We start from the raw sequence: 136,127 nt of genomic DNA on the forward strand, positions 1-136,127 counted from the left end.
GAACATAGCGTTAACATACAAAATCCAACATCAAGGAATAAGACAGATCATCAGCAGTGGTAATCAATGCCATCATTCCAAGCTTATTCAATCACCTCAAGTAACGTATCAGAAATATATCAAAAATACAACTTGCTGATAGGAAAATAAAGTATCTTAAACTATATAAAAAAGAATACAAAAAAGAATAATATTATTATCATTTCTTTCTTGCTTGCTTTCCTACGTGACGTAAGCACGCCCAACGTAAAACGTGCTTTGACGTTCTTACGTCACAGAGTTCCGGGCGAAAAGCAAAATATTACACAGGGTGTAAACATGACAGTGTCGCACAGGTAGAGCAATGCAAAAATGGTCTTCGAAAGCCTTGTTGTCGACGTCCTCAACCGGTTTTTGGGTGACTACGTTGTCAACCTTGACAGCTCGCAGTTAAAGCTTGGTATTTGGGGAGGTAAGGCAACTTATGTCTATTCAACGTCTAGCTCCTAAGCTATCAAGCTAAATGCTAACACTTAACGTAACCCGCGTGCGGTTAAGTTTTAGGCTGTTAGCGTCTGTTTGTGTTCCCTTTCCTTTTTAGGAAGCAGACCTTTACTGTTAAGTTAGATGTGAATTTTAAACAACGGATAAATCTAGGCCTACCTTTAAATGCTCAATAATGTTTGCTGTGTTTTCCAAGTTTGTTTTTCTCGGAAGTTTCTTGAAAGTGCCGGTTCGTTCAGGGTCACACCCTTCCACACAGTTCATGAATAAACAGGTCGAAACATGCAAAAACTTACAAACATGCATTTTAAAGTTAAAAATGTAACCTGTCATGTCAGCTCTACTTACTGTTTCACTTTTTTCTTTGGGTAAACAAATGTATTTAACATGTGACTTTATGTTTCAATGTTGAACTGTTTTCAGAAATGGCATAGTCTTGGTCAAAACGGTTCTCTCGCGTGTTTGTTGTTTATCTTTGCACTGAAACAAACGTGAAAACCAGAAAGTAAGTTAAGCCTGATAAGAAAAACAAAATGTATTGATTGTGAGAAACGATTGCTTGGGCGGCATGTGATGCTCCTGTAAGTAGACACAGCTGTGGCATGAGGTGTAGACAATATAGTAATTACACTTGCAAACAGTTAAAATAGAATAGCAGATTATTCAATATTTGTGTTATATGTTATATTAAGTAGAAAAGAAAGCTCCTGTCAAGGGATTTGAGTAAGAAAATGTGGAAAAACTAGGTCAATATAAAGGTAACCAGTCCATCTCCAGAGATCCTAATGTTCCTTTGTCCACACTGCACAATACTGTCGAAAGGACATGGACTTGTTAGCAAAATCCATGAAAATTTGATTAAATATAGTGAGAAGAGTCGCTATGGTAGTAGTCCCAGAGGGACGCCACTGCCAACACAAACCAAGATAGGAGTTTGTCAACATTTATGTGACAAAGCCACAATCCTTCTGGAAGAATGTGCTGTGGTCAGATGAGACAAAAGTAAAGCTGTCTGGTAAAGGACAAAATGGTACTGTTTACAGAAAAGGAAACAGAGCTTTCAAAGAAACTACAGTAAACATTGGAGGTTCAAATATGTTTTTTGGTTGCTTTGACTGTGTGAACAATATCGTGAAAACTGATAATTTTGAGGCACGTTTCAATCAAAGCGCTGGATTGTTGTGAAGTGTCTAGCAATGTGTTGAGATCTGAACCTCACAGAAGACCTGTGAAAATTATTTCCAAACCGCAAAAGGCATCCATTGAATCGGAAAGACCTGGAGCAGTTTGCAAAAAAAAAAGAGTGGTCAGAAGGTGTTAAGAGGTGTCAGAAACATGTGTGATTACAGGAGTGATTGATTTCAGTAACTTTGTTTCTAAATGGGTGCTACCTCACATTAAGTCATGAGGGCTAACAACTTTGTCGTCCGTTTTTTAATGTGTGAATTTATATATGTGTATCTGTATACACGTGTTGCATGTTGACTTTGTAAGCAAAGATTCCCATCATTGCAGGTGATGCAGTTTTAAAAAGTCTTGAAATAAAAGAAAATGCTTTGGTAAGTGTGGAATTCACAGCTTTCTACTTAAAAACTAATATTTGAAACAAATGAATGTGATGCTTTATTTCTGCTCCTGTATTGCAGAGCGAACTTGACATTCCTTTTAAAGTAAAAGCTGGCCACATAGGTAAGATTAAAAGTTTTGGTAAAAACCTTTATTTTGCATACTTGATCAGGAAAAATGTTTTTTTACTGTGTGGTTTTCTCAATAGGGCGCCTTGAGCTCAAGATTCCATGGAAAAATCTTTACACTCAGTCAGTGGAGGCCACACTAGATGGCGTCTACTTACTTATAGTTCCCACAGCCAGTAAGATGATCATTATCATTCATTACAAAAATGTTAACCTAATATAAGACAAAAGCATATCCAATCTAAACCAACCATTTCTGCAAGATAACCTTTTCAATTCAAGAAAACCTTTGTCTTGTTTTAAGCATTTTTAGTAATTAATTAACCCAATTTCTTCAAGGTATAAAATACGATGCAGAAAAAGAGGAGAAGCAGCTACAAGAAGCTCGTCAAAGGGAACTGCAGCGGATAGAAGATACGAAGAGAAAAGCTGCTGAACAAGGTCAGAATCACAATTTGCTTAAAAAAACAATCACTCGATGTAGAGAAAAATTGTCCCCAGCTGGAGTTTTGAGGTTACTTTTTTTTTTTTTGTTAAGGTCTTACTCTAAGCGTAAGTCTTAACTGTGTCACTGGAGTCAAAGGCATAGACTGAAATCCTGTTCTATAAAAAGGAGAACTCCCAATGCTATGCTGTGTCTGGGTTCACGTGTCTCATGTTTGTCTTGGCTTCTGTTTGACAGATGATCCTCAACAGGAGAAGCAGGACTCATTTATGGAAAAGCTTGTTACTCAGGTCATCAAAAACCTGCAGGTTAAGATCGCAAACATCCATGTTCGCTATGAAGACAATGTGAGTATTCAAGTACTCAGTAGAACCTGGAACAAAAAAATTTTACACCTTTTTAATTTTGGTTCACTCATGATTATGTTTTAATGTAATAATAGTGCGGTGGGGGGGATTTTTGTTGCATTCTTTTTGTTAAATGACTGTATTAATTAATAATTCAGGCTGAGTGTGAATCGCTTCATGTGTGGGGTAAAATTGAACCAACACGTTCTTCCAACATTTAATTTTTCCTTTGTGTTTTGCAGGTCACCAATCCAAAATGTCCTTTGTCATTTGGGGTGTCTCTCAAAAATCTTAGCCTTCAGGTATATTGCTTTTTTACTCGTATCACCAATAACTACTTGTTAGTGTAGAATATATTGTAAAATTTACATGATTCCATTTTCATTTTCTTGTAACATTATGCTGACAGACTTCTGATAAGAACTGGAAGCCAAGTCTCCTGGATGAGAACGCAAGGCTTTTTTTTAAGGTAAAAAATATAGCCTTTTATAGTTTTTTTTTTTTTTTGTTGCTTTTAAAGTTGAAGTTCTGTTATTTTCACACAACTGAGTGTGTGAAATTTCCTCTATGCATTTGACCCACCCCCTGGGGGAGCTGTGAGCTGCAGATACAGTTCCCTCAGGAACCATTGGCCTTTAAACCCCCAATCAAAGGAAAAAGTCAATGCATTTAGCTGTTTTTTTTAACCTTTCTGATAATTGAAACCCTTCTCACGCTACACTAAAGCTTTTCTTTTAAACACGAGTGATTTTGTCTGAACTCTGGCCTCTGAGTCAAACTAGCTAGTTAAGTCTTTAACTGTAATAAGATAAGACTGTTGCGTGGCTAATAATTGTCCTGTCTTGCTTCTTTTCAGTTGGTGAAACTAGAGAACTTGTTTGCTTATTGGAATGTAAACTCAGTGCTTTTCTCCACTCAAAGTGCAGAAGAGGCTTTGGTAAGTGTCATCAGAGAATAGAATACTTTATATAAAAATCTTCAAAAAAGCTTAAATTTTGACAAAAAAAATGTCTTTCCTTTTTAATTTATTTTAAACAGCGTTCTCTTGAAAACAGCATGACAATCCAGAAGTCTCCTGCTGCTAACCATGACTTTAGTGAGTGTCTGTGTCTCTCACTTTAAACAAACCATCTTTATAAAAGCTGTTGACTGGAGTGAATCTAGGTAAAAGGAAGGCTACCCTGCAGATATGACATTTGGGTGTTTTCGTAGTTCTGGTTCTGCAATGTGTGGGGAAATGAAATGTATGGATTACACAGTTATTCAAATATATAGAAGAAAACAATTGGTTGAAACAGGTTTTTTTAGATCTCAACAGCTTTTTTTAGATCTCAGCAGCTTTTTTTGATCTCCAGTGTTGACTCAAGTTTATGATTGCACATCAAAGTTAGGAGTTGAAGCCTATTTCTTTCCATGTAAACTAAACAGAATTTGCTCAAAATGATCTTTTTCCTGTTGATGCAGTCATTCGACCCATCTCGGCTGATGCTAAACTGAAGATGAATCCCAGGTCGGATGTGGATTTTTCTTCTCCTAAAGTGGACCTGATGGTAAATCTGAGTGAGGTAGCCATTGAACTGAACAAACCCCAGGTAGGTTGAGAGAGAACTTCTTGGAAAACAGATCAAAAGAAGTATTATAAAATGTCAATTCCATGAATCCTTTAATCTGCCTCATAATTGGAGACATCCTGTTTTTCTAGTACATCAGCATTTTGGAGCTGCTAGACTCTGTGGATATGATGTCACGCAATCTGCCATACAGGAAATACAAACCTGTGGTCCAAGTTCACCAGAATGCTGGCACATGGTTAGAAATCTTTATGTGGCATAACGGTTTTTTTTATTGCAGTCTTGTTGCAGGTTTAATGAGTTCATATGTGTTTGTTTAAGGTGGAAATATTGTATCACAAGCATACTTGAGGTCAACGTAAAACCCCATCTTCACATGTGGTCATGGCAACACATCCGTCGACACCGGGCAACTGTACAATGTTACAAAGAGTTCTACAAGACAAAAATCACTTGCAAGAAACCCAGTGACAATCTTCTCAAGGATCTAGAGGTGGGGGCTGAACTGATGAGAAATAATAAAGAAATGGAGGAAATGGTTCCAATGGTGCTGTTTTATTCACATACACTCCTGATCAAAATCTTAAGACCAGTTAAGAAATCGCATACATTTGCATTCTACATGGCTAGATTTTAAAAAGGGTTCTAAGTAGAATTTTAAAAATGTAAAAATAGGAATTGGCAACAGGAGGCCAAACATTTTGAGCAGACAATTTAATTAAAACAACAATTCAACTGCAATGGTGGTGTTCAGATAATCAAAATTGACCATAGCACTAAAAAAATCCTGTTAAGTCTTCAAAACAGATATCAAAATGACCAAACAAAACAGTCAGTCATGAGAAGCTCCACCGTTCTTGTTGATGACCTCAAATATCTGTTTGGCATGCTTGATGCGAGTGTTCCTAAAAAGCTTTTGGAAAGGTTGTGCTGTGAATATGGCTAGTTAAGTGGTAGTGGTGAATATGGCTTCATGAAGGGCATCCACTGTCTGGAAGTGATGCCCATTTTTGTAATTTCCCCTTACCATCCATTTCGAAACTTTTTCAATTGGATTTAAATAAGTAGAACATGTAGGATGGGCCAAAAGAGTGACAAAAGTCAGCTGTCAGGCAGGCATTGTCCTGTTGAAAAACCAAGTCACCACCATACAGACGAGGGCTCTTAATCATGAGGCATGCCCCCTGCTAAATCTCCACATAATCCTTGCAAAACCTGAAGCTCCATTGTTTTGTTGAAGAAAAAAGCCCCTAAGACAACGATGGCTCCTTTTTCACTGTGCCATGTAGAAAACATTTCATGTAGAAAACATTTGTTATAGTAGTAATGTTGGAAGCCATCAGGACCTTCAAGGTTACATTTTATTTCATCGGAAAAGAGAACTTTCCTTCTCTTTATGATGTCCCATGTTTGGTGTTCCCTTGCAAAGTCATTCCTGGCATACCTGGTCTGCCAATTGACTTTTTTTTGTTCCGTAACCCTAAGAATCTTTAAAATAAACTTCTAAACTGCTGTTTTACTGCATTCATCCTCAGCAACAATGGCATATTGTGAGAGGCTGTGCTTATGCAGCTCAATAACATTCAAAGAAGTTAAGCTTTTTTGCAATAGATCATGACAGGATGATTACCGGTACTTATAAGAAAAAACATGCAATGCATATAACTAGATCTTATCATTTAAACTGACAGTTAAAAATGTGTTCTCTTACTCCACCTTTTTTTTTTTTTTTTTTTGCATTTTGAACCTCTCTCTGTTAAGTTCTGTGATAAATGCAAATTCTTGCATTGTCTTAACTGGTCTTATGATTTTTGATCAGAAGTGTGTTGAAAAAATTCAATCAGCCTCTCCTAGTTTGTTATATTAAGAATTTTATTTTCCTAAATTCTTATCTTCTAGAACACAGAAAAGGCCTTGGATATTTTCAACATTACTTTGGCCAGACGGCAGGCTGAAGTAGAGGTAAGCTTCAGAATTTGTTGATATTTTTTGTTTATTTAAAGCTAGCTAGCTTTTGATTCATGTACCTGTCTTAGGCAAGCAAGGCAGGGCTGCGGATTTATCGTCCAGGAGTGAAGATGGAGGAAGAGGAGTCTCAGGGCTGGTTCAGTTGGGTGTGGAACTGGGGAGGAGAAGCTGAATCACAAGCAAAAGTGACCAATGCTGGAGGTACTTATTTATGTTATTAGGCAGAACTCCCAAGGAGAAAGCAAAAAGAAACAAAAAATAATTTTGGGAATATAATATCGGCGATGTTCTTTTCCAGAAAAAGTTCCATGTTTTTAATTGCAGCATTTAACAGTTTTGTTTTACTTCTGTGTCACTTTTATCTCTCAGGTTTTGATGGGCTCTTGACTCCTGCAGAGAAAGCCAAACTCTACACTGCCATTGGCTACAGTGAAACTGCTGCTAATCCTAATTTGCCTAAGAAAGTAGGTGTCTTCTGGTCAACTAGCAGTAAATGAAATTTTTTTAAACAAAATATAAAAGCTTCTTGAAGTTAATGGACTTTACATTGATAATTCTCTAATGTAAATGATTTTTAGTTTGAGGACATGAAGGTCAATTTCCACATGGAAAGACTGTGTGTATCCATTAAAGATGAGAAAGACAAAAATGAGGTCATGAGGCTGACTGTCGGGGAGCTCAAGTCTACACTCACTCAAAGACCTGGAGCACAAGCCATCAAGTTAGTTTAATCTCTGTTTGACCGTTTTCTTTTGGAATGATGATGATTCTGCTGCAGACACAGAGTATCTGAGTTGACTTTACATGGTATAGAAATGACCAATGGCTACTTTATGTGCCCTTATCTGGCATTGACACTTACAGATTTCTCCTTCATGTCCTTGTAGGATAACAGCTGAGCTTAGTTTGTTTGAAGTCACTGGTCTGGCCAGTAACAGGCCTGCACCAACGCTCCTTTCATCAAGGAGGGCAGCCACAAAAACAGGGACACCTCTTCTCATCATTCTGTTTGAAACCAATCCACTGGATGAAAGTGCTGACCAGAGATTTCATGTCTCATCTCAGCCACTGGAAATCATCTATGATGCTGTAAGTGGTATCCTCCATTGCTAAATGTGTGTAAATGAATCCCTCATAGGGATCTAAATGAAAACTTTGTTGGTTTGTGCAGTTAACTGTAAACAGTGTGTCAGAATTCTTCAGACTTCCAGATGACGTGCAGCTTAATGAGTTTACCAAGGCAACACTAATGAAACTGGAGCAATTTAAAGATCGCACAGCCACAGGTGAGTGGAATCTACAACTTTTATCCGATCTAATGTTCATTATATTGGCTTTCAATCCTTCCACCATCTACACCTTTTCTATCCCATTTTGGATCTGTGGTAGATTAAAGCCAACACTCTGTTTCTAAATTTGAGGCAAACTACAAGAGAAAAAAAGAGTAATAGGAAGAAACAAATTTTTACCTTTTTTGGTTATGTTTACTGAGATTGTTAAACCTAATATTGATCAAACCAAATTAAAAGAAAGCTAACTATGTCCCAACATGTACATCTTTAGAATTCAAAGCAGGTGTATATGGGTTTACTTTTTAGTTCATGTTATATGTTTCCTCCTGCAGGTAAAAACAATTAATTCTTATTTTGTTCTGCAGGTTTACTGTATGTGATTGAAACACAGAAAGTTCTCGACCTGAAGGTAAACCTCATGGCCTCCTACGTCATCGTTCCACAGAGTGGCTTTTACGATGGAACACAGAACATTTTGCTGTTGGATCTTGGTCATTTTAAGGTTCGAAAGCTTGAAGTTCAATAAATCGCATCCAGTTGGAACAAGAATTACTTTTTATATACTGAGTGATGTTTTAATATTTCTGCATTTGTTTCCACCTCTTCAGATGGCCAGTCAGAGCAAAGAGAATTTGCCACAGCTGACCCCATGTCCCAGTAACATTGAAGCGATCATGTCCAGAGCATACGACACCTTTGATGTGCAGCTCAGCTCCCTCCAATTCCTGTACAGCAAACCAGGTGAGCAATACGTAAGATGAGAACAGTCATGTATGTTAATATATTTTATAAGCTCATTTTCTTAATATAACCACTTAATACCGCATTTTCTTCTGAAAATGGAATACACTTTTCCCTAACCCAAATGGCAAACATCTCAAATTGACAAATTTACATGTGAATTCTCTCGCAGAAGGTATCTCCGCTTCTTCAACTGTAGACATGCCACCCACATAAACTTTTTATAAAAAGGACACATGAGATCTGATGCCCTGAACTCGGCTCTTTTATGCTCGCTTGCTTTCCACAACTGGGAAAAAGGAGCTAAACTTAAAGTTAAAGACTAAACACCGACATACATTCGTGAACGGATCTTTCATCTATGGTTACAGGCATTGTACTTTAACATCATTGATCACTTAAGTTGTGGTGAAGCTCAGGCAGAAATTGTGGTAATGTTGCTCACAAACAACTTTTCAATTTCCCAGTCATTGAAAAGAAAAATTAACAACTTGCAGCCATCCCAAATGAAAAATGACTTTTTTTCAGTTTTCTACCAAGAAATAAGTCGTCATCTTGAAAAAATGAGCTGAAATAAATCATGAGCAGACATGGCTGTTCTTATCTTTAGTAGTACTAAAATAGAGGAGCTCAAATGTAAATGAGATGCTAAAAAAATAAATTCTCTTTTTCTAAATTTGTTTTCAAAATAATTTTCTCCATCAGCAAAGATGGCTGATGGAGAAAACTTGAAGGTTTTTGGTGATCCAGGTGGAGTCGCCTGAGACCTTATTGATGGAATTGGACTTTTTTTCGTAGAGTGGGAATTTTTTTTTTTCATTCAAGGAACTTCTTTAGCCTGCTGAAAAGAGATCTTAATATGTCATCTCAGATGTATAATCCAAAAATATTTTGAATTTGTCTTTATGAAAAGTTTATCCTTAGGATAATGAAACTGTTATCCATAGGTGGGGACTGGAAAAAGGCTCGTAAACAAAAGCAATCACCGCTCCACATCCTGGAGCCCGTCGACGTGAATGTGGATTTCAGCAGAGCGATGGTTGTCAAAGATTCCCGCATGCCAAAGTCAGTTTTCATTTATACTGGTTAAAAAAATAGGTATTTAATTTAGCATTAAAGAACTCATGCAAGTACTATTAAAAATCACGCTATATATAGCTTTTTAGAGCACAACACTGTTAAGTATGTAAGACACAGAGCATGTTACCTGTTGTTTCTTTGTACCTAATTGGGAGCAATTTGACCCAAAGCCATAACCTAATCTCAGATCACTTTTCCACAATGTTTAATATTTTTAACACTCCCTGTAGAACAAGCTTTGTAATCGGATGTTTCTAAATAGGCTAAGCAGATATTTTGTTATTAAAGTTATTTTTAGTCATTAAAAATGTAAGTCACTACTATTATTTTGCAGAGAGAAACTTTTATCATATATTAGTCTTCTCATGCCATGATGAATCATCTTTTGCCACTTTTTTTTTTTTTGTAGATATAAAGTACTTGGAGAACTTCCTCTGCTGTCCCTCAGAATTTCTGATATTAAACTTCGAAATGTTCTGGAGCTGGTTGATAGTATCCCACTGCCTGAGAGCAAACCCTCTGCTCACAACACTGCTCCATCTTCCACTCAAAAGGTAAGACCTGCTTTGTCTCAAAACAGAAAATCACTAAAGTTCTCTGAATTTGACCTCACAGTTGCTAAATTTAAATTGTGTTAAATCCAACTTTGTCATTTGTTTCAGCCAAAGAAGTCTTTTACCCCTCAGCTCGCTTTCAAAAGACCTCCTCTTTTACCTGACCAGCGCTCTTCTCTTTTTTTTGAGTCATGTGAGACCATCAGCTTAACATCATTGGGTGAGATGTTTGGACACTCTAATACGCTAACCTTTTTTTAACTTGGTCCCATTCAAGTTGCGATATTATCTTGTAGTCTTCCCTAATGTAGTACATGAATTTAATTTCACATCACACCAATCAAAAAAGGATTTATTCTAGAATATTCGTCAGAATTTTAAAAACTGTTAATTTCTTTTTATTCAATACAATACTGCATCAATGCACTGTGGCGTTGGGTCTATCAGCCTGTGGCACTGTGAAGATGTAAGGAAGCCCTTTTATTTGCCTTCAGGTCGCTTCTATTAGGTTTAGTTTCTTGTTTTTATGATTACAACTTATAGATTGTTTTTTTTTTAGTTCAGATCAGGCAGGTTTGCCAGACAATCAAGCAGAGTAAGATCATGATCACAGAACCTGTTTGTGGTGATTAGGCATTGTGGGCAGGTGTCTGGTGCTGCTGGAAAAGGAAATTGGCATCTCCAGCAGCTTGTCAGCAGAGGGCAGCAGAAAGTTGTCTAGAGATTCCTGGCAGATGGCTGTATCGACTTTAGTCATTAGAAAACTCAGTGGATACTAGACTTCAAGTAATGTGTATGCTGTGCCTCTCCAATGTTTCCCTAGACTATATTATCCACATAAAATGTAAGCTTACTTTCATGTAAAAGAAAGAGTCCAGTTTATTTTTCTCTTTTGATGGTCCTGACTTTGTCCTTGGTTCAGTAGTGGCATGAAGAATGGGAAAGTAGTTGCCCATCGTCTGTGTGTGTGCGGTGGCTCTGATTGCACCGACTCCAGCCCCAGTCCATTTATTATGATGCCAATGTCCTTTTGTGGCTCTTAGTGATGATTTGTCTTTGGGGCATTTGTCATGTCAGCTGTCCTCTGCATGATTATAGTGAGTGAAACCATTTAAAGGCTCAGCAAACTTTTGAGTGATTGTGTGATTTGAGTTAGTTTACACATTTGTTTGACACAGTGAATTTCCAAGACAGTAGTTGACATTTAAATTTAGAAAAAAATGATTGAGTGAAATACAACTTCACTTTTTTAATTTGACAGATTTTTAATTTTACTGTTTCATGTTTAAAGTGTATTTTAAGTAAAACAAAAAAAAATTGGAAAATTTAGAAATTTTGGTTTTAACAGGCCAACGCTTCTAACCAGAAAAATATTTATTAATCTAGAAACAGCAATAGTCAAACTCAAACTTATTTTATATTTTATCACTGCATTTTTAGTGTAAATTCAGCTAAATTATTCTTAATTTTTTTTTTTTTAGCTTGAAACATGTTGGAATAAAGCAACTTATCTTTCCTTAAAAATCAGGCTCAGAGGAAGATTTGTTCTACGATGCTCCCAGTTCTCCTGTTGGGGATGACTCCTTCTTCCCAGACAATCCCCTGCCACTGCGCTATGTTGATTCAAGAAATAGAAGAAGCTTGATAAAGGAAGACGTGCAGAAGAACATGACGGAGTTCTTAATGACATTTCTGATAAACGAGGTACTAAAAGGTTTTGTAAATATATTTATAGCTTTACACTTAATTCTCGTTTTTCACATTCATGTCTTTTGTGTTGATGATCAAGCTTAAAGTTTATTCTCACAATTAAAAACAGTTTAGTAGATTGATTGAAATTAGAAGATTATGTCAAATGTTTCTGCTTAAATGTGGAAAAAATGGGTCATAAATGCAGACAAGTTTTACTCTATTTAGTTTTAATTTTTTTTCTTTTTTTACTAAATTGTTTGTCTACTTTTCTTTTTGTTTTCTCCCTCCTAAAATGTATCTAAGATATATGTTCATTTTTTTTAACTTTCTGAATTCTTGTTTTTTCCTGCAACAATTGTCTCCAGTTTTCAGTCCAACTTTGTCGAATGTCTGAGGGACAGGAAGTTACAGTTCTCCATTTGGACATTGAAGGTTTGGGTACTGAGCTGCAGTTACGCACTTTCGACATGACATCTAACACATACCTGCGAGAGATCTGCCTGACGTGTCCTGAATATGTGGGTCAGTACATTTCAAGTTGATATGCTTTGCATTTCCTTTCAACTTTTGTTCAAGACTTTCATTTGATGCAAGAATAATAACAGTTAAGTCATGGCTTTTGTTTTCTGCTTTTATGTCTCTGCTTTTGTTTTTCTGTGTAGATATGGAACAGAAGCAAGTTCAGCTGATCACCACTCTTGACAACTCTGAAGATGACCTGCTTACCTTGGAATATATCAAAGTTTGTTTGCAATATTATATTTATAATTTATTTCTTACCATTTATAATACATATTTTCAGATTTTAATAAAACCTTTTTGTCTTTTAAGGCTGATAAAAACGGCCCAGAGTTTAAGTCTCTTCATAATAATACAGAACAGATGATCAAGGTGAGGAAAATGTTAGTTAAGTACCAACAACTCAGAGCTTTACTATGATTAGTCTTCACACACGTTAACATATTTTTGATGTACTCTTAATTCTTTTTTAACGTTTGGTGGTTTTATGAGGTTTTTCTACCATTGCTGAAAAAAGATGACAAGTTGTGCTGATTGTTTTAGTTTTCTCTCCTCTTCAGGTGACATTTTCATCCCTGGACGTCCATCTCCATACAGAGGCTCTCCTCAACACCATCAACTTCCTCAGTAACCTCCTTCCTCCTTCAACAAAGACGAATGAAGTGTTGGAGGCGGAGGGAGAAGAAGAAAGGGAGGGAGAGAAAAAAGGAGAAGCTCTTGCAGGTGGAAAGAAAAGTAACTGAAGAAAATTCCCTTTTACTATTCCACTAATTATTATTTGAGGACAAAAAGAGAAATGCTTTCATTGTTGGACTTGTTTTTAGTTCTATATGATTTCACTCTTTATCGCTTGCAGGTTCAAAAAAGTCCAAGTTTGCAGATGTTGTTAATATGCACATCAGAGCGGATCTCCGATGCTTGAAAGTGTTCCTACGAGGACAGAAAGCCAGGATCTCGGAGATCAGAGTTGAAGGTATGGACAAAGAATTTCTCTTTTTAGATGTTTGATGTCTGGGTGGGTCTGCCTGAACGACTCATCTTGATGTGTTTTAATATAGGTTGAAAGAAAACATTATTTTATTAGTAAATGATGTTTATCCTTGCTTATAAACCAAAATGATTCAAGGTTATGCAGAGGGGTTCTTTATGCAACACCAACACCCAAGTATTGTCTCATTTAGAAATTCTGAAATGCTTAAAAACATGTCCCTGAGTTTGTTTTCTCCTCAATTTCCTAGGTCTGGTTTCTGAGGTCTTACAGAGGAAGAAGATGATGGAGGTTTCAGCCAATCTAAAGAACATTGTAGTTTTGGACTGCAACAAAGAGGCCTCTTACAAGAAGGTACAGTGTCTGTCGGAGTCATCCCATGTTTATATAACTATTGGGTGTCTTTGGGTTTCTGGTATTGCTGATTTGGGGATTTTTGGTTCTGAATATTTTCTGCTCTGTTTTAATAACCACTTCTATTGTTTCTCATTTCTTTCTCAGGCAGTGTCTATTGCAGACAAAGAAGTGTTTGCCTTCCGAATGTTGAATTATACTGACGCAACAGAAGGCGATGGCTATCTAAACATGTCTAATGTTGACACTTCTGTGACTCTGACAGTGGGGTGCATTCAAGTGATCTTCCTCAACAAGTTTCTTGACTCGATACTGGTAAGAACTAACCATCCTGTTTAACCCTTAGTAGGCTGGGGCTTTTTTGAGCCTTTTTTACTACTTTACAATTTGCTCTGATAATTTGTTTTTTTTAAATGGTAATGCTGGATATTCATCTTTTTAGTACAACCATTACTTTTTTAATGATCCCCCCCCCCCCCATTATATTACACAATTATTGTGCAATTAACCTGAAACTATCCAAAAATCTCTGAGTACCGGTAGTAAATTGTCATTTTTCAAAACCACAAATATTGAGATCTGTTTTTCTTTTTAGTAACAGAGATCAAAAGTGTACAGAAAAATAAAAATTTATAAATCCAAAACAAACCAAATACAAGTTCAAAACTATGAGAAAAATGCATAAAAAGTGAGGCGATCCTCCACTAATCTATATCAACCCTTTCCAAAAAATTAGAATATCGTGGAAAAGTGTATTCATTTTTCAAAACTTTCATAGGATAAAGATTCAGCGCCCACTGTGTAATTAATTTAAAGTATTTTTTGGGGTTCCAGCTCATAAAACCCACAAAAACCGGATTTCAGAAAATCAGCATAACACTGAGAAATCACCATTTACTTCTCAGTTTTTGCAAAAAGAAGAGACGGATCACTCAAAATAAAATGCTGGTATTTTTAAAATGATACATCCATCTTCAATAGTTGGTGAAAATCATTGATGCCTTGATGCACCATGGCATTGAAGCAGTTATCTTGTACCATTGCGTGGGAGTTATGGAAGCCCATGCTTACCATCAGCTCTTTTTTGTTTTGTGGTCTTGTACCACTCATCTTCCTTTTTAATGATACCCCATACATTTCCGATGAAGTTTAGGTCCAGCGAGTTGGCAGGCTAGGCAAGCACTGTGATGGCATGAGCATCAAACAGGTTTTGGTGCTTCTGGCGTCATGGGAAGGGACCAGGTCCTGCTGGAAGATGAAATCTGAATCTCCATACAGATCTCCCCAGAAGAACTCATAGTAGAACTCATATCCTCTAAAACAGCGGCCTCCAACCCCCGGGCCCGGACCGGTACCGGTCCATGGGTCATACCGGGCCGCACAGAAAGAATAAATAACTTGCATTACTTCCGTCTTATTTATTTCGGAATCTGAAAGATGTCTATGTCACTCTTGACGCAGGCCAAGGCGCTCTTCTTGGTCACGTGATAGGTTACCGCTAAAATAAAACCCAGGAGCTAGCAAAATGAGCAAAAAACTTTTGAAAGTTTCTTTGCCATGGGGAAAATGCCCAGCCAGGAGACAGAAGATGAGCCTTCGACTTCGAAAAAAAAAAAAAAGAACGCTACATTTTTAGACAGTACTTCTTTTATGCACCATGAGTGTGGGAAGGAGAGAGGATGATGACACCTGTGCAATGTGCAATGATATGCCTGTCAAAATAAAAGGTCAGAGTTCGTCTCGTCATGTCTCTGTTCCGCCCTCATCGAAGCGTTGCAGCGATAATTGTTCATTTCAATTTAAAGACTGGTCCGTGAAAACTTTGTATGACGCCATAGCAGTCCGCTGCGTTAAAAAGGTTGGTGACCACTGCTCTAAAAGACTCTGGTAGACTGTTGCAGTGATTGTGGGTTAAAAAAAAGCAGAGTTTACCAGCACCAGTGCTGGACCTTGAACCTCAGATCATACCTGACTGGAAATTTCACAGTGGACCTCCATCAGCTTGGGCTCTGGTCCTCACCAATCTTTTGTGTCTTTTTGATAATCCACTGAAGCCCATAATAGTCTCTTTTGTTGGTGCTTCTTCTCTTCCTGCCAAATTTCGCCCTTCCATCAGACTTTCCTTTGATATGCTTAAACACAGCAATCTGTGATTTATGGCATAAAATTGCATTGAAGCTTTGGTGAGCTCACGGCTGTGACCCGCGACCCGAGTCTCGTGAGTCCTGACCCACGAGACTTGACTTGCAGCTCACGAGATGTAAGCCACTGGAAGTAGGTGGGAGCTGTTTGAAGACAGTGGATCCTGAATGTTTATACAAAGGAAGTTTATTTTTTGAATTTAATTATGGAAATTAATACACTTTTCCATGATATTCACATTTTTGTCTATGTCATGTTTCAAGAAATTAATTGTAAGGAGTATCACAATTATGGGTCATAACTATTAAGTTTGTTTTAAACCAAACATTTCAAAGCAAAAAAACTTTTTTAAAAACTTAACATTATTTTTTTTTAATGAAAACTATACTAGTAGTGTGTCTGCATTATTCCTGCATCATTGTAAATGACCAATGACATTGGCAAACGCATCAGTGAGTTTAGAGACCACTAAGGGTTAATTGTGATAATTACCATCATGCTTTTTTCTACTGCTCTCTTGTTCCTTCTTTTTTATTCCCAGGCATTTATAAATAATTTCCAAATGGCTAAAGAAGCCATAGCTGAGGTAACGGTCCAAGCGGCAGAGAAAGCAGCTTCAGGTGTGAAGGAGCTTTCTGAGCGGAGCACACGGATCTCTCTTGAGGTCCACTTCAATGCACCTGTCATCTTCCTTCCCCAGTCCTCTTCCTCTTCCAATGTCATTGTAGCTGATCTTGGCAAGCTGTCTGTCAAAAATCGATTTGTCAAGCAGCCATTCAAAAGTGACTCTACAATTCCACCTGTTGTGGATAAAATGACAGTGAAACTGTCTGACCTCAAGATGTACAGGTGAAAGACCAGCTTTTAGTTTTAAAAATAATTCTTCCCATGTATTTGTTGCATCAATTTATTATTATTTTCTTCCAGAACAACTTACATAAGTGGGATTTTTAAGGGAGAGAGTCAACTTTTAAAACCTGTCAGCTTAGATCTGGAAATCCAGAGAAATCTTTCATCCAACTGGTACCACAACATCCCTGACATAGAGATCTCTGCTCATCTGAAGCCCATGAGTGTAAGAAATCACTTCATTATGAATTGTTTTTTATTTTAATTATTGAGTTAATTGATCACATGGGCCCACCTGGTATCACTTCCCCATGGCCCACTAACTGCAAGAAAGCTTAAAAGGGGTTATTGCAATTTGGTGTGGGTGAGAGTCTTAGGTGAATGCCTCGTTGGCCCATCCCCTTGGTTATGGAATTTGGCTTTTGAAACTTGAACATCATTTCTCTTGGAGGGAACAGACCTGTGCTTGTGCTGGATGTCCAGGTACCAGCTAGATCTATCTGGGTTCACCTCCACACTTGGCCTTGGTTTTGGACCTCAATCTTTCAAGAAGTGTTGGAATCTCTTCCAAACTGGAGTTGCTCATTGTGAGAGATGGAGGGCTAGTATTGGGTTAGTCATAAACCCCCTGCCTGGCCTCAAAGTGATGTTTGAGTTAGAGAGGGTTGTGTCTCTTTGCTTTTAGGCAGAGTATTGGTTTCTTACTGGTTTTTTGCCTACAGACTAGACAGCAGTTTAGAGTTGGTGCCTCTATGGAGGGAAGCGCCCCAACTGAAGACTCCACTGTTTTCATGGAGGACTTCAAAACCCCTGTGGGCAATGATAGTGGTACCTGGAAGGGTGTGATTGGAAGGAATGGCCTCCCTGAGGGGTTTACTTTTGTTGGAGCTCTCTGCTAATCAGTTTGTCCATAGCAAATACCTTCTTTGAACACAAGGGTGTCCATCATTGCACCTGGCACCAGGAAACCCTAGGCAGGAGAACAAAGATTGACTTTATAAATGAGCTGTAGCCTGGGCTGTTGTGGAGGCAAATACTCAGACAAGGGAAGAGTTCGATGAGGTTATGGAAAAGGACTTCAAGCCTCAAAGAAATACTTCAGATTCAGAAAAAAACAATTGGGTTTCCATCCTGGTCATGAAACAATGGATGAGGTCTACACTAGGGATGGGTACCGTGCCCCGGTATTGAATCAGCCATGGGGCCACATTCTTCAAGACCGCAGTATCGTTAAGATCTGACCTGAACGGTTCTACTATCGGTACTGGAGAAGATACTTTTTCTTATTTTTGTGTCCCACAAGCGTTATCTGCCATATTTAACTCACCAAGTCAGTCAATTTTCCGTTAATTAATGATGGTATTAATTTCGGTATTCTCGTTGAAGCGGAGAGCTCTGTCTGTCTATTTGTGTGCAAGGGGGGCGGGGCTGTTGTTCAGACAGCACGCGCCGCGCGTGCACACACACAAGACAAGGCAGCGCACACACAGTCAGTGGCGATCTCGTAGGGGACACGTGAGCGCCTTAGACTAAGAACACCCGTTTCTGCGTAAAATTAATGAAGTTTGCATCAAGGAGCCCCTACCATGCTGTCACCTTGCTGCTACGATGACCGCATGTTGCGCTGTTTGTGCAGAACACGCTGGAGCGGTGTGTTCTACACAAAACAAACAGGTAGAGAGGCGGGGCTTAGATTCACCGCTTATGATTCCAGACCCGTGACACACTATCAGCTGCTTCCTAATACTTAATAATAATTAATGACTAATGACAGTTGTTATCCGTAAAATTAATATAATTTATTGGGTTTACTGGATTTAAACAAAAATAAATAAATAAAAAGGAGTCTGCATCAAAGTGAATTTGTTTCCATCATCTCACTCAATCCTAACTCTGGTGTTTGACAGACAGAAAAGTCTATTCAACTTAAGGTTGTGGAAAATGGACAAAAGATCAAAGGAAACATCATGCTCATAAAGAATAAAAATAATTAGATTAAATAATTAAAATGAATATCCTGTCTGGAACATTCTCATGTATAAAGTAACATTTTTTGTTAACTGTTAAAAAACAGTGTTGTTGCATAATGAGGAAATAAAACACTTTATGTTCTTAATTTGTTATTTATTTATTTATTTTTCGTCCTCAAAAAGTATCGATAAGAGTACCGTTAAAATACCGGATCGATAAGCAGTATCGATAAGAGTAGTAGTACCGTTAAAATCTTAACGATACCCATCCCTAGTCTACACTCTCCATAGGGTGCTGAAGTGTTTGTGCATGTTCACTCGTCCAATCCATTTGTCTTTTGTGGATTTGGACCACGTCCCTACTGGTAATGATTGTATACTTATATAGCACTTTTATACTTTGATTTAAGGCCCAGAGAGCTTCAAGTCACAGTCCCATTCACCCATGCACACACACAATCACACGCCGATGGTAGCTCAGCTGCCTTACATCGTACTAATTTTAACCACCAGGAGCAGTATGCGGCTTATTGTCTTGCCCAATGGCAATTCAACACATGGACGGTCAAGGCTGGGGAGGAACCTGTGATCCTCTGATCAGAAATTGACTGTTTGACCTCTGCACCACTGCTGGCCCCATGGTGTCTTGTGGAGGGTTCTTTGTGAGTATAGAGTTGGAGGTGCATTACTCAGGGTCATCTGGTCCCTGTATGATCAGAGCAGGAGCTTGGATTGCATTGTCGGCAGTAGATCAGTTTGGTTCTTGGTGCATGTGGGACTCTGGTTTTGTTAATAATCTTTATGGACAGATTTTTTAGGGGCAGCCAGGGGCAGAAGGGATCTTGTTTGAAAAGACATATCTTTTGGCTGGCTTGGGAACGCTTCAGGATTCACCCAGAGGAGAGAGTTAAATCTGAGGATTTTTGCTCAGACTACTGTCCCATAAACTCAGTCCTGAATGAGCGAAAGAAGGCAGATGGTTGGATTAATCAACAATGTATATGAATAATTCCATCCTTTAAGCTATACTAATTTATTTGTTAGTAACTGATGTTTTGTCACTCATGAATATGATCAATAAAACTCTGATTTCCTTGTATGGTTTTAATGGTGAACTTTATTGCTTCCATCAGTTGATACTCTGCCAGGATGACATGATTGTGGTCTTAAGGACTCTTGGAGAGAACCTGTCAGAGAAGTCCGACGCAGTTTCACCTTTACCTGATTTGCCCTCTGCTAAAGAGTCCCAGAACTCTGGAGCCTCTGGATCTGATAGCAGTAAGGCCTTGCAGTGTTTGCCTTTGGCGTAAAATTCTACCATTTAAAATAAACAAATAACAATTAGTTAGTTCTGCTTTTTAAAAGCAAAGTTATAAAATATTCCTCTTTACTGAAAATAAAAATCCTTTAATTGTTTTAGCTTGTCAAAAATAAGAAAAATTGACTAATTCACTTGATATCTTGAATGTGAAAGGGCAATGTAGTAAAAAAACGGTGTGATTGTATTCCTGTAGGTAACATTGTGGTGACAGCAGCTGTTGTGGAGACCCAAAAATACGTCAAGCTCAAAACAACACTCAAGTTAGAATTCAAGTTTGACTCCATGACAGTGGTCCTGCACAGTCCTAACAAGAATGAGGTGAGCTAAATTCGAATTACACCTTCACATAAACATTCATTACACCATAGACCTCTCCATCTCCATTATAGGTGTTGCAGACATTAGAACATGTTTTCTTGTTTGTGCAGATGGAAATGTTGGACCTTCATCACGAGCAGCTGAAGCTGGCAGAGTTCACTCTGGGCACCATCTCCACTTCTGTTCAAATGTTCTCAGACAGCTCCATGAAAGCCTTTGTCCAACTCACTGCCTGCCAGCTGGATGACAAGAGACCAAGTATCAAGATGGTCACCTCAAGGTTTAAGACCTATTCCATATTTAGAAACTAAGAACTCTTTTTAGCTGTTTTCTTAGTTTCACAGAAGAGAATGAGATGGATTGAATTAGTCCAACAGCAACAGATCCATCAGCTCCAACAGATTTTTTTTTCTTGCTGTTGCTATTCTGTTTATACAAAAAATTAAGTCAAATCATGTTTAATCCTTTTTTGTAATTGCAACTTTTTATTTTACCGTCAGAATGGTGGCAATGCGTCCTGGAGCAGAGCAGAACACGATGATGGAGGTGAACTATCGACAAGGGCATGATGGCACAACGATAGACACAGTGGTTCAGGACCTGTATCTATGTGCCAGCATGGAGTTCCTCCTCACAGTGGCAGATGTATTTCTCAAAGCCACCCAGCAGGGTTTTGCTCAGGGGCCACAGGCCAAGAGCACAGCTGGTGCTCGAGAAAAAAAGAACATTAACTCATCTGTTGCTTCCAAAGACTCTGGTAAGTTAAGGAAAGAAAAAAACTTTTGTGTTTACATTTTGCTTTAAATATGACAATTTTTTTCTGGATTATATTTATTTATTGTATCTGTTAAGTATGATATATAAATCTGATCTAAATTTAGGAACATCTCCAGTGTCAAAGACGGAGATGAATGTTGTGGTGCGAAACCCAGAGATTGTTTTTGTGGCTGACCTGTCTCGTGCTGATGCTCCAGCCCTGGTTATGACAACACAATGTGAATTAGATATGAAAAATGGTGCAGATGGACAGATGATGACTGCAATTATCAAAGACTTACAGGTCTGAATTTTCTATAACATTTACTAAAATTATATTTCTTTCTTACCTGAAAAAAGTAATGAATGTGATTTTGGTCATTTAGGTTATGGCCTGTCCCTTTTTAACATCAAAGAGAGGGAACAATATGACCACTGTTCTGCAACCTTGTCAAGTGTTTTTTCAAAGCTCTCAGCATCCAGACGCACCTCAGGTCATGGAGGTCTCCATCAATGCCCTCTCACTGAAGGTAATGTTTCTCTGCAGTGCCTTTAACAATTATGACATTGAAGTGTTTCATTTGAATTTTCTTCTTTCAAATAGCACAAGTAGACAAAGCATGTTCTATTAGAAGCTTTTTAAAAGAATCTGTTTTTTATGGTAAAATGTGGAGAAAAGAAAAAATGTAACTGACAAGACTTCTTTGGTGAAGACTAAATACTAAGTACGGTAATTTGGTGTGCAGTCATGCGATTCATTTTTCTTTCCAATCAAGTAATCCTGTAATAACCTAATTAATTTCATTTTATCCACAGATATTTTTAAGCTAATTGCTATGAAATGCCTCATTTGGAGATATTTTCATTTAAATTCATGACATTGTGGTGCAGTAAAAGATCAAACTACAACTAAAAAATTGTCTTTTTGAAATTCTCCTAATATAACAGACTCCCGACTTTTACATCGACATGGGATTTTTTCCCCCAATCTCGATCAATTAAGAAAAAACTGAACTACACAAAACATCAAAAAAAAAGACGCAATAATTTGTCTTTAATTGATTAATCGCGATGAACGCAATAATTTGACACCCCTACTAATTTCTTTACCACTTTTGTGTTTTTGTGCTGCTTTATTGTGTTTTCAGGTATCTCCTATTATCATCAATACAGTGATTACTATCCAGTCAGCTCTGACTCCTACGACAGAGACACATGAGGAGGAGCGCAGTCTTGTTCCAGTGAAGCTCTGGGAGAAGCAGAGCTGGAAAGAGCTCAAAATGTGGTTCTTGGAAGAGAATAGTGATGAAGACACAAAGTCTTTGGTTCCACTAATACCGAAAGGAGAGTCGCTACAGGTACCTAGCTTTGCATTGCTTTCATACTGTTTTTTTTGGTGTGTGTTTTAATAAGGAAATGGACTGTATCACATGACAGACTATGTTTTTCAGGTGACTATAAACTCCATCTGTCTGACCCTGGAGGCTGGAGTGGGGCACCATACAGTCCCCATGCTTCTAGCCAAGTCCTCCTTTGATGGAAATGTGAAAAATTGGACCACACTCATAAACTTGAAAAGCAAATTTGACTTGGAGGTAAAAAATAAATTAAAAAGAGTGTCTAACTAATTTTATTCTTTTACCCAGAATTCTTCTATAGGATGTCTTTGTTTGCTGTCTATAATGTTCCTTTCCTTAGGTTCACTATTACAATGAGATGATGGGAGTGTGGGAGCCTCTTCTGGAGCCGCTAGAAGATGAGACGGGGGAAGATTTCAGACCATGGACACTTGAGCTGAAGGCACATACATTTACAAATATTCATGTGTTTTGCAGTCATAGAAGGAAACCACATAATGAATCTAACATTTTGTTATCCTGTGACCAGATGAAAAAGAAGCCATTTAAAAAGAAGCCAATTGGAAATGAGCCAATGAATTTGTCTGACATTGCAGATGAGGTGGATTTTAATCTCCCAGACTATAAAACAGTCATTGTCTTCAACAGTAAAGACCAGCTCAACATCACTCTAACAAATTGTGGGCTGTCCATGCTGAGTAATCTTGGCAAAGTAAGGAGCTTGAAAAACCGTTTTCATCTTTTTCCACTGAAGGTATTCATGGTTACAGCTATTTTAAGATTTTTACAAATGCATTTTTTTGTTTTTTAATCAGGCATTTTCAGAGGCTGCCAAACAGACCGCAGACAGTTTCCAAAAGGATGAAGCTCCGTTTGTGGTAAAAAATATGCTTGGCCTGCCAGTATCTCTCCAACTCAGCAAGAGGTTTCATTTGGTTGGCAAGCAAACCACCAACAACGCAGTGACACTGCAGAGTGATGAAACCTTGAGGATGAACTATTCTTCCAGACCTGACTCTGACCAGTTTTCAGCCATGATCTCATTGAGTGAAAAAGACTACTACATACAGCCTAGTAAGCTGCATTTGCAGTTGGGATGTACACAGAGCTCTACAGTTATTGTTTCTTTAGGAGTTTTTTAATGTGTCTTTACTGTGTATTTTATAACTCTTATGTCTGTCCAGCTCCTGTGGGCCACACATCTACCAGTGTGATCCCTCTGATTAAGGTGGGCCGTGGAATGTACAGTGTGATGCACAAAGACTCGAGGGTTACCCGTTTCTTGGTCTGTCAGATTTCCTCTGTGGACGGAAGCAAAATTGTGAAAATACGTTCTCCATTCCAGGTATATCACAATTTTTTTTCTTTTTGCAAATATTTATTTTCCTCCTGTTTTGCCCAAGTTGACCTCCCAAGGTAGCACACGTTGGGGTTACAAAGCCACTTTCAACCTATACTAATGCTGTAGATGCTTTATTAAATTTATTATGATGTACAACATTTTTTCAGTGTTTCTTATGTTATTTTATTCCTCTTTCCCTTCAGATTATCAATCATTTCTCAATCCCATTTAAAGTTTTTGACGATTCTGCTTGTCTGGGAATAGCGTTGCCTAATGAGGAGTTCTGTGTGCCTCTGGATTCATACAGGTGAACACTTTAATATGTGCTCATTTCTACACTGTGTTTGTATTCAGTCTTCTGTAGGTGTCCAGCGCTCTCATTCTCACCTCATTTTTACAGGTCTGTACTGAGTCTTCAGCCAGTAACTGAAGGTGATTCTGGTCTGCAGAGGGAGGAGTTTGAGTGTTCTGAGGGGTTCAGCTATGAAGATTCCAACAACCCTCACTTTCAGCAGACATGCTGTCACCATGGGGATCAGGGGGTTAAAATAATAGTCAACATTGTGCCAGTAAAGGATACAGTGACATTCAAAAACACTGGAGATGCGGGTGAGAACTATGATGTTCCTTTTGTGCTTCACCTGTGGCCTTCCGTCCTGCTTCACAACCAGCTGCCCTACCAAATCACCTACAGGCTGAAGGTAGGGTTGTATGCTAATCAATACTTATATGATCTATATGCAAAAATGCTCTGCAAACTTATGTACTCCAGTTTTCCAGCTCCTTCTGCATGTCTTGCGACCGATGACCTGGTAAAGTGCGTTCAGTCAATCAGAACGAGGAGACGCTTGATTCAGCTAATCAGAAGAATATAGTGCAGAGTGAACTGTAAAATAGACAGAGTAGTAAATCTCGAAGACCAGAGTTTGAGAAGCTCTGTTTTAAAGGTTTCCACGTGGAAAGCTATGTTTGAGGTTTTTAAAAATTTGAAGGACAAAAAATTCCATTGAAGTTATTCTTTGCATGAAGCAATATTAAAGTCGAAGCAAAAAGTTATGTAAAAATGATGAATAGTAACGTTGCAATCGCTTTTTAATACTTTTGTGCAATTAGGTTTTCTATTTAAAAAAAATGTTCTGTATGTTTTGCACTATAGGGCACATCAGATTGTAAGGCACAATAAAGGTTCCATTTTTGAACTGTCATCTATAAGGCGCATTAAGGAAAGGGAAAAGTCCATCTGTCAGTCAAAGTTTTTTAACTACGTTCAGTTATTCTAATTCTTGTTTTTGACTCGCTAGATGTCAGCTACACTAAAGTATTTAAAATACCTGTACCTTCCAACCTTGTTAGAAACACATTAAAAGAAATGCAGTCTGGCACATTAGCCGGATTAGTCTATTCCCAATAATACCCAGCCTTGTTTGAAACTCTTAAAAAAACAACAGACTGACATTTTAGCAGAGCACAGTGTACCCCTCAAAATCAGTTCAACATAAGTAAGCACAAGCTGAATGAATCCATAAATAAACTGCTCCAGGATCATAAGGCGCCCTGTCATTTTTTTTTTTAATATTGATGCTTTTAATTAGTGTAGGGAATAATTGATTTGGAGATATCGCGATCCTTCATTTGGCAGGACTTTTATCGATTTAAAATGCTGTCAAGACGATATTTATGTATTTATGAGCGTCCTTCAGGGTCTGACTCTTGTTTTCCACTTAAACCCCCGACCGCTAGTTGGCAGCAAAGCACATTGAGCCTCTTTGAGCAGCTCTACACTGCACCAAAACAGCAATATCTCACAAGAATCAGCTTGTGTTAAAGGCTAAAGGCTGTTCACTCAGCCTCACAGTTTGTGTAATGATGTACTAATTAGTTTTTGCTTGGGATAGTACCGAGCTGAAACTCTGTGCCATGTTTCTCCCAGTACCATATAAAAATACAGATTGTGGTGCTTTGTAGTGGGCTCCGGATGCTTCACTCCTGACACTTGAGATGTATCACGATACATATTGTATCGCCAGACTCTTCCCAATACACAGCTCAAGTGTTCCTTTAAGTTTTGAAAATACAGTACAATTTAATTGTTCACTTTTCATTGTCAATCTTCTTGTCTGCAGGAAACTGGCGTTTCTGCCCCTGAAGCTATTCTGAAACCAGGTCACTCTACTCAGCTTCACACTGCCGTCATCAACCAGTCACAACTGGAACTACGTCTAATCGACTACTTGTCTCAGGATTGGTCCTCTGAATACAGGTCTTGCTAAATTATTATCATGCAGTTTGAATGCACTTGTTGTTTGGGTTTGCTGTTTACAGCCAATTTAGTCAGTTTGTTAGAACAATTTAGTATTTTCCTGTTGAATTCTATGTATTCATGATCCTTTTGATTTTATATTTTACTTTTTCAATTACCGATACGAAGCCCATCCAGACGACTGTTGTTGTGGATTTGGGCTATACAAAAAAAATTGAATTGAATTTAGCCTTAGTCACATATACCCATACGGGGGTCAAGCCGTACAGGTTCAGCGGGTTTTTGAGTTGTCCGACCCCATGGAGGGTCGCAGACAGGCGCGGCAGCATCTTAAGGGGAGCGCAGCTTTGTCTTGCAGTTCCCCTTGAGGCTTGTGTGGCCACCTTAAGAGAAGTCATTAAAATGGAACATGTGACCCTTGTGTGTGGTGACTGTATTGTGAAGCATTTGTAAGGATGATTTAAGTTACACACACTCATGACGGATGGTGATGCTCTCGTACGGTGCCCTCACCCAACACAAGTTACTAAGGTGCTTGCACTGGCCTCTTACTGACTGTACACAAATGCTGCATCCATGGGGCTGGGTAAGGACCCGTAGGTCACCTGTAGGATGTCCACGCAAACTACAGTCTGATTGTCTAATTTCCTCATTCCTCACCCTAACCTAAATTTATGTGTTGCTTAATTGTTGGCTGTGACTTGTCATTTGCTGCATTCACTCAGTAAAAAATGTGCATGAACCAAACAGTCTACAAACGTGATATATCCTGCAGAATACTTGCATATAAACCCATTTTTCACCTGCAGACAGACTGCATCCACCCGAAAGGGCAGTTATGTCTAAGACATAAGAACTTTTGTTTTGATCGTGTAGCTATTTCTTCATAAACCATTTCTTTTCCTAAGGCTATTATAACTGGCTTGTCCTGTCTTACAGTATCAGCAGTAACCAGGAGGAAATCTCCTTCATCGTATTCCAGTCTCTTAAAGAAGAGGAAGATGAGTATGTAGAGGGGACAGAGAGGAAGAAGGCCGAGTTGGACATAGCAGTGCATGTAAAGGATGATTCTGGACACACAGCCATTGCAATACATTCCCCATACTGGATGATGAATAAGACCGGCAGATTGCTGCAGTACAACGCTGATGATATTCATCATAAACATGCATTCACCAAAAACAACGACATGCCCCTGCTCTTCTCCTTTAAACCTCGACACTTCCTGCGAAACAATAAGGTACAGAAGAAGAAGGGTCATTAGAATTTACTGTGATGGAATTGTTGTTATTGCTGAAAAAACTGAAGTTTGAAAGACACTTGATTTATAGTAAATATGTTTTGGTGGATTGTTTGTAGATTTCATGAAAAAAGGGTTTTAGCCATGACATAATTGCTCTTCCTTATTTTGTAAATGATCTTTTTTGGTATAATTTCATTCTTGTCCACTCTCAGGTTCGTCTTATGATCTCAGAAAGTGAACTGTCAGATGAGTTCTCCCTGGACACAGTTGGTAGCCATGGAAAAGTGAAATGTAAAGGCATACACAAAGATTACCTGGTAAGATTTTAGGCCAAAAATAGGCTTTTTGAAAAACAAAAGAAGTGGTATCAAACAGAAGAATTTATAGCGAGGCATGCTGTGTATTTAACGGACCATATAGTCTACTAATTCTTTCATGCACAACGAAACCTTTATTTTAAATGTGATTTGAAAATAAATCTTGCTCATTCTGTCGCATTTTTGTGGGATGTTTATCTCTTTCAGGTTGGTGTTAAGATCAATGCCAGCAGTTTCAGTCTTACCCGCATTGTGACCTTTGTGCCATTTTACACGCTGGTCAACAAAACCAAGTACAAAATCTTCATTTGTGAGGATGAAGGAGACACCTGGACAGAGATCAATCCAGAACAGGTCAGAGTGTTCATGGTTTTCTTTGTATGTGAAAATAAAGTTTTTCAAATACCCGGAAGGGTAGACATGGAAAGTTCGACATGCTCTTAAAAGTTATCGTACAACCGTATGAGCAGTCATGAGGATAGCCAACCTCACCGGAGCTGGTAGTCTTGGATAAGAAATAGGGGGAGGGGATAATATGAAGGAGGAGAGGGATAATGATGATGGCAAAAAATACAAATGCGCTCTGCTCACATCAGAGCATAGTGTTGGGCAGGAGTCTGCAACATATGGCCTCAGAGCCACATCTGGCTCTTTTACCCCTCCATTGTGGCTCACTGGTTAAAGAAAACTAAAACGTTAAAAAATTTTAACTGTAAAGTAGTAAAGACATCAAACTCAAACTTTATTTAACATATTCAGAAACAGCTGAAGGACAATATGTTTCACAAGTCAAACTAAAGCATTTTGACTGACGTTTGTGCGCCGTGTACCAAAAATTATCAGTTGAAAGTCAGAAAGCACAACCAGAATTATGGTGCACCTGGTTATAATGCAGCCTTTCTATTTTTGAATAAATACAAGGATTTTAGGTGCACTTTATGGTTAGAAAAATACGGATTAATTTTGGATTGTTTAGATGTTTAGATTTCTGGCTGAGATACACCACAAACTGTATAATCAACAGCTTTTTAAACGCTGCTGTGCTGACATTACATTATACTACATTTGCTGCATTAAGACGATCCTATGTGACACAGGATGTCTTCTATTTTTCTGTTAAAAAGTAATTCTTCTTTTATGGTTATCTTAATAGTAACAATAACATAAATACAAAACAGTTTCTTATTTTACTTATGGTTGAAATGAGACTTTGTGGCTCCTACGGGGTTGTGGGCAGGGATAAATCGACCTTTTTAAATGTAAAAGATTGCAGATCCTTGATGTAGGTGAAGGAAAAAAACAAACCACACTAGTGCAGAAAATGCACAATACAAAAAATGCTGATGTTGGAAAAACCATCCAGGAAGTGAGGGTCACATTTCCTGTTCATTAGCGTGGAAAAAATGTTTATTGAATTTATAGACTAGGTTATCAAATCCATTTTCAGAGTTAGAAAGCCTTTAGAAAGGGTGCATAAAAATAAAAAAAACACAGGCACGGGTGCTAAGAGGGGTAGATAGGACAGGAAAAACTTTAGGAATGACACAGGAGGAGCAGAAAGAGCATCTGACCCAAACTTGAGCAAGAAGAGGTAAAACTTAATGGTAGAAGACATAAAATAGTTTATTTCCTATGACTTATTTATGTCAGGTACATGTGTATATTTACTTGGTTGGTTGGTGAATTTGGAGACCAGCTGTCTCAGAACTGTTACATAGTAAATAGTTCTCTGGACATAATTCAAATTACTTAATAATGGAAGTGAAGTAAAGATGAAATCAAATATTTTTTTTAATTTGTTGTCTTTTTATACAGCCAGCCACCCCATTCTGGCCTGAAAATGGTACGAAGAAGCTAAAGATCAAAGTAGATGGTTGTTTGACTCCTCCACTAAAAGTTGACTTTACACGACAAGAGAACTCCCTGCTGCTGCATCTGAATGACTCTGTGAGTAAATATTTTGATGGTGAAATTACTGGTTTCAGGGGGGGGGGGGGGGTTAAGAAACCTTGTTATTTTATTGTTAACTAGAATTTTGTCTCTGCTTTGTGTTTTCTCTTTAATGTAGTTGGGCGGCATCATTGTGGATGTGAATCTGTCGGAGCACTTAGTCACAATCCAATTCTCAGAGTATCGGGACGGTTCAGCCCCCTTTCTTATCATCAACCATACCAACGATCAAACTCTTTATTTCAACCAAAGGTGAGAAAGTAGACAGAAAAAACACGAAAAAGGAAAATTTCCTCTCACGGACAACTTGAAAAGCAGTGCTATGTTATTTATTTTCCCCTGTGCTAAATATTTGTTGCAAAAGCCACAGGACTGTACAGTAATTATAGGAACCTGTGCAATAATCATAGGAATCGTAATATATCACGCTGATACGTCTCTTACTCCCTGTCATAATCGCTCAGCTGGTCCGGGACCAGAGACACCATTTTATTTTATCCCTGTGTAGAATGACAATAAAGATTTCCTGATTCCTGATTTTTGTCACAAACTCATCACACTGCATGAACAGTTTAAATGCAAAAAGTTTGCATTTGTATGTTTTCCTGCATGTTTTTGAGACTAAAATGTGCTTTTATTACTGACAGGAAACAGCAGGTCCCTTGTACAAGAATTCCTTGTCTAGTCACAAAGGATCTCCAATTCAATTGTGCAGCTACGGATAATTGACTGTTTATTTTTGTTGTATGGGTCATGCAGCGCCAGGACAAATACCTCGTGGGTGGCTGACGAGGTGCTCGACCTTTCCTTCTCATTGGAGGAGGACAGGTAGAAATATTTGAAAGCTGAAACTTTTCTAACACACTCTGAATTTGTGAGAAAGGAAATCAAAGGATTTATAGATAAATTGCAAAGATACTTCGTTTGTAAAAGGTTAACTCAAACGGCGTGTTTGAACGTGGATTACATGAATCCCGGCACAAGATTTTACTGGTGGATTAATATAGAAATAGAGTCAAGGTAACAGCAAATTAATTAAAATAACTAACAAGCCAAATATTGTTAAAAAGAAGCACTTGGATGTGATCTGGCAAAAGCATGGAAGAAAGTTTTCTCACATCTTCTGGTTTTCACATTTACCGTAAGTTGTAGTCAGAGGAGAACAAACTAAATACTGATTTGCTCTACAAATTGTTCCTTTTTAAAGTGCCCCATTGCTCCAAATCAAATCCCACATATACCGGTAATGAATTGAAATGCGCATTTGCATTATTCCAAAATCACTGGAGCAAAATAAAAGGAGCAATTTAGAAATACTTACCCTTACAGTTGTTCTTTTGAATTCTGTTTATTCATATTTCTCTGTAGAAGTAGAAATTATTTGGCAATGCTACTACTTTATGGGATTTTGCTTATGCAGGTCACAAGTATCGGCCGGTGGCAGTGGGATGGCAGCAGGGGGGGCTGGAGGGTGGCAATCAGAAATTGACCGATAATCAGGTCATTGGAGACCCTCCTATCAGTCAATTATTGCGCTGTTACCGCCCTCCACTCGCCTGCCACTCTACTCCCACAGCACAACCTCCAAATGTCCCTGGGCGGCCACAGAGTGGGGGGAAAAAAAACATGCCGTTTAATTTGTCTTTTTATTAAACCTCTGTGCGGGTTGTAGAAATGCGACTGCCGCCTCCTAAATACAAATGCCGCCACGTGTCCACCTGCCGATATTTGCCAAAAAGCTTCCATTAAGTTCGCCCTGCGAAGGCATTTTGGAATATGTGACCATAGTCTCAATGAATATTCCCTTTCTGCTTCTTTTAGTAAAAAGGGAATGATGCTTATTTCTTCATCTGTTTGTCAGTTTCTGTGTTATTGTCTGAAATACTGTTTCCAGGCTATTTCCTTGATTTGGTGGTGTCTGTTTTAAACTTCTTCTAGGAAAAGCATTGGGAACAATAGCTGATGGGCTCCTCGATCTTGTCCTCTGTTTAGTGGCAGTTTTCATTTTTCCTCTCCTTTTAACTTTTGGAATTGATTATTCTCATCATTTTTCAAGAAATTGTGGCTAATATTACTGAAACACTGTGTTTTTGCGTGCATGCAGCTCTCAGAAGGAGATTGAAAAGGAGGAGCTGGAGGCTGGGAAAGCAGTGTACTACACCTGGACTGATCCCACTGGTTCCCGCGAGCTTTGCTGGACATGTGGCCCTTACAGTGGAACTCTGAAGACTGAAGAGGTATTTTACAAAAGTCTGACTCATTTTTGTTTCTGATGAATGCCGTCAACCTCACTCCCATCAGTCCTTTTTTAATTCTTTACACCATTCTTTCTTCAGAAAATAAGCTCTTTAATTTGCCTGAGTAGCTAACTATTAAAAGAAAATTAAAGAAGTCTTTTTTTTATCAGACTCTTAACAAAAAAAAAATCTTTGCCTGCAGCGGAAGATGTTAAAGTAATGTTTTTTTGCTAGGGCAAAGCTTCCTTAATGCCAAAAGCATTCACATTAGTACTGTTTTTGTGCACAGATTGTTACTAACACATTGTTTTTATCTTTTGTCACATTTTTAGGACCTACATGACGACATGAAAGATGAGCGGAAACTTTTTGTAATTTCCTTTTTTGAAGGTAAAATTTGAGAATTATTAAATGTAGAGATCTCTTGCATAAATTTGTCAGTGAGTTCTGTGTACATAGCAGTGCCACAAATATTCTTTAAAGCAAACAATCCACGGCTACAAGTAAATGACACGTTTAAATATTGTTTGCTTGAATCATTTCAAAGCTTATGTTTGTTTTTTAAAAATTTGGGTTATGGCTCATTCAATTGCACTTTATCATTAAGGAATTTTTTTTGTTTTGACTCATGGAAAAGGCAGAAATTTCTTTTTCGGGTATATTTTTTTCTGATGAAAAGGTCTCCAGCGTGTTGTGGTGTTCACTGAGGATCAGGACATCTACAATCTGCTTGGTGAGAGTGAGAAAATCCAGGCAGCAGAGCAAGAAATCATCCTGCTGCTGCAGAACGTGGGCGTTTCTCTGGTCAACAACACCACCAGCCAAGAGGTTTCCTTTATTGGCATCACCTGGTACTCTACTTGAGTTGAGGCAGTATGAAGTTGCAGTGCTCTGAGCTTGGGGTGATGATAACGATTGTCTTACTTGTTGTGTTACAGTTCTGATGTGGTGTGGGAGTCCCAGCCCAGGAAGAAGAAGCGCTGGAAAATTTTAAACATTAAAGAAGGAGACATGCTGGAAAAACACTTCAAAGAGTACATCAATTCTAGTCCAATTGAGGACGCCATTGTGGAACTAGAAAACAACTATAAGGTTGAACTTTTGGTTTTTATATATTGCTTTTTGAAGTTGTTTTCAGATTGAAATAATATGATGTATTTTTATCAGTAGTTATAAATGTTTATTAGTTTTTGCATTAATATATATATATATATATATATATATATATATATATATATATACACACACACACACACACACACACACACACACACACACACACACACACACACACATATACATTTTATTTAATTTTTTTGTGGTATCCCAGGTCCGCTTTACATCCAATGGCGTGGACATGCGCATGTTGCAGCCCTTTGATGCTCCTCTGAGGAGGCACTTTCTGCCAGGGATTAAAGTGGAATACAGCATCTCGCCACGGCAGAGTACCTACCGCGTGAAAATCCATCGCATCCAGGTAATACCACTGTAGGTGTTGAAATATGGTGAACATTTGTTGGACTTTTGCCTTATAGTTTAAAGTAACAGAGTAAGTGAAAATTTCGAGTAGTTTTAGGAGCTAAGCTCTCTGGGGCTGTTGAGGTCTCCAATGGCAGACAGACCCAGACCATCAGTGATGAGCCAGGGAGTGGTTCAAAACCACTTTAAGCGTATAAAAAATCTAGATAAATGTCACCAGAGCCTCATTCTGAGGTTTGGGATCACATGCCAGTGCCTCGTGGCTGGGGCTCTTCCTACGGGCCCTGGTCAGGCTCCACTCAAAGTGATGATCTCGGATCACTGTCCCTTGGGCCTACTAAATGCAAAAGAGCTCTAAAGTCTTGTTTTTTGCCAGCATTGTTTTTTGGTACGGGCGGAGAGCTGTTGATTTAGACTGGGGGCATTGGCAGCCGGGGAAAGAAATTCCTCAATTGATAGAATGGGGGGTGAGGACCGGACGGTGTGTCCCTATTACTGAGGAATCACACTCCTCATCCTCCCCGGGAAACTATTCCAAAGTACAGAAGAGGAGAGTTTAGATGATAGTTGGACCTCATTTTTAAGAGCAACAGTGCAGTTTTTCATTCTGGTTCTGAAACAATGGACCAGGTCTAGGCTCTCAATTGGGTGCTGGAGAAGCCACCCAAAGATGTCCCCAGTCAAACTCAACAGCTCCCTAAGATGGTGCCGGCAGAAAACAGCTTCCCCCTCCTGAAGTGCCGGGGGGGTCACCAGAATTTCTTTTAGGGCGACCAATATTTCTTCTGCATATATAATAAAAATGACCACGGCACGTGATCAATCCAGTTTACACAATCGAGTCTGCGGTCTGTGCGCTGTTTCACCTCGCAGCCTGGGCCTTAATCGTGAAGTACATGAAAAACATGAACATGAAAAATACAGCGATATTGAGGATAAAAAGGATTAAAAGTCATTCATATAAATGGCATTTATAGAACAGATTAGTGGACACTTTTTTTATTATTATTAGTTGCTTATGGCGAGGGTGGTTTACAAGTGAGGCACTGGCTCACCAGCCTCTCCTGACGCACGTCCCGGCTGATGTGATGTGTTTCAAAAAGGAACCAAAAACCACCAAACTGAGCCCAAACCCGGCCAAATTTTGTCCCCCCACCCAAAGCAAATCAAAACTGCCCAATTGGGCAAGAAACCCCCCCAAATCTGTCAACACTGGTGTTCGGTGAGGCTGCAGAATTGCTATATTATGGGATCTTTAGTTGATTTGTTACCAGCGCTACATATCGCCATGCTATCAATATTTTGATTTAAGGCTTCGAGTAAATGTTAGATTTTTTTTTTAGTTTTCTAAAAATGACCACCACGTCAACATTACACTACTCACAATAAGTTAGGGATATTGTGAATCACTCAGACGATGTCATATATTTGCTTCACTTTACAGATTTTTGGGACAGGGGGGCAGTTGTATCGGGGTGATAGACCCACCTCATTTCGTGCTTTCCACATGATGGTCTCACTGTTTAGTGTCTTTTCCTTATTGGGGCCAAAACCAAAAAATTTTATGAAAAAAAATATTTTTAATGTTGCATCAATTCAACATTCTGTGGGTATAAAAAGATGATTTTTGCCAGTAAGTTATATCAAGTTCTTCATTCAAACAGCCATGAACACAAAACATCGCTTAACAGACAAACAGCGCCACCTTCCCATAATGCACCTTCAGTTGGTGATAGTCAGATGGAAGTGAACTTGGTGTGTCTAAAAGTGTTATCGCAGACTTGCATCAAGACACAGAACTACTGGCAGAGCTTGATAGACCCAGGAGTGAAGTCCTGCAAGTGACAGACCACAATGTGGACCAGTTCCTAAGGATATCTGCATTCACACATGGTTTAGCAAATACCACACAGCTGATGTGAGTGGTACTAATATTTCCAGACAAACCATTTACAACCTATTTTACCGCTTGACTTGAATGCCAGACAGCTGTTGCAGGTCAATACCACTGACACCAAGAATACGACATGAATGTTTAGAGTGGGCACAAGACCATGTGACTTGGACAGTGCAGCAGTGGTCTACCGTCCTGTTCACTGATGACTGTCAGGTCACCTTGTCAGAGACATCATAGAACCCCTCACTTATTCTGAGTAGTGTATTTGTTAGATCAGTCTTTGTGGGCACTTTGGGGTTTGGAGTGTCTTTTGTTCATTTAGTTATTAGTTAAACTGTTTAATTCTTTCTGCAGATTCAGAATCAGATGCAGAGTGCCATCTTCCCTTACGTCTTCTACCCTGTGAAACTGCCAAAGTCCATCACAATGGACTCAGGTTGGTTCAGTGCTACTTGTCTCGTCTTTCATCATTTATATTTTGGAACAGCGTATTCAACTATATTGTTATTATATGGTATTTTCATACTATATACTGTAATGTTATACACTGTATGTTCACACTACATTAATTGTCTTTTTTTGTTGTTGCCTTTTGTTTTTTACAGAACCAAAACCTCTAATTGACATATGCATTGTTACCAGAGCAGCAGGACACTCCGAAATACCTCGCATTAAGTAATTATTAGTTATATTAATGCAGATCTTTATGTACTTTTCATTGTTAACCAATTCTAAAAAATAGTGCTCTTAAGTCTTTCCTGAAACATTGTTAATGTTACATCATCTCCTTTAATGTTCCCACTCGTAAAATGTTTTTTGAAGTACCGGTAGCACCATTGCTTTCGTCACAAACTGCTATGTGTTTTAATTTTAAACCAAACTAAAAGGCCTCCTCACTTCAGGTACTTCAAAGTTCTGATTCAAGAAATGGACCTGAAGCTTGATCTGGGTTTCCTCTATTCCATTTTTGACTTGGTCAACCCTGAAAACACCACGAGCATGAGTCCAGCAGAGGAGGTTAGCTGCACACTCACAATTCCTCTGCTATGTTTATGTTTAATCATTGTAATTTGATATTTTGTGTTATGATTCTTCAGGTGGAACTGTTTGAGAAGGACATAGAGTATATAAAAACAGATCTGAACGATGTATCTGCTGCTGATACATCTCCCATCAGCCTCTACGAGTTCTTCCACATTTCACCCATCAAGGTAGGTGACTGTTAGTGTTTTCTTTTTTGACCAAAGCTGTCATAAGCTGGTGTGGACTTGAAATGAACGCTAGAACAACTAGATTCTGCAAATGAACCTTAAAGTGGGTAGGGCACCATGACTGAAGTTTATTCCCCGCAACTTAACGTTTTGAAAACTACACCTGCTCAAGACTTAATAGCAAAACTATTTGTAGTTATGTTACATTGTTCAGTGTATAACATTACATTATATAGTGTGAAAATACTGCAAAATAACAAGACTTAGTAAAGTTTGAAGCTTTGTTGGGTTCATCTGCTGCTCCCTTTAGGGCTCACCACAGCAAATCATCTGCCTCCTTCTCTTCATATCCTCTAGATCCTCCACAGTCAAAGAAACCACATTCACATCTTTCTTCAGTCCATCTAGGAAACTCTTTTTTTAAATTTATTTTCACAGCCACTTTAAATATTTCCTTTATTCTTTGGAGTGTTGATCCTAAGTACTTAAAGTCCTCCTCCTTCTTGACCTCTGCTCAATTTAACTCAAAATCTAAGAACATCATGGTCCAAAGAGATTCCTGTCTAAACCCATCTGTCAGTCTGTCCATCACCACAGCAAACTAGAAGGGGCACAAAGTTGATTCTTAGTGCAGTCTCACCTCCACCTTGACTACATCTGTTACACCAACAGCTCATCTTACGACTTTCATACATTTCCTGCACAACCCCAATGTACTTCTGCCACTCCGGACTGAGCTTGTCAGCAAGTACTGACCACCAACAGCATGGAAGTGATATTTCATATAGAAAAAGTTTCTGAAACAAAAACATCTGTGCTTCAGCTGCATTTCAGTTTTTCTCTGAGTTCGGGAGGAGAAGATGGCTCAAAAGAGAAAAGAGCCACAGAAGTCATTCCTGTTCAGTCTCTCAACCTCCTGCTGAAGAGTATTGGAGCCACTCTCACTGATGTGCAGGACGTCGTCTTTAAGTATGAAACACCAAAGTTTAGAAACACCTGTGACTGGATACATTTCTTCATTTTACTGACTTTTTTTTTCAGACTGCCTGCATTTGAGTTGAAATTCCAGTTTTGTACAACTCAGCAGCTGCAGTGGAAAGTCATCAGACATTATTCCAAGCAGGTGAAGAACACCTACAAAGATTTTTATTTTATTTTATGTAAGCTTTGGAGCTGAATTCATACAAGAAATCAAGAGTTTTGGCTGAGAACTGCAGTAGGGATATTAATTATATTGATGTTGTCTTGTTGCTTTAGTCTTGCTCAGATTTCTGAGAGAACCGCATTTACGGACTGCTTTTCCCACTAATTCCAAAATAATTTTTCCTTTACTTTAAGTTATTGTTTAAAATAATCCGCTATTATTTTTCAGCATTTTAGGTTTTTTTGTTTTGTGTCATTAAACAAAACCAAGTTTCTAAAACCTTTTTTTCTTAAAACTAGGCGTTTTTACATGCCCATTTTTTGTTCTGTGTCAAAGTTTTTGGTTACTTTTCTAAAATTGTGGCGCCTTTGGACAGTCTTTGAAAATTCTGATGGAAAGCAAACTGAACATTCATTCAGAATGGCTTCCACTGTTATAATGCCTCTATATTTTGTTACAAAATTGATAAAAAACAGATTAAAATAAAAGAAACAGTTTCTAAGAGCGCTGTACTTTATCAGGGTCAGTAATTGATAATTTTTATGTATTTTGTGACATCTTTCCCTCTTATAATTGCATTGTATGTGCATTGCAGGCTATTAAACAGGCATATGTACTTGTGTTGGGCCTGGATGTTCTTGGAAACCCCTTTGCACTGATCAGAGGACTGTCTGAGGGTGTGGAGGCCTTCTTTTATGAACCCTATCAGGTATGAGTGCAACAGACAGGACGACATCCTGACTTTTAACTGTAAAGGTAGACACTCGTCATTTTATAAGACAAACTGCATTTAGTCTATAAAAAGTTTTTGGTAAAGTGGCCATATTGGATACCCCGATTGTGTTCCAATAATTCAGTAAAGGTACAGAAATTTCCAGCAGCACTAATCTGTGTTGATCTGTATTTTCAGGGAGCAATCCGGGGCCCTGAGGAGTTTGTAGAAGGAATGGCTCTTGGTGCCAAAGTCTTTGTTGACAAAGCTGTGGGTAAGTATGAAATGATATCCAGACTAACTGCTGATGAGATTGAAGGGAATGAAGACACTTTGTGTTTTGTATTCACTCCCAACCTGAAATGTCAGCTGAAACATGACTTTAAGGCCAAGATAAATTCACTTCAGCCTTCAGCAGAATAGCGAGTAGGTTTGGAAGAACGACAAACTCACTGGGATTTTTGGAATCCTGTATTTCTTTGTTTGTGAGGTTTTCTTTCTTATTTGTTTCAATGTCTCACTATGGGATATACCCTGTGCTAAAAAAAAACGTAACTAAATAGAAGTAAAAGCCCTGAGTCGTTGTACACTAACTGAACAGTAGATGGGGGGGGGGGGGGGGTAAAAACATTTTTACAATTCTTTTGCATTTGTTATACAGGAGGTTTAGCGGGTGCAGCCTTCAAGATGACAGGTGCGATGGCGAAAGGCATTGCTGCAATCACCATGGATGAAGATTATCAGCAAAAAAGACGAGAAGCCATTAACAGACAGCCCAGTGGCCTAAAAGAGGGGCTGGCCCGGGGTGGAAAAGGACTGGTTTCTGTATGGAAAACTTTTTTTGTTACATTACTGGTTTTTAAAATCACAGGAAATGCTATGCCATATATCTTCCAATAGTGGCCTGCCTCCAATTAACGCCAATCTCCAATAAACACCGGTTGCAACAGGTGCTTGTTACTTTAGATGCTGATCTCTGAGTGGCAAGGCTCCTTTAAGAGCGCCTCCCTCCCGCCCCATGCACAGTCGTGCAGACGCCAGGTGTCTGTGGTATTTTGAGCCAGTGTAGCGATCAGGTAGCGATGGCCTTCAAACACTGGTTCCATTTAGCGTTTGCACTTGGCGCAGTGGCATACGCCAAAGATCACTCTGGTGGATTTTTGGTGGATCCTAAACATTGTCGAAAATGGTGCAAGCAGATGGGTGATGTTGAGAAGACTGCTGCAGAAACGAGCAAACCGATTTCCTGCTGGAGGTTAAAAGAAAGCGAGTGACAAATTAGAAGAACCGCTTTTAACATGTATTATTGAGCAAAGACAGACACGGAAATGATCCACATGAAAGCGAAGAGGATTTTTGAGATTGATGATGCTTCACAGAGAAAAGAAACATTTGCACCCAATCAAAAGTGTTTTGCTAATCAAAACATAAGACAATGAATAAATCCTGAAATGTTCATCTATTGGTGGTGGTGTCTGAATTTTGTGACCTAATTTCACCACAAAATGAACATATTACCCATCACCATTCTGTCTGGGATGGAATAATCGCTGATTTCCAATAGACCCCTATCTCTAATAAACCCAGAAGCTACTAATGGAAGATATACAGTAATTATTATAAACTTTTTAAAAAGTGAAAATCACTGAGAATACTAATGTAAAACCTTAATATATTTTTAGGGATTTGTCAGCGGCATCACAGGGATTGTTACCAAGCCTATTAAAGGTATTTGAAAGACCTAACTGGTTTAATTTTTGTGTGGTTTTTTTAATACCGGTTAAATAAATAGTCATAAATGATCCTGTGTGCAGGAGCTCAGAAAGAAGGTGCTGTAGGGTTCTTCAAGGGTTGTGGCCAAGGTCTGGTTGGCGCCATAGCTCGCCCTACAGGCGGCATTGTCGACATGGCCAGCAGCACGTTCCAAGGGATCAAGAGGTACGGCTGATATTTATGCTGATAGATTAACCTTCAGGCAGCTTGGCTGATCATAGACTACCTCTTTCTGGACTCATGGTGGAGCAGAGAGTTTTGACCAGATTTAGTCTCAGCTAGGGCTGCACGATATGAGGAAAACTCACGATATGCCATATTGGTGATTAATATTGCGATAACGATATAATTTGCGGTATATAAACAAATAGCAAAACAACCAAAAACATCATTTCCATTTCACTGCAACAGTTTAAAAATTATACTCCAAATGACCCTCGTTGATGTAGGAGGCAAACATCAAGCATAAAAGGGCTCATCTGATTGATCAACAACGTAAACGGGTCCTTCCGATTGGTTAAATGCATAAAGGGATTTATTTCATTTGTTCAATATTTCAAGCTGCCATGAGTTTGTTTTAGCACATTTAAGGTAACCATTTATTGTGATTTTCGCCATCTTTTGCGGTATGCATATTGCACAGCTTGATGTCGCGATAACGATAAATTTGCGGTATATTGTGCAGGCCTAGTCTCAGCTGTACGTATGCGTGTGACACCACATGAAGTACTTGTCTCGTTTTCATCCTTTTAGAAATTTCTCCTCTAACACACCAGATAGTCTGCAGTTGTATGTGCATTTACACAGAATAATTGGTTTTAGAATGTATTTTCTGTCACTTGGTTCTGTGTTTAGGGCAGCAGAGGCATCCCAAAATGTGGAGTCTTTGCGTCCACCTCGTTTCATTCATGAGGACGGCGTCATACGGCCGTACAAAGCCAGAGAGGCCAACGGGAGCCAGATGCTTCAGGTATATGAATCTCCACTTAGCTGAATTACTTCAGGCATTTTACTATGAGATTCATAAAAAACATGCAGTATACATTTTTTTAACATAAAGTTTATTTACTACAATTTCAAATTGTCTCAAAACTTATCCAGTGTAAATATAAGAAAATCTTAATTTTTTAGTATTGTTTTGTGTAGAAAATTAAAAATGAAAAGATTTGAAGAAAAGGTACTTTACCTATTACCTATTATTATAGACGAACATGTGGATGATTTGCAGAATGACCCAGACTCATCCCAACAGATTTAATTGTACAGATTGAGTCACTAAATCACATCATCATTAAACAGGGAAGGTGGTTGGAGCGGTTGCATGTTTCTGGTTTAGGGTCAGACCTGGATTAATGTGGGTCTTTGTCGATCACACTCAGGATTTTAAACTTAAAACACTTGATGTGTGAATCCAACTAACAATATTTTAAGAATCTCACCTGCATGATGGTTAAAAACTGCCTATTTTTGTTGTCCATAAACTTTAATTTGTTTTTATGGATGTTTTATAGCATAATGATTGCCATTGTCATTCTTCTTTTATCATCCATTCCATTTAAAACATTCAGGTTTTTTGTTTCATTTTATTTTAACATTATTTGGAGGTTTTTACATCCTGAATCTTGAGGTTTACCAGCAGCCAGCCTACGACTGTGTAGCTACACCTGACACCACCTGCTGTCTTTTATATTAGGCACAGGTCAAATGAGTTCCGGGATGTTTACGTTTAGGTTTAATATAATGCTAAATGCAGGAAAAAAGTAATAATTTGGTGCAAATTCAGTCAAAACCAAATATTTGTCCTTTTATATGTCCTGCTATTTACACTTTCAAAATAAAAAAAGCCTCTTTTTTTTTGGTCAAGTGATTGGACGTTACCTTTAAAAGCTTTAAGTGACCATCAGTGTGTTTAAAGCTTTGAAAGCTCCCGCTGAAAAGTTGAAACCAAAAGTAAGCTGGTTGAAATGATCAGTTCAGTGGAACCACGCTGGAGTTTTCTCTGCGCTGACCTTCACTCTTCTTTCTTGTCATCTCCACAGTGGCCATTGGCTTACAGTGAATGGAGTAGAGCTGGCTCAGATGATGAGGATGATGAGTAAAGCAGCTAGAAGTGATGTAGAGTAGAGCAGTTAGTCCTTTGTCTCATGGCTCATGTTAGAATTTTTGTGCCTCTTTTATTTTTAAAATGATTAAGGAGAAAGCCAGGAAAGTGCTTTAGGAAATTCAGGAGTCTAGAGTTTTGTCTTTGAAGTACCTCGTTCATGTTTTCTGTTTTTTTGTCCTCTTTTTCCATTTTCTTTCAATCATATATATTGTTTGTCCCATTTGTATTCATCAAATGCTCATCACTGCCATTTTGTTTCCAATAAAGTTTTTACATTAAAAACATCTTCTGCCATTCTGTTTCATCCCACCTTTCCTCATCGTGGAAGCAGGACCTCGTTAGCTCATGTGTCATATTTTTAATTGGAAGATTTTTGGTTCTAGTTTTCCTTTTTTCTCTCTAAAATTCCTCTTTGATGTTCTGTCAACGACTTTCTTCTTCCAGAAAATTGAGAATGGACGCTTTGCGAAATACAGATACTTTGCTCACGCTAACATCAATGAGTCTGACTTTCTCATGATCACCAAGAGGTGAGTCGCCACAAACATGCAGCGTCCGGTGTTTTGTCCTCATACATTTACTTGCATCTCCATTAACTTTATTTACTCTGCTTTTCAGGGGAATCTTTTTTGTGACCAGAGGCACGTTTGGTCAGCTGACCTGTGAGTGGCAGTACCTTTTTGAGGAATTCACGATGGACCCAAGGATCGACGGGGGACGGCGGCTTCGCATCGAGGCCAAGGTACAGTCACTATTAGCTAAATAAGAAATACCTTAATAAGAAATATTGGGTCGTTTCAAATGTTTTTGTCAAAACTAAACTTTTCTTTACTGCAGGAAAGAGTCAAATCTGTTTTTCATGCTAAAGAATTTGGAAAAATCATAAACTTCAGAACTCCTGAGGTTGCAAACGTAAGTTAACTCTAAAAGACTCTCCTTGCCTTGTTGTCACAATACATTCCTTAATTTAAACTAATCTGTTTATTTTCAGTGGGTTCTTGAGAAATTAAAGGATGCCAGAGACAGTTTATCCAAATACTGACTCCTGGAGAAGAAGGAAAAATGCTTTACATGCACCTGATGTGTGCGCTCCAGTGCCTTTGCTCTTTACTGCATGCCTCCCCTATATTTACCTCCATGTATGATCAGTCCACAAAATATGCTGCATGTTTACTTTTTGTAAAAGATGGGGACGATTGTGTGCATTTTAAGAAAAAGTGCTAAAAAAGTTTCATAAAATTAGGAGCACTTGAACGAAACTTTCTTTCATGGCACTTGTACGTTTTGCACAAATATGTTTAATGTGTTGGTAATTATAAAGAAATAAACTAATTCTGTCATTAAATTATCATCTTTATCGGTTTATTAGCTCATAGAGGAAGACTGAGGCCCAACTAACTACAACTGTAGCACATTAAACGCCAAACCTTATATTTGACTGGATTGTCTATAAGGGACACATTTAAATAAATGCAATTATAACTGTTCAAAGTGTGCTTTTTTTTTGGGGGGGGGGGGGGGGGGGGGTTCTTCTATTTTTTGCCCCATTTTGACATTAGTCTGAGCAATAAACAGATTTACATTCATACTTTTTTTATTTTCACTGAATGTATACATATCAAACTGCTGTATGTTTTTCTAAGATGATCCATTGTCGCATCACACATTCGTAATGTTTTTATGCTTCATATGCAACTCTAACCATTTTATTGATTTAATTTAACAACAATTGTTCTCTAATGTAGTGATTAAAGGTTTACTTTTTTTTATGTCCATGCTGTTGAGAATAAAAGGTTTCAACTCCTGTATTTTTTTCCTCCAGAAAACAAACACATCATTGTCTTCTTAGTTCACTAGCTTTGTTTATTGAATAGTACCAGAAATAATAGAATTTGTGCATAAAATAAACACTACTGAGAATACTAGAGTATGTACATGTACATGAGGGGAAAGTTTGGATTTTATTGAACACAAAAACAAACTAATGAGGCCTAAAAGGAAACGTTATTTCGGTCAAATGTTACCTCAACCAACTGTATTTTTTAAAGTAATTTACACATGTCACATACTTTCTACTTCTCTGAAGTATCACAGCACACATTTCTAAAGATGAATATCACGTTTACATTAACTCCACACACGGGTTCTTTCTGTATTTTGAATTGCTGCATCTGCTTTGTCATGAATTCATATTTGGACCTGCACAGTTTGTGGCATTAGGTCAAGTCTAGGAATTCTGTAGGATGTGTTGGTCTTGCCGCCGTCTTTTACACCAGGTTGAAGTCCTTGAGGTTGGCTGTGAGGATGGTGTCTTTGACTGCCACAAAGACGAAGCGGATGTTTTCAGTGTCGGTGGCGCAGGTGAAGTGAGGGTACAGCTTCTTGCTGGGGTTTTGTTCTTGGTACATTTTGAGGATGAAATCTTGAGCTGCTGATGGATCCTGCTTGGGTCCTGTAATTCAGAATTAATACCTTTATTGAACTGAGAAAAAAGAAAAAGACCAGTTCTATACTGCTGCCAAAAGGAAATGAAGAACTTAAAATGACCTTATATACACAATTAAATGGGAAATATGAATAATCTTAGTTTAATAAAAAAGTTGAAGTGTCTAAAGAAAAAATGTTTTGTCTTAGAAAAAAAATGCAATTGTATAGTAAAATAGTAATTTAAAAAAGCTTGTTTCACTTTCACATAAGCCTAATTCTCCAGTTTTTGTGCTGGTCCTAACCAGTTAGAAATCATGACATGTTAAGCAATGAAGAACATGTGTGCTGTTCTCAGTATGTCTGCTGTTCTCAGTATGTCTGCATACTTTTGCTTAAGGCGGAAATACTCAACTGCCTGGAAGCTGAATTCGTTCCTATCGTTTTGGGGGATTTCATGACTGAATAGGAAAAGGTGATGCAAAACAGCTGTGTCTCCACTAGAGGGAGCTCTGGTGTCCGACACCACAAACACCTGCTTTCTTCATGATTCGTTTGGGCCAAACTCACCTGTAAATCCAGGAAAGTATGTAGAAAGGTGAGAATGCATGATCTTCTCTTTGAGGATGTCGGTCTTGTTAAGGAAAAGTATAACAGAGGACTTCTCAAACCAGGGGTATGTGATGATCGTTTTGAAGAGAGCTTTGCTCTCCTCCATTCGGTTCTGGAACCAGTAGAATAAAGAGATGATGAGATCAAAAAATCTAAGAGCATCACTTGATTTGGAGCAGGACTCTCACCTCATTGTCACACTCTGCTAGAACCTGGTCGTACTCGCTGAGAGCCACCAGAAAGATGATGGAGGTGACGTTCTCAAAGCAGTGAATCCACTTCCTTCTTTCTGACCTCTGACCTCCCACATCCACCATCCTGGCAACGAAACAGATGACACAGTGATGGGCATGGTTTCTATGTAACGTGTTGGTTACAGCTGTGCGCGCTGTGTCCCACCTGAAAATGACGTTCTCCATGTCAAAGGGGTACTCGATGATCCCTGTGGTTGGCACTCGAACTCTGAGGATGTCCTGAAGATCGGGTAAGTACGACGGCTTTGAGATCCGGTCCAGATCTGAGAGATAGCTGGAAGCAAGGGCAGAAACAGGATCATAAGGTTTCTGTGGGGTTTTAGCAACCATAAAGGATGCATCTAATTATAAATCCAGTGCTCATTAGATAAACTGTGAAGCGAAATGTAGCATCTTTCAAGGCAAGTTTCAGCGAAACCTGCTCACAGTGAGACTCAACTGCCTGTGTAGGATAGGACAGAAGCTGAATGACAAAACATTTGCATGTCAAGAGTTGGTGCAAAGGCTGTGTGTAAGTTTTTTTCCTCACTATTTGGTGGAGTCAGACAGCTGGTACTCTCTACGCCTGTCGTAGCATTCCTGAATTCCACCATCATTCCACAGACTTCGGATTCCCGCCACCAGGTCCTGATTAAATTCCTCCACTTTGTCCACTTCCACCTCCAGAACTGCGTTTGCATGGTTCTGTTGACATAGTATGGCATAAAAAAATAATTGGATAACTTGGTTCAGTCTCAAGTGAAATAAAGTAAAGTAAACCATAAATTCATCCACACGTGTCACTTTGGGGAGATTCCAAATTGCTTCTTAAAGTTTTGGGACTCCCAGAGAGCTGCAGTTAATCGTGGTCTTTTAGTGGAGAAAACATGGAACAGTGGTGGCTAAATGACTGCAAGATCTGAAAACTACTGAAAATTCTAAACATCTTAGCAAACGCAGGCCTCACTAAAATAAGGATTTAGAGAAAAACAAGCAAAAGATACAATTGAACAAGAAGAGCCCAAAGGCTTTTTTTCTTACATCTCCACATTTTAAATTCAGATTTAAAACACAAAAAAAACATTTAGGCAACAAACACAGTGGTGGTTGTGTAATGGTATGGGGCTGCTTTGCCATAACCGATGGAAACATTAAGTCTGGTTTTTACAAGAAAGTCAGAAAGACAAAATAATCTGTTTTGGACTGACTTTATTGTGGGAACTTAATCCTGATTGGAAAGCAGGAACATTGCTTGAAAACCCACTTTGATTATCTTTTGATCTATTTTTAAAGTGTTTCCAGAGGTCTTTCAATCATGATTATGCCGTTTTGCCAAAACCAACAAACCTGTTTTGTTTTCTTAGTTCGGCAGGTCGGCAGCAGTATGTTAAAAATCCACCTCAGAGTTCTGGGCAGAACTGTTGGCTTATCCTTACCTCCCATCATTCATCTGTTTATGTGCTCACCCGCTAGCTCACCTCACAGCCCCTCACAACCCCCAGGCTAACATTATGGGTGCAACAAAAAGGGTGAGCAATATTGGAGCTATTCAGCCATACAGCTTTGAGCCAGAGGCCAGCTTAGACGAGGAAAACAAAGACGTACATGGATCTATTTGTCTGCAAGTGGATGCATCAGAATGGAGCGGAGCAGGCAGCTCGTGGCCTCACGATTGTAGCTTCTATGTCACAACTACAAACCTTTTCCAGCAGCATGTTTTTGGGTGCTCCTGATTAACAGCAGTGTTAATAAAGAAAATACTCAGAAATGGTATTTTGAGCTTAATTTTCTGTATATATGTTCTCCATCATGAGATAAAATGCCACAAGAACCTGTTAAAAACACCAAAAACCTGACTGATTTTAGAGTGGGCATTTAAAAAACAAAAAAAATATGACTGAAGTCAAATAGTGGGTCAAAATTGTTCAGATATCCAAAAACAACCATCAGAAACCCCTGACTGCTTTTGTTGTCGGTTTAAATAATTATCAGAACAAATTCTCCCTTAATAAACAATATAACAATCATACATATTTTTTTTTAAACCGGATTTCTCTTTGTGCTTTAGCCACATTTCGATGCACAGAGACGCACTCTACCTGGTTCTGTGGATCAGCGAATGATATATTCAGCGCCCCCATGGCTCGGATCATGGCCTGCATTGAGGTGTAGATGTTCTGGTAGACTAGTTTAGCGTAGCTCTTCTTGTCCTCATCCGAGTATCCCCCTCCATGGATGATCCTCATCTGTTTGATGAAGGTGCTCTTTCCACTCTCACCAGTGCCTGTAAGACAGGGAGCAGAACGCTGTTGGAGCTGCTTGAGTTCATTCTTTCTCTTTTTTTGTTATCATAGTATTGAATTAAAGTTTAAATGGGTTAGAAGTGCAGCTGACAGAATTGCAGAGCTTCCGCAGCGTTCCTACCTTTCGTCTTTGTTAGGCAGCATTGATTAAAACAGCAAACTACAGTCTGTCAGGGCAAAAACAAGAAAAACTGAAATTGACTTGTAAGTTAGTCACTAACATGAGTCTGAAAACAGATTTTTACAGTCTGCACAGTAAATCACATCAATGAAAATTGAATTGTATGACTTCATGTTTTTTATAATTATGATGACGCCCACTGAGATGACTCTTGTTGTAATATTGGGCTATATAAATACAACTGAATTTCACTGAAATGAAAAGCAAAAGTTTATGTCTTAGTCGCATACGGTGGCCAAGTAATCTCCGGTAAATCTCTTTCATTTGCAAAGTTGAGATTTCTATGAAAAAAAATGCAGAGGAGAGACAAGAATTATCTTTTGTAGTTTAACTTTACCACTCAATTATATTTGGAGGCTTTTATGGGTGTAATTGTGTCCTCTTTTTGACAAAATGTGTGTACATTTCATCCCGACAGGTGGGTTTTTGTTTGGCCCACACGAGAAGAGTCCATGAGTCAATCTAACTTTATTTAACCACACAAAGGGACAAATACCCAGACATCACAGGTTCTTCTTCATCTACACCACAAATCTCTTAAACAAATATGTATGCAAGCATGTCACATTAGGTGGGTCGGCTGTACAGTGAGCTGCAGTCCAAGTGTGGGATTTCTGGCGTGCATTTGCATCCCTGCCTCTTGGGTTTCATCAGCGTCCAGACTGGACTGTCCGACAGCATTTTCTGCTGTCGAGACTGTTTTGCATGGCGTCATGAAAACTAGCATCTTTACATCTTAGCAAACAAAGTTTACACAAATCGCCGGCATTTGAATGTACCTTGTTTACAAGTCAAGTTTCTTGGAGATGATGGTCGGGGTTGTGTAAGAAACCCGGCTGACTTGAGAGCAAAGGCAAATCCCGATCTGCATCTCTGCTGAGTCAGATTTTGGTTTTGCTTTGGATGAGATCAGCTCCCCCTGCTCACTTCAGTGTTGATGAGATTGTCCAAAAACAGAGGGACCATTTTTCAAAAAAAAAAAAGCAACAATTACATCTTTTAATTTTTATTTAGACAATGAAATATTGAGGATAATGGCAGACCGATGTGGAAATGTGCTGTCTGTCATCCCTGCAGCTATAATTAAGGAAATCATCTGTATTATATTCAATAATAATAATCTGAAGAAAGTCCATCCATCCGTTTTCCTTATCCCAGCTACTGTTGGGTGAAGGTGAGGTTGACAGTTTGCTAGACTGTTGAGGGACAAGAAAGGACGTTTAGTACAGAAGCACTTTTTAAAAACAGACCTGCGTCTGCACTTCGTGGTTTCAGAAAAATGTCTTTGTATCACAGACATGAACGCTTCTGTTGATATTTTACACAGATTCAACAGATGTGCCACATAGGCTGTGCTCCGTCTTTTTAAGGTGACTTGTGGATTCATGTGTGGCTGCAGCAATGCAGGTCAACAAAAAAGGTTTGTTTTACAAAATAAGAAATTCCTGAAAAGATGCTGCCTCAGTATTTAAGGAGTCAAAAAATACCTAAAATCAAAGAACACATTGATGCAAATATAAGCAGAAGAGAAATTTAGTGACATCAGTCATTAAAGTTATTGTTTAGTACTAACTTAACTTGTTTGCAAACCTCCCACTTTCAGTGCATTACAATCAAAAATAAGGATTTGATGAAGAAGTCAAAACAGAGGAAGCAGTAAAACAGAGCAAAATTCAAATAAATGTAGCTGAACTTTCACAAGCTTGCTTTTTTTCACATTAAAATTGAATTGTTTTTAAATGTGTTCCTATTTTGCTACTCTTAAATTTATTTGTATGTATGTCAGCATTTAGTGCATTTTCTATGTTTAGGAGCCAAATAACGGATTAGTTTGAATTATTTTAGAAGCAGAATTAACTAAAATTGCTCAGTTTCTGTTGATCAGATCCATCTGACTACTTATTAGTGTGAACAAACATTTGTAGTGGTAACGTTTATCTGTGGAGATCTTTGTATTTAACAGAGCTGAAATATTTTGTGTTGCCCAAAAAATGATCAAAATTTAGAATAATGAAAATCGTTTTTATAATTGTCCACATCCTCTGTTTCTTGTATGTTTCACACAGAAAACGTCTGTTTTTCAACATGGATGGAGGTCAGTTTACTGTTTGAAACTGTATTTTTACTGACAGTTATTCAAAGAGCCACACTGCATTATGTAACACCAAGAAATATCTTTAAAAAAAGGATTTTCTTACACACAAATGTTCAATGTAAAGATGTCAGACCAAGTTGAGGATGTCTGAAAGTTGTACTCTACAGCAAAAGCAGTATGTTACTTTAAACTGGATCTTTGTACAGTTTTATTGCCAATAAAAAATGAAAAAATACTCGAAAGTCCAGGTAGATGTAGGTCACACTTACCATTCAAATCAGGAAAAAATTCCAGTTTCAATTTTGACTCAATTTGCATCATTGTAAAATACTGCCCTTCCATTTGCTAGGTTTCTTTTTCTTTTTTACTGGACAGTTCTGAAGTGTCCTATGTGGGGCACATCTCTGGGGGCAGAGCCCGGCCCTCCTGACCCTTACATTCTTTCTGTGGGGGGCAGAATATCCAAACATGTAGGGATTTTGACCCCAAATCCACACTCTGTCACCTGTGCTGACTTCCTCCACAGGTGATCATCCAGCCATGATTATGCAGCATCCAAGTGAACAAATGCAGCTTTTATGCTACAGAGAAAAATAGACGCACAGTCGATTGTGGGACTTTGCACAAAAAAAGAAGAAAGGTCCCTGCAACCCCTTTATGCTTGACCCTATTTCCAATTATATAAAAAAAAATACCAAAAATACTCAAATACAATTTTTCCATTCAAGGTGATGCTAGATTTAGTGGAGTCCATATTTAATGATATGTACGGATTAGACGGGATTAACAAACAGATTGTTCCAAATATTCATCAACGCAAAAAAAAAATCATCTTTATTTTTCCTGTGAATCTTAACTGATGTCATCAGATTTTAAATGTATTATTTCTGTATATTTGAGTGTAGCTCTTGTTTTGTTTCCTATGGACCTTGTCGTCTTTTTTTTAATTTTTAACAGGGAAACTAAAACTAACAGTGAAACTAAACATTAAAAATTTGTTATTTAGTTATTGCCTGAATTAGGACAGAGCGGATATATTTTCAAAAATCATCTACTGTAGTTTGACATCTTCATTAACTCTGGCATGAATTCAACAAAATGATTTCAGTATTTTTTTTCCAGATTATTTTGATTTGCAAGACATTCCTTCAGTTTTAGCTTGTGAAAAATGGGTTTGCGTTTGCTTTTAGTCTACTTTATGAAGAGCTGAAATCAGTTGTGACTGGTTACTTTAATGAAATCCATCCACCCATCCATTTTCTGAACCCACTGGATCTCTTTTTGGGCCACAGGATTGCTGGAGGGCTACTGTTGGGCGAGGGGGGGGGTCACCAGTCTAAGCAGGGCCACACACAGACAGGGTAATGAAATCCACTGACAGTCATTCTGTTCAGAGACTATAATCTGTAGATTACAGTGTCTCATTTGTTAACAAAATTGTACTTTACATTTTTATATGACTATTTGTTTCCTTTAGAGTACTGTGCAGTTGGACATAAGTGTTTTGAAGTTTAAATAAAGGAGTTTTTAATGTGAACTGTCACCTGCTTTAGGAAAATCACAGGGTTTTTTTTTTTTTTTGCTCTGTCTGACTCATCTTTTTTCCCTATTTTTGGTTTCGGCTCCCACCTGCCTCCTTTTTTTTAAACACTAACGTATAATATTGTCCTTATTATTTTTTTTTTTTTTACAGATTTGTTCCATCCCTGCAGAAAAAGCTGATCACTCATTCGAACTGAACGCCATGCCATTCCACAGCACTCCCAGATTAAACTGGATCGGCCATGAATGAAGGTGCGTTGAGCTCTTGTGGCTTGCTGTTGTGTTTTGAGGGAAAACTTTGGAAGAGAACAGTGGCTGCAAACATGTGCCTCGTCGTGGATTTGCATGATGTTTGCATGAGACGCGCGACGAGCAGCGAGTTATGGTTTTCAAATACACCACACTGCGCTCCCACACTGCTGCTGCTGCTGCTGCTGCTAACGCTGCCTCAGCAGGAAAGAGCAGCGACTCCGCGACAGATCATTCCACATTTCCCCCTGAGTCACCATCATCCCCTCGTTCTTCCTGGCTCTGAGTTCTTCGAGTTGCGGCTCCTTTCGCGACTACATAGCGTTTGATCTCGTCAGTGGTTGGATTTAACCCATAAGAACACATAGTGACATCAGTGTAACAGAAAAATATCAGAAATGGATTCTGTGGTCCACTTGGTAAAATAGACTTTATTTGATTTTTGAGAAAAATGGGTCTGGGTTCTTATGGGTTAAGACTTTTTTTTTTATTGTACACATTTACTGTACATTTATGTTTTATCCCCCCCACCCATCATATTTACTACAAAAATGTCAACCGTGCGTAAAAGCGCCTTTACGCACTCGGATAATTCACAATGTCGGGCAAGTGACTCCCAAACTGTAATTTATGAGAATAGCTGTTCATGTTATTTTTAAGTAATCTCTTACTTTACATTGTTAGCTACATGTCTGATTACTTGACTGATAGATTACTTTAGTTCCATTCCTTAAATGCCTGCAGAATTTAAACTCTGAATTGAAAATGGAGAACTTTTTATTTTTTATGGGACGTGATGTGAATTTATATTGTTTTTTATATAAGTAAAATCACAGAGAATAATTGCAAGACCTACACAAAACCTTAACCAGTTTAGTTCTTTAGTTCCACTTGAAAAAAAGTTGAGAGCAGAGACTATAAGGGGACTTTGTGTCTCAGACAAATGCTATTTGTTGAAAAAAAAAAGAAGTTTAAAAGGAATATATTTGTTGGTTTCCAACAACAAGGCAGACAGATACTTGTCTAAAACAAAACAAAACAGGACACTCCTATAAGACCTCAAGAGTGAAACATAAGGGTTTGGATTTATGAAGCCTGACCGGAAACAGGCTGATTAATTTAATGAAAAATGAATGAAAACAAAATAAACAAACAAACTTAAAGAAAAAATGAATGTGGCATTTTATAAATATTGTCAATGCCACTTGGTTTGAACGTTTACCTTTTGGTGGTTTTTATCTCACATGCAGAAACTTGCAGTTGTATCAATTCTTTTATATTTGTATTTATTCTTTTAACAGCCCTATTGCTTTTCCACAAGTTATTTAAAAGTAATTTATTGAATACTTATAATGTTAAAATAGAAATAAATAGAATTAAAGCATGATGTGGACTTGTAAAAAAGGGCCTGACAAAAGGGGGGCAAAAATAGGATTTGTTAGTGATTCTGTAAGCCGTTCCACTTAAATAGATAAGACAGGTCTGTAATGTTCTTCATAGATACAACGCAACTGCGAGAGATGGCACGTAAAAAAAAGGTGAAATCACAGTGTCTGATTTTTAATAAATTTATAATGGAAAATACGTTTTAGCTCCAACAACCAAACTAGAATTCTATTCCTCACAAATCTGTTACTTCTTTGAGCAGCTTTTCTGTCCTCCACTTGTTACCTGTATTAAATTGAACTGTTATCTGTCTAAGACACCTTTCCACACCGTCAAACAATCAGACGGCAACTTCTCCACCATGACCAACTGGATGATCTAGAGGAGGATTGGGAGGATGTCACATGGTCAGATGAGACCAAATGTGGACATTCTTGGTAGAAAACGCCACTTGCCGGTGTTGGCGAAAATGCTGGGTTGCAGCAAGAACACCATATCCCCTGTGAAGCATGAGAGAGGAAAGGTCATGGTTTGGGGCTGTTTTTCAAGGGGAACTAAGGAAAGGAAGAATGGGGCCATGTATGCTGAGATTTTTGACCAAAACCTTCCGTCACTTAGAGCCTGGAGGATGAAACATGGCTGGATTTTCCAGCAGGACTATGATCCTAAACACATCACCCGCATAACAAAGGAGGTCAGGAATTGTCTAGCCAATCTCTGGACCTCAACCCCAAAAATAATCTGAGGAGGGAGTTGAAAGTCTGTGTTGTCAAGTGACAGCCCCCAAAACAATCACAGCTCTCAAGAAGATCTGCATGGTGGAATGGACCAAAAGACAGTAAAAAACCTGGTGATGACCTACAGGAAATGTTTGACATCTGTCATTGACAACCAAGATTATATTACAAAGTGTCACAGTGAACCTTCGTTTTTGACCTTAATGTTATATTTGTCAAAGTAATCTAAAAAATAAATCCTACAATGCGATTTTCTTGGTTATTTTTTACGTTCTATCAAATTAAGTGTATTTATGATAAACAATACAGACCTCTTTTTTTAAATTGAGACAATATGCAGAATCAATGACTGACAAATACTTTTTTTGCCTCCCTGTCCTCAAATTTCTGAACAAGTAAAGGAATGATTTTCCTCCAAATGTATGAGTACACAACCTACCACAACTACACAACCTTGTTGCAGTAAAAAGTGCCTAAAACAAGAAAAAACACCATCAAACGATTTGAAACCAAATCCTCAAACTATAAAAGAAAACCTTTTATCAAAACAATGACTCTCCTTATGAAGTGATGTCAGTGTATCTATTCTGTAAATATGTTTTAAAATGTGCTGAATCCCACCGGCCAAACCTGTGTTCAGGTGTGGTCAGGAAGCAGTCACCAATGAAAACTGTCAGTCCTCAAAAAGATGCGACTAGAAAGCCTCGTGTAAAGAACATTCTTGCGACTTTTTTTAAAGCAGAATTGGCTTCCTTCTCGACGGGTCAGCGGGTGAATTCCCCCCACCGCGCAGTGATGCTCACCCAACAGCAGCAGCTTCAGCTCCCTGCGGGAGTCCTTCTTGTCTCTGCGCAGCTGCTCCTCGATGGCGTCGTTGATCCTCTTGGTCTCCCTGTCCTCCGCGGACACGCAGCATCCCGCCATCGCACACACCGACCTGACTCCCTCCAAAAAAGACAAAATGATTCTCAAAGTCTGCTGCTCAAAAGAAAAACGTTGGCAGTCTTTGGGGGAGAGAAAAAAAGAAGAGGGGGAAAAAGGTTCAAAGTTTCAGCATCTTCAATAGAGATGCGTTCTCTTTTTTGAAGTTCCCAAAACTGGAAAAAGTTGCCCCCCACTGGCTCCCTCTGTGACAGATCTCTTTATGACCCTTCGGGGCAATAAGGGGAAGTTCGTGTGAACCTCAGAGACACTTGCCGAACATTTCCCTGAACAATGAGAGGGCGTGGCGATGGCTGCAAATAGCTGTGGATAAAAAGGAAAGTCGAGCTCTTCAGCCTGAACGTCGCTCACCTACACCTGTAAGGGCTGATGAGGGTAAAAATACAACAGGTATTCCTGTTAGGTGTGAAGATAAAAGCGCAAAAAGGCGTTTGTCGTGAGGTGGAAAACTTCACAATCCTGTGGAGTCATTTAAGTGAAGGTCCGGAGACGCTTTTTTTATATCAATACCTCAAACAGCCGCTAGGGGGCATGCCGGCCAATGAGGAAATGCGCCAGACGCGTCTTTTGCGCTTCAGGAGCGACTTTTTCCGGAAGATAAGAGCGGGGTCTTTCTGGTACAAGACCATCATCATGAGCGCGGGCAGAAATGAGACAACACTTTCCATGTTTGTTTGCATGTGTGGGCGCTAAAAAAAATGAAGACAAAGATGAAGATCAGTGAATTTAAAAAAAAAACAAATGATCCTCAAAAAGTTTGGATTCTTTGTGAAATGGAAAAAAAAAACATCAGGAAAGTAGTTAATAAAACAAACAAGAAAAACAAGTTAATGGATCAAAAGGTTTTTTTTTATAAAACTGAGCTCTCGATGTACTTTATAATAAGAAAACAGTTTAAATGTAGTAAAGCATCTTTTAAAATGCATTTTAAGAGCAGAAATTACAATAATATTCAGATATTTGTCTAATGTAGGTTTTGAGCAACTCCAAACTTTTTTCTTTTTACTATTTAATAAAGACCCCCAACCCTGTTTTCTTGTTTCAAGAGCTTTCTAAAAAGAAAAAAAGGAATCCTAAATGGAAGTTAGAAAATTGTTAGATTTAATGTAATAAAAATAGGTTGACCAATATGCCGTAACCTCTCACTTTCTGCATGTAGTGGTGCCATAAACTTTAAGTTGAGTTCACTGGTTATATACTAATAGATTTAAATGATGATACTTTAGGGAAGGTTGATATGTTCAGGTTTAAACCAAATATCTGCAAGGATCTGTGCTTTAAGTTTAGATTTCTTGGTTTTATTACTTTAATTGACCTTAGATGAACTCATGCTTTCGGTTGTTTTAGGTCTGATCTTGTGGAAATACCTCCGTTTAGGTTTTCTCATGACTTATGGGGTTATTTTTTGTCAGTTTGTCTTTAACAAAAACACTTCAGTCCCCTACACCCACTCTTCAGTCTGTTGCATTCATAGATATTTTCTTCTCTGGATTTTGAAACTGGTGAGGCGTGATCAGTTTAAAGTCCAGCCCAGAGCAGACCAAACTTTAACTATACTACTACTACTAATAATTATAAAGGTTCTTAAAGACCCAGTCCGATAAAATATTGAGTCCACGTTTGAATGTAAGATGCACTCTGATGAAAACTGTGTTTTTAGTCTTTTTAACATGTGGCAGAAGACATGTAGAAAAATTTCAGATTAAAACTGTATTTCTTTATTCAAATCATTGAGAATCAGGAAAAGGTGAAAGAATGTTGGTGGAAAAAGCTTGCAGGTGGGAAGCAGGATCTACAACAGTTAGTCCGCTCCGTTCCTGACGCATCTGCTTGTAGACGATTAGATCCGTGTACATCTTTGTTTTCCTCGTCAGGGCTGGTGTCTGGATCTAAACTGTACGGCCTGATAGCTCCAATGTTGCTCGCCATTTTTGCTGCACTGCTAAAGTTGAGAGGGGCTGTACGCTAGTGTGTAAACAAGTCTATGATGGGAAGTGGGGGCGGGCTTAACCCCTTGTGCTATCCTAGGCACTTTACCGTTGGGAGTTGGGTCATCTAGACCCACTAGACAGTGCTCTGAACCTTTTTCTTCAATGATTTGTGATCTTCACTGGTGTCCATGGATTACATGAAATCTTTCCACCTTTATCCACCTTTGTCATGGTAGGGGGAACACGTCAATGTAAGGGTGGGGTCATCTAAGATAGCACAAGGGTTAATCTGCACTAATAGTACTGCCCACAAGTCAGAGGTGAATTTCTGATCAACTCCTGCTGCTCTGCAGAAACTGTGTCCTAGAAAATGAATTTTTTGTGTGTGTGTGTGGTTTAAAAACGGCATAATCATCATTAAAAGTAAAAACACTGGAAAAAGTTTTACAATAGAACAAAAGATGATCGGAGGGAGATTTCAAGGTTGGCCTATAGGTGTCATTTATAATATCCTTGGAAAATATCCTTGAGTGTTTTAGAAATCAAATGAACGTTGATAAAACCACTGATGTTTAAAGTGTGATAGAGATAAATGCTGCACGTGTGTGAAGTAGTCGGCCATGTCCCCTTTGCACATTACCCATCCATCCTCTACCTGCTTCACCTCCCTCGGTTTCACGGTGTAGCCGGAGTCTACCCAGCTCCTGTTGGGTAAAGCCGGGGTGCACCCTGGACCCTGCAGTCCCTCACAGAGACAGACAAGCACTCACATTCACCTCTAAGGAACAACTTAAAGCTTTTGAGTGAAGCTATAAAGCTTTTAGACTGTGGGAGGAGAAAACCAAGAAACACGAGAACATGCAAACTCCACACAGACAGGATTTGAACCTGTGAGCTGAAAGTGCTAACCACTGCACCACCGTGCAACCTTTTCAAAGTAAAACAGCTGGATTTTTTTTTTAATAAAAGGGGATTTTTATTCCAGATGTGATTTTGCTGGTAAAATCAAAATTTAAAATGATGATCTGACATCTGTTGGGTTTGATTTTTGCACTAAAAAGCTCAAAATGTCAAATGAAGAGAATAGAGAACTGCCTTTGTTTCAGTCAAACCTTGTTAGTTGACAGTTAGGCTGTACTCGTGATGTTCTTCACGTAGAGAGAATATGGAGGCGCACACGTGGTTTTCACCCCCACAGCCAAAATCCAACAGAAAAGGAGCCAACAAAGAGGTCAAAACAAACATGTCGCTTCATTTAGAAACATGTTAAAGGGGTGCGAGTTTATGGAAACAAGGAAACATTTTACAGTCTGCAGATCATCATAAACACTGTTTCAGAACGACTAATTGACTGTGCATCTTCAGGACGTGGGTGCAAAGAAACCCCAGTGTGCAGAAAAGACCTTCTTCTTCCGAGGAGCTCAGGATGTGAGGCTGGCAGCAGGCTGCAGGGGGATTTGATGGCAGCCATGTGTCGCCCTTCGCACATGAGCTGGAGCCGCTACCGGAATGAGGGGAAGAAGCCAGCTTCAACACGGCTTGAGGTGGACGCCAGCAGGCCGCTCCCAGAGTCCTTTGTGCTTCGTTTTCAGCACAAACCTCAATCATGCTTCACATTTTTGTCAATTAACTTCTGTTTTATCAGAATTCTGTCAGCGTAAATGTTTTTAAAAACACTTTCAATCTTTATTAAACAGGAAAAAAAAACATGGACAGGTTCTTCTTCGTGAACCGCTGGGTAAACTCTGCTCTGTGTGAATCCAGACTTTTAGGTGTTTTTTTTTCCTTTATGAAAAGAACAGTGCAAATGGCCACCTTACAACAGCAAGGACACAGCGTCCTGATCAACACGGGTGTGAGTGCAAACTCCAAACCACCTCCCCGCCTGCCAACCTGAAGAAGAGCGTTTTGCCAGGCCCCGCCGTTCGCTGAGCACCTTTCACCAATGTGTGTCTCTTTAAGGTTCTGTCGCTTCACCTGCTCAGACAACAGCAAGACCTCCAACTGAAGGCTGGTGGGCCTCCACACACTGCAACAGAGAAGCCCCTTCAGGCAGTTCAATGCACTGCGGTAAGGAATTTAAGACATGAATCGGATGTGAAAGCTGTACAGAACAAAAATCAATAAAATGCCAGAGTTCTGGTTTGAATCTGCTCATGTGTTTACAGTGAACTGCACTGATGTTGCATTAGCTACATGTGCTATACGTCAAAGCAGCTCCCAGGGCTTTCCCACTACAGCTAAGCCGAAAACCTTAGGAGAGGAGAAGTTCTGGCTTCTTTTCTCAGAACATGGGACTACAGAGGCACAGCTTTTCAATAAGGCATTATGTACACATGAACTGTTGTGTTTTCTCCTGTCATTCCATAAATAAATGAACACTGTGCCATCGACAGGAAACGTGGCAATCAAGGTGGAGGAGAGAAAAGCACCTCTGAAAGTCCGAATGACTCTCTGCAAATGTCCTTGTAGCTGCAGCACAGGGAGGAATGCTGGGAGTTCAACAACACTGCAGATACGTTAGATGCAAAATAAAGGATTAAGGAGTGATTTTATCCTAGTCACATGACCTGCGCTCTGTTCTGAAAACTGGACTGAACTCTGACCAGTAGCCCTGTAAATGAACTTAATCTGCTGTTTTTGCTGAATAAAAAGTCCATTTCAACCCAAAACACCTCATGAAGACGCTGCCATACCGCGACCTGATCTGACAATCTGATACTAAAAAAAAAATCATCTTAATGCATTTGTCCAGCTCAATAAGGTTTCCTTCTTTAGAAAAAAACAACTCAGAATTCTCCCCTTATAAAAACCCCAAAACAAACATGTAAATAATAAAATTAACCGATTAATCATTAGACAAACATATCAATTACAAAGATACATATTTTCATTACAGCACATTCAATCTGCCAAAAAAAGGTCATGGTTACAAAGTCAACAAAGATGCTGCCATATATATATATATAGAGAGAGAGAGAGAAAGAGAGAAAGAGAGAGAGAGAAAGAGATGTATATACAATGATTTTAGCATTCATAATTGCACTATGCCTCAATTCATGTCAATTACAGGCTTATTTTCTAGAGATTGGTACAAAAAAAAAATAGTTGAAGTAATTTGGAGCTGTGGGTAAAGAGACTTACTTTGGTACAAACTGAACATCAACACCCGGCCCTTCTAACACGGCAATGGGCCAAGTCTTCTGCTGTAACACTTCGACAGTCAGGAGAGCCGGGCTTTGGACGAGCACAGAGACACGGCTGTCAATGCTCTGCAGGCCAAGGGGGAGGGGCAGCGTCCCTGCATGCAGCCTTACGATTGGACAGTTCGAGCAGTTCGGCGTGCTGCAGAAGTGCCTGGGTCAGACCGGCCTGTAGTGCAGCTTCAGTCAGTCTGGGTCAGTTAGTGTGTGAGGGAGGGGGCGGGGCAAATCTTACTGACTTGGTTGAATACATCCGTCCTTTGCAATACTTCTTGTTCATCAGTGGAGTGTTTGGCGTTGGCGGTAAACATACACTTGGTAACAAGTGTTATCGTGGCACAATGATGGAGTCGCCTCCTGTGGATCCTGTCAGGCGTGAACGGCAACACTTGATGCTCAAACTGGATTTAAAAAACCAAAACACATCAAAACCCGTGCTACGACCGCTGAAGTGAATGCATCTTAGCAGTAATTACAACAACAACCAGAATAATCACTTAAATCAATCCATATCAAAGGAACCAGAAATAATTTAAAATCACAGTTTTTGTCTACTTTAAATCAGATACTTGCCGTCCCATCTGATAAATTAAAAAAGCTGTAAGTAAGATATCTACCCCATCACTTCCTGTAGGAGCATTTTTTTTAAAAAAGCAGGAAGGATTTGAGCTTTGATTTCAGACCCCCCCCCCCTTTCCCCGATTCCTGCAGATACCCCCCCCCCCCCCTTCATTTCCCATCAACTTCTCAAATAGCAAAAGAAAACTCAATGCTGCTCCCCCCTTAGGGACCAAGAAGTCTAATGGCAAATAAATTAGTAAAACTCAAGCGTAAGGTTTTCATCTAGAGTATTTGATGGTGTCTTCCTGTCACAGTCTGTCAGTCAGGGTGTGTTATACGCTGTTTTTCTTTTACACCAGGTTGTACTCCTTCAGGTTCAGCTGCAGGATGGTGTCTTTGACGGCGGCAAAGACAAAACGGATGTTTTCGGTGTCTGTGGCGCAGGTGAAGTGGGAGTAGATGACAGTGTCGCTGGGATTCAGGTCCACGAACATCTTCAGGATGAACTCGCGAGCTGCTTGGGCGTCCCTCTGTGGACCTGGACAGGAAAAGGGGACGTCACTACGAGCTAGATCCGCCACATTTAGGCACAAAATTTACAATATCGTGGCCGGTTAATCACGCATTCAGAATCAAAAATAGTGACTCTATCTTCATTTCATTCATTCTTCTGTTTTCATTGCTATTAACCCTTGTGCTATCTTAGATGACCCCACCCTTCCATTGACGTGTTCTCCCTACCATGACAAAGGTGGATAAAGGTGGAAAGATGTCATGTAATCCATGGACACCAGTGAAGATCACAAATTATTGAAGAAAAAAGGTTCAGCGCACTGTCTAGTGGGTCTAGATGACCCAACTCCCAATGTTAAAGTGCCTAGGATAGCACAAGGGTTAAACTCTTTTTAAACTTGGAAAATCTGCTTCCTCTGCCACAGAATAGCAAATAATTTACCCCAAAGTCCAACAAAACTATTTAGTACAGGGCTTTTACCAAAGTAAAGGAAAAAAATCAATTTTTTAAACATTATTTGTGGCATCAACAGTTACAGCATATACATATACACTCTGATCATTTTTTGATCTATTGTAAAGTGTTCCCAGTGGTCCTTTAATGACGATGACGCTGTTTTTAAGCCACAATTACACTGTGGTTTTATTGGACATAGTTTCTGGATGCGGCTAATTTACTCATTTTTTCCTAACGGCCGCTAGGGGCGCTAGAGCAGATAGGTTCAGAGGGAATGCAAGTTTGATGAAAATTTCCGCTTTGAGAATGAATAGCACGAACAAATACTCACAAGAAATTCAATAAGAACAGTAGATGGTTCAAAAAAATACTACCCCCTACTTAAAATTAAGGCCTTTTTCTTTGCTGATTTTGCAGCTGTTATATTTTGATCTGGAATTTCCTTTCTTTGTGTCAGAATATTTGCTGACTAATCTGCTAAGATGAATGTGCTGATTAAAGCTGAAAAAGAGATCAAATCGATGCAAACCTGGAGTCCCTTAGGTTGTAAGGGAAGGTACAAATGCTCCTTCTTCCTCTGGAAGCACGAGGAAAGTACTCACCATCATACTCTGGGAAGTAGTCCACCAGATGCGAGTACATGATCTTCTCCTCCAGCAGGTCCTTCTTGTTGAGGAACAGAATGACGGAGGAGTTTTGGAACCAGGGGTAGGTGATTATTGTCCTAAACAGAGCTTTGCTCTCCTCCATCCGATTCTACATGAAAAGAGAGTGAATGTGAGAGGAAGAGACAGACAGATGCTTAATCAAAGCACGCTCCTTCGTCTTCATTAAGAGCAGACTTTAACCAACAGTCACCACACCAGAGGGAGACTTTGAAGGGTGAGAGGGGATGGGCTTTCATCTCTCTGCACTAACAGGTTTTTTTCAACAGCTAATAAAACGAGCATCTGGGTCTTATCATTTCAGCGTCGCTTCACAGTACTGATGTTCTCTTGGTCGGGCTTCTTGGTTAGAAATAACAAAACAAAGCAGAGGAACAAATCAGACGCTGCACTCGTGAAGGCACACCTGTTTACCATTACACTTTCGAACAAACTGACACACACGTCTAATTCTTCTGAAAGAAGAGAAGCCGCCCCAGGCGGCAGTCGCAACAGCTGGATCATCGTTTCCAGATGTTTTCCGAGCGAGGTGCCTCATGTCCTTGAGGATTGTTTACAACTAGCCAAGCGCCACATCCTCAGAGCAGAGTCACCTTAAGCTCAGAGCGAGCAAAAAGCTGTTCCAACATCCCATAATATCATAACTAGTTTCAGTTTCCGGAGATTTTTAGTTGGAATGAGACAAATCACCTCGTTGTCGGATTCCACCAAAACCTGGTCGTACTCGCTGAGAGCAACCAGGAACATGATGGAGGTGACGTTCTCGAAGCAGTGGATCCACTTCCTCCTCTCTGACCTCTGACCTCCCACATCTACCATCCTGTCAGCCACACAGGAACAACCATGACGACCTTCGATTCATGCGGTATTCAACATTTGTAAACCCAGCGCCGTAGCAAAGGACTCACCTGAATATGACACTCTGAAGATCAAAAGGATATTCAATAATGCCTGTGGTAGGAACTCGAACCCGCAGCACGTCTTGCTGGGTGGGTAGATAGGATGACTCGGCGATCCGGTCCAGTGCGTTCAGATAGCTGTTTAAAGAGGAGCAGACTGATTACATTGTTTTCTTTTGCTTTGTTTCTATAGTGTTTTCAATTCTACGTACTACTTGGTGGAGTCTGAGAGTTGGTACTCCCTCCTTCGGTCGTAGGACTCCTGGATGCCCGGGTCGTTCCATAGGCTCTTGATTGCATCTACGTAAGGGTTTTGGAACACGGTGACCACTTCCACGTCCACTTCTTTCACAATGTTGGCATTAGCCTGGTGAAAAACAAAGTCGAAGCCAAAAACATGACACCAACAGTTTTTTTTAAACTGTGAAAGGTCGACAGACCTAATTTTTTACTGTTTTATTTTCCACCCATATTTGCTTATTTTACTTTCTTTGTGCCCACAGGCAGATCTAATTACTGAACCCATGATCCCACTGGGAATACTGGGACCCTGAAGAAGGTTTTGCTGCCCTGGATCTCAATAAGGTGTCCCCAAGGTTTTAGGAGCAAATCGACTGGTTTGAATTCCAAAAACAGTTTCATACTGAAGAGAAAGGCTTTTGTGTTTCATCCGATCAAAGTGGAAATCATCTGTTTCAGCAAGACTGTGCTCCTGTACCGTATGTTCAACGAGAAATTGAAACAGAAAAATAGTTTCGATGAGAAATGTACACCTGAATCAGCTGTTAATACACTTCAATAAGCCAGATAAACTATAGAAGTTATTCGTAGAATATCTTCAATGAATATTTTTCCAGCAGAGCACAAACAATGAAAGCTTTGTGTACTCTGAATGCTGAACAGAAAGATTTGGAGACGGGTGGTATAGCATGCAGAACAGAGGTGAGATTCTCAGAGCGGAACCGTAATCAGCATGTTTCATTTCAACACCCGTCTTTGTTAAAGTTACGTTCTTTTATTCTAAACGTCACAATTATTTATGCGATCTTTAACTTGTAAACCAAATGTAACATTAGTCCATCACATGTGGTGATGAGGAGCTGCTGATTAGAATTGAGGGGCAACATTTGCACTTCCTGTTTGAGACAGAACAGGGAACTTAAAAGTAACTGGAGCAGCGGTAGTTCGCAATTTGATCACTAGGTGGCTTGTTACACAACCAAGTCAAACTGGTGTTCTACAATGTCAATTACCGTATTTTCCGGACTATAAGTCGCCCTTTTTTTCATAGTTTGGCAAGGGGTGCGACTTATACTCCGCAGCGACTTATATTAGAAATAAATTGAAATAAATACATTGTTAACCCTCCTGTTATGTTCATTTGTGAGGAACAGAGATGATGTTCCTGGGTCAATTTGATGTATGAGGTATGTTAAGTGTTAAGAGTATGTTAAGTGACTCAGACAATCAGCAAACTTTTTTTTACAGTAAGATCTTGAAGGCTAAGAACATAATATTCTATTTTCCAATGATTTCATAGATTCAGAAATGCAATAAAAATGACAACTGTTTCTACAAAAACAGGATGAAAACAGAGTTGGCCAATGATGCTTCATGAAAGGAATAAATAAATAAGTTTGAGAAAAAATTACTGTGAAATTATTAGATAAACAGTCTGCTATGATTGTGTCATATAAGGTTGTCAAAGTTAAAATGCGACTTATAGTCCAGTGCGACTAATCTGTGTTTTTTTCTTCTTTATAATGCATTTTTGGGCTGGTGCGACTTATACTCCGGTGCGACTTATAGTCCGGAAAATACGGTAACCTAATTTTGCATTAAGAAAATACTTTTACAGTGTGGTTTAATATTTTTTCTGCGGTTAAATTTCATATTTAACCCCATTTTACTGTGAGGTTTTATGATCATTTAATGTTGAGATCAAAGCTGTGCTCAAGGAGGTGGGGCGCTCCTTTTGATTGACAGAAGCTCTAGAAGTACTTTGCCGGGCACGATCCAATCCCTGTTTTTCTTGTTTTTGGAAAAGACAGGATCTGATGATGTGATTACTGCCAAAGATGATGCTGACACAGACAAAGAGACTGTCTTTATATCGGCTGAGTACAACTCAGTGAGCAACGCCCCCCACCACCTTCTTCTATCCTTTCATTCTTTCAAACCGAGCATCCAAAATGGAGGAAGAAAATAAAATGTAAGGGCTGCTGGTCGAGTAAGATCAGAAGAAAATGGTTTTCCAAGAAAATGACTAATTCTAGAATAGAGACGAGCGGGCAAAAGTAGTTTGAGCAAATGAAAAAGAAACAAAAAGAAATCATTGATTAAAAAAAAAGATGGGTAAAAGTAAGCAGGTCTGAATAGCTACTGCTGAGAACACTATAGCTACCTAAAATCCACATTAACTAAAGCTAGACAACAGAAATATTTAAAAACCTATTGAGCAAAAAGATCTAAAGTCATCTTTGTAGAGCTGTGAGTCTTACAATTTCATTAAGAAAAAATACATACAGAAAAAATACATTTTACCTCTCTTGCGCAGTAAACTTTGTGCAGAAAAGTTGGTTGACCATTACAGGACTTTATTAAAACTTTACTGTGCATACTGTTTGATTTTTTTTGCAGACAAAAAACTGCACACAAATGTTTTCATGCTCTTCTTCCAAGAATTCTGCTCCATGTAACTAGTCAAAAGCACGGATGCTTTGTCTTTGAGGCTTTTTCAGCCTCACATCACTTATGTCCTTTGTTCTTCATGACTCAGCACATAATTGTTGAGTCAAAGAAGTTAAGATTTCCCTTTAAATCTCACCATATGCTCTAAAATACTGATCATTCCTAAACATGTCGACCTGTTGCAGCTTTTACATATTTTTCTATGGCAGGATTTTAGACTTGAATCTAGTTGGTGATCATTTGTAATGGAACTGCCATGTTTTTATGCAGAACAGGCTAAATTCTCCAACTAGGAACTGGCTTAGGGCATAAACCATGCATGGAGCAACGGCGCGCACAGGATGTACAAGAATAAAATGACAGGAAATGATTATGGATGGCTGTTTCAAATAAGATAGACAGAATGTCCAAGCATGCTATTGCAGTTTTATAGAAAGTAGGGTTGGGTAATGTCCCCGAAATTGGCAGTCGTCGTTATTATATAATTATTATTTGTTATTTTACTTTATTACTTTATTTATTTTATTTCCCGACTAATTACTCACCTGCGATGAAAAAATAATGTCCAGAATAAACTGAGGGAAGTGACTTTAACAAAAAAAATAGAAAAGAAGTAGTCCGCTCCTGCACTTGATTAGTCAAGTGGACGGAGCGAACTGTGTCTCTGAGCAGAGCGGCCAGACTTATAGCTTTGTGTTTGAGGGGAAGGGAGGGGAGGATGCTTTGTTACATGTGTGCTGTGTGGGAGACTTCGGACTGCGATCCGTCCCGCAGCTCTAGGTGAACGAGCTACAGAACTCAGGAGAAACGGGTCTCCCGGTAAAAGGGTGTTTCCGGGCAGAGCTCGGACCGCCAGCTCACACAGCTGCTTTGGGGCGGTGTGTGAGCTTTTCAAATCAGAAATGCCGCGCAGTCCTTAGAAACCGTTCAAATAATCACGTGGATTTGTGTTTCCAGTCGTGTCCTGACAAAATAAAGGCTGATGTTATTCCCACATATTTATGTGCGGCCAAGATGCAGATTGCAGCATTTCCCGCATGGATTTTATGTTCATCCAAGGCTAAATGTTGTTATCCCGTGTTAGCCTCTCTTAGTCCTGGCTTCTTCTGGCTCCCTTCTTCCACAAAAAAAGCACTGACCACACGGATTAAAAATAAAATAATGAGCGAACAGGCGCTTCATAATAACCGTAACATTAATAAAAGCACGTTTAGAGGATCATCTCGTATATTACCGAGCTGCCAGATACCTATGTACGGTATGTTGCAGCTCGGCTTGTTTACAGCGAGACTCATTTCCTCTTCCGGTATTTTAAACGTGTGCGAATGATTTATTCCGACCGAAAGTGTGACCCATGTGAACGTTTGTTATAATCGGAAAAAGTTTTTCTGGGCCCATGTACACGGTTGAATTCCAATCCGACCATTGATCCGATCAAGATATTTTGCACATGAAACCGCGGCTTATGGTGTGGGTTAATGGCTGGACTTACCTTGTTGTGCTCATATTTGTATGGGATCTTCAGCGTCTCCATGGCGCGGATCATGGCCTGCATGGAGGTGAAGATGTTCTGATAAACCAGTTTGGTGAAACCTCTTTTGTCCTCATCGGAGTAGCCAGCACCATGGATGATCCTCATCTGTTTAATGAATGTACTCTTCCCACTTTCTCCAGTTCCTGAGAAAGCAAACAGAAAGGAAAAAGAACTGCTCACTTAATGACCTTTTGGTGGGAATCCTCTAGCCACATAATACATGTATTCTGTTAGTGAAATAGAGTAAATGTTTTATTCCAGTACATTTAATCTTATCTATGATAGAATAGATGTATCAAAAGAAAGATTGAAATTCCTCTTTTCACCCAATGCAGTCATTCCAGGAATTTTGTGAGAAGGAAAATTAGCAATGATATATTTTTTTAAATATTAGCCTGTGATTTTAAAGACCCACTCCAATAGAAATTCTGTTTTGGTTATTTTAACGTGTTCTTGTGACTTTTTACTGGGGATGGAAAACATATATTCAGAAAATTTAGCTCAAAATTGCATATCTGAGTATTTTTTTCCCCAAATCGCGCTGAATCAGGAGCAGATAAGGACATGCTGCTTGACAAAATCTTACTTCGACGTGGAAAATTGTTACGGGAAAGGGCAGCGGGCGGGGTTTATACAACTAAACACCTGCTGCTCTGCAGAAAATATGTCCTAGAAAACAACAGGTTTTTTTTTACTTAAAAACGGCAGATTCTTCATTAAAAAAACACTGGGAACACTTAAAAAATGGATACCAAATAATCAGAGTGGGACTTTAGAATGTTGCAATTGTCAAACATGTGCACTAATACTGAGTTTGAGAAAAGAAAAGAAAAATCTGCTTATGTGTGTTGCTCTCAAAACACATCATATATGAGCAAAATTCAGAGAAACTGCTGACTAGTTTGATTCAAAGAATCTTAAGTATGCTGTAGTAGTTCTTTTTTCCTTGTTACAGTGAGTATTTCAGAACTTGAAGATTCCACACTACAAAGCTGCTGGACTCTGTAGGTGGTGTTACACCATTTATGATTCAGTCCATGGAAACAAAGCTGTACCAAGTCAGCTGTTTCCAGGGAATGAAACTAAAAGAAAAGAAAAACATCTACCGACTCCAACCATTTTTTAAATCTGTGATGTTATATTTACTGTTAAAGATCCAGAGTACTATATAGTGTTAGTAGTTAGGGGGTAGGGAGCGAATTTGGACAGAAGAGAGCAACATCTCTTTCATTAATGACAGAAACTCTCGGGGTGTACAAACCAACAGGTGAACCCTCCCCTCTGATTCAATGGATCTAACTCTCACGCCAAAAAAGTAACTGACAGAAATGAAACTACCACCCAGCCTGGAATTCAGCTGCAACGTCTAGTAAACCTGCTTTCCAACTGTAACAGTGCTATTTTGAAAAGGCTGGCATGAGCAGAGAAAAGGAGCAATGACTCAACCGGAGGAAGCACAATTGCCCATGAAGTGCTCCACTGACGAGCACTTGAGCCTCAAAGCCAAAACAAGCAGCTCCAAACGCCACACACCAAAACAAGCTCTCTGTAATAGTTCTTTACTCAGCCCCTATACTTCTGCTGGCGGGCTGCGAGCACTGCAGTTGAGTGTAGGTCAGGTTTTTGCTCCAGCTTGCCCCACCTCCACATGCACATACAAGCTGTTTTCAGTCCGTCTGAAATGCCACCAGCCTCTGCTGGGTCAATATCACCATGAGGTGCCTTTGAGGCTTCCCAATATCCCACCAAAAAAGATTGGATTTTCCATTTAACTTCACATTTATTGTGTTAGGTGGATGCTGTGCTGTTACAAATGCATGTTGGTCAAGCTCCCACACATTTTATAAATTAAATGCAAGGAGACAATGCACGCACAAACAGCAAAAACTGTCAACCCCGTCATGGACAATTTCAAAGTATATTAAATACATTGTAATGAGATCATGGATATAAAATTTATATTTTCAGAAAGCCACTTAGTCCCTTTGTCAAAACTGTGTATTAGCTAATAAGAAAAGTATTTAGATAGTGATGAAATTAGGGCAAACAATGTTGTTACTATACAAAATCAGCAAGAATTGCACTCTTTTCTAAATAAAATCTAAGAAAACAAAGATATCTGGTGAAAAATTTTACCAAAACCACTTGACCAATATGTATTAATAAAGGAATCACACCAATAGTTTTGCTAACTTGTGACAATAAATTGTTTTTTTTTGGATTGAATAGGAAAATGACAGGGTGGACAGTAGCATGACAGGGTGGACACATTTTTAAAAGGTCGTTAAATTACCTCATTTTGCAATTAATGAAAGAAAATTACTACCAGAAGTCCCTTTCCCATGTAGGGTGAAAGTATCAGGGTGAACAGACTATTTCTGATCCACTCTTCCTTTATGTCGCAATACACCAAAAATTAGCCATTAATGTGGCATTATTGAGATAAACTCTAAAAATCAATGTGCACAGTGAAAGTCAAACATTCAACTGTAAAATTAGAAGAAAAATGTTGTTTTAAGGGGAGAATGATTGGTTTGAAAAAAACAACAAGAACAATATCACTGAGACACATCTCCAAGCAGTCTTTTATGGCAGCTATTGCAGGTACCTCAGTCTTGGATTCAATATCACTCTCTGGGACATAGAGCAGCTCAACAGATGTCTCCAGGCTTTTCAGCTTTTCATACAAGCTCTGGGCATCAGGAATGTCTCCTCCATGGGCTACAATCCGGTCTGCTGACCTCTTGAGAGCTCCATCCACACCATCTGGTGCACCCTGGCCATGACTAGCCTCAAAGAAATTCCATGTTATTTGTTTGAACCCATACTTGTAGGGTTCTGTTGAGAAGTAGAAGAAATTTCCCTTTTGTCGATGCTGTGTTGCAGGCCTATCGCTGAAAAAATGAAGTATGCTAGCTAGTGGGTGACTTTCTCTCAGTATCTTCAGAACTGAATCAAGGTGGGCCCAGATGGCGACAGGGTCATGTCTTCTGGAGGGTGATATGAAGCAGAAGATATGTGGTGCTTGTTCACCAGGGATGTAGAGAACTCCAGTGTGCAGACTGGCCTGCTTATGTGAACCTCCAAAATGCACAGATTGTATTTCTTCACTGTACTTCCACGAGTAATTTTCTCTAAAATCTGTATGCAAGAGGGAGTCATTGTGCTTCAAGCAGCTCCTGAGATTCCTATAGGCATCACACTGCCATTTAATGTTGAAAACATGGTGCCAAAAATGGAGTAGCCTCTCCTGGAAATCTGTGGCGAACTCATACTCTGTAGTTGTTTTCTCCCTTTTCACTGTGATACTACCCAAAAGGATCTGAGACGGCAAAAGGAAGTGTCTGAAATGTGGCCAATATGCCAGGAGACAAATCTCATATGCAATTTCTTCAATGTATCGGTTAGCAGCCAAACTGTTATTTATTGTTATTCAATTCAATTGAATTATGCTTTATTAATCCCACAAGGGGAAATTTCAGTTATAAAATGTCAGTAGGAGCTGTTGTAATATGTAACATTATTAGTTTGTTGCCATAAACTATCAAAATGTCTTTCCTGTCATGAACCATGTCCACATTGTGGACATTTTTGGTTTATGTTAGCATTTATTGAGCACATTGTGGATCTTCACTTAGCAACATGATTCAGTTAGCAAGTAGACTGTGTACTGTTTATCTTATATATTTTAAATTTAGAAAAGGCTTTTATATTAAATGATATTTCACCATGACAGGGTGGACATGTTAAGCTTGACATCTGACTACACACCTAATATGATTAAAATTACTAAACAAAAGAGTAAATATTTACTATGCAACTAGCCACTGTTTCAGTCTCCAGTGAAGAAAGACAAAATGCTGGTTGTGGTGTCACTCTAAACATTTGCAGGTTTTTTAAAGAGACAGTTATCCCAAAATGACAGGGTGGACAGCAATGCCAGGGACGTGCGCAAAATGTAAATAGCATTATGAAAATAAAATTTGCCTGATCAAAATTACTTGTTTTATCAAGTAATGTGCTGTGACACGAAATGTGTACCAATTTTTTTGTAATTTAGCATAATTTAACCATTTATTACACACCCTAAAGTTAACAGAACAGCATGTGGGACATACAAAAATCGCATGCATCCAAAGAGAAAAAAAATTGCATAAACTAAAGAAATCACAATTTAAAAACCAAATTATTTCACTTATTTGTGAACAAGTCTTATGATAAGAAGTCAGAGTTTAGTTATTCTGCTCCATTTAGTATATGAATGAGTAATACTCATGGGGACACCAAAGGCACTTTATAGTGATAATGACCCTGCTACAAGCCGAGGTGTAGATGAGGTCATCAGTCTCATTTTAGTCCTTCTTGTCAGGTTTGTTTAACTATTGGACATTCATCTGAAGTACCCTACAACTGGACATGTGTGTAAAGTTTAGGCTAAAGGTATGTCCACTCTGCTAAAAATGGTGATAAGTCCAGAACCTTTAGGTGAAAGTCTTTTATTCATCTGGATTTGATGAATGTCATGTTCATTTCAAGACATTTCTGAAGTTAGATTAAAAATACGAATACACACTTCCTTATATAGATTTCAATGATTTTTGTTGGTTCCATTTGAAAGAAAATAAAGCGGCTTAAGTGAAGTCAAAGTTAAGATAAGTTGTCAAATCAAGGTTGACACCAAAGTCCCATAGGGCACAAAGCAATTAGTGAGTTAAAGGGCAATGCCCCGATATGGGGTTGGTGGAATCAAGCAGGGCTAAGCTTTTATTGTGAAGGTGCCAGAGACCTCGATCGCACATTTTCACTGAATTCAGAATATAGTAGTCAGTCTCTGTACCATACATACAATTGAGGTTCACAATCCTGGTAGAAGGACTTATGATATCAAATCTATGCAAGAAAGGTTCAATATCTACTCATTCAATATTCAAAGCACTTTTTTTGCTGCAAATAAAGTTAAACTTTCCTTTTTCGTCTAAATCTGTCAAATCGAAACCCCTTTTTTGATCTTGTATTTAGTATGCATTTATATAAAAACTTTTTCAAAAAAATACCAGCAAATACCAAACTAATTACAGGTTTAGCATTGCCTCTGAAAAGTAGCAGCAAGTTTGTGACTTTGTTCATTTCCTATAATAAGCAAGACATCCAAACAAAGGAAACATCCACTAGGAAGACTAGGATATGAGGATTTGAGCGTTCAGATCTTTCTGTCTCGTCTTTAGCAGTTTTTCTGTTGAATTCAGAGTGCATCACCAGATCAAGGATATAGGTTTCTGGTAATACTTTCCAGGACAGCAGTTCTACCATCTAATGGGCTTTTGTAGTGGAAATCAAATTAAACCTAAGACGCAAGTAGATGACTTGCCATCTTCACATTTTCCAGTCTGCAGGGCAACAGTTTCCCCTCTAGGACATTCCTGACAGTAAACTAGACAGTCTGAAAATATAAGCTCTTCTGTTGTTACAACAGTGAAGACTAAAGACAAAGAAAACCCCACGCTTTTCTGGTGTCCAATACGTTTGTGGCGGCCGTAAATGACTGATGCATGTTTACACAAGCAGGTTTCCTTCGTGAGAGTGCGACTGCGAGCTTTTCCAAGGAGCTGCGATATAATCATTGCCAGAGGTTGGCAATGAGCTGCAAAAACTATCTTGATTACGCCCAATAAAGCGCAGACTTTGGTCTAACTAACATTTGTCACACTCAGTGGCACTCCGGCAGGATGGGCCCTGCCTGAAAGCCTGGCCCCACAGGCCTGCTGTCAGGTCAGTCAGAGGGCAGGGCGTGTGGAAAGAGGTGAGGGTTTGATCCGAACTCCAGTTATTCAAATGAGGTGGTTGTGATAGTGGAAAGCATGGAGGCCTCTCTGGCCGGGCATCCCCCACCACCACTGACTCTGCTGCTGAGTGTGTTCCCAAATCTGTGCAGTGGATTCCCAAAAAACACCTGATCTATGTCCCAAACTTCACTCAGGTGAAGGACCAACACCCCCATCCCGACAAAGGTATTTTAGAGGAAGAATTCTGGATTTCCTCCCCCCCAACCCCCTTTGCCTTACCGAGCAGCAACAGTTTCAGCTCCCGGCGCGCGTCCCTCTTATCCCGGCGGAGCTGCCTTTCGATCTCGTCGTTGATCCGCCGGGCTTCTTTGGCCTCCTCGCTGAGGCAGCACGCCATTATGGATTCCAGGGTCATACTCGCCCCCCTTTGAAACGCGCACTTTTCCGCTTCCCCCCCACCTCCCACCCTCTTACTGACTCATCCAGATTTCACATTCGTCAGGGGGGGACTCAACGGGCCTGTGAATGCCGAATAACGTCCTCATAAAGGCCTGCGACTGTTAGCGCCCCTGTTAGGGAGTCTCTGTAAAAAGTCCAGAAAAAAAGGGGGGAAAATTGGGCTGGAGACGGATTCAATATTTGAGAACGCAGAGACCGCCGCCCCCCCTTCCCCGTTTCCCTCCCTCCTCTCGGCAGCAATCTGCCTTTTCCGTCTCGATATGAGCAACAGATTCTTTTAAGACACCTCCGCCGCGAGATCTCGAGAAATGTTGTAGTCCGCCGGCCTCCTCTCCAATATGGATTTTCAGTCGAAAAAAAATGACAAAAAAAACACACACACACCTCCCGCTCCCAAGTTAGCGGAGGAGGGCGGCGAGAAAAACACACTGACTGACTGAGCCGTCTCTATATTTTTCCAGTGGCTCGACTCCCGGGCGTGGTAAGGCAGAATATGGCGGACTTTCACTCCAACCCGCTATGCTGGGATACTGTTATCTCTGTCCGCTTCAAGAAAATAGAGCAAAAAAACTATTTTAACCGCTGCAAAAATGTATCCTAGTTGGTCTCAGAGGGGCGTCCATGTCCTCGGTTCTCCCACAGGCACTGAAGGGGACATGCGGTGCTCCGTTCCCTCCAATCTTCTACTTTCCTCAATTCTCCTCATGTATTTTTATTACAGAAGCCATCCACTCCTCCGCTGGAAGGGTGACGTCGACCTCCCATCGACTGGGGTTCGGGGGGGCGGGGGGTGAACGTCACGTCAAACCCAGCGTCTCACCAGCAGTTAAACCCCCAACCTGTGGAGCACAAATGGTCACGCTGGAGTCACATCTCCGTGGGAAGTGGGTGTCATGCGGGGGCAGTTCCACGCGCTCTACCGGTTTTCTTGATGTCGGTTTTCGACGGGATTCTGTTAACGTCAGCAGAAAGCGGGGCAGATGCGTTCTCGAAAGTCCCGACACTTTTTGGACTTAAACGCCGCACGGTGACGTTTGAGTGGAAGTTCGACCTGACTAGCCTCTGTGGCGCAAACACTAACACGAGTCACAGACTGCCGCAAACTGAAGGTCATTATGTTCTATTCTGATGCAGAGAGACGTTCATTCAACACAGAAGCCACACACTGTTGTGCTATATGTGGCTCAGTGAAACTCTATCAGGACATCCTCCCAGTGCACGATTCTGATTTACATTCCAAACAATCCGTGTTTCATGATCTTTAAGGCCTTTATATGGACTTTAATTCACAATTTTCTTAAATCTTATTTGTGTGTGTGTGTGTTTTTTTTGTAGATTTGATCATTTGCATTATTAAGTTGTTTTTTTTTTGCCTTTGTTTTATGTCAGCATGTTCCAATCACATATTTTATTATAAGCCTAATTTTGCAGGTCCTTAACAATCGCTTGAAGTTTGTTTATTAAGTATACTTGAGTTTAAGTATAGGTACAGCAAGTCTACTATAGACAATGTACACTTACCGACCACTTTATTAGGTACACCTTGCTGGTACCGGCTTCTTCTTTTGCCTTCAGAACTGCCTTAATCCTAGGTGGCAGAGATTCAATAGGGTGCTGGGAACATTCCTCAGAGAGTTTGGTCCATATTGACATGAAAGCACGATGTAGTTGCTGCAGACTTGTCGTCTGCACATCCATGATGTTGATCTCCTGTTCCACCACATCCCGAAGGTGATATATTGGGTTTAGATCTGGTGACCGTGGACGCCGTTTGAGTCCACTTAACTCATTGTCATATTCAAGACACCAGTCTGAGATGATTCCAGTTTTATGACATGGCGCCTTATGCTGCTGGAAGTAGTCATCAGAAGATGTGGTCATAGAGAGATAGGCATGGTCAGCATCAACACTCAGGTAGGCTGTGGCAATGGAACCGTTTTCAACTAGTACCAAGAGGCCCAAAGTGTGCCAAGGAAATATCCTCCACACCACTACACCACCAGCAGCAGCTTTAACTGTTGATACAAGGCAGGATGGATCCATGTTTTCATGTTGTTGACGCCAAATTCTGACCCTACCATCCGAATGTGGCAGCAGAAATGGAGACTCATCAGACCAGACAACATTTTTCCAATCTTCTATTGTAGGCCCATTATTGTAGTAAACCTGTGCAAATTGTAGCCTCTGTTTTCTGACAGGACTGGCACCCGGTGTGGTTTTCTACTAGGCCGTCTGTGTACTTTCGGTGATTCTCTTCTTCAGACCTCGTCTGTAACCAGTGGTTATTTGAGTTTCTGTTTTTTTTTTCTATCAGCTGGAACGAGTCTGGCCATTCTCCTCTGACCTCTGGCATCAACAAGTCATTTCTGTCCACAGAACTGCTGCTTACAGGATATTTTCTTTTTTTCAGACCATTCTCTGCAAACCCTAGAGGTGGTTGTGGGTGAAAATCCCAGTAGATCAGCAGTTTCTGAAATACTCAGACCAGCCCGTCCGGCACCAACAACCAGGTCTGGTTCAAAGTCACTTAGATCACCTTTCTTCCCCATTTTGATGTTCAGTTTGAACTACAGCAGAACATCTTGACCATGTCTACATGCCTAAATGCATTCAGTTGCTGACATGTGATTGTCTGATTAGAAATGTACATTAATGAGCAGTTTGACAGGAGTGCCTAATAAAGTGGCCAGCAAGTGTATTTGTAGTGTGGCAGGATACTAACGAAAGACTTCTACAGACTACACTGGAACATTTAAAGTTTACAATATATAGATTGTATATCAAAAGTAAGCTTTAAGTATAGTAACTCACTTTTAGTATAGACTTTGTATACATGAAGTACACTAAATTGAATTTGCTGAATTTGTTGGCATCAGTCAACAAATGACTACAATATTTTATCTGTTATAGCATTGAAGTACTTAAAAATAAATAAGAAATGCATTTCTCTTCATTTTAAAATATTGTTTGTGGTTCTGTATATTGTGTCCAAGCAGCATTTTAGAAAATTGACATAAACCCTGCAGTTGAGTTAAGATGCAGGAAAGGCATTAAGGCTGACAACAAATGCACAGTTTTACAAAACATTTTGGCAACTAATTTCTGCACATTTCATTTAAAAATAAAACTTGTTTACCTTCAATTGGGTCGTTTGCATTTATGGTTATAAAAGAAAAAGATTCCTGCAGCAAACCATTCAATACACACTCTGGAAAAAGGCTCAGCAGAGTTTGTACTTCCTGCGACAACTCAAGAAGTTCAACCTGCCTCAGGAGCTGCTGACCATCTTCTACACTACAGTCATTCAGTCTGTCCTGACCACATCCATCACAGTCTGGTTTGGATCAGCAACTAGGCACGACAGGAACACACTGCAGAGAATCATAAGATCTGCTGAGAGGATTATTGTCACCAACCGTCCTTCCATTCAGGACCTGTACTGGTCCAGGATCTGGAATCGGGCCGGTAGAATCGCAAAAGACCCCTCTCATCCCGGACACTACCTTTTCAGCCTTCTCCTGTCAGGCCAGCATCTTAGGACAATGTGCGCCATAACCACTTGCCACAAAGTCAGCTTCTTCCCCTGAGCCGTCACTCTGATGAACTCCTGGCCACTCACAGAGCACGGAACCCAAACATGAGAATTGTCACACCGGAACATACTGTTGCTTTTTTATTTAGTTATGTCATTTATCCTTATATCTATCTTCATTTTATTTTTTATTTATTTATCCTTTTTTGTCTCTACCCCTTTACACCTTCTTATGCCTTGCTATAGTTTGCACGAGAACACAATACACCAAAGCCAAATTCCTTGTATATAAACTGTACTTGGCCAATAAAGCTGATTCTGATTCTTTTAGGTTTAGATTAATTGGAAAGCACTTAAATTGTACAACTTTTGTAGCATATAACTATACAAAAAATGTAGAAATTTAGAGAATCTCTACTGATTGTCAGACAGCTGAATGGCTGTAATGCTGAGACGTCTAAGAAATATTTTGTTTATGACAGGCCTAACTTTGTGTCAGCAATGGCTTTACTGAATACAGAGACACTACAAGAAACCATTTATATGGTGATTGCCTTCCATTTCTAAATCCTCAGAAAAACTCACATTTCTATAACTTGAAGAAGTTAGTAAGGCACTAACAGGTTACACATAAATTTGAGAATGAGTGTCAGCATTCGTAAATCCATTTATGAAACAGGACAAGAACTGAAAAAAAGGCTGTGTGATCATAATATCTAAAGAACTCTCAATTTAGTCACATCTTTTGCAATGCAAAAACAACCCATTAGCATTTGGTGTCAGTTTTGGATAGCACATGCTTCTGGCAGAAACCTCTAAATAACTTAAAAATGTAAAATAAATAAACCTCATAGAAACAGCTAAAACTTTATTCCCAATATCAGAGAAAAATTGTTCATTTGATATGGGACTGCGAAAATCCTTATCTCAGGCTTTAGTTTATTACAAAACATAAAACTGCTTTATTTAGAAAGAAATAACTTTGATAAAAAAGTGATCTTGTTAGAGGAAACAAAAAAATCTCTTAATATGTTACCTATGTGTAATAATTTAAACAACAAATATTATTTTTAACTATTTGTGTAGTTAGATTGGCTCTCTAAAAGATTCTGTCTTACTCAAATAAATGTTGTGTTTAAAATGTAGACCTAAAAACCTTATTTAAATCACTTTTTAATATTTAAATCACTTTTAATGAAGTGCTTTTTTGTTATTGGTTTTAATAAATCTTAATGAACCTTTGAATTCTGGAGTGCAACCACAAGATGGCACAATCCAAGGCTTCAATATTCTTCTTCCCAAGTCCACGTAAAGGCAGAGGGTTGCTTCAGGAAGGGATAAAACCAAAACCCAATCAGTCATGCAAATCAGGAAGAAACTTTTATATGCAAGCCTAGGTTAACGACGACCGCCACCGGTGATGTTGATCTACAGTGTATTGTTTGAAAATGGTTAAAGAGAGGAGGAATGGATTTATGTTGGCAGAGAAAATAAAAGCAAATGAAGGCAGAAAGGCTTGACAACACATCTGTGTAAATATGCAAATGTTAAGGAGAGGAGACTGTAAAGTTGAGGATAGGACTTTGGGGGTGCTGTAATAGATAAGCAGGTTTTATTTTGTAAAAGAAAACGGACTTCCGGTGTTTTCCCGTCTGCGAGTCACGTGACACACGAGCGGCTCTTTCCTAGATACGAGAAAGCGTCGCTTCACGGTCGCTACGCAGAGGGGGCTGGGTTTGTTCTAGTTGAACGACACTTTTGTACCCTTTCTTACAACGTCAAACTACGATGGCATTCCGTGGGATACGTCTTACTCCCGTTTTAACAGCGACCTTTCTAACTTTTACGCTGTGTAAAACACGTTTCAGTGCCACTGATGATCTCTCTTAGCATGACCGGGAAAGATTAGTTAGCATGGCAAGGATCTACTAACTCCACTTCATACCGCGACCACACCTCCTAGAGACAGGTATAATATGTGTTTCTGTGAAATATATGCGCTCCTAATTTGTCATAATAAAGGTGAAAAAGCTGGACTTGTTGCATAACGAGTGCAAACACTTTATAGCAGGTGTTTTGGAATGACTAATTCCTTGTGACGGTAATGACGCGGCGCTAATAGGATTTGGGCTCTCGCCTTCCTGTTGCTGGGTTGAGAAGTTTGCGGGGATAATGAGGGCGGAGCTTTGTGCAGTGCGTGAGAAAGTGGTTTTTGTGTAGTAGTTGTTTTAATCTGACTGAGAGCATGATATAATGAATATCGAGCACACAGGAGATTTCCTTCTGCATGCAGTGCTTAACGTGATTATGCTCTGCAAATTCATTTACAGAGCTCTTAAAACGAGACAAATTGTAACTTTGCAGCAACTATGCAAATATCTCAAATCATTTCACACCGTGAGTACAATCCAAGAATGATTCTTTGAAATCATGTGATCTATATTTTGTGTGTTAGTGTGGCTGCAGGTTCCTGTATCCAGACATGGGCAAACTACAGAGCAAGTTTCGAAAGAGGTCTGACCGGTACAGGTACATTCAGATTGGTATTTCAATCAAAATTGCATTCTGCACGTTAAAAAGCTAAAAAAAAAAAATCATCTAGACTAGTGATTTTTATTTTTCAACCGTTTTTGAGTCAATGTACATTATAAAAACCTCAAGGTACAGCATCAACCAATAAGTTAAGAAAAGAAACTTTGCAGCCAACATTCACATTTTGTTTGTAAACTTTAAAAATTACTTTTAGAGAACCAAATAATTCAAGAAAAATATGTTTTATTAATTATTTTATTTTAGATATAAAGAGTGACGTGAACAAAACCCCTTAAAGACTTTTTTACAGTGTATAACTTCTACAGTAAAGTTTGATAGAAATTGGATTGATCAACCTGGCTATGTTTACCCCAAAAAAGTAGGAATTAATTCATCATTGAACATGATGATGATTTGAGTCAGAAAAAATCTGAATTGTAACTGAAAATAAAATGAGAATAGTAAAAAAAAAACACAAAAAAAAAAAAAAACAGAGCTTTGGGATATTTAAAGTAGAAATTCTTTATTTTTTGAATAAAGCAGAAAAATAGGGAGAATTATGCTTTGCATACATTCGGGAAATTTAAATTCTTTGTTTCTACTGTTGTGGGAATGTCTTCATGTTGCCTCTGCTCTGTGCAGAGCATCTCAGGGAGAGAAGGCCGAGAACTCCTGTGACAGTCAGGTGCTGCAGTACGAACCAGCCCATCACGGATCCGTCAACACTGTGACTAACCTCAGCCCGGATTTGTGTGTCTCTGGTGGGACTGACCAGGTGGGTTTGAATCCAAAATTCACACATGTTAAAGAGTTACAATCCAAGTTAATCCCCAATTATTTTACATTTCTAACATTAACAAGGTGTTTTAGGATATTCATGCATACATATGATACACTCTATTCACTGGTTTGATAAACTTTGTTAGCATTTCTTACTCATGCAGATTTTTGGGTGTTAAAGCTGTTTATGTGTTCACCTCTATAGGCTGTTGTAGTGTACGACTGGAGACAAGGCCGGACGTGTCAGTCCTTCCAGGGCCACAACCGAGAGGTTACCAAGGTAACGTTAATGCTGCGTGTGAACAAACTGATAAAAGGCGGATGCTCGTCAGAGCCGTTGACCAGACATACGACTAATGAAGGTCTTATCTTCTGTAAACTCTTCCTCTGCGTCTCCTTCAGGTGCTTTGTTATCCAGGTAGTACATGGATCTTTAGTGCCTCACGGGACAAGACTGTTCTGATGTGGGACCTAAACCAGGGAGACGAGCCCATTCAAGAGTTTTGTGGGCACGAGTTGGTGGTTAATGGGATAGCTGTCAGCCCAGGTACATCCACAGAGACTCTACAGCTGGTTTGCTTTTGCTCTCACTCAGGCATTAGCTGTAGATCGTTTGCTGTTTGAGTGATCCTTTGAGGAGACCTGACCAGAATCTGTCATTTTATTAAATCACTGGGCATATTTGGTAAAACGTTTCATGTGTTCCACAATTCTCACAAGGCTGGATTGAGCTGTCTGACTCTACAGGCACAGCAGCATCACTCCCAATATGAAGAATTATTCTATAGACTGTCCTCTTCTGCAGCTTTCTATCAACCATAAAAAAACTAATTTGATATTTATTTCTGACTGACACATTTTTCCTATCATGTCAGAATGTCTTGACTTAATTTTATATTTGCCACGTTCTCCATTTGTTAGTCTTGTTTCTTTATGTCTAAAACCTGTATACAGATGGGACAAAGCTGTGCACGGGCTCTCGAGATAACTGGATGTGCCTGTGGGATATCGAAACTGCAAAATGTGAACAGAGACACAATATCTCTAGAAACCTGGTAAGATAAAAAACGAAATTCAAAGCAAAAAAAGTCATTTTTTTTCCATTTTGAATTCCTGTAGTGCAGGATGGGATGTTTTTCCACTGAACTGTCGTTGTCTAGGTGACTCATGTTTGCTGGGTTCCGGCTAGCTCCTCTGTCGTCCAGACCTCTGAGGATAAAACCATAAGGTACCAGCATTGTTATGCTTTTATAAATTTGTAATGCATTCAGGTCGGAACTCTGAACTTATAGTTAATGTCAGGTTATTTAAAAAACAAATCATTTAAAGACCCACTCTGATGATAATCACGTTTTTGATGTTTTTAACATGTTCTGGTGGCATTTTTCTGTTGATGTAGGACACATGTAAAGAAATGTAAGCTTGAAATTGCATTTCTGAGTATTTCTTTATTTAAATCGTAGATCGGGAGCAGACGAATAAAATCTTTTTGAAAAAGAGCGTGAAAAAAAACACACAGGGCGAACCACAAGCTCCCTGCTCCACTCCATTCTGATGCATCCACTTGCAGACAAATAGATCCATGAACATTTTCCTCGTCTGAGCTGGAATCTGGATCAAAACTGTTATCAAGCTGGATAGCTCCAATATTGCTCAAAAATGTTGATGCACTGGTAATTTTAGGTTGGAGCTGTAAGCTAGTGGTTCAGAGTGTAAACGGATAGCTCAGTTATGGGAGACTGGAGGGGGCGGGGGACTATTTGCCCCGCCCATAACTCAGAGGCAAATTTCTTATGAACTCCTGCAGGTCTGCAGAAACTATGTTCTAGAAAAAGTTTTTTTTCATATTGACTAATAATGGCATAATCACAATTAAAAGACCCTTTGAAAGTAGATGGAAAGATGAAAACATACTGATGACTTTCTGAATGTTTGACCTATCAGTGTTGAGAGTCAGGACATTTCCAGACTATATGTGGAAATCTTGATACCTGTGTTTAATGACCCACTTTTGCAGTTGATTGTTTTGTAGTAAAGTAAATAATGCAGTGTGTATTGAATCTCTCTTGACTTTACAAAGGATCGTTCTTGTTAAATTGTTGGTCTTGAACACCTGGACTGCTGGAGTGTGGTTTCTGTTAAAAACAGCAGCAGAGGGTGGACGTTGTCACGGTAACTCCATGTGTAAGGTGCAATGTTTCACACTTGTTTCTCTGTGCAGAGTCTGGGACAGCCGTTCATGGCAGGTGACCAACACCTTTCCGGCTAAGCAATACATCCAGACACACTGTGACGTCTCTCCAAATGGGAACTACTTGATTTCCAGCAGCAACGGCTTTGGAGGCCAGGGGTGTGAAGCCACGGTGAGACCATAAGAAGCTTTTTGGGGCTTGACAGGGTTAAAGTCCCACTCCTATCATTTCTTTGGATCTATTTTCAAAGCTTTTCCAGTGGTCTTTTTATTACAATTACACTGTTTGTAGGCAAAATAGGAATAAAAAAAAAAAGGTGTCATTTTTTTATCAGAGTGGGTCTTTAAACAACAGCTCTGCCTCTGTGAGGATGACTCTGTCTACAATTTTTTTGGAGCTTTATGTAGTTTGTAGAAAAATGAATCACCATAAATGTTCTTCCCCTGTTTGTAGAGGAAGTCTTGAGAGATTTGAGGTGTCTGTGTGCAATTAGAAGAGCTGTGTCTCTGTTGTCAGCTGTGGGACCTGCGGCAGCCTGGCTGTAAAGTTGTGGAGTACAGAGGTCATCTCCAGACCACAGCCTGCTGTGTGTTTCTGCCCGTTTGCTGTGGTGGCACGGCAAGAGTTGCAACTTCTTCTCATGACAGCTCAGTCAAAATATGGGATCAAAATACAGCAGGTGAAGTCCTGGATAAAGAGCGAGTTTTTTTTTTTTTCCTGGAAAATCCAGCCTTTTCTAACTCGTCATTCTCATTTCAGTTTGTCTTGGAACGCTGTCACTGGACGGTGCCGGTCCACTGGTTTCTCTGGCTCCCAGTGATCTCAGCAATATATTGTGTGCCAGCTTCAACTCTGGGCTTCACCATATCCAGCTGGAAGAAGGATCGCAGGAGAACCAGGCTGCTGGTACCGGCTCAGGCGGCTCGGCAGGCCTGGACATCAGAGTCGTGGCTCGTTTTTGATAACACAAACATCTCTTTTTTGAACATAATTATCTATTTTTGGCTTCAGGAAAAGCTTCCATGTTAAGAACAATGCAGAGGTGTATGACAACGGGAACAGACGATGTTTGGAGGCTGCATCTTTTCTCGGTCAACGTTACAAAATGATCCGTTTGGCAAAGTTGTGAGGACTTGTTAGGATCAAAACACTGGATCAGTCTCTAAAAGGATCTGGACAGAACCATCCTGTTTGTTTGGGAAAGTTTTTGAACATGATCCACACAGGGCCACAAACTGACAACTTCAGACTGAACTACTTTGGTATCACAGCAGAATAGTTTAGGTTTTTTACAGTTCCTTATTTTTCTTTTAAAAATAATGAACTACTGGTAAAAGAGGGCTTTGTACCAGTGCACCCTGGCTCTCGTCTGATGATTGAACTCCACTTGACAGAAATAGTTAGAACCAGGTATTAAAAAAAAACAGCTATTGAAAGGTTCCTGTGCAGTTGACCTATTGGTTACTGAAGAGGGTAAACCTGAATGCATACGTGTTATTGGTTCCAGCAGCCTGTCACGTTCAGACGGGCATTCCAGTCTCACTTTCTGCCAATATTGTTCAAATTTTAACTGCTATTATTGAGATGAGTGTTACTAGTTCTTAGCTGTGCAACTTGGTGGGATAGATTGATCTTGACCTCTCAAATTTGAGTCAATCATAAACGCATTTGTCTCCTAGAACCAAAAAGAAAAAAACCCAAACACAGTGGAGATCTTTTAAAAATGACTATTCATTCATGTTTTAAAGAATGTCCTCTTTTTTTGTTAAAAAAATCGAATAAATGACCTTATTTAATATTTTTAAGCACTGCATATTTAATTGATAATGTGAAACAGTACAGACAAATTAGTTTTTATATTTATAGAGCTAAACTACTTCTTCTATATAGTAAAGTTTACTTAGAGAATCTGAAGCCACCTATAACCTTTTATTTTTTTTTGTATATTTACAAACTTTTTTGGTTGTAAACCAATTGAAAAAAAAAAGAGAAAACATTCCGTTAGATGGATTTTTACTAGTTTAAACGAATATCTGTGTTTCATGTAGGAAAACATTTCATATTTTGATCATTTTTACAGAAGCCACTTAGAGTTGATCTTTTGCTGTGGTAACTTTGACCTTTGCAATATCAAACCACTATGGATAGAATGAGTTATTTTTTTTAAATTAAATGATGTAACCATAGCTTCCATGTTGATATGTCATAGTTAAATTGTAATTTTGGTCACTTCCTGCTTAATACTGGCAAGATGAATTCCATCATGATGTGTGTAAAGTGTTAATGACGGAGCTTAGAAGAAAATATTCTGTTAAATATTCCTCTTTTTTTAGATCTAATAGATCAAATCTAAAGAAATGTTTAGCAGTTTCAATTTAAATGACTTGAGACTTGCTAAAATAAAAAAACTTCATCTTGTAATTCAGTAATACTTTTTTGTAGTGTGGTTCTTTTCAGCAAAGCGTTTTATTCGGATCATCAGGGGTCTAACGTTCCAAATACCTTCATACCCTCTTTATGAACTGTTCACTTGTTGCCATTATATGTAATAGCTACAAAACTCACTACTGCCACCTACTGTCAAGAAAATGCTTAGATCTAAAATGAATGCCAAACGAGTTTTTTTCAAAACGTCACTTTTATGCATATTTAATTCTGGAGCTGTTTATTGTAAGTAGGTTGTATTTTATTTTTCTTAAGAAGAAAGAAAACCAAGAGGACATTCAGGTACATAGTACTGCACTGTTTATTCAAATCTGGACCTCATTTTCACTCTGTCAACACACACACACACACAAAACTACACAAAAAAACATTAAAGGTTTACATGTTAAGACACTTCAACTGACAGCAGAACAGTTTGGTTTTTTTTACAAGTTGCTTTTTTTAAAGAAACAAAGATAAAAAATATATCAAAATACCTCCTGGAAACAAAACACAAAGCATTTGTGCTCACGAGAGTCATCAATGCCTCATGTAAGAAAATTCAACACAAAAATAAGAAAAGCTGGAGAAATACAGTACAGTGAAAATCACATGATGGCATTTCATTCATCAGACCTTAGACATCAAATAAATATCTTTCATCAGCAACATGTGAGATCTAAACCCAGTGATGAAGTGTTCCGTCTCCTTTAGTCTGAATTGAGTGTTTTAAAAAAATGCCAGAGAACTTTAAAAGAAACAAACAACAAAAACAAAATGTCTACTTTATGCAGTTTTCAGTGCTTGAATATAAGATTTCACAGACATCTTTCTGAATTTCAAACCAGCTAAAATACAGAAACAAGAAGATTGGACTACTAAGACCTTAAGACCCACTCAACATCTTCCAAAGACGGCATTTTTGTGCACCAAATATCTTTAGTTAAACCTCGTCTCTCAACTTCAGGCGTTCATATGTTCACAGGCTGACCTGTGGGCTCTCAGCACATCCCAAGACACCACAATCAAGTGAGCTGCCTCTCTGTTAAAAGAAATGGACGTAGGGGTCAGGATCTGTGATAGAGCACCAACACCATCGCACAATGATGGACAGCTAGAATCCAGATCAATCCCATCATTTTAAAGAGGTTAGGAGTGAAAAAAAGAAAAAAAATCAAACTCTTCAAAAGTACAATCCGGTTCTGGATAATCTGACAGAACAAATCTGATATCTCCACTGAAGCGGTCAACAATATCATTATGATCAGTGTATCAATAAAGGCAGCATGCATCACAATTTAATATCTATCACACAGGTCAGGCATGACACCTGGGTGGTGGAAAAAGAACAATTGATTTAAAGCTTCCAAAGAATGACAAATAAAACAAAAACCCAAACACTTAAACGTGGCAGAACTGGTCTCCTTTTTCAAACAGGAAGTCTGACCTCTGAACTCCCACAGTGGAGAACAAAACATCTCCCATGTTTTGGTGGTTCACCAGAAAAAAGGAATGCTCCTAACATTAGCATAAAAAAAAAGACATGCTACCTTAAGCAAAAGACATGACATGTCCTTAACCTTGAGACAAAATAAAGTCGGCTCACAAGAAACGCCTCAGAGGTTCGCTATAGGAAAATGTGCCATAAACAAAGAAATGCATTACAGTTATCTAAAGATCTACTGATATAACATGATCAAAAGGCGAAGAAAAAAACAGCGAATGTATTGGACTGAACAAAAGAGGCAGGAATTAAATTAGTCATTAAAAAAATTAGTATTCTTTTATAAATTCAATCAAGCTACCTGGGAACTACCACAATTAGGTCTGCACAATATACCCCACATTTATCGTTGTCGCAATATCAAGCCGTGCAATATGGATATCGCAAAAGACAGTTAAAATCGCAATAAATGGTTACCTTAAATCTGCTAAAACAATCTTATGGCAGCTGGAAGTATTTAACGAAACAAACAAATCCCTTCATGAATTGACCGATCGAACGGACTCCTTTCCATCACAGACCAATCGGATGGAGCCCTTTCATGTTAGATGTCCGTCTCCGATGTAAATGTGGATCATTTGGAATGTATTTTTAAACTGTTGCAGTGAAATGGAAATTATGTTTTTGGTTGTTTTGCTATATGTTCATATACTGCAAGTTATATCGTCATCGCAATAATAATCACTAATATCGCAAGTTTTCTCATGTCGTGCAGCCCTAACCACAATAGTGATCCAGGTGATGGCGTGCATGAACACGCCTCCACGCTTTCAGGGCTGCATCTTCATTGGCCTCCAACACAATCCGAAGGATGCAAAAAGTCCAATATTGATTTATATTTAAAACATTTCAGTTGAACCTCTGAGGATAAAGGGCGTCACACATGTCGCTATTAAAATCATGATGACTACTATAATTACACTTGAAATAAAAAAACGTTTCTAAGCAACTTGGAGACCAGGGGATGTTTTTTTTTAAATTATCTTAAATTATCCAATTTCTTCTCATCATGTGTTGGCTGACTCCCTGAGATATTGCTGGCTGTATTTTTGTCCAGAGTCAAATGGTGACATTAGTGAACTGCATTTTTCCATTTTACTACTTGAGACACACACACTCACACATTTACAGGAGAAAAAGAGGTCCTGATGTCAAACGCTCACCACCATGGAAGGATGACTCCTGATAAAATAACTACATCAACAAGTTTCCAAATTTAAGACGACAACCGCATAAATAAATGTAATTATTGTAACAAATCAACTTAAAGGTCTTTCTTGGCAGTTTAAAAAAAAGGCCAAATTACGTCCTATTCTTTAAGGTATTTATACTATAAAAAAAAAACATACAGGAGCCCCCCCCCCCCCCCCCCCCCCCCCGTGCTTTTTTTAAGCACAAGCATTGTCGGAGGTTGAAAAAAGGGGATGAAATTCCAGTTGGGTAGCTTCTCAAGTAGAAACAGATCACAGACTTCTCCAATACTCTCAAACAGATTAAAAAAAACACTTTGGAGACCTTGAAATGCCAAAAAAACCGAAAAACGTTTTCTTGATTTTTTTTTTTTTTAACATCTCTTCAAATTAAAACCCACAGGAGTTTTTCAAACACTTTTTTTCTACTTTAAATTTTCTCTTTGACTGACAGAGTTGTACAATTACAGTAGTTGTGTTTCTGGGGATGTGCGTAAGAAACAGTAACGTAGCAACAAACCGCTTAGGTTTGTCCCCGACCATCCCATGAAAACTCCTCTGGGCTGCAGCGTTCCTGGGCTTCACTGCTCCCCGCTGCGCTCCATGCTGTCCATAACACGGCTCAGCCTGATGTTGAGCAGCCTGACCTGAGTGTCCAGGTGGTCGATTTTCTCCTCCAGGGAACCAGCCCCGCCTCCTCGGCGCCAGTAGGCTCCCACCGGACCCGTCATGAAGTACACTGCCATGATGAAGCACAGCGGCAGTACTGCGCGCTCGGGGTCACCTTCAAACTTCTGCAGGATGTAGAGGCAGGAGAGGGCGAAGAGCGTGACACGTGCCAGCCAGAAGAAGCGCCCAAAGATGGCGTGCAGAAGGTAGAAGAAACCTCCCAGGAACATGGAAAGGAACCAGTAGGCCACAAGAACAGCTGCGACCAGAAGGAGGGCACGCGCTGGGAAGTTGGTGAGAGACGTGACGCTGAAGTAATGGCTGAGGTTTGATGCTAAAGGAAAAGAGAAATATAAAATGATTAAATTATTTTCAGGCATGACCCATTTCCTGTGATAGATTTCACTTTGTTTAAATGTGAAGGCTTACAATCAATTCCCATCACATCCAGCAAATCGGACCAGATTTTCCAGATCGTTTCCAGAAAAGAGTCCACTCCATGGACAAAACGCTCGGTTGCTTTGGAGAAAAACTGAACAGAAAAAGTGAAAAGTTTACATGTGCTCCAAACACAATGCTAAATACTTATATATTACAAATAACTCAGAAATATATATATATATATATACACACACACACACGAGGGTGGCTCATACGGGAACTAGGATGCCTCTTCATTACCACAACAGAAGAACTTCTGTGTTCTCTGTATTTTTGTAACACTAAGAGTTAATTGTGACATTTTCAGCTCGAACTTTATCAATGTTTCGGTCTTTTACTTTGAAGGATAAACAGGAAACGTCCATTTTCAAAATACCGGAAGTACCGCTGAAACGATAAAGCAAACGCTGGACTTCCATATGTCTGCCAACAGTCTGACATCTTTTTTTCTTTTACTTTGATGCCTTTACATCAGGTTTTACTCCACGTCCCTTAAATACATTTATAACATGTTATAAAACGATGAGGGTAAAAAATACTTTTGTAAACGGTATAACCTCTTAAAAGCACAATTAATAAAGTTTAAATTCCTGATTAGTTGAAGTGATGGCAATATGGGTACTTTCTCAAAATGGCATCCATTGTAGTGTTGGGTGGGCCCGCAAAGCGATTCATTCCCGTTCGCCACTTGCCAGATTGGAACGCAGAGCCTACATAACCGTCTGCTGCGCCCCTTTCTCTGCATTCACCTTGTGTAAGCCTCTAATGTTGTCCTCTCCAAACACGCTGCTCAACGTCTGATAAATTCCGTTTGCGACCCTTCGGAAGCTGTTGGTGCTGGTCCTGCTCCTTCCCGCTTCAGCTGAGCACAGCACAAACGCGAACAGGACTGAAAAAACGACGAAAAGACGGATTCCCTTCATGGCAGCGAAAACCTAACGATTTCAAGGACAAATGTGGATCAAAATGTTGCAAATGAACAAAACAGGAAACCGATTAGCTGGTTGTCTGAAGCGGAACCTTGCTTAAAAAAAGCTGACGGACAGTGGGTAGCGGTGATGGCGGAGCTCTTTATGCCTTCAGGGACATCCTGTAAATTTTCCTTTCCTGCTAGTATGTGACACCGATAGGATACACCGCGTTGCTGTCAGAAGTGGCATCAAGAAACGTAAACAACACTTGTAATGTGACGTAAAAAAGAACCTGCTAAAGCTTTTTATCGTCTCCATTTTACATCGCATTTTTATCCTACATGGCAAACGAAACGTAATATAGACAAATAAATTAGGTAAAATGATTATGTGTATTTTCTGACAATATTTTAAAAAAAATTGTAATAACCAATAAGTATACGTTTTAATTTCAACTGTGCACCTATTATTTGTGAGCCATAAGGAATTGAATTTGAAAGTGATATTATTTTATTATTTTTTAAAATGTCCTACTGTCTTTAAACATATCTCTTGAACTCTGAATTAATATAAAACAGATCAGGCTGGTCAATGACTAGCTAGTGCCACCTGCTGGTGAAAAATGTTCTTGACCCATTTTGAGTCTTCGAACATTTAATAAATGAACATCCATTGTTGTCTTATGTCTTATGTCTTTATCGGAAACATTTCCCCTGGACGTCGGATTTTCCATTGTTGTGTTTATGAGACTCACCATTCATGAGCAACTGACTAACTTAAAAAAAAAGATATAGAAACTTACAGTAATTGATCCCAACCTGGGAAATTTGACTGTTGCAGCAGTGTACAAGCTTTAGTTTGAGCAACAAACACCAGGGATACGAAATCTACAATAAAAAGAAGTAAAATATCAACATCCTCCACAGTAGCCTGTATTGATGTGTGTATTAAAGAAAAATTGGACACATTTTAAATCAAAGTTCTTAGTTATTACTGTAACACTTTTTTCTGCTACTTTCCAATTGGTTACAAAGTGGAGCAATATGTGTTTATAAGAATTTATATTTAATTATCTACTTAAAATTATTTATATAAAAAATGTAAAATGTAATTAAATATAAACAGTTAACAATAATAAATATTAGGTCAAAAAATTTTTTATGTCTAAAAATAGTTGGTATCAATATTACATTTGTATTTTTTCCGTGTTTTTGTGTAAAAGTTAGGTGGAGTTTATAATTAAAAGAAATATATGAACATGTATTAAGGGTTAATTTTCTTAATGTTAATTTGAAATACCGTTAGTAATTCAGAACATTGAACATTGTTACTCTGTGTTTTATGTAAGCTTTTTCAACATACTTTATTTTCTTTTTATTCTATGAGCACAGGCAAAAGATTTCTGATTAACCAACGAGTCAACTTTTCCATCTTTCCCTTCCTGAGGCCAGGCCTCCAGCTGTGACGATGACAACAGAGGGCTCTGCAAGAGCAGGGCCCTGTTAATTTTAAGGATTAATGCATTATATGCACTACTCTGCTGAGAATATTTATTTTTGTCCAGCAGCCAAAGATAAAACGGAGACAGATTTTTTGTTTGACAGAAATAGCAAATATAAACATGAACCCACTTCTTGGTCAAACAGGTGTGTCTATATACCACTTTACACTTTAGGTGATAAGCCCTCCAACTCAATTTCCAGGTAGATGTTGTACATTCTTTAATGCACATAAAAATGTTAAGTGTTGCTCATTTTGTCACAAAATGAGCAAAAAAAAAACCTCTTGACACCTCAGTCAATTAGCCTAAAATCCTAAAATCAACTCCAGTTTATGTCCCTCATGCTCATCCTCGCCACCTGCACACGAAGACTGTTAGTAATTAGTTTTCAAGCTGCAATACAATTTTCCCCTTAAAATCATTCCTTAATGGTTTTTTACTCACTTAAGTGGCGTCTTTCATGTCTTTGGATCAGAGGAAGTTGACATCTGCTCTCCCTCTGTCCTTTCCTGTGATGAAGATCAAAGTAGTTTAAAGAAATACTACTACTCTCTTCTACTACACTTGTCTTTTGTCACTAAATTTCCTTTTTTTTTTTTGATTTTTCAGTCTTGGTTTATCTGCAAAGACTTATAACGAAAGTTTCAAAATATTTTATCTCGCATTCGTTGTATACTTGTTTCATTTTTGTCGAATTAAAACATTTACACCTTTTGTGCTGGCTGCCTCAGAAAATGATGTGCTAGGGGCTGCAGAGGGCAACATTTTACTGTCTGAGGAGCTTGCTGGAAAAATTGTTAGCAGGTGGAGACAAAGTCATTAAATAGTTTTAAAATTGACCTTTTCTTTACATCATCATATTTAAAAAGGATTTTTTTCTGTTGGAGGAATCCTTAATAATGCTACAAAGCTCTTTCTTGCATTTGATGTAAACAAAGACAACACTCGGTGGCACTAACGAGTAAGAAATCGGAGCAAAACTACTTTGCAAGGGCTAATTGTCTTCAGACGTATCTAAAGGAGTGAACAATAACAACAAGTCTTCGATTATTTGTCATGAACGTGTGTTTGCCAAATATTTCAAGACGTTTTATTTTAGTTGGAAGCCTTTTCAACAGACTTTTCCTCCATTTTTCTGTGACTGCAGGCTAAATGTCTCCAGATAATGGGTCAGTCGACTTTCCCTTCTATCCTTTCCTGAGGCAAAGCCCCAAGCCATGCCGATGACCACGGCGTGCGCTGCAAGAGGTTGGTGCCTCCTTGAGATTCTACCCTCAGCATCACGACCCTCTATTTGCAAGGACAAACTCAAAGACTGGTGTAGAACAATGAAGACAGAGTTTTAGGGATCCATACTTTGGGTTTTTTATGTTTAGATCTGCCATAAGAATCTATTTTTGTAATCTCTTCTACTCTTCTGTCAGTCTCTGTAACAGCTGATTCCAAAATCACCACAGAAGCAAAATTTCTTCATCTAGATTTCTAAAAACAGAGGCAACATTTTTTTGCCTTTCAGAATCCCGTTGGCATATTTGTGTTCCTCAGGGCTCCATCCTGTGCCTACTTCAGTTTTAGTTAAATCAGTTGTCTCTTGACTGTATTCTATAGAATGGTGGCATTTCTCTTCATTGCTGTTTAGATGATCACCAAAGTTACATCCCTCCAAAGCTGGATTCCTGTTTGGTCTTGAAAATTTGAAGTCATTCGGGGGAAAAGACTGACGGGTGCTTTTGAGCACATGATTTAACAACGGCCGTTGGGGAGCATTCATGGGGCGGCTGTGGTGCAGCAGTAGGGCAGTCGACCTCCAATCAGAAGACTGCAGGTTTGATTCCCGCCCTGCCCGCCCATGTGTTGAAGTGTCCCTGGGCAAGGCACCAAACCCCACCCTGCCTCTGGTGGAAGGTTGGTGCCAGTGTTCAGCAGTGGAGCTGCCACCAGTGTGTAAATATGTGTGTGAATGGAATTTGTAAAGCACTTTGGGCCTTTGAGGAAGGTAGAAAGCACTATACACACCATTTACCAACAACTTCTGTGGGTCAATCAGAGCTGCTTTTCTGCATGAAAAAAGGCCCTAAATCTGGATGTTCAAACAGACTTGGATTTGGGTTGACAAGTAAAAAATAAAGTCAGTTGATGCAGTTATCCAAGATCTAGTCCTATTTCAGATAGAAGAATCCCCCTTACCTTTAACTCCTTCAGTGTCCTCATTGGGGGGGGGGGTCAGTCAGGTTTTTCTGTCATGACCATACTCTTCTTTCTCTGTTGTTTAAATAATAACAAAATAAACAAATTCACAAAAAGAGACAAACCTATTTTTATTGCATTTCTTCCAGCCATTAAAGACTAACTCTTTTTTACATGAACCATTTGTGTTTGAGCTGAACTGCTGAGTCATCATTGCAAACTTGATATTTCCTTTGTTTACATTGTGTGCAGAGGATCTCAGAACAGTGACTGAACAAACTAAAAAATGAGACAGAGGCTGCATCCGAGCTTCAAATTTTGTCCAGAATCCTTGAAGGTCTCATTTAACCCTTGTGCTATCTTAGATGACCCCACCCTTACATTGACGTGTTCTCCCTACCATGACAAAGGTGGATAAAGGTGGAAAGATTTCATGTAATCCATGGACACCAGTGAAGATCACAAATCATTGAAGAAAAAAGGTTCAGAGGACTGTCTAGTGGGTCTCGATGACCATTTTAAGTCCAGATGCCATGACTCAACTTAACCTCTTAAGACCTGGTGTCCACATCTACATGGGTTTTATCACCACAGCAGTTAACTCTTCTTTACTGGTGCCCTGTCAAACAGAAACAAAAAAGCACATCAAACAAGAACTCGGGTCTGAAGAGGTTAAAGATAATGTCACCTGGATAAATGTGAACTTAAAAACATAAAAACTCTCATTTTATGTTTTTAAGTTCACATCTATTAACAAAAATATTGCTATTTCATAAAAAGGCTCTTAGTGGCCAGTTTGTGTCTCCTGCAGGCCTTCAGACCAGAAAAAACAGGCTCATTGACTGTATACGAGAACTGGACTGAGCCATTCCTCCCCCGTCGCGTTCAAAATGGGAAGTACCTGCCAGCTCCAAGAACCCAAAATCCTATAGACATCTATTAAAATATAGACATGAATTTGTCATACTTAACATTCTTCCTCTGATACCTTCTTTTTAAAAAACATGGTTTGGCTAATCCTGATTTTTTTTCATGATATTTTTTGTTTATCACAAGTTATTCAAGTTAAAGACTGACTAATCAGATGCCTCAGTAAAAGCACGCAGTGCCCTCAGCGAACGTTCAAAATGTTTGATTGACAGATTCTCCTAAGCCCGCTTTCAGTGAAGGAGGTGTGGACTTTCAACAACCCTTACTAATCTCGTCTGGCTCCGTATCGCAGGAAAAGGGTGACTGACTTGACTTCAGGAATTTGACCGTTTTCTATGGGTGATGTCACACTTGCTCAGTCCAGTTCTCCTACAGTCAATGAAGCTGACTGAAAAGCTATGAGGAAGATCTAAGCTTCCTCTCTAAATCTCTGGTAGACGACGGCTTTTGGCTGAACTTCACATTTCATTGAACTTCCACAGACTGAGCCGGAACAATGAGATCCGTGTGAATGAGTCTGTTCTGTGATGAGAAGAACTGCTGTAGGAGTTGGAGGTTTGTCTGCATGTCCATGTTTGTGTGTGTCACAGCTGTTTTGGCCTCATTTCCTAATCCACCTGGGGTGTCAGCCTCATGACCCTCTTGTGTCTTTAGTGACTTACAATACACTACAGAGTGTGTTTGTGTTTGTGCATGGGTGTGTGTGCGTCATCTCTGCAAAACCTAAAGTTGTCTCAGATCTTCATCTCCCTTCCACTTTAGTTCCATCTGAGTCTGTAACTCTGTTGAGGGACAGAGAACAAACGAGGCGAGGAGGAAGTGAAGAAAGGCAGTGGGGAGAAGGGGAGAAAGATAAGAGGAGCAGTTGGAGTCGTACAATTCTCACCTCTCTTCCTCCTCTGACATCCCAATTTCAAAGCGTCTCGGTGGAACACGTACCCTCCTCAATCTGTCTGTGCCCCACTTCCGTGCTCATGCCATTTCTGTTGTGGTTCTTTCTTCTCGGGCTCAAAGATTTGCCTGCACAGAGCAATCAACATGTTTTCCCCCTGACTCCTTTTTGTTGGTCCTTTATGTGTTTATTCATTTATTTGCCGTTCTTTCACATCCCGGGCCAGCCTCTCCTTTCCATTTAGTTTCAGTCTGGACAAACATTTTGCTGGACTGAAAAGAAAGAAAGAAACAATACGATAAAAGAGTTACACAACGATCACATGTTTTATTTGTGCATCTTGACAAAAGCTGAGGATTAATCCATTATTTTTTTCCTAAAATAAAATGTAGAGTAAATGCTTAAAAGCTAGATCCCAAAGGTACTCTGAGACCCACAACACTTGAAAAAAGATTCAAACCACTATTTAAAAATTACAGATTGTTTTTGAATTTCTGTTCAGCAGAAATCATGTAAAACAAACAGATGAAACAGACAAAAAGACGAAGAAACATTTTGGCTATGGATGTATGCTAGACTTAACCCTTGTGCTATCCTAGGCACTTTAACATTGGGAGTTGGGTCATCTAGACCCACTAGACAGTGCTCTGAACCTTTTTTCTTCAATGATTTGTGATCTTCACTGGTGTCCATGGATTACATGAAATCTTTCCACCTTTATCCACCTTTGTCATGGTAGGGAGAACACGTCAATGTAAGGGTGGGGTCATCTAAGATAGCACAAGGGTTAAGTGTGTCATCTAAACAACATCACAGGTACATTCAGTGTCAGATCACATCATTTCTGGTTGAGCCAAAGTTAATCTTATTAGAGAAAGTGAAAAAAATACAACAGTTAAAGGCAAATCATACACAGAAAAGAAAAATTATGCAAAGCATGCTACAATGTATCCTGACAAACCTAAAAGTTTCTGAGAGATCGTTCTTTGGACAGCTAAGATAAAACTAGAGCAAAAATTAGGCACATTTAGATCACTGTCCCTTATGTGAAACATGGAGGGGGCTCTGTAGTGGTCTGGGGCCGCTTTGCTGCATCTCAAAACTGTTAAGAATTCCTGGAGCAAACTGTGTTAATTAGTTATTTCAATTGTGTCAGGGGCACAACTACCCCACATCCACCCTTCTTCAAGCTAACTACACACCCACACAACACTTCTTTTGTGTTTACATGTATAAATCTCATTTATTCTCATCTGATCTTGGATATGGCCCATCAGAACATTTTTGTGGGCTATTTTCAAGATTGTTTTGCCTCAATGAATCCCCAATTTTGTGTGGTAAAGGCCATTCAGATGGATCTTCTGAGTAATGCCTCTCCCCAGCCCTCTCCTCTGCACCTCTCTGTTCTTCTCCCTCTTCATCATCAGCTGATCATCTCGCTTTCTCTCTATCCTTGTCATCATCATCTGAACCTCCCTCCTCATTCTCCTCTGTTATGACGGACTTGCCATGTATGTCTGCACTTATTTCCCCAGAAGGACACAGTGAACAGGTGGTCAGCAGAAATTCAAACCAGAATGAGCTTCTAAGTTTTTGTGGCTTCAACAGTTTAATAATTCCTACCTGAAGCCATCACTTTTCTCACTGCCCTTCATCTGTCTTGATTCTGTCTCTCTCTTCTTGTCTTTCTCTCCATCCTCACAGCTGTATGATATAAAATTTACGTTAGGAAGATTTTAAAAGAATGCAGTCACTAAACTATATGTAAAGTAGAAATATTTTTCTTTTAAATTATATTTTGTTGGATATCAGTTAGTGGTGGGATAGAATAGAATAGATTTCTTTATTGTTGTCAAACTTCATCAAATGTTTAACTAGAATCCAAAGTGTTGTTCAGCCAAAGTGATCTTAAAAACAAGAGGCTGTAAACTAAATAGTCACTCAAAAAACAATAATTATCCAACCTTTTAACTGTATAAAAAGAAACAAAAACCCACCATCACACATACTTGTCCTTCCTCAAAGGAGCAGCTTTTTTCATTATTTAGTGCCGTTACAGTCATAGGATAAAAACTTTTTCAGTAGTTTTCTAGTTGAATAAATTATTATCTGTCTGAAACAAAATCAGCACAAACAAGCTCCTTTATTTTTCTCATCCTTATTAGTGATACTGTAAATCCTGCTCAGTACAGTTGCAAGACATTTGTGATCATTTTACTAGTAGCTTTAGCCTGAATGTTTACAAGCCTGTTTTTAACACTGCTATAACGTTCCTGCTGTTGTTGTGGTCTGGGTTCAGTTGCGGCTGTGGCCGTATTTGGTTTTGATTGTTTTCTTTATTCTGTGTTTTGTGTATTTAATTCTATCAGTGGGACTTTGTTGTTTTTGTGGATCTTTGTGTGGATGTTTGTCTGATTATTTTCAGGTGTGGTGCATGAAGGCGTGGCTCCCATTGGACCCAAGCTGGTGGAGGCAGCCTTCAAAAGCCCCTTGTGGACCTCCAGCCTGTGAGATGGGAGCTTGGCACTCCTCTCCATTTGTTATGTAGTTCCCTACGGGGAGATATTCAGAGAGCAGGTTATGCTAGCTCCCACGGTAAGTTTTAGGCTAAGGAAGTGGATAACCTCAGCTTTTGGTTCCAGAAATGGAGGTATGTTTCAGGGTGTGTCAAGTTGCTATAGCAACTCATGCTCAGAAGATAACCTGGTCTGGAGTGGGTTTAGTTGAAGGTTAGTTTGTTTTCAGAGAGGTGAAGGAGCATGGCGTGTCCAATTGAATATAATTTAGTGGATGAAGAAGTTCAGATAATACTTTTTCCACCGTGAGAAGGTGAGAAGACCTTGTATGGATGTTTGATCTAACTTAATTATTTGCTTCAGTTAAGATAAATCAATTTTTTTTAGTTAAGTCAGCTGAAAAATAACATGTGGTTATCAGACAGTTATTTTACTTTCATTAAAATTAATTCAATTAACCCTTGTGCTATCTTAGATGACCCCACCCTTCCTTTGACATGTTATTCCTACCATTATAAAGGTGGAAAGATTTCATGTAATCCATGGACACCAGTGAAGATCACAAATCATTGAAGAAAAAAGGTTCAGCGCACTGTCTAGTGGGTCTAGATGACCCAACTCCCAACGTTAAAGTGCCTACGATAGCACAAGGGTTAGGTAAGTGTAACTTTGGTGCTGCTGTTAGATCGGCACCGCAAGGGATTGTGGGATACCATTCCCTTTGCCTGTCTGGACGGATTTGGGTTTAAGTGAGGGTTTTTGACCAAATGTGTTTAATTATTTATCTGTTTTACTGTGTTTTGGCGGGTTATTTTGTCCTACTATGCTTAAGTCTCTGCACGATGAGTGAGAGGGAGAGGTTGATGCATTTATATAGTGCCCCTACTGTCCTGTGCTGTGCTGACAATGTTGGAAAAATTATAAATGAAGGTATGCATATTATTTCATTCATTTTATTGTTATAAAAATGAGTATATCTGCCGGCCCAAACTTAGACACATGAGAGTTCAAAAATTATAATAAAATAAGATGGAAAAAATGTTAATTGAATTGGAGTAATATTACATTTCGTTAGATAAATATGTAAATTTGAGTTGTATAAACACTACTTAAGTTTTATAGACGTAAGAAATTAGGTTGAATAAATTTAACTCAATTACTTGTTACCAATGGAAGTAATTCATTTAAGTTGGCAAAATTGGATACGTTTTTTATATATATATATATATGCATCACAAGGAAACTGGAAATGAGATCAGAAACTCATGCGTTTACTTTGTCCGTTATTTTTCTACAAGCAGAAACTTTCTTTTGATGATGCAGCCGTATTACTTTTTTGATGGGCGTATAATCTTCATACGCCGTCATTAATCTCCAACTCTGTCTCACTGAAGTATGGCGCGCTCTTTTTTTCAACACGCGTTTCCATGGTGACTCCGGAAATCGGCGATCCATTGAGAATGTCTTTATGTACTTGCTGTGCACATGCATTAACCCAGGGTTACCAAGTCGAGCGTAATTACGCCAACTCGTATCCGGTCTTTTGGAACCGACATATCCAGAGTAAGAAAGTTCAGGTGGATTTCAGCCAGAGTTCACGGTTAAAGTCAGGGTAGTTTAGACATGCTACCCCCCAGGAATACCCCCCTGTTGTACTTTGTAATTCTTTGTTTTGTGTTGAGGCCCACTCTGCAGTTTTGTTTGGTCTAGTTCTGTTTAAGTGAAGCTGTAGAGGTGAACTGCCATTTTCTTTAGTCCTTGTTTTCTCCTGCTTATGTTTGTCCAGGGAGCTTGGTGTTTGTCTATGTTTTCTCTTTTCTTTTGGTTCAAGTAAGAAAAGATTTCAGTTAGGTGGGGTTTTGTTATTTCGGCCTTTGGTCACCCTGAGGCCATTTAGCTTCACCTTTAGTTATTGTTGGTGGTTAGTTATTTTGTAAAAAAATGTGTTATATTTTCATGGTGACAATTCTTTTGGCATTTTTGTTAATTTAAGTTTGGTGGTAAAACCATTATCTTTTATGTTATGCTCCTCCAATTACCACTAGACACAAAAAAGGGGCATAACAGTTCTGTTTGTGTTAATTTAACTTGTCTTATTTTGGTTTCTTCCTGCCTGACTTTGTATGAGTTTGACTTCCCTTGTCCCAATCTCCCCTGATCCTTTGCACATGTGTCCGTCAGTTCTGTGAGTACATGTCTTGTCACTGCCTTCCTCTTGTGCTGGTCCATACTGTACTTCCCTGTCAGCCTGGTTACACTGTCAGTTGCTGCATTGGTTTCCCTGCTTGGCAGTGCCTTTTGTTAAACTAAAATCCCTTGTTTTTTGGAACACCCTGCCTCCTGTCTCTGCATTTGGGTCCTGCACTAACCTTGTGACACAACAGCTGTCTCTCAACCATTTAGAGAAACTTTTCTTCCCATCACGTCCTTGTCCTTCTCCTTCTCCTTATTGTGTCTTCTGTTTTGAGCCCCTGATTGCTTTTTTTTTTTTTTTCATTTTTTTCTTTTGCCTTTCCATCAGATGACTACACGATTCAAATAAAAACTGTGCGCTGAAGAACACCCTCTGTACAACACGACCTGAGTGAAGGAGTAGCAGCAGGGGCGTCCAGTTATGATGTGCTTCTGTTACTGATATATGTGCACAAACAGCTGGGGAAAAAAAAATAGAGTAAATTTCCCAACTTCAGTTTGGTGCCCTCTGTAGCCCAGCCCCCTATGCAACGCATATACAGCCTACCCACTTTTTGTGCCCCTGGGAAGTGTGGTCTCTGTTGTAGCTCATGAGTTTCAAATGGCTAAAAATCCCACCAGACTGGAAGAAAACATTCAAGGATTCTGAGATTTTCAGGGTTTCATGTCAAAGGAGCTGAAACATGGCGTTAATCCTGAGACTGTTTTGTCCTCAAAGTGGGCCAAATTACCTGTAACAAGATGCTGAAGTCTCCCTGACAAATTGTTGAATTGCAGTAACTGCCTTAACAGGTAGAAGAAATACATGTGGAGTCAAAAGTCCCACTCCAATCCTCTTGATTTATTGTTAAAGAGTTCCCAGTAGTTTTTTAATTATGCCATTTTTAGGGGGAAAGAAAACAGGGTTGTTCTCTTGGACATAGTTTCTACAGAGCAGCAGGAGTTTATTAATACAACAGAACCCAACATTACCGGAGCTACAAAAATGGCGCGCATCATAGGAGGCATCCAGGCGTACAGTTTTGAGCCAAATGCCGACTCAGACCAAGAAAACAAAGTCGTAAATGGATCTATTTGCCTGTAAGTGGATGTATGGTAATGGAGCGGAGCAGAAAGCTTGCGCCTTGCCGATTGTAGCACCTGTGTCACTGCTACAAGCTTTTTCCAGTGCCCTTTTTTGTCTGCTCCTCATTCAAACCAATTTAATAAAAATATATACTCAAATGGAAATTTTTTTTCTTTACATATGTCCTCCATCGTGACAAAATGCCACAAGAAAATTTTAAAAGCACCAAAACCGCTATTTCAACTGGCGTGGGTCTTTAAGAGAGCCATCTCTTTTGTCCAGGCCTTTTTTTATTGGTCATATTTTTTTTTAAACCCATCAATATTTCAGAAACAGTTAGATTTTCAGTGATCGATTCTCTGAATTAAAAACAAAACATGTTTTGTTCCTTTTGCCAATTACTCTAGTTACCGCTGTGGGTTTCTCTTTCAACACCAATAATTAAATCCACATCTGTATTTAAATGAACACTGCTTTACACACACACACACACACAAACACACTTCCAATTTCCTCTCTAACACTATGAAGTCAAATGTGATCAAGCAGCTTTAATATTAGTGAGCATTTCCAATTGCACAATTGCAGTAGTTGTTTATTTGCATTACCTATAGTGTGATTCTTTCTCCCATTCAAACATCACTGACCTGAACAGTGAATGTTTGTTTGACCCCCAAGAGGGATGATGGCTCGGGCACCACTGCTGTGAACCCGTCAGTCTGTGGCCTTATTATCGCTCGCTAACATCCCTTAAAACATGCCGTCAGTGTAAAACCACACTGAAAGCATTCAGATATTAGCTCTGATCTTCCTGAGTATCCCTCTGGGCTGTTTTTTTGTGTAAGAAAATTTGACAGAAGGGCTGGAAAAAAACTAAAAAAAGGCCATTTATGGTGAGTTTGAAGTGCTATTGAAGCACAGTGTGTCGGAGCGACACAAGGGCCTGCTATTAATATGTTACCAAAGCCAGCAGGGCAGCAGTGGCTTGACAAATGGTCACAAACCCCAGCTTTATTCTAATACACAATTGGAACAGCTTGAATCTTTCTAGTCTTGAAGTTATCCTTGAGTTCCCCCCTCACCATCTTCTTTTCCTTTTGCTAAAAGTCTTCATTTTGTGTCACTCTGCTCACTTTACATTTGCTTCCATTTCTTCCTTTTGCTTAAAAGCTCAATAATTCAACCAGCCATTACTTACTGAATTTTCATTATCTCACAACTAATTTTCCGCAGGCTGCATTATGCTTACAAGGAAAGCGCAAATCAATGATTGGTCTGGCTCCAACAAGTAAATTATATTAAAGATCATTATTATAGTTGAACATCATCTAGGGAACAGATGTGCGCATGAGCTTAAAAGGCTTGCAAAGTCAAGAATGTTTGAGTTTAAAGTATTTATTTGTTTTTTTTTCTTTTATAGATCCTTCATTGCTTTAATAATCTTAACTGGTTCATTGGCAAAAAGCAAAAGAAAAATGATGAGTTTCACTAAAACTCTGAGTTTGGCCAAAAAGGTCATTTCTTTAGCAGTACTTTAATTTTCCCACATTCTGTCACTTCCAGCTTCTTTGCTTGGTTAGTTCACAAAAATTTCTTTTTGGGTCAGAATTTCTTTGTTTTAGTTTAATTGTGTTTGAGTGTGGTAGCAAATTGCATTCAACAAAAAATAACAACAAAAAAACCCCCAACATAGGCGATATTTGTTTATATTTTTTTGTGCATTTAAAAAATAAAGAAAAAGGAGTTTATTTTTTCTAACTTTTTGTCCGTGTTTTTGTTCTAATTTTTTATGAACTACAAGTTACACCATAGCCACTGTGTCACCTCACACAGTCTTTGTTTTTTGGATCATACTGGTACTATGTCACTCAAAGGATTGCATAGTATTTAATACCCTTCAGACATTTTAAAATGAAAAACTTTAACGCTGTATTTTAAGTAATGAGGTTTTTTCTTGATTCAAAGATGATATTTTGTTAAAAAAAACATGCTAACTAACCTTTGGAAAAGGTCATCACATAGTCAGAAAATATAAATTTTCTGCATGTTCTCTGTTCCTCCTACTCCTCAGCCGATTCTGTGGTGGGGGTCCGGTGCACGGGAGGGCGGTCGATCCTGGATCTTTGTCTGACGGTGAGGCTCTTGGATGCCTGGATCGGCCGGGTTGCTGCGCTGTCTGCCCCTAGCTCTGGGGTGTGGGGTGCCGGGCCTCCTGCCTCTGCTGGAGCATTCAGTGTTATCAAGGTACACTCTAAGGCTGCCTTTACACTGCAGGTCTTGATGCCCAAATCCGATTTTCTGACTATATCCGATTTTTTTGACGACCCGCTTACATCATCTTTTAAAAGTGACTTGTATCCGATTTTTGCATTTACGCTATACACTATATATACTGAAACTATCAAACGTAGACATTCTGAGGACTACGTAGCAGCATTTCCACCTTCTGCGGACTTCCTTCGAAACTTTCCCCGGGACTAGCTTTGTCGTCAGACCGGCAGCCGGATCGCTGAAGGCGGAAGTGCTGCTTCACAGATCTGAGGAACTCTAAACCATCATATGAATATCTATTTCCAGTGGTGTCCAGACAAAATAAAGGCAGGTGTTCCCACATGTTTACATCCAAGATGCTTTTTGCCTGCACAGAGTTTTAAGTACTCCCATGGCTGATGTTTTTAGCATGCATTTTTAGCCTAATGATAATCCTTCTTCGGGGTCCTTGCAGCCAAGAAAAAAAGCACTGACCGCACGGATTTAAAAAAATATATAATAATTTCTTTCTCTCCTCTTTTGTTTTCTTTTTTCCGTCCGGTCCAACAAGGAATGCATACAAATTTTTATAAACAAAGCTTTGCCTCAAATACAAAAGGGGTTTATACAAATATACACTCAGTCTGTCTAAAGATCCATAAACCCGAATTGTAACAATAAAATCTGTCCATTACAAGGTCACTCAGCTCTGATCTGCTTGCTCAGCTGTTGGACAGGACAAGTTTAAAATAAATAAATAAAAATAGAAAACATCAATTTCTTCTTAGAACTAGTGCAGTGCATTTTTTCTTTTCTTTTACTTTTTTATCATTATTATTTTTTTTATTGTTATTTATATTCTGATGGTTTTTCTTACTCCAGTGTTTCCTCTTGGGGAATAATTGCTCTGGGGCACTACGGACTACGGGGTGCTGTTGCTGCGGTGCTCGTTCTCATTAAGCCAGCTGGGGTCCCGCTCTGTGGTCTAAAAGTCGTAGAGTGGGCCCTCAGCTGCTGTGTTGGGCGGGCGTTGTGGCAATGACCCCTGTGGTCGCGCTGGGCCTTGGAATAAATGGATTCCCAGTATATCATTTCTGCAGCAGTACCGAGCCAGGCTGTTTCTTTAAGCTGCAGTTCTTAAGTTTTTGTTCAGTTTGATATAAGGGTTATATTGGGGGAACTGGGTGGGCGGAGGAAGGAATCTAGTGAGGGAGTGGTGCCAACTGCTTGTGGTTGTTCTATGTTTTCTGTTTTCATAAATTTTCACATTTTACGACTATTTTATTTGCTTTTATGCAAAGCACTTTGTGTTTCAGCTGATATGAAAGGCGCTATACAAATAAATAAAGTCTGAGTTAGAGTTTACAATGAAAAATGTGAGAAAAGAGGTTTTTCCAACTCTTCGTCATCAAGTACTGGATGACCTTCAAACCTTTGCATTAAAATCTATGCAAGTCCTAATAAATATCACAGCACGTTTATGCAAATGATGTCTTTCAAAAGTTGGGGTTGTAATCTCATGCAGGCCCAGGAGCTTTTCATTCCGCTATGTTGGGGCACAGAACCTGCTGGTTTCATTCGTGGTGGCTGCTCAGAGCAGTTTATACCTTTGACACGTGGTAAATGCAATTAACTACCTGACAAAGTCAGCAGGATTCTCGAGACTGTGGAGGGTGTGTGTGTGTGTGTGTTTTAACAATTACAGATTCACAAAGCCGGGGAGCTCAAGAAATCTACATGCGCAACTCATGAAAATAACATCAGCTGCACCTCTGTTAGCTTTCACATATGATCTCATCTGGGAAAGTTAAAATCATAGCCAGATTGTTTCAAAAAATAACTTTTTCATCAATTCTTGTAGTCCTAAATGCACTTGTCAAAAAAGTGCAACGTAATGTATTTATGCTTTCGCTGGCTAAACTGATCATGTTGTTTGTTTAATGGCAGGAACTTGTATTTGAAAAACACTTGAAATGCATCTGAATGAGTCAGTCCCAGCAACTCTCAAGGTTAACTACGTCACAGCAGAGTTGTGAGACCATCCAAATTCTAACACATGTAACCTTCCTGAATCTGATACTTTGGGTGAGTATGTGGGAGTAATCTGAGTTTTTTTTTTTTTTTTTACCACTGACTGTCATCCGAAGATGGTTGTAATTTTTTCACCTTTAACAAGCTCCAGCTCCATTGACCAAGCTTTTTTCTTTTGTCATGTTACTCTTTTATTTTTAAGCACCAATATGATGCTTAAATATGATGCATGAATCTAGTGTGGGTCTTTGGGCCCTAAAGTGTTGTCACTAATTGAACCATTTATGCTACTGCTTACTGTAGCCACAAGGGGGCCTGGGGGGTCTCCCTGTGCCGGTCCCCAGCCGGAATAAAAAACAGGGTCGTCAGGAAGGGCATCCCTGCCAAACCAAATGTGCGGCTCAGTAAGAGCTATTTTTTAGAAACAAAAAAAAAAACAAAACAACAAATGTATTTGTTTTAGGCATGAAATCTACAGTTAAGACTTTCTGGATTGTTTTTATTTTATAAATTAATTCTTAAAAGACCAACATTGTTCAGAATAATAATAAAGTGTAGTCCATAGGTCATTTGGGCGACAGTGGCTCGGGTCGTCCAATGATCAAAGTGTTGGCGGTTCAATCCCCGCTCCCACCAGCCAAATGTCGTTGTGTCCTTGGGCAAGACACTTCACCCTCCTTGCCTCCAGTGTGGCTTCACTGGTGTGTGAATGTGCATGAATGATCCCGCTGATGGTCAGAGGGGCTGTAGGTGCAAACTGGCAGCCACACCCCTGTCAGTTTGCCCCAGGGCAGCTGTGGCTACAACTGTAGCTTACCATCACCAAGTGTGAATGAATAATGGACACAATGTAAGCGCTTTGAGTGTCTTGAAAAGCGCAGATAAATCCGATCCATTATTATTATTATAGTGCCTATATTTTCTTTCTCTAGATTCTTGATTAACCAAAGTCTTACAACTTAATGTAGGAATTTTAATCTCTGTGTTTTAAAGTTTTGATGCAAATAGTTAAGGAACAAGAGATAATCATTACATCATTTGCAATTCCAATAATGTGTGGGAGGTTTTATTTCTGCTGGACACATAGGGTGATTATAAAACGGAACAATCTCTTTAGTTTTCTTCCTTTCCGAATACTTCTAGCTTAACGACATAAAAATATAAAAGAATTAGAAAAATATGTTGGTATGTGAAGATCATAAAAGAAATGGCTCAATATATTTTTTTTAATCCCTGTATTACCTGCAATGTTGTACAAGTTTTATTTTGTTGAGTATTTTGAATGAGACCATGTTTGTTGCACAAAGAGGTAATTTTATGACAATTTAATGAAAAATCATTGTGGGACAATGTAGCAATAATAGTTAACCACAAGCTGTGCTTTAACATTGACTGTATCCGTGGAAACTGCCTCCCACTGTGATGGATATTAAAAGAGTCTAATAAGCTAGTCTTACAAGCATGAGGAGGCGGTGGAAAATGAAAACGATGCATGCATGTACATTTTCTTAGAAATCTTTGAGATGCTAGTTCTTATTATGTTTCACTTATGCAAGAACCAGAATTATATTAAGAACACTTTTAGTATTTCAAGCATTGTTTCATTAAAATACATTTTTTTAAGTCCATGTAACTTATAACATTTAAAAAAATTGTTAAATCTGTGTTATTAGTATAAGTTTAAGTATAAGTTTAAATATCTGACATCTGTTTTTCAGAAAAATAATGAACACATAAGACATCTTTATAAATAGTTAATATTTTTCCCACATGATACTAGAGATTTTTTTTTTGCTGTATTGAATTTCCTAACTAGAAACAGCAGTTTGGGGAGAATAACACTATAAAGAAACTGAAGAGAAAAAATGACCACTTTATTACTGCTGCACTGCTTGATCTGATGACAAACACCTTCAGGGAAAGCGGAAAAATCAATGGATTCAAAAGAAACAGCCTTACCTGAATCCCGCAGACATAATGACACCTTGGGAAACTTTAAACCAGGACTGTAAATTAATTAGATGCCCAGGAGGCGACCTAATCAAGGTTTGTTCACCCTAAATTCAAATACTGAGTACTGTTAAAGGACTAGAGAGACTTATAGGAAAACATTAAAGAAAAACCTTTACTCCAGATCCAAATTTCTTCTAGTTCAAATTTAAAATCAACTTCAGTTATAGAAAACTTTTCCTGCTACTGAACACCTCAAAGGGTTTTACATAAAGTAAATAAATAATAAAATAATAATGAGAAATGATTATGGAAGTAAAAACCTAATACACATAAACATTACTCAAAAACAATCAGGGGAAAAACAGTTCATACCATCAAATTAAACCACGAGCAAATGTAAAAACTACTTAAAACCTAAACTAAACAGACGAGTTTTGAGTTAATTTCTGTAATTCCTCACCTCCTCAGGAAGACCGTTCCACAGGTGAGGCCCACAGGGACCGTTCCACAGGTGAGGCCCACAGTGACAGTTCCACAGTGCTGGAATTCACTGGCTTCGCTATGGGAACCACCAGCAGATGTGGACCTGAAGGCTCAGGGAGGGTCACCAACTACAAGTAATTCTGATACAAATGAAGGTCCAATTCTATTAAGACTTTTATAAAATAATCAAATAATCTTAAAATCAAGACTGGGAGCCAGTTCAAACTTTTCAAAATTGGATTAATGTGTGCCTTCTTTCTGGTCCTGGTTAAGAGTTGTACAGCTGAGTTTTTGAAGAAGCTGCTTAGAACTTAAACTTGTAACTGAGTTGTTAATGCAGTCATATGGAAGTTTAGTTAAAATTCAACCAAAATAAAAGGAAACTCCTAAAGTGTTGTCACTAATTCAAAAGAAAAGTCTATTTTTGTATCAATTGTGTTTATTTAAGAATATAGTTAAACCTGTGACTTTCTGTCTTCCTCCATTGCTTTTCCTAAAACCTTTGCCCTACATGTTCTGAAAGTCAGTGTACATTTTAATAAACGCCTAATAAGTAGTGCTTCATAAAATGTCTCCATAACTCCATCACATCAGTAAATAAAAACCCATTTCAGCTTTATTACAAAAGTCATAAATCTGACAATACAAGAGTGTTGCTCAACCCGTTTTGTTAGCTCCATGCAAATTCTCTGAAACTGATGTAACCAAGCAATAATGTCTCTGCCAGTCAAACAGATTTCATTGCATCTGTGGCTTTATTTGTTGCACTAGCAATGAAGAACACTTCTCCATTCTTCATTCTTAGAGTTGAAGGAGTGACGGAGCCAGACAATATTAAAACAGGGAGTTTATGTGATGAACCCCAAATATTGAGAGGAAGCAAATTTCATGCAATGTCAACAGGACTGAGCTAATAATGAAAACAGATAGAAAAAAGCTGGAGACGCTCATGTTTTTCAGATGACAACTTTGGCTGCTGCCATCTTCATCATCACACAGGATAGACAAACAGGAGGCTGCCAATGTTTTGAAGGATTCACTGCAATCCAGTACATTCTACAACTTTCAGTGAAACTCTTCTTTTTAACAGGTGTTCTGGTCTGCTCCTTATGAGCCAACTGCTTTAACTGATTTGAATGGAAACTTCTCCAGATGGAATGTTTCAGCTCTTTCCACTTTTTATTCCAAATCAAGTCTCATGGAAGCACACTTCATTGTATTCCAGTATGATTTTAGCTGTTTGTTTTTGATATTGTCTTGTTGGAAGACCCCAATCCTGCAAGGTCTCTGACAAAATACCAGCCCATTTGGCCACAAAAGTCACAGAGATACACAACGTGGCAGATGCAAAGCAGTCCCAGACCATAATTAAGCCTCCTCCTTGTCTCATATTAGGTGGCAGTAGTCTTAAGTGTTCGCAATTATTGCATTTATAAAAACAAAACAGCTGTGATATCCGTAAAAGCTTGGATAATGTTTCGTCTATCCAAAGACCATCTCCCGGAAACTGTTAGGTTTTCAGTACTGCACGGTGACGCAGTGGTTAGCGCTCTTGCTCACAGTAAGAAGGCCCATGGTTTAGGTCCTGGCTAGAGGACCTGAAACAGAACATCAATGGGGGACCTTTCTGTGTGGAGTTTGCATGTTCTCCCTGTGCATGCGTGGGTTTTCTCCAGGGACTCCGGCTTCCTCCCATGGTCCAAAAACATTCTTCATAGGTTAACTGGGTACTCTAAATTGTGTGTATCGATTGTATTGATTGAGTGTGAATGTGAGAGTGCATGGGTGTGTGATTGTGGCGCTGCGACAGACTGAGAACCTGTCCAGGGTGTCCCCAGCCTTCACCCGCAAGTGGCCAGGATAGGCTCCAGCAGTCCTGTCACCCTGAAAGGGAAAAACGGGTTCGAAGATGAATAAGTACTGTAGTGTCAAAAAACGTTTTTTGAAAATGGACTTTCCAAAAAAATGCTTTTAGCACGTACCCAGTTTCAAAACATCAAAAATAAATCTCAATAAGACTGCATTCAAAAACTTACCCTGACTTGCCAGATGTTCTTTTACATGACGAGCAACATCATCATCTTCTGCTGATGAGCATTGAGGCAAGAATCCAGGAGGCAAACTTATGGCGAGTCTGAAGGATGAGGAACTAAATGATAGTTGAAGGAGTAAAGGAGGGGTCCCCAAATCCAGGCCTAGAGGGCCTTGTCCTGCTGGTTGTCCAGAAACCCTACCTTATTTGCTGCTGATTACCTTGATCAACTTTTTTTTTAGCCAATAAGGAGCTTCAATGGCTGGTTGGTTGGAAAACATGGAGGACAACGGCCCTCGAGGCCTGGATTTGGGGACCCCTGGAGTAAAGAAAAGGACAGGCCGATCACAGAGGAATACTCTTTGGGAAAAAAGAAATGAAAATAATAAAAATGGTTGATAAATAACATCTTTGTTAGTCGGAGTCCTGCAGTTGTGCACAGGGGTTTTGCCTTGGGTGATACAGTCTTCAAGTATTTGCAATAGCAAAATATGCAGAAACTTACTGTTTGTCACTTATTGACTTTTTGTTTCAGCTTTATTGTATTTTTATGATATATCCATGGATGGCTAATAGCATGTCATGGTGCAGCCTCCATCTGAGACAAGGGAGTGTGATGATGAAAGAGAGGAACAAAAACAGGAAAATGGACTTATAGATTTAATATGGATTTTGCTGTCAGCTGTCAGGGTAATGATGATGATGAGAGTCCCCCTGAGGATTCCGACTTTGCCTCTCGCATACGCAACAGTGTATGAGGCAGACAAATGCTGTTAGAGGGAGCTCCATTTAAATCACAGCCACAAAACATACAGGAGCAGACAGTAGCTTCATATTCCACAATATACATTTGACGTCCGTACACTCATTGCTCCATTTGTTATCACTTATGAGTGCGTGCACATATTCACACATGGGGCGGTGGGGGGGGGGGGGGGGGGGGGGGGGGGCAGTCGTGGGCAATCAAGTGACTGAAGAAACGCTTTGTGGCACTTTCACCCTAAGGCTTCAGACGATATCACTGCCCATCGAGCTCTGGAGAATATCCAGAGCTCGATGGGGAATGATGGATAGAAAAAGATTTGAAGTGGAGCTTGAGGGCAAATTACCGTTCTTGTCACATTCAGGAGCTCCGTTGACGAATTTCAGTAAGGTCCCCCCCCCTCCATCTTTGTGTTTCACTCATACCCCTCCCCCTGACAGTTTTTCTTAGCTGCAGAAATAAAAAAAGGCAAAGAAAGAGAAAGAAAAATAGACAAATTGAACCCCCATTGTGAATGAATCACTAAGTGCCAGTGTTTCTTGAGGTCTGCTTTTCTACTCTCAATTTTTAGTTTGCTTCCACTTGTTTTTTCAAAGTTAGCCACCCTTCTGTTTAGATTGAAGGATCTGATTTGAAAATATCTATTCTTAGATTGCTTGACATCATCCAGTTACTCTCTTTGTTTATTTGTAGGAAAATGTGAATCTTTATTGTAATGTTGATAACTTATAAAGGGCTAGATTAATAGTATGACTGGATTTTTAAGCATTAGTTTGACACATTTCAATTTATGGCAGTTCTAATGTCATCAAATGACCTATAATGTTAATGGATGCAAAAAGTAAAACTTTAAAGCTAGCAACAAGTACTTATTGTCTAAGTTATAGCTAAAACTACTTTATTAAATTGTCTAGCCTAATTAGACTATTTTTTTCTGGCCAGAAACATGCATTTGTTTTGAACATTCTCTGCATGTAGTAATATTTTCTCATGTCAAAATGATCTAAGCGTCTGTTTTTAGGCGATCTGCTTTCTATGTTAAATCACAGATGTGTTTCCATACTGTAATTGTTGGATGTAAAAGCTTTAGAGTAGCAGTCTTTAATCTGGGGTGGGCCTCATATTTCTTCTCTCTTCTATGCTGTCTGCTTAGCAAACTCAAGGCTATTTATCTGCTCGAAACCTCTTAGCAAACTTTATTCTCTCTTTAAAGATCAGCTGAACTGATGTTTCATTGCCGTCTTTTAAAGACATGCAAGTGCAAATTGTCTGAAAAAGAAGACTGTAATTCAGGTATTTTTAAAGATTTAATTGAAGTCCATTTACACAATGGTTTAAGAAGGATAGATAGGAGGAAGAAAGCTGCTTGGCTGAACATAATTGACTTGGACATTATATTGCAAGGTTAAAATTCAGAACTGTTAGAAACTCCTTGAAACAAAATAACTAATTAGATTACAACGTTCATGCTTAAAAAGTTAATATGAAAATTGTTTCACGGCATGATTTAAAAGTTGTAAACTTAACAAATGAGTCTCACTATTTGATTCCAGAATGCTAGTTTCTCAGCACGATTAGAGTATTTCTCATTGTATTCGACTGAGTTTAAACTGCACTGATGCTGTAAAATGACGGCAAGGGACGGGAGAAAAGTGCACAATCCATGAAAAAGTGACAGGTAAACATTACAGCTTTATAATTAAAAGCAGAAAACAAGGCTTAATGTTTGCGCAACGAAGACATTAGGAGAAAAGGAGACAGCGAAACAAGGAACTGTGAGAATGCGATAGGGCACAGATGGAAAACTTGCCTGTGTTGCACTTTCAGATTTTATGATGTGTAGATGCTCTCTAAGTCAGCGCTGGAAGGGAAAAGATCACATATGCTCATTGAAATTCTTTTCCTCTGCATTTAAAAAAAAACTTCTTCTCTTGCTGTGAAGTCCTGGTTATTGTTTCTTCCCCGCTGTCTTCATGTTAGAAAACGTGTCAGCTGGAAAACAGCCCCTCCTCAATAGCAGCCTTTGACTCACAACAAAAGAAATTTTACAAATGAAGGCAGACGCACGCAAGATTGCACAGTTACAAAGGTTTAAAGCAAAGGAGTAAATTTTATGCAACAGATATGACTTAAAAGCAAGTTTAAAAAGATTTGTTTTTTTATTTTCCATTTACTAGATAAGAAGAAGCCGGTGCATTCACAAAGAAGACTGTGTTCTTTCATGGGGAGCATGGATCTGTCTTCATTTAAATCAACACCAACAGACTCCAATTGAGAAGCACAGCCAGGTAGCAACTTTAATATAACAAGAAATACAAAAGAATGTAAATTTGCTAAATGGTGATCACCTAAGCACCCTGGGGAGTAAAGGGGAGTAAAACCCAGTTTTTTCAAAGGGTTTTAAAAAATAACAAAGGACATTCTGTCTCATTTTCAGTTTTTATCCGGATCTTCAGCATAAATTTGTAGCGCTGACATTGCTACCTGGATCTTAGAATGGTGTCACAGCGTGATCCAGGAACCTTCTTGATCAGGACTTTAGCGTTAGAGCGTAACACTGAACACGGGACAGCCTTATTTGCTAACTTACCACAGTGTTTGGTGCCTTAAATGTACGGCAGACTTGGCTATAGTGGCCCTGAAGTGCGAATCCCACAACAAATCACTCAAAGCAAAATCATATTAAAGATCCCAACAACAATAAAAAAACAAAACAAAGAATAAAACCTTACATTTTAAAAATCAAGACAAAATTCCAGAAACTAGAAACAGATTTCCAAAAAATTAAATGAAGTTAAATGAAATGTTTCAGAAAAAAAAAAGTCCTTTCCAGATATCAAAAGGAAATGAAATAAAAGAAAAAACCCAAAAGGTAGGTACTCTGGGACATGGTAGATTGGATGATTGTGGATAATTTTTGATGCATTTGAAAGAACTCACATGTCAAAAATCAAACATCATCCAATCAGCGATGTCCCCTTTTCTTTTGACTTCTTCTGTTCCTTTTTTTACACTTGGTTACTGTAAATTCTTTTTGTTTTCTGAAAGAAATTTTCTTTTTAACGGACACCAGGAAAGGTACTGTGCGACAGATATAAATAGCGATAACACTAAATTGCAATTCAACTTTATTTATGTAGCGCTTTTCATGCTACAGAGCATCTCAAAGTGCTTCCCAGAAGAAATAAATAAATAAATAAATAAATAAAATACTATACTATAAAAAACATAGTAATAAACATAGTAAAAATAATACGAATAATAATAAAAATAAATTAACAAAAACACATAAAAACCCAACACATACACATCCCACCATTACAATCAAAACAAATCAAATTAGTTGTTAAAATTTTATAAAATCAAATAAAAACATGTGGACAAGTAAAAACTAAGTCAAAGCTTTACTAAAAAGATGTGTTTTAAATTTTTTCTTAAAACATTTTAAAAACTTTTAAAAACTTTTTTAGTTCTGACCTTTGGGAACTTTGGGATCAGCAGACCTGCACCTGAGGGCTCTGGGAGGGCCATAAACTAGAATTAAATCTGATAAAATGAGGGTCCAGTTCAATTTAAACTTCTATAAACTAATAAAAAAACCTTAAAATCGATCCTAAAGCTCACTGGGAGCCAGTGCAAAGACTTCAAAATTGGAGTAATGTGCTCCTTTTTTCTGGTCCTATAGGACCAGAGTCAGTCAAAGTCTAAGTCTAAGTCAGTCAAACTGAAATGATTTGTCTTAGGACAACACAACAAATTAATGCAAATTCTACTCAAAAAAATAGTGTAGATCTGACTGACAAAAATTGTGTTGAGACAACACAACAAAGAAATGCATATTCAACTCAAAAGAATTGTGTAGGTCTAACTGAAAGGATTTGTGTTGGGACAGCACAATGAAAACATGCAAAAAATGTAAAAAAATTGGGTGGACTTGGTTTCCACTATTTAATTGTGTTGGTTCTACATATCTTTTTTTTTTTAGTGTAGTTAAAAGGTGTGCAGCTGAATTTTGAACAAGCTGCAGCTGGTTGATAGTATTTTTCTTAATATCAGAAAGAAGATGCTGGATGCCCTTCCTGACACAGCCCTCTCAATCCAGCTGGGCTTGGGACTGGCACAGCAGTGGAGAAGGGAATAGGGAGCAGCCTGGAATTGAGCCCGGGTTTCACGGATGGAAGGTGCTGCAAACCAGCACGAGCTAAACCGGCTCCCACTAAGTGGTAGCATGTAAAGGTTAAAAAGTGTGGGGCCAAGGACTGAACCTTGTGGCACACCGCATGACAGTCCGTGCCTCCCAGATGACGCATCATTTACACGATAAAATCTTTTCCTGTGAGGTAGGATTCAAACCAGCTGAACACCGTTTCAGTGATTCCAACCATGTCATGGAGTCTGTTTAGAAGAATGGAGTGGTCAACTGTGTTGAAGGCTGCACTCAGGTCCAGCAGTAAAAAAACATTATGTGGATACTGTCCCACCTCCTTATTGAACTACAGATGAGGTTTTTCCTCTTTAAATTCAGTTGAACTTTTTCTGTAATTATTTCTGGATTATTTGTCCAAGTCTCTTCCACAGCTGCATGTGGTCTGCTTTAGAGTGTCCACCAGCTGTGGCCAGCAGCTGTACATAGCACCTGTATGTGTGTAATTGTGTGCAAATGCAGGCTTTTGCCCCTCTCATCCAGCAGCTGTGTGTTTTGTGTGTTTGGTTATGGACAGCTGTTTGTTAGCGGGTGAGAATTCCACAAGTCAACCAGATGAGCCTCAGACGTAAAAATATGGTGTGTAGTGCTAGACGTGGGTTGTTGTTTACTCTGCTACAGCTTTTTGACCGCTGTAGGCAAGAATCAGCAAGTCACTGCTGTGATACTTATGAGGAAATGCTAAACTTACTCTGGGCAATCAAACATAAAATCTTATTCTTTTTGCTGATTTTCCTCAAATTTAAATGATCTGTTAGGCTGAAAAGAGCCCTCACTTTATATATGTATTCAAAGGTAGACAGTCTTTAGCTCCTGGAAAAAGAAAAAGAAAAATGAGCTTAGGAGGAGAAGGAATAAAAATAAATGGAAAGACAGTCGTAAAAGCTAAAACACAGCAGAAAGCTGTAGCTGTCAGCAGACTATTAGACTAACTACTGCCTATAAAGTGCGAGTTGGATGCAAATGGGAGGCATATGGTTTCCCTCTGTCATTTCATTCATACTGAGGACCTGTCTAAAAACCTCATTAAGACCTTCTGACACCAGCTATACATCTAAAACTGAAATCAGACAGATGGTTATCAAGCTCTGTGAAGGGACACCAGCTGTGCTTTTGATACCATAATATATAGGAAGTCGGGGGACTTTGGGAAAAAAACAAGAAAACAAATGCTGCTTTAGCTTAATGACTTATTTAAGTGTCTCTAATCAATTTTGTGAGTAGGATTTTTTGTTACAAAAGTTGAAATTATAAGAAAAATGCATTTATTATTTTTTAAAAGCAAAGTTAGGTTCCAACTTTTTTTTCTATTATTGTTTTAATTTTATATATTTTTTCCTAAATACTAACACAAAAAATACTGTATTTTTTCTTGTCCAGTCCAGTAGCCAGAAATTTGCCACTGAGCTGTGGGCGAGACCATTGATGTGAAGCAGCCCCACCCCCACTTCTCGTCACCCATATGTTTACATGCTTAGGTCCTCACACCCCCAATCTAACACCACCGGTGCAGTAATAATGGCGAACAATATACAAAGACGTACATGGAATCTAGTCATCTGTAAGCAGATCCATCAGATTTTTAAATGTATTTTCTACATAAAAATTACACTATTTTTCAAAGGACATTTTTTCGTCTGCCTCATATTCTGGTTTGAATGAAGAAATACTTAGAGGTGCAATTTTAAGCTTAATTTTCTTTATTTCATCCTCCATCATCAGAAAAATAGTACAAGAACACATTAAAAACACCAAAAATATGATTTTTATTGGCATGGGTCTTTAAGCCAGAGAAAACACCAAAAATAGACCCATTAATCTCGAAAACACCACTAATACCCACTAACACACATCAATGCCCCCCTCCCCACATGCACACAATCTTTGTTGCAGTCTGTTGCCTTTTGCTGACATGCAGTTTTAATATCAATCAATTAAATACATTTGAAATGTTGTTTGCCGAAATTGTTTTCTTATTAACAAATATTGATCTGCACAGTTTCAAAGGACAAATGTTAAACCGGATCAGTTGCTATAAGAGCTTATAATGGGTTCTGTCATGGCACTCTGATGCACACATCAGTTTTAACACTCTTTTGGACACTGGATGGAAACCAAAAGTACCCTGATGAAATGAGTAAACAGAAAGTAGGCCCCATACTTGCACGAGAGCACAAGTAACCGAAGTCAAATTCCCTGTACATGCGCTGTACTTGGCAAATAAAGTGATTCTGATTCTGATTCTGATTCTGATATGAACTGCAAAATATATAAAATTTGATGCTGAATAAATTGGAGAGAATGTGGCACATGCCCCTTATTGCATGACTGGAGTGGCGATGTGGAACTTGACTAATGATTCCTTTTACTCATCGATTACAGTCTCTACTCAAAGCTGTTACATTCATGCGCTCATTCAGGCATAGATAAAAGCATGCAAATTCAACATCTCAGGTTCAACATCTCATATCAGGTTGACTATTTGAACAGAACTCTCATCCGCCAATTATTTACAATGTAAAATGGTTCAAAGGTCATTCAAAGCAAAAAAATAAATAAATAAATAAATAAAATCAAGATCATGTTGGAGCTGCTTCCCCTATTCTGCCCCCTGGGATTGTATTTCCTGTAGTGTAACCCCAAAATATCAGGTGTGTCCCACACTGGACTACAACGTTCATTTCCTCTCTCTCTCTTTTTTTTCAGGACTGGGAAAACTGTACAAACTGACCTATCAACCTCACTGCAGCCCAGTCAGCTCCATGTCAGTGAGTCTTTAACCTAATATTTGCTTCAGTTACACACTTATTAATTTTTTTGTCAGCATTGATAGATTCATGATATATTTGGATAATTTATGATCAGCCTCATTTTACCAAGGGACACAACCCATGAGGTGCCCCTAACCGTTTAACCAAAGTCTAATTTGCATATAAATAGATTTGGACTCTTTACAAAAGTGTTTCTTCTTCTTTGCACACACACACCTAAATACAACACACACACACAAACACAGCACAATGAATGTGATTTGTGCACACACACACACACACACACACACACACACACACAAACACACACACACACCCACCCTCATGCCATCTTTTGTTCCATTATTGAATTTGCATTTGTGAACAGGCCTGAAGTATGTGGAACATTAGGGAACATTAAAACCTCCATCATGCTGGGTTCCATGAGATCCCATTTCTGATAATGGTAAGAGCATTAAACGTCAAAACTTTTGAGTTACACTTTTTTGAATGAATGCCTGTATATTCATAATGGTGTGAGACATTAACTGTTGCCCAGTTTTTATCCTATTCACATGATAAAGTAAGTGATTGTTGGATTCTAATTAGGGCGTATTTCAGATTTTACAACCTCGAGAAATTGTATATGGTCATCCATAACTTTTTATTTTCAAATGTGCAACGTTAAAAGTTGAAGAGCAGATTTTTAGAATGAGAAAGTTTATGTGAATTTAGTATTGAGCACCTTTATTTGATGCAACAATGAAGCAGTCTGGTATGGATACAGTTTTTTATGTTCAACAACAACAACAACCATGGTAGAAAAAACCACTGAAACAAGTGGAGGGTAAAATGTCGATAATAAATTCATGTAATAATGATGAAATAGTTTCTTGCACGGAGAAACTTGGAAATAGACTATCCATATTGAAGGTAGATGAATCCTCAGGCAATAATGCATTGACTTGAAGCAAAAATAATAAAGCTAGAGAAGAAAATATCTCTGCTGCTCTGTGAAAAAGACTTTGGTGAGGACAGATGCTCACCCCAGTGTTTCAGTTATTCCAGCGTCTGCTCTCACTGACAGACGCATCAACAGAAACACCTAACATAGAATTTAGCAACATTTAATGCAAGCTAACCCGATCTAATGACTTTATTGTGATGGGTTTCAATGGAAATCATGTGACAGCTTGTGGCAGGCATATGTAGCACTACACAGGGAACCAGTCCTACTTATATTTCTCCAACTTTGCCCGTCATTTCTTTGAACCTTTCATTCACTGGGGCACAGACAAGACGGGGAGGGAAAATTGACTAAATTCGCATCCATTCAGCAACTTCTCTGCATGTTGTTGAACAATTCACTTCACTCTATCATTTCTAAACACTTCTCTGTGTTTCTGGACCTTCAAGAGTTGGGAAAACCCCGTGGGAGCCAAATTTGGATGCAAAAATGAACTTCCTGACCCCTTCTGCAAAATGTCTGCATTGTTGGACATCCCGTCTTCCCAAAACACCTCTGCATATTCCCTTTTTAGACTCCTTTGTTGTGGTATTGTTCTCCTCTTGGACTTGAGGTAGTGCAGCAACATGAAGCAGTTGGTTTGACCTTCATGGTGGCAAGCAGGCAAAAACTGGAAAAACAACTAAATTAGTGCCAAACTTCCTAAGTCATTGCATTGTTTCCTCATATTTTACACACATCCAAATAGTTGTTGGAAAGTCATCCTGATTGCTTAGTTGATTAATTTACTTCACCTGGGGTTATTCTGGATGATCAACATTTTCTGTGGTATTCCTGCCTGGTTATAGGTCATTCCCAGGTATTTCTACAGACATGCAATTATTTGGAGTATGGTCCCAGGAATAAACGCTTTGTACCCTTTGTTCATGTCTAACCCTGGGAAAAACCCAGATTAGTGTGATTTGCTATAGTTGTGAAATAGAAGCTACAATTAGTGGGCTACAAGCTCCCTGCTCCGCTCTATTCTGATGCATCCATTTGTAGACGACTAGATCCATCCATGTCTTTGTTTTCCTCATCCAAGCTGGAATCTGGCTCAAAACTGTACGGTTGGATTGCTCCAATCTTGTATTTTTGTTGCACCGGTATTCTTAGCTTGGGGTTGTGAGGTTCTGTAAGCTAACAGAACAGTGAGGGCAGGTTTTCTTCGTGCCAACAGAAGACTCTGAGTTGAATTTCTGATGAACTCTTGCCACTCTGCAGACAGTATGTTCTAGAAAACAACACAGGTTTTTTGATTTGGCATAATCAAAGTTAAAAGACCACTGGGAATGCTTTCACAATAGATCAAAAGATGACTGGAATTGGACTTTAATATAAGAAAGTTATCACAGTGAGACTCTGCCAAAAGATGCAAATTTTTACTGCATATAGGGAAAGAATTCTAATTTCTGAGATATTTTTGTTGGGATTCAGCCCCTCGCCCACCAGCAGACGGGTTTTCTGGCAATCAGCATTTTTATTCTCACCTGCTCTGCAGCTTCTGTAAACACCAGTTTTCCCTTCCCTCTCTGCTGTCAGTTTTCTGCAGCACTCAAGCCATCCTGACCTTAAACTGCCTGTCTGCCTGATTCTGCCAGTTTGGATTTTCCTGTACCCCTCCGTGCCTGTGCCTCTGCCCAGTCTAGCAGGATTATCAGTCGTTTGACCTTTTTGGAATGGAATAAGGATTTAGATTTAGATGAAAGGTTGGATTTATTATGAGGAGTGGGGACTTTATATTTACCACTTATTTGAGGAGGAGTTCAGTGTTGATATAACTTTTCAAGCCTTAAATCCTGTGTCCCCCCCCCCCCATTATTCTACAGCACCCAGAATCTCCTCTTCACACTGCTGAGTGGTGTATCACACATTACCTGACGAGCTGCTGCAATCTCGAGCTTGAGGTCTCTTCCTGCCTCCTGCGTGACTTTGTTTGCAAAGTGGAGCTATAAAAATAATTGGAGCCAAAGAAGCATAAGGTGGCATTCGAGCATCAGAATCCCATTTAAAACTCTTGATGCAGTGTTGGATCAAATTCATGTGAACCTTGGGTGAACTTTGTCACAACCTCCAACTTTAGCTTAAATCTTTAAGCTTTTGCTTGTTCGAGTAGTTCCTCGCCACGTTTACGGCTGAACGCAGATTTGGGCCACTTTGCTTTTCATATAAACGTGATAAAAACTGAGCGCAAACATGTTTCTATCCACTTTGTCACAAATCGTACCGTGTGTGAGACAGTTGTGCTTGGGCTTAGTGACTTCTATGCTGTAGTCAAGATTTTTTTTTAACCTTTTGTATAGGCGGATCTTTTTTGGCAACCTCTGAATGAGACCAAGAGTTAAAGGTGACTAAAAAATTGTACAGACAGAGAAACAAGAGTGGAAGATGAACAGGCAGAGAGCATGATAATAGTAATGAGAGAGAAGCACGGAAGGGTGGGAAGGAAAAGAGAGATGGTAATGGAGGCGTAGATTGCTGTAAAAGGTGCCATAAATGCAAAGAGGAAGAGAAGCCGTGAGACAGACAGTTGCAAATTGAACTGATGAAGAGGGTGGCTCAATTCAAAACCTGAAAATGTAGTCCGAGCATCTGCAGTGTGAAGCAGACAATCGCGTAATGGAACAGTAACTATTGCAGAGTAAGTATGTATCCATCATTGGAAATGGCACAGAGCTGTTCTTTTCAGCAGCATCAGCCCACAATGAGGAACCATTTGGGATTTTGGTCGATGTGACTCATCTGTAACTGAAATTAGGTTTAATTACTCTTTTCACAGACTGGCTGTTTTTTGTATTTTTAGAAAACAAAAATAATTGCACTCTGCTGCACAAGGGGACCATCTCTTTTAAATTCTGCAACCTTCTTTTGGTCATTAGGGCCTTTAAAAGTCAAGGGTCAGTTTCTGACAATAAAATGTTATTTTTCCTCCAAAGTCGGAACAATCAGGCTATAATTTCAACGCCAAAATAGACAGAAATTTGTTAGCAAAACCTTAAATTAACATCAGGCTGTGATCTGTATTAACTTGACCATTTGATGGCTTTCAGTTTGGACACTGGCCCAAAATGTTCATGCTCTTAACTCAACCAGCCAGTGAAAAATGTAGCAGTTTTTCAAAACCCACGGCAACTTTAGTTAAAAGCAGCAATTGGCAGCAAATGTAGCAGCTATTTCTGGTGTCACTAAAGACTTTGTGACTTTGACTTTAAAGCCAGTGTCTCTCTAATGCACATGTATTATGCTGCCAGGGGCAAATCTCTGTTTGAGCAGCTAAACGTAAGGATAGACAGTTTTGCTTAAATTAACCTGACAGAGCAAAAGGTGGATGGTGCTGTCTACCTTTAACACTGGAGCTATAGTGTTTACATTCTTTTAACTCCCGAAACTCTTCAATTGTTTACACAATAACATAATTCTATCGGACTTTAAAGCAAAAAAAGGTGGCTATGCAACACTTTAGGTCAGTACAACAGACCATTTTCACTCCCCTTGGGTGAATTTGAGTGCATGGCAGTTAAATGACAATGTAAGAAAGGGACTTCTGGGTCTGTGACTGATAAGAGCGGTATAGTAAAGTGGCGGTCCTCTACGCCTGGACGTGTGTCTATGAGTTCCCTTTTTTAACACACGACCCTTGACGCTGAACCCCGGAAAACTGGCTATGTTAGTAATGTGTTGCATATCGGTGCAAAGCCGATATAAAAAGCTGCTTAGTCTATGTCAGAATCAGTTCAATCACGCTGATTTTGTAGCCTGTCAAAGAGTAACTGTAGGTCAAAGAGCGTATGTCAATTAAGTGTTGCTGGCAACAGCTCCGGTTAAAAAAAAAAAAAAAATTGAAAAAGGAACAAATTGCTGGATAAAGGAAAGGGAAAATGAGAAATACCTAAGAAAAAAAATCCACGACAAATGCATTTAGAATAAAAAAAAACAGTTTTTATCGAATAAATCTATTTAATCTTTAAAATATGTTTTAGAATGTTAATTGGAAACAGGAAAAATACTGTATGTATAGACTGCTAACGCTCTAAAAATGAATAAACTAAATCAGACATAGCAGTCAATTCCAAAACTTTCTGGGCATCGAGAAAACATGTTTGTGAGAATTGATTCTACAGATGTCTAAAAATATTTTGGGGATTTATTTTATTTTCACTTTTCTTGTAGTGCAAAATATTAGTCAAAAGTAAATTTGAGTTTTAATTGTCTGAGAATAAATTAATTTGTTATATTTTTGTTGAATAGTTTAAAAAGCTCTTTGTGTTTTTCATAGATCATAAAGTTTTTATGTACTTTATGCAGCACCAGAATACATTTTTTACGGAGCCCGTGTCCTGACATTAAGATATAAAAATATATCTTGTTCCCACAGATTAATATCTTGTTCCCACAGATTATTATCTCGTTCGCACGAAATACTATTCCGTTCCCACAAGATACTATTGCGTTCCCACAAGATACTATTGCGTTCCCTCAAAATACTATTCCGTTCCCTCGAAATGATTAAGTCGTGCGAACGCAATAATTATGTCGTTCGAACGCAATAATTAATCCGTTCGAACGCAATAATTATTCACGTCATATAAGTCATTCACGCGGATATGCTCTCTGTACGCCGGCAAAAGCCGCTTTCAGCGGTAACTTCCGCGTCTCTGTGACCCATATTCGTTCAAAAAAGGAACATGAAAAACAAAAATGATCACTTTATTACTATCTCAATGAATATAAGAAAAATATCAAAAGGTTTATGATAACTAGGCTGCTTTGTCATACGATAGCTCCTGCTAGGCTACTACTAGCGCCGCCGCAGAGCTCTTTGATGTATGCCGGCATTTGGGCAACTGGCTGGTCGGTTGACAGACAGACAGCTGATATTGTAGTTTAGGGTCGAATAGGAATAATAATGTTCAGGACTTGTCCTTTATTAACTTTAGCAGTCGGTTGCTTTACATTCGAAGGCTATTAGGCTACATGGTAACTGACTAGCCGATCATATCCTGTTATTAATTTACGTCATAGATTTACAGCAGATACCTTCACATTTCTGTCTGTGTGTGTCTCATCACATTGCATTGAAGACACGGAGGATGTTTAGAGAACAGATTTATTTATTTTAAAAAGCACAGAAGCATCTATCGTATTCACGTTCATTCACATGATGATCTGGTACGCCCTCGGTGATCTTGCTGCAAAAGCCGCTTCCTGCCGCTACTTCCGTGTCTCTGTGAGCATTCAATAGGGGTAAAAATAAAAGCAAGAATGGTCGATCTGTTATTGTCTCGATGAAAATCTGAAAAATATCATATTAAGCTGTCTGCTCCGACTAATGCACTTACCTTTAGCTCGTAGCATAACAACAATAGCGGTACGTCACGTTTCCCAGAATGCTTTGCAGCCAATCATTGGCCAATCCCCGTGTCCCTGTGACCAAGGTTAAACAACAAGACCAATGATTGGCCAATGATTTGCCGGTAAGCATTCTGGGAAACGTGACGTACTGCTATTATTGTTATGCTACGAGCTAAAGGTAAGTGCATTAGGCGGAGCAGACAGCTTAATATGATATTTTTCAGATTTTCATCGAGACAATAACAGATCGACCATTCTTGCTTTTATTTTTACCCCTATTGAATGCTCACAGAGACACGGAAGTAGCGGCAGGAAGCGGCTTTTGCAGCAAGATGACTGGAGGGCATACCACAGATCATCATGTGAATGAACGTGAATACGATGGATGCTTCTGTGCTTTTTAAAATAAATAAATAAATCTGTTCTCTAAGCATCCTCCGTGTCTTCAAAACAATGTGATGAGACACACACAGACAGAAATGTGAAGGTATCTGCTGTAAATCTATGACGTAAATAAATAACAGGATATGATCGGCTAGTCAGTTACCATGTAGCCTAATAGCCTTCGAATGTAAAGCAACCGACTGCTAAAGTTAATAAAGGACAAGTCCTGAACATTATTATTCCTATTCGACCCTAAACTACAATATCAGCTGTCTGTCTGTCAACCGACCAGCCAGTTGCCCAAATGCCGGCATACATCAAAGAGCTCTGCGGCGGCGCTAGTAGTAGTAGCAGCAGGAGCTGTCGTATGACAAAGCAGCCTGGTTATCATAAATCTTTTGATATTTTTCTTATATTCATTGAGATAGTAATAAAGTGATCATTTTTGTTTTTCATGTTCCTTTTTTGAACGAATATGGGTCACAGAGACGCGGAAGTTACCGCTGAAAGCGGCGTACAGAGAGCATATCCGCCTGAATGACTTACGACGTGAATAATTATTGCGTTCGAACGGATTAATTATTGCGTTCGAACGACATAATTATTGCCTTCGCACGACTTAATCATTTCGAGGGAACGGAATAGTATTTTGAGGGAACGCAATAGTATCTTGTGGGAACGCAATAGTATCTTGTGGGAACGGAATAGTATTTCGTGCGAACGAGATAATAATCTGTGGGAACAAGATATTAATCTGTGGGAACAAGATATATTTTTATATCTTAATGTCAGGACACGGGCTCCGTACATTTTTCAGCCAAGCAATAGCAGTTTTAATTTATATTAATAAAGCTTTTCCATTTTAGTATTTAACTGATTCAACTGAGAAATATTAGTCCCACCTTAGAAAAAATTGTGCTAAAACATCAAAAGAAAAGCGTTTCAGAATCACACTTTCGATACATGTTTTTAATCATTGACAAGGAATGTAAACAGTTCTACAGATTTGCAGGAGAAAAAGAGGGATATTTTAAACGGCACACAAAAACAGATCACAGGGTTGACTCAGAAAAGCGCAGTAAAAATCAGATGTGACAGTTTCCGATGAGACAATGACCCCAAAATCATTTCATCACGGTCATTTCTTTTAATAATCTACAACTTTTTTTCTGTTCATTTGACTTTGCCTAAAATGATAAATTATCATAATTGACTGAGTAAAGCACTTTGATGACAATTTTCTAATATGTGAATATGCAGCTTGTATCGACTGTGTTTGTTGCATGCCTGCTGTATGTGTGTTGTGGGAAAACGTCTCTCTTTTACCCTTCTTGCATGCATACTTGCAGACATTGCACACATTCTTCAGTAGCGTAATCACTGCTGCCAATCACCAACCAGCAGAGATCCCCTTTTTCTTCTTTCCTCTTTGACCCAGTAAAACATCACATAATCTCTCTCATCATTGCCATGCCAATGATATCTTCACTTCCAAGGGCTGCTTCCTATCTCCCTGACCTCATGGGTAACCCCGAGGGTGACCTAGAGTTGAACTCACAACCTTTTCCCCGTTTGGATCGATACAGAGATCTGAGCAGCCCTGCTTATGTGCCTAAATCCTTCTGTGGGACTTCTGGCATACTGATGCGTGTACGTGCACTGAGAGGTTAGTGGGGCATAGTCGGGGGAGAGGGAACGAGTGAGCCACAAAGAAAGTGGTTTGATAACACGGGGAGAAAGAATCCTCAAGCAGATTTTGATCATGAACCTCTGGATTTGGAGCCTTTTCATGCACTCTATGTACTGTATGTATTTTTTTTCACACATGTGCTTCTTTCTTATGAAGTTCTCCCTGTTTACTGTGATTTGAATGATTTCAGTGTTATTAAGTTCATCTCAGCAAAACTCCCAAGTCAAAATATTTTATGCACCTCTATGCTGTAGTAAAACTATAGCATCTTCTTTTCTCTTTAGGGTTCACCCTTTCGGAAAGCATTTTTGCCACTTGATTGTGGCGCTCCATGTATGCTTTACCTGCCAGCATCTTACACCCTGCAGTTGTGTGCTGGATTGTTTCAGGCGCCTCTTTGCACAGCCTACACCTTGGGTCTTGTCTGGTGTGGTAGATTTGAGCGTCTATTGCTCTTGTGCTCAGGGCTTGTTCCTGAGCTGCCAGGATGAGTGCTTCGGTGCTGTCCTGTAGGCCAGCCCTTTCTAGCCATTGATATTGATCTTGATATCAGCCACTTCAGTTATGGTCCGGTGGTACATCCCATGCAGGGGTTTGTCCTCCCATGAGGATCTGTCCTCCAGCACTGTATCCTCTGCTCTCCATTGCCTGAGACATTCACTGAGCACACTGTCAGTTGGGGCCTTGAGCTTGATGTATTCATGCATCTTGGATGTTTCATCCTGGATAGTGGCTTCTACCCTCACAAGTCCACAGCCTTCTTCCCTGCGGCTAGCATATAGTCTCAGGGTGCTGGATTTGGGATGGAACCCTCCATGCATGGTGAGGGGCTTTCGTGTCTTCCTTTGGCCATCTTATCATTCCTGCAGGGTATCTGATTACTGGCAGTGCGTAGCTGTTTATTGCCTGGGTTTTGTTCTTGCCATACATATATGTATATGTAACGGATAGTTATTATAAAGTGTTACCATATATATATATATATATATATATATATATATATATATATATATATATATATATATATAGTCTAGATAGATTAGATCGATACTATTCAGGACAGCACTGAAGCACTCATCCTGGCAGTTCAGGAACAAGCCCTGAGCACAAGAGTCATAGAGGCTCAGATCTACCACACCAGACAAGACCCAAGGTGTAGGCTGTGCAAAGAGGCGCCTGAAACAATCCAGCACATAACTGCAGGATGTAAGATGCTGGCAGGTAAAGCATACATCGAGCGCCACAATCAAGTGGCTGGAATAATATACAGGAACATGTGTGCAGAATATGGACTGGAAACCCCAAGATCAAAATGGGAAACACCTCCGCAGGTGGTAGAGAATGAAAGGGCAAAGATCCTGTGGGACTTCCAGATCCAGACTGATAGGATGGTAATGGCGAACCAACCAGACATTGTAGTGGTGGATAAAGAACAGAGGAAAGCCGTTGTGGTGGATGTGGCAGTGCCAAGCGATGGAAACATCAGGAAGAAGGAACTTGCGAAACTGGAGAAATAACAGGGACTCAGAAGAACTGGAGAAAGCCTGGAAAGTGAAGGTACAGTGGTGCCTGTGGTAATTGGAGCACTTGGGGCAGTAACCCCCAAGCTGGAGGAATGGCTACAACAGATACCTGGAAAGATCTCAGACCTCTCAGTCCAGAAAGGCGCAGTGCTAGGAACAGCTAAGATACTGCGCAGGACCCTCAAGCTCCCAGGCCTCTGGTAGAGGATGCGAGCGAGTTTAAGTTAATCCTTCACAGCAGTCTTGATTTATGTTAATCATACTCACTGTATTTATCCACCAGGTTATCAGTTCCTCTTTTTCAGGTCAAGTGCTTAGTTAGCTTTTTTTGTTTTGCACTTCTATATTTTCTATTTCATTTTTTTTTTTTCGTTTTCTTAAAGTTTAAGTTTAGTCATAAATGTTTGAAGTTTCTACCTGGAGCCCACTCCCCATCACTGACATTGGTGATTGCTAGAAATAAAAATATAAAAAACTGACTCTTTTTTTTTTTGCAATTGTACCATTTACTATAAAATTATGAACTGCATGGTGCTTAACCCACATTAATCCAATAGTTATGTACTCTGTCCTTGGCCCAGTAAAGTTCTACTGCAATATTTTCACTAACAGTAGATTTTAAATAATGAAATAATTCTACTGCACTTCTATAAATGTCATTCTTTAATACACACATGAGTAACTATAGTGGATTTGCTAAAACACAAAGTTACAGAGCGAAACTGAAGACATCACAGCAACAACGAGGGCAGCAAGCCAACAGGAAAGAAGAGGAAGTATTTGCTGCAGGATCACTTCTGTCACAGTTAAAACTCAGTGAACCTTAAATGAACAGGTCTGTGAGATTACTCCAAACTAATCACTTCTGCCTCAGTTGTTTTTATACAAACACATTTTCAGATGGACAGTAAGGTGGAAATCCAATGAGAATTTGAAAGTGATTTAATATGCTGTTCACCAATGTAGGGAATAATTTCAGATTGCTGCTTAATTGATTGTTTCTAAACAATATTTTTCAATAGAAACGTAAATTGTTAAGTATGTTAGGCGCCTCATATTGTGTGACAAATTAACATCTGAGCTTTTCTCAAAAGGCATCAAGAAGACTGTACCAGGTTACTGAAGGGGGGTATGGTTCACGTTTTTTACATCCTCACGTCGAAGACTGCGGGAGCTTCCAAATTCATCTCACAACAAAGATAATCTTTAGGGTTGATTTCCTGAAAACCTTTAGTGAAAGGAGCTGAAGGAGTACAGACTGCTTCTGCAAAGTTTTAGAAGCCTGCGTTATTGCAAACTTAGAAAAAAATCACACTTATCCTCCTGTTTGGTTTGTTCCTTTTTTGGACCCAGGAGGGCGTTTTGCATAGAAATTGTGACAATACATCACAGATTTTTGCTGATGATTTCCATTTGACACCTCATGACATTTTTTTTTCTTTGTTCACATGCCCACTGTGCTGTATCTCAAAAAAATATTTACACCTCCAAACCAAATATGCTCTGTTTGACTCTTTGACTGGTGATAAGGATCAAAACTAAATTGTGTTTCTCGATACATCAAAGCAAAAACACACACACACTTTTGCATGAAATATTAAACATTGTCCTACATTTTAAAATGTGTGTGAGAGAGAGAAAACTGAGAAACCTTTTGAAGGTTATAAGTTGGCAAAACCACATTTTAGGTAAAAAATATTTGGTGTTCAAGACCCCTTTAATCATCTTGTGATCCATTGTTAAAGCGTTCCCAGTGGTCTTTCAATTATGATGATGCTGTTTTTAGCGAAAAGAAAACCTGTGTCGTTTTATGTTGTTTAGAAATTTGCCTCTGATTTGTGGGCGGGACTGTTGGGAGCAACCCCGCCTCCCTTTTTCCTCTCCGTTTTTTAAGAGCTGATAGTTGGGGGCTTATTTTCTACATCACAAAAATGTATTTTTCAAACAGTAATTTTCTGATTCACAATGATTAGAACCAAAAAAAAAAAACCTGCGATATTTCTTCTTATTGCAAAGAAGTATCTTCCTTTTAAGTCTGGGTGAACATGTTTACATTTGGGTCTGTTCAATAAATGATCCCTTCCATGTTGCAAATGAGGCACAGCTTGTCAAACAAACCCATCAAATGGTCTTTTCAGCTTGGTAAAGTTGCCACAACAGAAAATACTGTGAAGCAGTTTAAAGATGAATCAAAAATAAATTTGAATGTGTGAATAAAAGCAACCATGTGGTGCTGCTGCAAGTTCACAGTGACAGATAAACCTGTCACTTGAACTGAAAAAAACCCCCCTGTAAATTTAAGATTTCTCACTGTTTATCACTCCACAAGGAATAATAAGGAGAATTACAATAGATGTTTGATTACCTGCAAAAAGAGAGCCAGATTATACAGAGCAGGTGGATGTCGTTGCTGAATGCAAATGGTCATCTGAGAGGAAATTATCTTGCTACTCAGCCCACCGCCTCCCCACGTCCTGTGTGGGACATGTCCTTGTCACACTGTGTTCAGAATATCTTTAAACATTTAGAGACTAACTCGTCTGATGGCATGCCACGTCTCAAATTGTTCCAAATGGGCCTTTCAGTCTAATGAGGTGTTTACCCCCCATCATTATTCAGTTGGGAGGGACACTGAGGGAGATGGACGAGAGAGGAGAGAGGATGGCTAGTTCTGAGATAAAAACTGAAATACAGAGAAGCAGGAAGGATGTGGGTTGAGGGGAATTTTTTCTTTTAAAAAGTGAGATGAAAACCAAATAAAAGAATGCATTTGGGCAACTGAAGATCAGAGAGCTCACAGACTTGCAAAAAGCAGAGAAAGAAGTAGGCAAAAGGAGAGGACCTGGTGTTGTTTACACCTCCCCAGGCACTCGTTTTTACCTTCTTTTTTTCCACGCTGCGAGCTGTTTTACATCGGCAATCTAATTAAATCAAATAAATCACAGGAAAAACACAACTGCACAAGTACACACAGCCACAATGGCGCCGGCTTATTCTGGGATTGTGAACATCTCCTTTCTCTGGCCCTTTCACCTGAAATAGAATAAATCTCGATTATAGGGCATTACACTGAACATCATTCATGCTGTTTGTAGGTCTAAAATATGCAAACAGACTGCGGTCATAAAAGTGATCTATGCTCCAATGAGTTTTTTCTTTTTGGCTTATTTCTCCCTTAAAGGCAGCATCAAGCATGTCACAAGAACATAAACCATTTGTGAACCATTACAAAGACTATACATATGCAAACATCTTAAGACTTCTTTGATTAAATCTTAATCTAACCTTTTGTGATTTTTATGAACTCCACGTCTTCCAAACTCCAGAGTTTTTCCTTTGAGATTTGCTTATGTTTGCTATTTCTCACATGTAAGTTATGTAATGCTTATTTCTTTTATTTGATTTATTGATTTATTTCAAGGATCGTAGTCAAAGCAATAAAAAATTTACATATATTTATCAAACCCATCACAGAAATGTTGAAATGCATAGTTTAAAAAGACAGAAAATAAAACAAAACAAAAAAGTCACTTAAATCATATTTTGCTTAATTAAATACATTGATCATTAACTAAAGTCAAGTAGAGCTTGATTTATTGCTTGAAAAGGAGTGGGAAGAGGCAAATTTATATAATCCCACCCCTGCTGAGTTAATTCATTTTATAGTTTTACAGTTTTTCTAATCCGGTTCCGATCCGATAAATTCCTTTCAAGTGAGAAAATGATTGATTATCTTCAGAAAACATTCATTCATGATTTCAGTAAACAGTATTGGTAACTATTATGTAATAATCATTGATTATTATTAGAACACATTATCACAATAAACCAGTAACTGTTGCTACACATTGCAGATCAAGTAAAGAAAATCAATAGCTTATTGATTGTAATTTAAACATTTCAGTATTTATCAATGTTTTTATTTAACAGGGACAAATACAAAAACGTTGATCACACTGAAACAATGATGCCTGTATTACTAATTGTTATTATCATAACTATTACTATACTAGTCTATACTTTTGTTTTTTGGGAAATTTGCATTAAACGGGTCATTTGTAGCCCTTCGTAATACTCTGATCCCTAAAAATAGCCCTCATCCTCAAAAAAGGTTGGTGATCCCTTATATAGGCCCTGTAAATGGGTAATTTGTCCCAATGTCTATTACTCTGTTTTTGTATTTACTTGTGACAGTAGGCCCTCTTTGAAAAATGTTACGCACAGCTGCAATTCAGGAGTTCAAGTGTGTATTGTGGTCATGTCCCATGTCCCGAATCAAATCCATATTAAAAGAAATATATAAGCTGGACAGGGAGAGTAAAGTTACCAAAATCAAGTTAGAGTCTTGTCCACTTCAAGGGTGCAGTAGATGTATGAAGAATTCTAAAACTTGTTTGTTCATAAAAATTTCATTGCAGCATCAATTCACTTCACTCAGAAGTCGGAACATGATCTGAACTTGTGGGCGAAGATAACTTAAATTATCAATATATTAACATTTGTTCGACTGTATTTCTAAAGTACTTACATTTGTGTAAAGGTAAAAAGCGTGAGGGATGTAAAATTTGCAGCAGTAACTCTGACATGCAGCAAAACACTGATCTCTTTTAATGCTCTTTTATTTATCTGCTCTGCTTCCAAATGATCCCACATGCTGGTCTTCTAGGATTACTTCTCGTGGGAAAAAAGAAAATCTCCATTAAATTGACAGAGTTTGTGTTCAGGGTATTTTTACAGGCCATGAACAGTTTGGTACTGAAAGTATTCGCTGGGCTTTTCCTCACTGTGGCTTCATCTCCACCTCTGGGCAAAGTCATTTCTAATTAGAAAGTAATTAAGGAAAAAAAAGAAACCCGAAAGTACAGCAGTGGAAGCCAAGATTGGAACCAGCCAAATTTTCTGAGTGTTAAAGAGTTCATTTAGGGTGGGAAACAATGCATTTCTTTTAACAACCTTAGCTATACATATTTTTGGTAAATTCTCAATTCACTTTAAGAATAAAATCCGCAAAAAACAAAATAAAAAATTCATGAGTAAAGTTGTTTTCTATTCATCTATTTTGTTAGTTATTGATGGAAAATTGACATGATGTCACCATCTAGAAAAAGATTTGACTTTTAATCAAATCAAATAGTATTTAGCAAGAGCCCCTCCCAGTCTTCTGGAATTGTGGTCAGTTCCCTGACTCACAACAACACAACCAACAAACAAACAAACAAACACAAACAGCTCAGTTGTAAAAGCTTTATGCAAGTTTCTGTACATTTGATATTGAAGGCATTTCTGATCTTTTGAGGATTCTGAATTTTTGTGCAGGTCTACATCAGAGTTTGGTGTTGGTGTGTTTTCATTCGCTTTGCAGAGTTTATTTAAATCCTTTCTTAAATCCTATCTGAAACTTCTTGGTTTTTCTGTGACCTCGTGATGCTTGATTAAAAAATAAACTACAACTGCTGTGAATACAAATTTTTTTTTTAGAAATCAAATTTTTAATCTGACAAGGTAGTGTGAGTGTCAACCTAAAAGTTTCTTCAACCTCTTCCCACAATGCAAGGTTTTTCGGATTGACATGTTTTTGCATCATGACAGAACCCCCCCCCCCCCCCCCCCCTTCCAGACGGTAAAACATCTACCTTCAACATGAAACTCCTCAGAGGTCAAACCAGTTGTATCGCTTCCTTGCTGAGCTAATTTCATCAATACATGCAAATGCTAGTAGGCTGCTTTTTGCGGTAATAATCTTCAGATGACAGCTGCACACTCACACGCAGCTTGGTGGACAGCCAGATCGGGGAGTGTCTTTAATTAAAGAAGATGTACAGTAGTGCAGAAGAATCGATGGAGAGGTTAACAAGTGCTGACAAGGGCAGAATAGACAGAGAAGCTTTATTAGGATCCGATGAAAGTAACAGGACCGGGTCTCAATCAGCAGCAGTTTCTGTTGAACTTTTCCATGCAGTCAGTCACCTCCAAATGTGAAGGTGACGTCCAAGCTACTGTAGGGTAAATAATTCTTCTTTTAAAGCCAGTTTTCACCAGATTCTATAAACAATGACCAAATTTATTGAAATTGGAGAAATAAGAAGATATGTGCTGAAGTGTTAGAGTAGTTTGGTTCCCTTCTTACAGGATTTTTATTCTTTCTTCATTTAATTTATTTATTCTACAATTTCAATTTTCTGCAAAGAAAGACTGAAATGGAACAACTAAACTGTTCTAGCATGTTTTTTATTTTGCTCTTTCATGTCTTATTTTATGCAGTTGTTTTCTTAATAGTTTTTATTTTTTTTAAACATGTTGGTACCTTGATGCCATGAAAAATGCTATACAAATAAAATTTATTTTTAATAAAAGGTGATTAAAAAGCTTCAAAAATAACTATTTTCATATAACTAAGAAAAATTTCATCACAAACTTTTTTGTTTGTCAGAATTGCTCAACATCCACTTGATTATTTAGGCTTTACCCTCATCTGTCAATGTTTTTGAGGAACTCAATCTCAGAATTTGTGGGTTAGATGCTCACCTATTTAAAAACAAGTACAATTAAATACAGAAAATTGACAGTCTGAGGCTTCTGTTAAAACAGAACTTTGGATCTTTATTGTATTTGCAAAATCTAACCCTAACCAATATTTTGGGCGGACCAATATAAATGTAGTGAACTTTCTCCTCAGTTGGCTGTATTTATTAGCCTCTGTCAAACATCCACACACACAGGCACTATCAGTGTTAGTTCCAAAAGTTTCTTTCTCCAGAGATCCCTGAAAGAAACAGTTCATTCGCGGGCCAGCGTGGCTTCAGTGGCATGGGGCTTGCTCTCAGCCTGAGTGCTCTTCGAGTGGTGCAGGGCTGACAGGCTGCATGCAGATCTACAAGTTCCAGACTGATAAACTGTTAATGAGTGTAGAGAAGATTAGGTAGAATTGATGAAAGGGGGTTATGAACTTTTGGACCTGCAAGTTACTCCAACAATTCATTCCTGAGCAAAAAGAGTTGATATTTGTTTTGTAAACTAACTAAAGACTGGATTGTTCCATAAGCGTCTAATATATCATTGAAGTGTTTAAAACTGTGATTAAAAATAGAATTAGTTTAAAGGTTCTTTGAAGATCAGTTCTTTGGGCTCAAACTTGAATTTAAATGGTCTTGTCTCTGCAGGACTCTGCACTTCCCCAAATGGGTAGTCAAGAAAAGGTGACATGAATGAATAATATTCCAATTACATATTCAAGATATTTCATTTTACTTTAATTATCCTTTTTTCCAGGTCTCCATGTACTTGTAAGTATTTCACTGCTGATTGCCTTCTTGCTGATTTTCTATTGAACTCTGCTTACAGTACTGAGCAGGTATTGCTTTCTACTTGCGGTTTTTTGTGCTGCTTTCACTTTCTAAAGGGTTTTGAAGTCACCTTGTGTGCCTGATTTGTGAATGATCTTGTTGAATTCTGCTTCGGGACTGTCAAACTTCATGGGTTACAATGATTCAAAAGTTTTTTTCCCTTCAGTATAGTTGTTTATTGTGACATGTTGAACCTATTCATGAGATCAGGTCACCTCAGTGCAGCGGGAGCCTCTGGGCTGCTCATGCATCTTCTCGGACTTTGCTGTGCGGCGCAGCTAAGTCAGATCTAATTGGCTGTAGCTACTAAACCCTGACAGGAAGAAACGCCTCATTGGTTCAAAGTAGCTTTGGGGTAAAAATTTGAAAAGAGAACTTAATCTCTCTTTTTGCGCATATGTGGATGTGTGTGAGTGTGTACATGAATTTACCACCTTATTTGGGCCATTTCTTGTAAAGTCCCCTAGCTTATTGGGATCAGTAGCTGTACACCATCTTCTGAAGAAATCACGAGGGCTGTCATGTGAATAATTATTTTCTGGGATTAATTAATCACAACTTGTAATTAAATTATATAATTGGAACCATTTATAATCTAAATGAATAATTGCTGTAAAAAATGTATTTTGAGGTATTTTCCTCTAAGTTTGTGAGTGTGTGGCGCTTAAAAAAAATAAAATACAACTAAAAAGTTGTTTTATGATTTTCTTTTACAGTATAACAGGCTTCCAACCTTCTCTTTTTCACCACCAAACTGTTTTTTTTTATTTCGACCAAATAGAAAAAAAACAGACACAAAATTAAAAACTGGTCCAGAGTGCTCCAATCAAATACATTAGAAAAAACAGTTGAGGCATTGTTTTGTGTTAATTCTGTTAAGAACTACAAAGTGATAACTTCACAGCTGCGACGGGTGTGCGATCCCTACAGAGACACAGAGAAGGATGTAAGCCACGTTTTCAGCTGAATTCAAATAAAACGTTCATGCAAGTGAACATTTAGACCATTGTTGTATATTTGAGAACATGGCAATAATTCTAGATTAAAAATTTGTTTGTAATTAAATAATCACATTTTAACGCAATAATTTGACACCCCTAGCAAGTATGATTTGTACAATCCTGGTTGCGTTGAGTAAATTGTAAATAGAAAACACATGAAGTGGAGTTCAAGCAATGTATATGATTCTGATATCAATTGACTGATCAACCATCCAACTAACCGATCGACTGATCGATCAATCAATCAATCATGAGTTTAAAGATCTGTACTCCCACTTGCAGATATGTTTCATGAGTGCTTGTGTGGGTACCGGATGTTCTCGGGTTGCCGGATGTTCTCGGGGTCCTTCGGGGTCCTTCGACCAATGATGACGTTACACTATTTGATTGG

At 38.9% G+C, this 136,127-nt stretch overlaps 5 protein-coding genes across 12 annotated transcripts; 2 read left to right on the plus strand and 3 right to left on the minus strand.

The window, feature by feature from the left end:
- The first annotated feature begins 264 nt into the window (after nucleotides 1–264).
- On the plus strand, nucleotides 265–43,602 carry vps13a (vacuolar protein sorting 13 homolog A). 5 transcript variants are annotated; one of them, XM_078953054.1, is made up of 76 exons: nucleotides 265–451; nucleotides 1,999–2,042; nucleotides 2,130–2,172; nucleotides 2,258–2,353; nucleotides 2,517–2,618; nucleotides 2,860–2,969; nucleotides 3,212–3,271; nucleotides 3,379–3,438; nucleotides 3,826–3,906; nucleotides 4,008–4,065; nucleotides 4,434–4,561; nucleotides 4,672–4,778; nucleotides 4,862–5,033; nucleotides 6,440–6,502; nucleotides 6,577–6,709; nucleotides 6,878–6,972; nucleotides 7,087–7,229; nucleotides 7,396–7,597; nucleotides 7,680–7,794; nucleotides 8,166–8,302; nucleotides 8,409–8,541; nucleotides 9,489–9,606; nucleotides 10,031–10,175; nucleotides 10,284–10,395; nucleotides 11,704–11,879; nucleotides 12,233–12,389; nucleotides 12,530–12,609; nucleotides 12,699–12,758; nucleotides 12,947–13,121; nucleotides 13,243–13,359; nucleotides 13,625–13,728; nucleotides 13,876–14,043; nucleotides 16,412–16,719; nucleotides 16,798–16,945; nucleotides 19,823–19,967; nucleotides 20,204–20,328; nucleotides 20,439–20,608; nucleotides 20,829–21,085; nucleotides 21,210–21,388; nucleotides 21,471–21,614; nucleotides 22,233–22,442; nucleotides 22,536–22,679; nucleotides 22,783–22,884; nucleotides 22,972–23,154; nucleotides 23,258–23,516; nucleotides 23,627–23,787; nucleotides 23,988–24,091; nucleotides 24,185–24,485; nucleotides 25,908–26,044; nucleotides 26,984–27,284; nucleotides 27,500–27,604; nucleotides 27,812–27,958; nucleotides 29,420–29,551; nucleotides 29,673–29,806; nucleotides 30,314–30,382; nucleotides 31,659–31,791; nucleotides 32,124–32,181; nucleotides 32,471–32,642; nucleotides 32,730–32,883; nucleotides 33,122–33,268; nucleotides 35,522–35,603; nucleotides 35,773–35,842; nucleotides 36,070–36,184; nucleotides 36,265–36,378; nucleotides 37,202–37,347; nucleotides 37,420–37,501; nucleotides 38,118–38,231; nucleotides 38,433–38,508; nucleotides 38,896–39,059; nucleotides 39,917–39,962; nucleotides 40,049–40,172; nucleotides 40,863–40,977; nucleotides 42,556–42,641; nucleotides 42,730–42,853; nucleotides 42,949–43,023; nucleotides 43,103–43,602. In XM_078953054.1, the coding sequence occupies exons 1-76, from the start codon at nucleotides 352–354 to the stop codon at nucleotides 43,151–43,153; spliced, it is 9,807 nt and encodes a 3,268-aa protein (XP_078809180.1). In that variant the 5' UTR covers nucleotides 265–351; the 3' UTR covers nucleotides 43,154–43,602. The 5 variants fall into 5 exon arrangements, with proteins under 5 accessions (XP_078809180.1, XP_078809181.1, XP_078809183.1 ...); XM_078953055.1 differs by having other exon boundaries at nucleotides 12,947–13,109; XM_078953056.1 differs by lacking the exon at nucleotides 30,314–30,382 and having other exon boundaries at nucleotides 266–451.
- A 346-nt stretch (nucleotides 43,603–43,948) lies between these two features.
- On the minus strand, nucleotides 43,949–55,292 carry gna14a (guanine nucleotide binding protein (G protein), alpha 14a). 2 transcript variants are annotated; one of them, XM_011479091.4, is made up of 7 exons: nucleotides 54,677–55,292; nucleotides 47,480–47,664; nucleotides 45,931–46,085; nucleotides 45,547–45,675; nucleotides 45,336–45,465; nucleotides 45,106–45,259; nucleotides 43,949–44,563 (listed from the first exon to the last, which is right to left on the minus strand). In XM_011479091.4, the coding sequence occupies exons 1-7, from the start codon at nucleotides 54,795–54,797 to the stop codon at nucleotides 44,379–44,381; spliced, it is 1,059 nt and encodes a 352-aa protein (XP_011477393.1). In that variant the 5' UTR covers nucleotides 54,798–55,292; the 3' UTR covers nucleotides 43,949–44,378. The 2 variants fall into 2 exon arrangements, with proteins under 2 accessions (XP_011477393.1, XP_078809187.1); XM_078953061.1 differs by lacking the exon at nucleotides 54,677–55,292 and adding an exon at nucleotides 47,805–47,910.
- A 3,116-nt stretch (nucleotides 55,293–58,408) lies between these two features.
- On the minus strand, nucleotides 58,409–74,278 carry LOC101168718 (guanine nucleotide-binding protein G(q) subunit alpha). The gene is made up of 7 exons (XM_023958408.2): nucleotides 73,332–74,278; nucleotides 67,228–67,412; nucleotides 63,257–63,411; nucleotides 63,054–63,182; nucleotides 62,836–62,965; nucleotides 62,083–62,236; nucleotides 58,409–61,048 (listed from the first exon to the last, which is right to left on the minus strand). Exons 1-7 carry the CDS (start codon nucleotides 73,465–73,467, stop codon nucleotides 60,861–60,863), a joined length of 1,077 nt encoding a protein of 358 aa, XP_023814176.1. The 5' UTR covers nucleotides 73,468–74,278; the 3' UTR covers nucleotides 58,409–60,860.
- Nucleotides 74,279–78,727: 4,449 nt separating this feature from the next.
- Nucleotides 78,728–84,976, plus strand: wdr31 (WD repeat domain 31). 3 transcript variants are annotated; one of them, XM_011479090.4, is made up of 10 exons: nucleotides 78,728–79,012; nucleotides 79,499–79,572; nucleotides 80,218–80,350; nucleotides 80,561–80,635; nucleotides 80,758–80,902; nucleotides 81,310–81,410; nucleotides 81,516–81,583; nucleotides 82,577–82,718; nucleotides 83,064–83,226; nucleotides 83,307–84,976. In XM_011479090.4, the coding sequence occupies exons 2-10, from the start codon at nucleotides 79,526–79,528 to the stop codon at nucleotides 83,507–83,509; spliced, it is 1,077 nt and encodes a 358-aa protein (XP_011477392.1). In that variant the 5' UTR covers nucleotides 78,728–79,012; nucleotides 79,499–79,525; the 3' UTR covers nucleotides 83,510–84,976. The 3 variants fall into 3 exon arrangements, with proteins under 3 accessions (XP_011477392.1, XP_020561519.1, XP_078809189.1); XM_020705860.3 differs by lacking the exon at nucleotides 78,728–79,012 and adding an exon at nucleotides 79,087–79,236; XM_078953063.1 differs by lacking the exon at nucleotides 78,728–79,012 and adding an exon at nucleotides 79,248–79,440.
- A 299-nt stretch (nucleotides 84,977–85,275) lies between these two features.
- On the minus strand, nucleotides 85,276–89,937 carry bri3bp (bri3 binding protein). The gene is made up of 3 exons (XM_004072345.5): nucleotides 89,525–89,937; nucleotides 88,764–88,866; nucleotides 85,276–88,668 (listed from the first exon to the last, which is right to left on the minus strand). Exons 1-3 carry the CDS (start codon nucleotides 89,696–89,698, stop codon nucleotides 88,247–88,249), a joined length of 699 nt encoding a protein of 232 aa, XP_004072393.1. The 5' UTR covers nucleotides 89,699–89,937; the 3' UTR covers nucleotides 85,276–88,246.
- Nucleotides 89,938–136,127: the final 46,190 nt, after the last annotated feature.

This window comes from Oryzias latipes, chromosome 9 (genome assembly GCF_053564925.1).
Source record: "Oryzias latipes strain Hd-rR chromosome 9, Olatipes_Hd-rR_3.1".
NCBI lineage: Eukaryota > Metazoa > Chordata > Actinopteri > Beloniformes > Adrianichthyidae > Oryzias > Oryzias latipes.

Coding starts and splice junctions, on each gene's coding strand:
- vps13a (XM_078953054.1), top strand. CDS start 352: ATGGTCTTCGAAAGCCTTGTTGTCGACGTCCTCAACCGGTTTTTGGGT. Junction 6,973..7,086: donor ATCCTAATTTGCCTAAGAAA/GTAGGTGTCTTC, acceptor AATGATTTTTAG/TTTGAGGACATGAAGGTCAA. Junction 23,517..23,626: donor AGACTACTACATACAGCCTA/GTAAGCTGCATT, acceptor ATGTCTGTCCAG/CTCCTGTGGGCCACACATCT.
- gna14a (XM_011479091.4), bottom strand. CDS start 54,797: ATGGCGGGATGCTGCGTGTCCGCGGAGGACAGGGAGACCAAGAGGATC. Junction 47,665..54,676: donor GCTGAAGCTGCTGCTGTTGG/GTGAGCATCACT, acceptor CCTGTCTTACAG/GCACTGGTGAGAGTGGAAAG. Junction 44,564..45,105: donor ATACTTTCCTGGATTTACAG/GTGAGTTTGGCC, acceptor TCTGAATTACAG/GACCCAAGCAGGATCCATCA.
- LOC101168718 (XM_023958408.2), bottom strand. CDS start 73,467: ATGACCCTGGAATCCATAATGGCGTGCTGCCTCAGCGAGGAGGCCAAA. Junction 62,966..63,053: donor CTTCAGAGTGTCATATTCAG/GTGAGTCCTTTG, acceptor TGTGGCTGACAG/GATGGTAGATGTGGGAGGTC. Junction 62,237..62,835: donor TGGTGGAATCCGACAACGAG/GTGATTTGTCTC, acceptor CTTTTCATGTAG/AATCGGATGGAGGAGAGCAA.
- wdr31 (XM_078953063.1), top strand. CDS start 79,297: ATGAATATCGAGCACACAGGAGATTTCCTTCTGCATGCAGTGCTTAAC. Junction 80,351..80,560: donor TCTCTGGTGGGACTGACCAG/GTGGGTTTGAAT, acceptor TCACCTCTATAG/GCTGTTGTAGTGTACGACTG. Junction 83,227..83,306: donor ATGGGATCAAAATACAGCAG/GTGAAGTCCTGG, acceptor TTCTCATTTCAG/TTTGTCTTGGAACGCTGTCA.
- bri3bp (XM_004072345.5), bottom strand. CDS start 89,698: ATGAAGGGAATCCGTCTTTTCGTCGTTTTTTCAGTCCTGTTCGCGTTT. Junction 88,867..89,524: donor ACATTAGAGGCTTACACAAG/GTGAATGCAGAG, acceptor TTTTCTGTTCAG/TTTTTCTCCAAAGCAACCGA. Junction 88,669..88,763: donor GGATGTGATGGGAATTGATT/GTAAGCCTTCAC, acceptor CTTTTCCTTTAG/CATCAAACCTCAGCCATTAC.